The 121,896-nt window shown below is 38.3% G+C and overlaps 4 protein-coding genes across 7 annotated transcripts; 2 read left to right on the top strand and 2 right to left on the bottom strand.

The window, feature by feature from the left end:
* Positions 1 to 4,969: 4,969 nt before the first annotated feature.
* On the bottom strand, positions 4,970 to 7,566 carry GDF9 (growth differentiation factor 9; the record flags this gene model as incomplete). The annotated part of the gene is made up of 2 exons (XM_082836120.1): positions 4,970 to 6,032; positions 7,170 to 7,566. The coding sequence occupies 2 exons, from the start codon at positions 7,564 to 7,566 to the stop codon at positions 5,065 to 5,067; spliced, it is 1,365 nt and encodes a 454-aa protein (XP_082692246.1). The 3' UTR covers positions 4,970 to 5,064.
* Positions 7,567 to 10,125: 2,559 nt separating this feature from the next.
* UQCRQ (ubiquinol-cytochrome c reductase complex III subunit VII) lies at positions 10,126 to 11,377 on the top strand. 2 transcript variants are annotated; one of them, XM_082836123.1, is made up of 3 exons: positions 10,126 to 10,185; positions 10,353 to 10,520; positions 11,172 to 11,377. In XM_082836123.1, the coding sequence occupies exons 2-3, from the start codon at positions 10,367 to 10,369 to the stop codon at positions 11,264 to 11,266; spliced, it is 249 nt and encodes an 82-aa protein (XP_082692249.1). In that variant the 5' UTR covers positions 10,126 to 10,185; positions 10,353 to 10,366; the 3' UTR covers positions 11,267 to 11,377. The 2 variants fall into 2 exon arrangements, with proteins under 2 accessions (XP_082692249.1, XP_082692248.1); XM_082836122.1 differs by having other exon boundaries at positions 10,134 to 10,194.
* Positions 11,378 to 16,216: 4,839 nt separating this feature from the next.
* On the top strand, positions 16,217 to 17,157 carry LEAP2 (liver enriched antimicrobial peptide 2). Its single transcript, XM_082836125.1, has 3 exons — positions 16,217 to 16,324; positions 16,542 to 16,681; positions 16,989 to 17,157. Exons 1-3 carry the CDS (start codon positions 16,268 to 16,270, stop codon positions 17,023 to 17,025), a joined length of 234 nt encoding a protein of 77 aa, XP_082692251.1. The 5' UTR covers positions 16,217 to 16,267; the 3' UTR covers positions 17,026 to 17,157.
* A 108-nt stretch (positions 17,158 to 17,265) lies between these two features.
* On the bottom strand, positions 17,266 to 110,916 carry AFF4 (ALF transcription elongation factor 4). Of its 3 annotated transcripts, XM_082836110.1 has the most exons (21): positions 110,574 to 110,916; positions 81,021 to 81,147; positions 78,070 to 78,864; positions 76,003 to 76,047; positions 71,816 to 71,902; positions 53,201 to 53,237; positions 51,480 to 51,528; positions 49,172 to 49,226; positions 48,683 to 48,720; positions 48,075 to 48,237; positions 46,550 to 47,467; positions 44,409 to 44,497; positions 43,564 to 43,804; positions 39,611 to 39,705; positions 38,934 to 38,997; positions 38,684 to 38,820; positions 37,202 to 37,273; positions 29,021 to 29,114; positions 28,112 to 28,155; positions 26,664 to 26,884; positions 17,266 to 23,714 (listed from the first exon to the last, which is right to left on the bottom strand). In XM_082836110.1, the coding sequence occupies exons 2-21, from the start codon at positions 81,141 to 81,143 to the stop codon at positions 23,587 to 23,589; spliced, it is 3,495 nt and encodes a 1,164-aa protein (XP_082692236.1). In that variant the 5' UTR covers positions 81,144 to 81,147; positions 110,574 to 110,916; the 3' UTR covers positions 17,266 to 23,586. The 3 variants fall into 3 exon arrangements, with proteins under 3 accessions (XP_082692236.1, XP_082692237.1, XP_082692238.1); XM_082836111.1 differs by lacking the exon at positions 26,664 to 26,884; XM_082836112.1 differs by lacking the exon at positions 110,574 to 110,916 and having other exon boundaries at positions 81,021 to 81,155.
* Positions 110,917 to 121,896: the final 10,980 nt, after the last annotated feature.

Raw genomic sequence — 121,896 nt, 5'->3', positions numbered from 1 at the left:
GAAATCACTGAGAAAATAAAAAGACAACCTATAGAATGGGAAAAAAATAATTGCAAATGATATGGCCAATAAGGGGTTAATATCCAAAACATATCAACAGCTCATACAACTCAAAGAAACAAACTCAATTAAAAAATGGGCAGAAGACTTGACTAGACATTTTTCAAAAGAGGACACGCAGATGGCAAACTGATACATGAAAAGATGCTCAACATTGCTAATCATCAGGGAAATGTAAATTAAAACCACAATGAGGTATCACCTCACACCTGTCAGAATGGCTATCATCAAATAGAACACAAATAACAAATGTTGAGGATGTGGAGAAAAGAGAACCCTCATACACTCTTGGTGAGAATGTAAACTGGTGCATACACTATGGAAAACAGTATGGAGGTTTTAAAAACATCTAAACATAGAATTACCATATGACCCAATGATTCTGCTCCTGGGTATATATCCACAAGAAACAAAAACAGTAATTTGAAAAGATAAATGCACCCCAGTGTTCATAGCAGCATTATTTACAATTGCCAAGAAAGTAAAGTAAGCGCCCATCAACAGATGAATGGATAAAGAAAATGTGGCATATATATATATATATATATATATGTATATACTCACACATATATATACACATACAATGGAATACTGCTCAATCATAAAAAAGAATGAAATTTTGCCATTTGCCATAACATGGATGAACTTGGAGGGTATTATGCTAAGTGAAATAAGTCAGACAAAGACAAATACTGTATATCATTCACATGTGGAACCAAAAAATGCAACAAACTAGTGAATAAAAAAAAAGAAACAGACTCACAGTTATAGAGAATAAACTAGTGGTTACCAGTGGGGAGAGGGATGTGGGGAGGGGCAAGATAGGGGTAGGGGATTAAGAGGTAAAAACAATTATGTATAAAATAAGCTACAAGGATGTACTGTACAACACAGAATATAGCCAATATTTTATAGTAACTGGAAATGGAGTATAACTAAAAAACTGTAACCTACTATATTGTACACCTGCAACATAATATTGTACATCAACTATACTTCAATTAAAAAACCCTCCAAATTTCAAAGGTAGAGATGAAATGGTGTTAGACAAAAAAATATTGAACCATTATTTCCACCCAGAGATATCAAAACTTTATTGATGTTAGGGTCAACATTTCCCTTGACCCAAGTTGGTTTCAACGTGTGAAAAATTCTAACCTAGTGTATCAATGTCAATATCCTAGTTGTGACAGTATGCTATAGTTTTGCAAGATGTTATTGAGGGAACTGGATAAAGGATACATGTGATCTCTCTATTATTTCTTACAATAACATGTGAATCTATAATTATCTTTAAAAAGTTTAATTAAAAAATTCTAAAGGTAAGATAATTTAGTATTCATTCAGCCTGCTTATGTAGTACCACCCCAAAATGTATTCCTCCACAGAATGTTCTGTGGTGCTGAACGCTCACTGATGGAACTTAGGATAATAAAGGAAGTCTCCATTTCTGGTAGGTGATATATTTTTCCCGGAGCTGAGGACATCAGACTCTGTTCTTAAGCACACACAGCACCTGCCCAAAGTCAGTGTTCAATAAATATTTATTCAATGAGCTAATTATTTCTGAGAATGCCAAAATGACATCCAGGCACAGGCTATGAACTCCTAACACTGCCTGTCACAGCACTTCAATGTGCAAAGACACCAGCACCACAGACAGGTCTGTAAATGACTCTGAACTGTTCACAAAGCACTTATTCTTAATAAGATGTCCAAAATATACAGCTGACTCTTATCCACATTTATCTAGTTACTCAATTCTTCCATACAAGTTGTATTACGTAGTAAGGTAGAACGAAGAAATTACTGTCAGGCCATCTATAAAATCCTGTTCTTTAAATGGATATTGAAATAGTCCTAGTCTTACTGACCAATCAAGCCCCTTTCCAAAAATTGACTAGTATAAATGGGGTTTGGGAAGGACATCTCCATCAGGAAGTAATCAACCACATGAAGAGAACCTACTTGGCTTGTCAATTCTGGTAAAGGATGAAGTGTCTAAATCTCCAGGTTGTGTTTATTTTTCCGTCTATTTATAGAACAGTTAATGTATAAAACAGCATACTTTTCTGCTCTATCATAATCCACTCAGCCAATCTCTATATTTAAGGAATGTTTTGGGGACTTAACATCCTCTAAATATTCTAAAGAGTATTTTAAGTGTTTTGATTTCATTTCAATTATTTTATAAGTTACAATCTCTCCAAAGTTGCAAATTGAAATCAATTACTTAAAATTTTGATATAAACCAAGTTCTTCTGTCTGAGCATTTTTCTTTTATCACTTATATAGTCAGGAATACTTCCTCCTTTACCTCGTGAAAGAGCAACTTAATTTTTCCCACAGGCTGTCTAAATTGAGTTCTGAACCAACTCGAGCAGCTGCTGCTCCTGAAGCTGATTAGTAAAACAAAGTATTCAGCGTAACACAGGAGTTGATTTAAACCGATAAAGAGCAGGAAACTCAGAGCTGAAGGAGAACCCAGCTCCTGACATGGCCCATTGTTCCTTGGTACACTAAGGCACTCATCAAGTTAGGTGACCTCGTATCTCATCTGGACTAAATACCAAAGCTGAATGCACCTATTTAAGGCAGATGAAGCCTCATCCTTGAATTTCCAGATCTAAATCACTATGGTCCTTTCTCATTTATTTTCTAAATTGGCAGCTTTTATAAGAGTAACTGAAGAAACACAGGTTTCATACGGAGAAGGCAGTTAGGAGACTAGTGTATCCTCCTCGATTGTGTAGAAGAGAATCTTTGAAGTTTAAATTCAGCAGATATAGAAGCCCTGCATATTAACGCTGTCCTCTGAATGAAAGAGACTAGATTTACAAATAAAGCCTAAAGGGATGGGGGAAGTAAAGCTTACGGTTTTCAAGCTATCATTACTCAGCTATAGCATCAAAACACTGTGCAAAAGTGTTTTAAGTCAGTCAATTTTAGAACTTACCTATACGGATGAACTATAATATTTATCTACTCCTAATTTTGGCATTGACCCTAATACTTAACTTCCACCAAAACTACCCCACCATTTTCTTCTTTTCAAAACCTCTGATTGCCGACCATATTCCATACTCAGCCGCAGAACTAGGCCATGAAAAAAAAAACCACCCCAAAACAACAATAAAGCAAAACAAACTCCCCTGTTTAAGGGGAAAAAAAAAGTCAGTTTTGGGCATTTGGGGAACTATGAGGAATCCTTAAAGTTGATGTAGATTTCATGTGGTCCATTTGAAAACAGCCATATTTAAGGGAGATTTACCTTTAAATAAGCTCAGTTGTACCTTGCCACCATCACTCGTGCCCTGGCCATTCCAAATATTTTTTTACTCCTAAGAATGACAGAGAATGATACAAAACCCTGAAACACCATTTTATCTCTTATACTTGCAGCTTCATTTACCCAAGAGTAATGACTCCTTCAAGTTATACAATAGATGGCAAAGTTATTTGGAAACTAGGCCACCTAAAACTTTTCAGTCCCATTTTTTGGAAAAAATGTTTTTTGGAGGGAAAAAAATCATGAGCAGATAGAGCATTTTGGACAGTGTGTGCAGGTTTGTAAGGTGTATACAAGATAACACCAGGAAACAATTCAAAAATAAAGCTAAGAAAACAATTTCATTCCCAACAGCATCAAAAGAGAATACTTAGAAATAAATTTAATAATGTAAAGTGCAAAACATACTCGAAAACTACAAAATATTTTCTAAAGAAATGAAAGATCTAAATAAGTGGAAAAACTTCTCACACCTGTGGATTGGAAGACTTAACATTGTTAAGATGGCCGTACACCCCAAACTAATCTATAGATTCAACACAATCCCTATCAAAATCCCAGCTGACTTCTTTAGACACTAAGCACCAAGCAAAAATCATTTACAAGAATGAGAAGTACTTGCATCTTGGAGTTACTTTTGGTTTGTAGATGAGGGTTTTACAAACTCTGAAAAAAATCACTGCATTGGCCCCGGACTCTGCGCCTCCAGGGCTTTCTCAAGGTAGGTTTACTGAAAACCCACATAAAAGCCCTCATATCCAAACAAGGCCCGCTCTGTAATATAACCTAGTCACTGCCAGCTTAATTTAGTGCTAACAGTGCTATATCCACCTGGAAAAAAAACCTGTCGGGGTGGAGTGATATAAGCTGAGGGAAAGCAGCAAAAACAAACCAACCAGCCAAGAAGAAACGCTTCTTGACCTCCTTGCAATGGGTCAGAGTTTTAAAATATATAAAGGAGAAAATACGTTTTAAAAACCTTGAACTCTGCATTTTCTTGGGAAAATTTGCAAGGCTATTTCCTTTAAATAAATGGGACAAATGTTATTGTTTGACATGAGTCAACCAATTTATACAAGCCATCTAAGGAGCAGAGTTAGTACCAATCACTAATACAACAGAAATGGGTTATATTGCATACTCTCTAGTCTAATGACTCTCACTTCGTCAGGATATAGAGAAGTTAGTCTCTCTCACTCTGAAAAAGGGATAGTAAGTGGAGCTGAGACTATCTTTTAGACACATTTCCTCTCCCTCTCAAATGACCATTTAAAAGCAAATCTTTAATTAAAACCACACACAGAGAAAATTTATGCCACTCACAGGAATTTATGGTTCCATTAAATAAGACTATAGCAATCTGAATTGTCTATTTAGAGCTGCAGTTCCATCCAAGATTTATGCTAATTAAGCTTTTTTTTCTTACATCAAAAACAAGACTCCTACAAAAGAAAAAAATAATCACTCAGGGGAAAAAAATTCAAAGCTTTCCAAAGAAGTACATTTTATTTACATTTGGAAATGAGAAAGGCAGCTGTTATCCCTTTACAGTGATAGATGCCACAGAATGTGCTAATCTACACAGGCTCCTCCTTACACAACACACTGCATTACATTTAGAGATTTGATACATGAAACTTTCTCCCAAAGGCAGACAGCCGCACGATATTTACTTTGGCCAGGAGACTCACGGTTTTACTTGAGAGGAGCCTATGTTAACGACAGGTGCACTTAGTGGCTATCATATCTTCATATTCTTTATAAGCGATTGAGCCATCAGGCTCAATTGCCAAAACACTCAAAGGGCTGTACTTGGCAGGTACACAGGATGGTCTCGGCACTGAGGAATCGAGCTTCTCATGGATGATGTTCTGCACCATGGTGTGAACCGGAGAGCCATACCGATGTCCGACCGCCCTGGGACAGTCCCCTTTACAGTATCGAGGGTTGTATTTGTGTGGGGCCACAATCCAGTTGTCCCACTTCAGCTGACTAAAGCTGAGTCTAAAGTCATGGAGCTCACACTCATTTTGGGGAAAAAGAAACTGTTTGAAGTATTCACTCAGATTGAATGAAGCTGGAACCAGAGGCTTCTTCAATTCAGAGCTGACAGTTTCCTGATCTCTCCGGTGACGGGACGATCTTACACCCTCAGCAGCCTCTTCTCCCATGGGATAGGCAGACAGCTCTCTCTTCTGGTCAGGACCCTGTGAAGGCCTCTTTTTATAGTGGAGGGAATACCACCTGTGATAAGCCTGAGCACTTGTGTCATTCAGATATAAAAGCAGTGAGGGGGCTACCAGAAGAGTCATGTTAAGTGGACCGTCCTGCGCTGAAGGATGCTGCAGCTGGTCTTTCACACACGTAACGTTTACAGACATGTGAATACTCCTCTTGTTGGAGGCCACTAGAGGCTGAAGGAGAGCCGTCACATCAATCTCAATCCATCTGTATTTCTTTCTAAGTTCAAACTGTGAGTGAAAGGTAAATGAGTATGGAACTCTTGGGAGAGTCTTGCTAGAAAACTCTGGCTCTTTTATCACCAGGTTGCACACACATTTAACAGGAGAGGGAAAAGAAACGGAGTTGTTGAAAGTGTATAGCAAGACTGACTTGAGTAAATGTTCAACAGCAGTAACACGATCCAGGTTAAACAGCAGGTCCACTGATGACGGGAGGGTACCTGAGGAGAAAAACACGCCACCAGTAATGCTCAATACAAATCGAAAGCAACGCAAAGTCAGATCAAGGAATTAGCACCTCAGAATGTGCTTCCACCCTTTTCCCACTTTCTCAAGTCTCAAAACAAAAGTTGGGGTGGGATGGGGGTTATAAAAAAAAAAAAAAGCAGGTAACCAGTACCATAACTAAGTCCCAGCACTTACAGCTGGATACTTAATCACCAGCAATTCAGAACAGCTCTGGTGGTGAATTAAAACGGGGACTCACTACATTCTGAAGTTTCAGAATCTTAATAATTTGCTTCAAACATAGAGGAAGCTAAGGAGGAGAGCAGTATTTTTCTCTTGAAGAGTCTCTAAGGGGAAAAATGTAATAAAGACACTTGCCAGGCTTGTTAAGAAAACATTCAAGTCCTTATGGACAGAATCAATAAAGAAAACATAATTGTCTAAGTTAATTTGGAACACTTGAGACCGACAACAAATGGAGGCTCTAAACCCACTATAACAAAACAGGACATCAAGGAAGGAGGAAAGGTTTTAAATAGCCACAAATGACCTGCTGAGTTAGAAGGGTTTTCTGTAAGTTGTGAGCTAGTGAATATAGATTCTGTTTTTTAATAGTGCTGTTCCGTTCTCTCTCACACACAAAATTGTTGACTAATGCTTTGTTCTTATAAGGATCTACTGTTCCACGTAGGTACTTAAGCTTTCCTCTCACAGAAAGCAACAAACATGGGGAAATATCCTGTTTCATAAAACACACCAACAACTGAAAGAGATTCTTTAGGCACATATCCAGGCCAGAATTGGTAGAATGAAAAGAATATGCAACTAGAAGTTAAAATACCTCTTTTCCAGTCTTGATTTTGTGACCTTGGACAAGATGCTAACCTCCAGCAGCGCTTTCCCAGCCTTTAGGGCCATTAAGTCTCTTCTATCATATTAGCGCAGCTTAACCCATGAGAGCATTAGGAAGAAACAATAAGATCAAGTACCAGATTTGTCTGGAATTTGATACTGAGTATCATGCAAAGTAAAATGTAAGTCAAGGAGCAAGGGCCAGATCCTTTCTGTAACTGAAATGCAGAAGGTCTATCTTCTTCCCTCCACACATTAACCAGTCTGCTCCTACACACCTGTCACCTGGTCCCCAGGAGCCTGCTTGTGCTGGGCACAGGGGGTGAAGAGCCGAACAGTGTTGTAGAGGTGACTTCTGTTGGATTTCGGGATCCCCTCCTTGGTAGCACATGCCTTATAGAGCCTCTTCATATAGTGCAAAGCTCTGTCATCTGGCTGCAGCCTGGGGGCCTCCGTTTGCCCATCGTACAGAACCTTAAAGAGAGGGGAAAGGAGGCCAGGTCTGTGTCTCCCATCTAGAGGCTGCAGAGAGGACCGAGGCTCAGCCTCAGTTTCCAATGGAGCACTAGCTGCAATCTGAGCTTCTCCCCTAGAAGCCTGAGAACCAAGGCTAATAGGAAAACAGAGCCAGGCAAAGCAGCAAAAACAAAGGAAGAACTTGCTGGGAAGTGCCATGGCTTGGAAGAATTAGCAAGAAACACGTTTCCCCATACCAGTCTTCTTCCTAAAAGCCAGGAAGAGCCTCTGTTGGTCTCTTAAATAAATGTTAGGTGTGTGCGTGGGCTAGGTTCACTTCTGTAATCAGACATAAAGGATGCCTAGCTGAAGGTAATTTTATCAACTGTATGTCAAACAGCTGATAACACCCTATTTATCCAATTTCTCCTAATAAGATACAGATTTACTTGGTTATGTAGCTTTCCTTTTCCTTTTCCCTGGCATTTATTTAAAATCGCTTAAGTTAATGGACTAGTTATGTAGCTGAAAGGCTAAGAGGAATTGAGGAAGGATCTTAAAATAAAACCACCCATTTTCTGAGAGAGATTAGCATCCTTAAAGTGTTCCTTAGGTGCTTGCTGAAACTTCCAAGGGACATGGAAAGGCTAACTAATTATTCATGATGATACACAGATCTGTTGGTATGCAACTTATGGTATTCGGTTTACTCTCCCTCTCTATTCTCATCACCTCTCCCACTTCCAGGTGCTTAGAATAATTTACTGCATGTTGATTTGGAAGGTGAGAGAAAGTCACAATTGGCAATGAAATTCCAGAGAGCACAGAACTATTAAGTTGCCTAGTTCTCTCAGGTAGCTTAGTAAGGATATGTACTTGGAATACTGCAATATGCTTTTTTTTTTTTTTTTTTTTTGCGGTACGCGGACCTCTCACTGTTATGGCCTCTCCCGTTGCGGAGCACAGGCTCCGGACGTGCAGGCCCAGCGGCCACAGCTCACGGGCCCAGCCGCTCCACGGCATGTGGGATCTTCCCAGACCGGGGCACGAACCTGTGTCCCCTACATTGGCAGGCAGACTCTCAACCACTGCGCCACCAGGGAAGCCCGCAATATGCTTTTAAAAAGGAGGACATCGCCTTTAATACTGACTCATTTTTAAATATAATTATCTTGATGCCTTTACTTTGGTCTGCACATTCATCTATACATACTTTAGTTGAAAGGTTTAGAGGTGTTTTCAGGTGCTAGAAAATAATTGAAAGTTTTATTTTTTATTAATCACTCTAATGGTAGTAGAATTTGCTAGGATATTTTTGTTCTTAACTGTTATGAGTATTTATGTTCTTGCCTCTGAGCTAAAATCAGGTTAGAGATTATGTTTTAGAAAAAATGAGATGCGTGCACAATGAAGAGCTGAATATACTCATGGTATAAGATACAGACCAGTCTATGCAGTACCCAGGCTGATAAAACCGAGGTATATTTGTAAATATTTTTAAAATAAATTTATTTATTTATTGTTTATTTTTGGCTGCATTGGGTCTTCATCGCTGCACGCGAGCTTTCTCTAGTTGCCGCGAGCGGGGGCTGCTTTTCCTTGTGGTGCACTGGCTTCTCATTGCGGTGGCTTCTCTTGTTGCGGAGCACGGGCTCTAGGCGTGCCGGCTAGTAGTGGCACGTGGGGTCAGTAGTTGTGGCTCGCTGGCTCTAGAGCTCAGGCTCAGTAGTTGTGGCACATGGGCTTAGTTACTCCACGGCATGCGGGATCTTCCTGGACCAGGGCTCGAACCCGTGTCCCCTGCATTGGCAGGTGGATTCTTAGCCACTGCGCCACCAGGGAAGTCCCTATTTGTAAATTTTAAGTTCATTGCCTGCCAAGCCTCCCTGGCCCGTGGCTGGTAAGCAGGATTATAAAACACAGCCAAACTGCTGAATGAGAACTTAGTCCTAGATTACACATGGCCAGCAATGCCATGAACGAAACATTCACAGACATGCTGCATCAAGTAGAAAAGTCAGTCAGCTGTACAGGACAGCGGCATCCTTAAGCAGACAGCACTTTTCCGAAAATGGAATCGCTTCCCTCCTGGGAAGTGGAGTGAACTGTGGGCAACGTGACATCCCGCCCGCGGCAGAACCCTGTCCGAGAGAAGCCGGCTGCTGTGGAGGTCGCTTCTTTCTTCCCTCCTACCACCACTAACAGCTGTTCAGCAGTGGCTGGACTATTACTTGAGGGCTCCTGTGGCTAAATTTGAGGAAACATTTTTATTCTCTCTTGGGAAAGTCTACACCCTGCCAGTGGATTCTAATCCGGTGGGTGCCAAGAGAAGTCCCAGATCCGTGTCCCTGATTCGGGGCCTGAGGTCGCTGAGAGCTTGAACATAACCGATTCCTGTTCCAGCTACTGGACAAAACCCTACAAAACGTCGCGTCGGCTGCCAGGCGACGGCTTCAGGGGCGCTCTCCACCACGGGAGAACACCCGACCCTAAGCGCGCGGCCAGCGAGGCCCTCGAGGCCGGCGGGGCCCTGGCTCTTCAACTCTTAGTCCGTGCGGCTCCCGGGAAAGGCGGGAACCGAGGAGAAGCTTGAGAGACTCGAGAGGGTGCCCCCAGAGCCCACTCAGTCGCGCTTGGCCCCACCCCCAAGCAGGCACCACCCACCTCACGTCACTCGGCCGGGGCGCTCCTCTCCCGCCCGGTGAGGATGGCGCCTTCCTCCGGAGACAGCCGAGAAGGGGTCCTCCCGGAAGTGACCTCACTGTCTCCTAGCGCGGCGTCCGATCCTACCGGAAGTGGTGGACGGAAGCCGGTGGATCCCGCGCTGCGGAGGGCGAGGTGACCTCGGTGCGGGAGTGGGGTCCGGTAGTGCGGTCTTGGTGGCCCTGGGGGGGGTGGGGGCGCCGTCTAGGCTGGGAGGGATGAGGAGCGCCGGGGAGAGCCTCGGGTTGGGGGCGGCATGTCCGGGGCCTGAGCCCAGCGCCTTTCCACCCTCCGTCCTGCAGGCGCCACCGCGACCATGGGCCGCGAGTTTGGGCATCTGATGCGGATGCGGCATGTAATCACCTACAGCTTGTCGCCCTTTGAGCAGCGCGCCTTCCCGCACTACTTCAGCAAGGGCATCCCCAACGTGCTGCGCCGCACTCGGGCGTGCATCCTTCGCGTCGCGCCGCGTGAGTGTTCTGGCCGGGCGGGGGGCTGGACTCCCATCCACAGTGGGCACTGCGGGTCCCTCACTGAGCACTCTACAGCTCGCCATACACACGTTTTCTCATTGAATAGTCCTGAATGACGTTGAACTGGTCATATCCTCCCCATCTTATAGACGAGGGAGGTGAGTCATAGAGAACTTAAATGACAGGCCCAAGGTCACTTGTGTGACTCCAGCGTCTCCCTCTGAGGTCATCTTTACCCACTTCTTAGCGATGAACTGTTTTGTGTTAAAGGTGCAGCAGATAGTGATGATAGTTGCACAACATTGTGACTTTGCTAAAAACTACAGAAGTGTACGTTTCAAAATGGTTAAATGATGAAGTTTATGTTATGTGAATTTGATCTCAGTTATCTCATTAAAATATTTTAAAATGTGCAACAGGGGAGCCATAAGGGAAGAGTTGGTCACCAATTTTCCTGGGTAAACCCCTTTCTTTTACACACCTGTAAAAATGGGTTTGTAATGTAACTTTTCTTGATCGTCTCGTTTAAGAGTGGTTTCTTAAAAACTAGAGACAGGAAGGCAGAATATGTTGTGAATCAGAAAAGAGTACTGAGATCCATGTGTCTTGTAAGTGCTCACTGCTTATTTTCATTTATTATTTTTATAGCATTCGTAGTGTTTTATCTTGTCTACACATGGGGAACCCAGGAGTTTGAGAAATCCAAGAGGAAGAATCCAGCTGCCTATGAAAATGACAAATGAGCAACTCATCTGGATAATAGTTCCTTGTCTCTGAAAGACCCTTCTCTGGGAGAGGAGTCTACATTGCAGTGTCTTGAAGACACAATAAACTTATTGTAGGCTGCACTGGTATGATTTTGCGTTTTGTGTGAGCAGAGTCCTTGGATGTGACTGTTACTTTTCAAGTTCATGAATTCCCCTCCGCAGCATGAGTCCTGAACGGTTTTGGCTAGTCTGAGTTTGGTGAAGGATTGTAGCTCGCTCCTTGTTCCATAACCTACAAGAATGTAGCTGCAGCTACTCCTGTAGCTGAACAGTCGTGGATGGCATCGACTGTGGGTAATGTTGGCTCCCTGCCCACTATTTCCATACTGACAATAAAATCTAGTAGTTACAGTGTGTCAGGTACTCTTCTTAGCCCTTTACACAAAAAAGTTCTTTTAAACCTCACAACTACCTTTGGTTTTTTGGGTTTTTTTCCTTCAAAACTACCTTTGAAGTATCATTATTACACTCATTTTGCAGATGAGGACACAGGCACAGAGACGTTAAGTAATTTGCCTCAAATTATACAGCTAGTGAATGGTAGAGCGCTAAAGTTTGTGCTCTTAGAGCTGTGCTGTACCACATGATAGAAAGTCAGCTATGAAAGGAAAGGGTGAGGTGACCCCTTTGCCTCTAGAGCTGGGGTCAGCAAGCTGGCTGTGTTTGTACCAGGTTGCTAACAGTGGTTTTTAGCTGTGTATGGAAGGAGATTTCCTGCTGGTCCAGAGCAGCAACTTTGACAGGGCAGCCAGCATCTGGCCCAGGCTGTGTCTTTCCTTCTTATTCTAATGACTGTTTCTGCCTTTCAGGAACCAAAACTACCTCAAAACAAAACAAAAATCAGTAAGATGGCACTGATCGTGAGGCAGGAGAAGGAGGTACAGCTGAGACTGACAGACTTGGGCCCATAGCCTTTAACTGTTGCTTCCTCAATGTGTTATCACACCCTCATTCCTTAGCTGTGAGCTTCGCATTCATCAAATAGATGTATTAAGACAAAGCCATAGGTCTGAGGTTAACAGTGAAATGAGTGGCGTGTAAGAGTCTGGCAGGGTGGTACAGGCTTAACAAAGGACAGCGGTGTGATGAAAACTCTTGTCTCACCAAACATAGTCTAATTTTCCTGTTTGGCTTTTTGTCCAAGTTTATTCCCAGGGCTTGCTGCCTGATCTGCAACGTATATGGGTTATAGACTCCTTTGAGAATCTGGTGAAAGCTGTGGGCCTGAAGAAGGTATAAATGCATCCTTAACCTGGCATAGTTGGAACAGGTTCACCGGCCAGGGGAGGATCGATCACTGCCTTGACAGGCCATTGATCTCTGGTTTTTTTTTCCCCTCCAGTTTTAGCCCCAAGCTTCCTAGGGACTATGGCCACCCTTCCTTGTCCCATATCTTGGCTTCATTTTACCCTTAGACTTTTATTCTGGTTCTTTTGAGTCCTTTGGAGATATCAGCCCAAAATCAAACTTACCCTTTCTTAGCCCAGACCAGGCACTGAGCCTCTTGGTCTGAAACCTTTTATCCCAGGAGTGCTCTACGGAGAAGACTGTCCCTATAAGCCCTTGCTAAGCTTCTGCTTCTGGATAAAATTGTTAAAGGCTGCTTTAAGCCTGTCCCTCACCAAGGGGCTTCCCTCTCTACCCTTGGAGACCCAGAGCTCTGTGTAGCAGGGTCCTGCGGGGGTGGTGTGGGGCTGGTGGATGGTGTGGAATATGAGTTATATCTCAGTGCTCCTGTACATGATATGTATGGGATCTGGGATCATTTTATGGTTTATTCTATCTGTAGAAATCCATAAAGAAAAGGAAAATGGGTGAAGTCTCTTAACGAGGGTTCACTGTTGTGGGCCTCTGTGCCTATAACCCACCCACCTGGAGCCTCCAGCCAGGGTGTGGCTCCTTCATCTGCTGCTGGGGCACAATCCCGTGTTCATTTAGCCCTTCTTTTCCCCAGCAGTGCACTTGCTCCCACAAGGGCTTTTATCTCTGCAGAATGCGGCAAAGGGGATTTTTCCGTCGGCCAACAGAGTCCCAGAGATACAGGCCCAGAAGTCCGTGCCAGTTCTAGCCAGCAATTGAGCAAATACACTTTGACCCTTTGTTGAAGTTTTACCTGGAAAAGTCTTTCCATTTCAGAGGCTTTCATTTTTCATTAGGCATCTCCTGCTCAGGGGCAGCAAAAGTTTCCAATTACTGTCAAGCCCTTCATGATTTCCCCTCTACCTGGAATGTGTTTCAGATAGCTGCTCATGTAGCTACACACTCTGTCTCCCATTTCACCCTAGGCACTTAACCTCAGAAACACTTGTATTGTTGTATTCAGAGTTTCCAAGCTGTAAGCTATCAAACATGCTTCAGTCTCACTTTCTTCTTCTAAATTAATCATTTGAACCCCCAAATGTCAGTGCCTGAGAGGCCTCAGAGATATGCTCCCATCTCATTGACAGAACAAGAAACTAAAGCCCAAAGAGGGGCAAGGCTGGCATCTGGTCAGCTCCCCTACCTGGGCCCCCGGCTCCTGCCTCCCAGCCAAGCATTTCTCCTTATGGACGCCTAGACCTTTCTGCTGGAGGAAGGAACATGTACTTTGGGTTGATTCATTCAGCAAAATACTTGATTGTAGAGAGCCCCTAGACTTTTACAATTTTTATTGTTTAATGTCAGGAATAGGCCACAGCTACTCAAGGGATGTGGGATGGCTGTGGACAACTTCTGTCACTTCAGTTTAATGCTGTTTGGATGCTGCTTTGCTTTTAAAAGTTTGATTTTGCTCCATATTTAAATAAAACAACTACAGAGTTTGTAGACACATGAAATACTCTCCCTCACAGTGATTCCTTCCACAGGCAGTAACTAATGCATCTTTTCTTTTGGGAGGAGGGATGGCATACAAGATAGAGGCTTAAGGGACTTCCCGGATGGTCCAGTCGTTGAGACTCTGCGCTTCCACCGCAGGGGGCGCGAGTTCCATCCCTGGTCGAGGAACTAAGATCCTGCATGCCTTGCGGTGAGGCCAAAAAAAAAAAATAATAAGAGGCTTGAGCTACAAAGGCTTCTGCAGTGTTGTCACACCCATGATGATGAATAGTCCTTCTCCCCGCGCACAGAGGGGGCCCAGAGCCTCAGGCCCTTATCCTTGGCTGTCGTATTGGCTTTATAAGTTAATACAAAAGGCTACTTTGATTTTCCTTGAAATACAGGAAGGCAGAAATGGAGGATTAGGAGAAAGTATCCGTCTTTGGAATCAGCACTTTCCAAATCCCATTTGGCACATCCGTCTACGCTCAACAGGAGGCTGGCACTCAGTCCACAGACCCAACTGGCTCTAGGATATCACGCTGTTCAGTCTTTCACTTAATCAGATTTGTGTTCTCACCCAGTGTTCACTAGGTCACCACACAGCCTCTTCCCCACCCCACAAAAGTTCTAGCTAAGCCCCTACTTGGGGTCATTCTGTATCAAAGCTCAGGAGTAAAGGGAAGGAACAGCTGACTAGTCTCAAAATTGCAGGATTGCTTAGGTGAGTTTGGCATAGTTCTGCTTCTCAATGTTCCTTAAGTGCAAGCAGTGGTATCTCCCTCCCTCCAGGCCTTGCCTGGTCCTGAGAGGACTGGAACCAAGCAGACAGATCTGTGGAGTCACAACCCGCCCAATCCCAGCTCTGAGGCCCACCATACCACCCTCTTCTCCCTTGGCAAGAGGATTCGTGACTGTCCTATTCCACCTTCAGCTGTGCCACATCTCCTCCACTTTTCCTTGGGAACAGGCAGGCCCTCACCACATATCCAACCTGTGAAGATGAGAAGGGCTTTGGGAAGAGGTAACAGCCAGGTGTTCAGGGAGACACAAGGCTGAAGAAAAATCTTGTTGCATTTGTCTTCTTGGCTTTTCCTTCCAGGTTATAGGAAAATCTGAAGTCCTATTTATCTTACTCAGAATTCACACCTTTCCACACAAATTTATTAAAATGTCTATGTCATTTAATGGGTACCCATAACTACTCATGGTTTAGGTACATGCTCTTTCTTGGTCTAGAAACTTGTGTTGGTTCCTACTTAAGGTGACAATGTTTTGGGCTTTGGAGAGATCTCAGCCCTATGCCTGCTTCCCTGAGGCTGCTGGAAGGATGTGCTCTGTAAAAGGCCCAGTCAGCTACTGGCAAGAAAGCTAGTAATTCAAGGTTGACAATGTTTATCACCACCATCAAGCTCTCTCACTGATTTAGGGGCCCCTGCTATCTCCTCATTCACATTTTAAAAAAGGAAACAAAGTCAACCTATACTTACTCATTCAATTCACCCATGATTGAAACAACCAGTCAGTCCTGATTGCCCTTCCCCTGGGAGATGGCAGGTAGGCCAGACTTTGAACTTTCTGCAGCTGGGTTTCCATTCTTTACAGAGATGATGTGGAACAAATAATTAGGGTGATAGTCCATCTATACAAATGGGGATCTGGGGCACTTGTAGACCATGCTTGCTGAAGTATCCTCCCACAGATGGGAGATAAGGGCCTTATCCAATTGCCTGTAACAAAATAGGTCAGTGCTTTCCTAGACAAGGCTGAAAGGGGTCAACACTATTTCTGAAGACCTCATTATTAGAATTCTGTTTTGACTAAAGTGATCTCACTATTTTGGAATCAAAACGTGGCTAGGTGTCTGATCTCCCTCAATGGCTTCACGTGGCTTTTCAAAGGGGAGGCGGTAGTGCTGACTTTTGGCAAAATGGATGAAAAGGTCCACGCCAGCAACAGATCACTCAAAGTCCAGATGAGGGATCAGTAAATACTACATGCCTGAAAGGCAGGCCTTGAGCACATTCCTCTCTGGTAGACATTAACTTATTAAATTGACCCTGACTGCAAATATAAACTTTGCCCCCATCTCACTTGGCAACCATAGAAGAGGCAGATCTACCTATAAAAGGGAGTGGGAACTGTCCCCAGCCTTCATGATCCAATATCCCATCTACTGAGATGTGGCACCTCAAACTCTTTGCAGTACTCCTGGTCTGCCTGTTGCTGTTAGGCCAGGTAAGAAGAGAAGGATACATACGTGGGTAGGTGGGGATGGTAGTGGTGGTGGAAGAACTGTAAGCAGACCTTGAGCACCAGACTCAGTCCTGAGGAATGGACCCTCTGCTCTGAGTCTACAGTATCTGGCGGGGGGGGGGGGGGGATCATTATTCCAAGTTGTACAGCAAGGCTTCAACTCTTCCATACCTGAGGTGAATCTGTCTTTGTCCTACAGGTATATGGCTCCCCAATACCAGAATTGAGTTCAGCAAAGAGAAGGCTGAGGAGAATGACCCCATTTTGGAGAGGGGTTTCCCTCAGGCCCATTGGAGCCTCCTGTTGGGATGATTCTGAATGTATCACAAGGCTATGCAGGTACTCCACAAACCTGGGCCCAAGAGGCCTGGGAAGCTGTGCAAAGGAGAGATCAGCACATACACAGACCTAAAAATAAAATTGGGGTGGAAAAGTGCCTGGGTTGAGGTGGGAGCTCCACGGGGGAGAATCCCTCAAGAGTTAAAAGCCAAGAACGGCTCCACACAGGTACCATGGAAGAGTAGTTCCTTTCCTTTCTTCGCTCTACCCTGAGATTGGCTATCAAGCAGAGGAAGGAAATGCAGTAGACGTGGCTCTGGGCACTGCTAGACCTCTGTCTTAAAAATCACCTTTTCTTTTCCCTTAGAAAAAGACGCTGTTCCCTAAATGTGGCCCAGGAATGATGTATATACACCAGGGGAAAAGAGGACAGCACTTACCTACAACAATGCTCCGTTCTATGGAATATTGATTAACTGCATTTGGTTGGAGGCACTTAAGTAAAGCAATGTTGTGTTTTTAGATGTTTAAAGACAGGTGTATGCTTTAAATTGGTCTCCGTTTCTTCTTACAATGTTGATATGCAGATAAGCGTAACTAGTCAACTTAAGAGTTTATTTTTCTATGTATACTATAAAATGTCTCAAACTGAAATTCTGGCAGCCTGGAATTCATGCTTTTGAGGGGAAGAAGGATTTATTTTGTATACTATAGAAAACCCAGCAAGGCCTAATAATGTGTTAACTTCTCAATCCGGAAAGCGCAGTGAGAGTTAACATTTCTTGAAGAAATAAAGAACACAATGGCAGGCTAAAGGCAAAAGTTTACTAATAGCTAGTGATTAACCTCGGCAAGTTCATAAACTATGGCCCTGGATCCTAACCCTTCACTCCACGTAAAGAACATTTCAGTGAGGTGTCAAAAGACAGGCGATACTGGCACTCAGTACCTGAAGATGTGCCCTAGTTTGTCTATGAACAGAGAACTGGAAGAAAATGAAACAATAAAAGCCCAAGCCATGAAGAATAACAAAAAGGATGTGTATGAGATTTCTGTTGGAGCAGGGTGAATTCTGATCTATGCAGAAGGACCCATGGCCAGCCAGTTCAGAATTTCTATAATCAGAAATTAAGACCTGGACTGATGGGACCAGACTTTTAAAGAAGAGTAGCACTGGACCCTAAAATACAAAACAGAAATTACACGAAAAGGGCAAAGTAGGAGTTGAAGAAGTGTAGAGAGCAGTGTTTATAAACTTTAATACAGAAAATCTATTTGATATTTATTAAACTTCGTTTCTCCAGCTATGGTTTGGCATTATACAAAGCATCTTAATGACACAGTAGAGTTAAAAAGATCTTTACAAATTGAAATGTGATACCCTTGTCTCCAAATATTTTAATTGCCATAAATTTGTTTAAAAATACACATTAAACGCATGTTTGACACTCTAAACTTTCTATAATCTCAATACCACAAAATACATATAATATACTATACAGATGTGGAAAAATCTAGTTAGTATATAATACTTTGCTCACCATTAACAGCTTTGTTATGTGAAATGCACATACTGACTTAGAAATCCTAGCTTTTGAGCCCCAAAGTACCTCTGAAATTTTAATGTATTACAACAAATAAAAATCACAGTATATAATTGAAATTTTGGTTGAAAATGTCAGATGCCTAAATATTTTGGATAAAAGAAATGTAAAACAAAGATTTGGATCATGTACAAAACAAAGGCATTCTATCAGACACTAACAGTACCTTTCTGCAGAATCAACAAGGCTTTTATCAGCGGCATTACCTCCCCTCCAAAACCCTCCCCAAATATCAAACCATTATTCACCAAATAATTTTAATTTCAAATAAAAGGATTTTCAATAAATATATAAGTATTTCCATCCTCCATATACAAAATTTCTTAAAACCATTCAAAACGGAGGCTAGATAGAAATTTTCATAACTGTGCTTACCAACCCTACATCCGGTCCTCAAGGGTGATGCCTTTTCAGGCACTACCACCTGGGCCAGCTCTGTTGGTGAGCCCCGTCCCATCCCGCCCCGACCCCAGTACTGCTGAATGCTCATGTCAATGATTTGCCAGGTTGTGTGCATAAAGTTGTAAAATGGGGACACTTCTTGAACAGCAACAACAAACTCAACAGTATGGATAATCATGGCATTGATTTGAAAGGCAGCATTTCCAAATAGATATTTTCCAGAGAGGAACACAGCAGGTAGAAAATTCCAATGGATAAAACCTGAAAAGAAACCCTATGTGGAAGCAGTAAGAGGTCAAAACTGAATATTACTAGAATTTCTGGGTGAGAGCTTTTTTCCCCATGCTCATTTAGAGAGCTTTTTAGCTGTTTCTTTTTTAAAAATGGGAATTTATGCTTAGCCGAGCAATGGTGGCAAGGAGAGGTCCAAGCTGACATTCCTGAAAGTCAACTTCATTATATGACGATTACTTAGGTTGCTATTTTAGGTTGCTTAAAGATTGTAAGACTTGGTTTAGACTTAACTCTAATGCCTTATTCTGTGACCAAATTCTATCAAACAGAAGAGACTGAGATAGTCTTTCCATTCGCTTTTCTGGAGACTGTAAGTTCTTTTTAATTAACCATATGGTTCGAGTAAATAGAATCTGTATCTGCTTTACCAACTGTTAATAACTTACTTCCTATCACTTGCCAGCTTAGTTACAGGGTCTAGGGGTCTAAAATGAATTTCTCTATTAGTGAATATGTGAAAGATATGCTCACAAACATGAACAATTTGGCCTCTTGTCACTACATATTCTAAGTCATTCAATACTTATCTCTTCTATTTATTTTACTGAATAGCAACCTTAGATGTGCAATATTATTTATTATTGGAAAAAAGTTTGCCTCTCCAAGACATAGATAGATACATGAAATTGAAATGAAATCTGTGTTCCACATAATTAGGGAATATGAGTTATAGGAATCTATATGGATTTGAAATGTTTTGCTTCCCAATTTATTTAGGAAAAATAAAAAATCATCACAATCTGCCTAAAGCATCATTCCCAGTAGATGTTCGTGGGACCCAGAGGCAAACTTCTATAATTCAAAATACATTATGAGGCCCTTTTGTTCAATTAGCAACTGGAAAATTAAAATCCTTCCCACCCTGTAAGAGCCCTATTATACTACGGAAGGGCTCAAATATATTTTAAAAGTTAATTTACTACAAATCATAGTAATTAAGCTTTAACAATCTAAAAGGAATATACATTGCACCCTTGAACATTAATATTCAAGGTGTCAACAAGAAAGTGTCTTAGATCAATTTAATAAATAATGTGGAAATAGTTGCACTAAGCTAAAATACTAAACACACACATTTTGACAAACTAACTTCATGTTTTCATACATACATACATACATATATATAAAGTGTGTATGTGTACATAATTTTAAAATCCAAAGTCGCATACCCTCACACTTATAAGAGTGCACAGCATACCTCTCCCCTACACAACTAGGCATCACTGACTGGAGCGATCACGGGCTGTGCTGAAACTCCGCAGAGTGCTGCTGGCCTCCAGAGCCAGAGATTTCACTTAGAACAGGTGTGTTTTGTAGGCTCTTGCTTCACAATGCAAGCTTATTCAATAAGGTAATTTCTCGAAGTTACTGTCATTAAATATAAAAATGATGCTGTCTGATCTAGCTGATTAAACCTTTCTTTAATGAAAAGAAACAAACAACAATTAAAAAACAACAACAACAGCGAACCTAATAAAGCCATAAGTGTGTCGCTCAAAGTGCAACCCAGATGCCTGTGGATCCACCAGCATGAGAGCCCCACAGAGCACAGGCATGTGTGGGCACGTGCACACATTTCTCTAGACAGCTTTTACATTGGAGAGTTAAACTAGTGATGCTCAACCTTCTCTACTCTTCAGCAACTACAGCTGTAAATTTATCTGAAGTACTCATTGCTTATAAAGTCAGTTCTTAACTACTTGCCCAGAAAAAGGTGGCACTGAGGCAAGAAATGGGCTGACTCCTCCCCAGCCAGACCGGACCTGTGCTGGATTGAGGAAGCCTGAATCACCTGGAAGGGAGTGCTCCCCACAGCCCAGCCTAGGCCAGGCAAGACTATACCATGTGACAACTTCATCCACCATAGTATGTTCGTTGGTTGCCTGTAAAGAGTCCAGTGGGGTAGGTTACTGCCTCCTGGCATACAAGTGTGGTCTTAGAGCAGTCAACAGAGTAATTTTTTAAATAGCTGCTATTTTTTATAATTAACTATATTAAATACAAGTCTCAGACTAAGTAAGTTTTTAGCTATTTGTCAAAATCAGTTGTAAATAGTTAGAGAACACTGAAGACACCTACTGAGGAAGAAGGAATGGTCGCCTGTGAAGGAGTACAAAGTATGTGCTGGAACAGATGAAGACAGACAGAACTTCTGAGGAGATGGACACAGAGGAGAGGGAGTGGTGTTTCCAGAGACTATTACACTGAAAATTCAATTATTTAGAAAAGGATTTTGATCCATTGCCCATTACCACCTGGTGGGAAAAACCCTCAACAATGAAAAGCTTGTAAAAATTCATTTTCCAAGAATTAACACAGTTTTAGAGAGAGAGTACTTTACCACAGCACCAAAAAACATGCAGGAAATTCTGCTTTAACAAATTATCACTGTGATCTGGGAAATGCTCCTGCTACCTCTCAGGACCCACAAGAGACTAGAACACACTGGAACTCAGAAGTGCCCCACTGGCTGCTGTTGCTGGAAGTCTAAAAGCTCAGAGGATACTTTTTCCATTTCTAAGATATCATGGAAAATTAAGGAATCAGAGTCAGAGAAATCAGAGAAGAACAGGACAAACATCTACTTGATTAACTGTGGCAAGTTTCTTACTGAATAACGATCACTGAGAAGCTGTCCTCTTAAGGAAAACTGTTCCTAAAACACACTAAGATTAAGTTAGCAAGGTATCAGAGGCAATTTCTCCAAGGGAAAATTGTTAAATTCAGCATAATTTGGAGATCTGAATCTTCAGTGATATGCAAAAACAACTTGAGGTACAAAACCATTAAGAAGCTCTACAGAGGCCACAGGACAATGAAAGTTCACTAGCTTCATAAGTAACTGTAGACTCAGATGCAGAGGAGTCATTACACCACTGGGCTTGGAGATTTTCTATCCCTTCTTTCCCATTTCAAGCCTTAGCAATCATCTATAAATAGCAGGGCAATCCTTTTTTCTGATTGGATGGATTCATTTTTGAAATTGGGAGAAGGACAAACTATTTTTTGAAGCAGCATTACCCAACAGGTTAGACTAAGTCATGTACCAAAGCATTAGCTTTTCTGAAAGAATTAATCTTTATGTGACCCTAAAGGACGATTGAAAAGGAAAGAGAATTTAACATTATTACTACAGAATACCAACCATATGGGTGATCTGCAACTAGTGTAAAACTTCATCTGTAAACAATCCATAGACCCTTCATTTAAAGGTAAGATTTAAGGCACACCAGACATGATAGGGGCACTAAAAACAAAAGATAGAAGGTATATTTCTCACTTTTGATTCCTATATGCACCTTATAGGGAAAGGTACTTTGATATACAACTCTTACAGAGCTGGCTTCTCAAGCTCTACCCCTGCTTCCCTCCCCTTCCCAAGAGAATTCATACTGAACCAAGTTAGGTACATTTCTAGTGTGAATTTTCTGATCCCATCAGAAACATACATCATTGATGAGGGCCTTCATAATACAAAGGTAGTAAACACAAGACAGGTTTAAAAGGAGAAACTGATCATCTCTACATCAGGCATTAGAGCTCTAAGTTGTATAGCAAAAGCACACACACCAAAGCTCCAGCCCATTCCTACATCAGTCACTGAATGCTCCTATCAGAGCATCACAATCTAGTGTGGGAAAAAAATTTTAAATTAGAATTCTGAAGAGAGATTTTACCCTACAAACATCATCAATGCAAGAGATATAGGCAGCAACGCTCAGGAGTTAGATCATCCTTTGTTCAACAGTAACTTATTCTGTTTCAGTTAAGTGTCAAATTATTAGCAACAAAAAACCCCAAAAAACAAAAAACATGGTTTTAATAAAATCCATAAGGTTCAAGATTGTCCTTTTATGAAACCCTTCACATGATATACTTCTCCTAGAAAGTTTGCCTGCCCTCTTTTGTAATGCATTAAATGCAAGTTATAGTCACCTTGTGATTGCTATAGTGTTATTAACACATGTTCACAGTTCTTGAAATAATGCATACCAAATCAGACACATTTCCTTTTACATCCATGTAGAACGCCATCTTCTCATATTTACGTGATTTTTCATGTGTAGAAGAATATCCTTAATACTAAGTATAAATTCTGCAATAATAAAATTGTACTTAAGATCTGAAGTAATATCAGGTAGTAGGTGTAGAAAGAACATGTCCACATTCTAGATGAACCAACTCTTACTCTTAGAAGAGTTACCACAAAAAGACATTATTTTTAGGTAACAAAGCTCCCAAAGTATATAAATAAAAATGCCTACATTAAATTTACACAAAATATTCAACAGAGTAAATTCATAGGCAGAAATAACTAAGTTTTAAACTAGCCCCAATCTGGGCACTTAAAAAAATTAAAATAAATAGAATTTCAACTGATTAGTTATGAATTGCAACTGAAATTTCAATCTTATTACAGATCATTGAAACCAGCTTATCAACGTGCTGCAGATTTAAAAGCATTTAAATAATTTTTCATATTGGGAATATTGAAGGGGTCAAACTACATGATGGCTTTGGGTTATAAAAAACAACACATGAACCAGGGAGGAGAAAACCATTCCTCATTCTTAGTGTCGACTAGGTGGTATGTTATGGCAGTTTTCCTTCGTGATGTGACACAGTGTTGTGGAGAAAATCAGAGGCAACAAGAATGTGTTCAGTTCAGGATATCAACTTGGCATCCTGGCGAAGCCAGTGCAGTCCCTGCCGGGTATAACGAACTAGGTCTGTCATGATGCTTGCATTAAAGATGAGAGGACCCATTACTTTATCCAGTTCAGCAAAGAATTCTAGAAAACCAAAAACACTTATTAAATGATGCACACTCTTTTAAATAAGTGCTTTATAAAGTTTTTAGTCTAGACTGTAAAATGCTATTCATATAAAGTAAAAAGCACTCCCTCCTGCACTAAAATAACTCTTCGTGTTTTAAAACAAATCATCCCATAGTTGGTCAAGTTATATTTTTTCCCTAAGTCACGAAACATTTTTAAAAGACTATATGGTCAGGAATTAAGAGTTACACATATAAACAAAATGTCACTGATGGAAATTGCTAGTATGCAGCAAACATTATTAAAATGGAGACCTAATTCTACAATGTACTATGACTCAAAACATTCTCTGCGTACTGTTTTTGTATAAGAAGCAAGTGGTACAAAAAAGGAGGATGTTATCTGCATTTTTCCCGATAAGAGCCACTGTGAGGTTAGACAACCTTTCTGCTATAATCATATGTCATACAACTTTGATACATTAAATCTCATGTTTTAGACAGTAGTTTAAAAATGTAAGAGACAGGGCTTCCCTGGTGGCGCAGTGGTTGGGAGTCCGCCTGCCGATGCAGGGGACACGGGTTCGTGCCCCGGTCCGGGAGGGTCCCGCATGCCGCGGAGCGGCTGGGCCCGTGAGCCATGGCCGCTGGGCCTGTGCGTCCGGAGCCTGTGCTCCGCAACGGGAGAGGCCGCGTCAGTGAGAGGCCCACGTATCGCAAAAAAAATATAAAAAAAAATTAAAAAAAAAAAAATGTAAGAGACAGAAATGAAAGGATTCTTCCTATGCAAACAAATACAGACTGATGTGCATGTAAGGCAGGGTGCAGAGAGGAGGAAGGAATGATAATATCCTGACATTTGATCCCAATGCAATTTTGGAAGAAGACGGATGTAGGACTCAGTAAGGAGAGTTTTTACATGTGCAGTGATGACAAAGACCTCAGTATACTTAAACAAGATAAGAAGTAATCAAACAGTTGAGGAGAAAAGAATCTTCTTTATAGAATTCCAGCTAATAAATTCCTGATGAATTTTCTGTTTCCTAATGGAATAGCACATGTAGGTGATGACCATCAATGGATGCTAAAAGCCTAAGTTAAAGTTTAATAGGGAATCTTAACATCAAACTGAGTCAGGCCGACACCATCTGAATGAACCAATGGTCAAATCTTACTGACACTAAAAAAGGGATAACCATTACATGCCTCGTAATATGATGTAATAGGAAATATGGAGTAACACCTATGAAAAGTTCTTATCTAAAATAATGAACTTGAATCTAATCAAGTCTCAAGACATAACTATCAGCATGAACGAAATGAGGTGGACAGAAGAGCAAGCTAAATGTATCATGAAGAAGTAATCAGCCAAATCTACACTATGACACATGCTATGCTGCAGTTTCTCCTTGACATCAATGGCATGCCTGCCCCCCACCCCCCCAAAAAAAAAGTGGAGAAGAGGGAGATACTTAAGAGACTGATTAATGAATGTTTGGATCCTGTTGGAAACAAACCCAACTGTTTAAAAAAAAAAAAAAGGCATATTTGAGAAAACAGGGAAATCTGATGGGAGACTATGTCTTAGATGACATAAAGGAGTTATTGTTAATTTTGGTGGCTGTGATAAAGGCATGGCGGTCATGTTTTTGAAAACTCCTTATCACCTAAGGATGCGTACCAAAGTATGTTCAGGTGAAATGTATCTGATACATGCTTTAAAATACACAGGGTAAAGAAAAGTAGGACGAGGGGCGGTGGGGAGCGGTCAAGGGTGGGAGATAAAACAAGATTAGCAAAATATGTTGCTGAAGCTGAACTTGAGTAAAAGGTACATGGGGTTCATTATACCATTCTCTTTCCTTTAGTCAATGTTTGCAAACTGCCACACAATAGGTAGGTAGGCAGACAGGCAGGCAGGCAAGTAAGTGTGTAAGCAAGGAGCCCGGGAGAGAAGAAAGAAAGTGAGGGGGGAAGGGATGGAGGGAGGGAGGGAAAGGAAAGGAAGAATGATGCCAGAAAACTGGCATCAGGGAGAAGAATGTAAAGTAGGGATGACTTAAGAAGAATTTCAGCTTTGTAACCTTTCCTGAGTAGCACTGACAATATTTAAAATTTTAGAAACAAATCAGGTTTTCAAAAACACAACTTTTTATTGCATGTTGGGGTTCCCCTTCTACCTTTCTCCCACTATTATCCCTCTTTAGGGATAAGAATTTTTCATTTTCATCTGATTACCTGTTCATGCTATAAGTATTTAAATATACTCTGTGACAAAAGGACACTTGATTGATTTGCTACTTCAAGTGTTTCTCTACAAAGGAACTGCCTGAATAGATGCTACACACACATATTTACTAAAAACATCTACTAAAATAAGATGGTGTTTATCTTGTTCTTTTCCAAAGATCCTTAATACTTTCTAATTCTCAGTGTTCTTAGTTTGGAGATAACAAACAGGGTGCAAGACCTCAAACGACCTAATATTAAAGAATGTTATACGTCTATTCATTTTGTAGTCTCTTTTATCATGTAAGTTCCTTCCAATATACCTAAAAATTCAATATGAACATGCTTTCTTATATATTAAACATCTCATATGTACAAGATGTCTGGATGTAATCCTATGCCCATAGCCAAATTTACTGTTAACTATCCCAGAGTAGAATATACATTTTATTGCTTTTACAGTATAAGCTGTAATTAAATTTGCCTGAATAAAGGCATATTTGTCTTAGACCAAAAACAATTTTTTGTTTAGTTTGTGTCACCACTATAGTACAAGGTATTTTTTGACTGAATTCAGTATATTCACGATTGATAAGCAATGGCAATCAGCAAACTGATTGTCATTAACTCTAGACTAGATAATAAACTAAATGCATACCAGAGACTTACTTAATTATATCATAAAAGCTCTTTTTAACAATTCCATCATTCAGATTCTCTCCAGAGACCTCCCTACCTTTCTGCTCTTTGGAAAGCTGTTCAGCTTGGTCCCAAATTTCGGTGGCATAGAGGAAGTTGGATGTAACCTGAACATAGCTGGCTGCCATGTGGTGGATCCTCTGTGGAATGGTCACTGAAGAACCACTTGCTGAAGCACTACTGGCCCCAGAAGAATAATTTCCCGAATTGCCTGGTGACAGCTTTGGAGAAACAGGGGAAGGCATCCCAGCAGCTTTGCTACACACAGAGAAATAGGAAGTTTATTCATATGAATATGGTGAATGTGAAGAAATCAATGTACTACTGGCTCTTCCTACATGAAGACTTTTAAAATTTAAAGATTCTTTTAAACCAGAAGAGTTTCGAGAGAAGTACAATTTCTTTTAAATAAATACTTAGCTCACTGAAGACCACTGCGAATTATCATTTTATCTAGACTCTTTCCTTTAACAAACGGCAACAGAACAAAAGATGGGAAAGAAGTGAGGAAGTCATATACCTTAGTAGTAGCGGTTCTAAGACCTAGAAGCTACATCATCTCACTCCCAGCTCAACACACTTTCCACCTATTTGGGCAAATAATTGGGTACTTTCCAACTGTTTCATAGAAAGCTGGTTGGATTAACAACTAACGCACAAAAAAATGTGGTAGTAGATGGAAACATCTTACTTTGAACTCCATAATTTCTGGTACTTTCCTAGTTTAACCAACTTATTCAGAGCTGATAAAGAAGAACAGCTTTCTCAATCAACTGCAATCATCTCAAGCTTCCTGTCAATTAAGCATTTCCTAGAAAACACATGTTGAAATCTGGCAGGTTCATTTCAGCAGTACTAAAATTTCTGAAAAGGCCCAAGACCATAAAAAAAGGAAAATAAAACAGTAGTTGAGGGGAGAAAAGCTATTTGTTAAGAATATTTTTATCTGCACATTTCGCACTTTAAATGTGGTTAAGAAAATACATAAAGGCAAAAGACAGACTGTCGATTAGCATAAACAAAATAATTGAACAAATAAACTTAGGAAAAAAATATTTCATGGTGTTTTTCCTCCTTTTTGTGGGTGGGTGGGCTGGGAGTGATGTGGGAATGGAGAAGAAACCGTAATCATGCCACTGTTATTAAATTCGTGTCAAAACATGAGTAAAGATAAGCTCAAGGTGATAAAAACCAGGCTAGCCACAGAAATCAAACTGTGAGAAGGGTTGAGGTGCTGTAAAAAACTTAAGACTTCTGCAGGTGAAATGTCCCCTCTTTAATCTTTCTAAGATCATGTTCATGATATTTTCAACTTAAAAAAAAAAACAGAAAAAAATACTTTAAAAAATACATTATTAGACATGGCCTTAATTTTTTTTAAAGTTGTCATCTTTCCATTTTTGGAAAGTGGCCAAACCCATTCCACTTTTACATAAAAATAAATAAACTTGTCATATAATATTTTATAGAATAAAATTTACCCACCTTCCCAAACCTGGTGATGGTGCTTGAGAATTATTATAAGAATTCTGTAGAGAAAAGAGAATGTACTTAATAAAAAACAACAACAACAAAAAACACTACTTATGAGGTACTAAATATATTCAAAAGCATTGGGCCAGTACTGACCTTACGAAAGTTTACAAACCAAAATGTGTGTGTGTGTGTGTGTGTGTGTGTGTGTGTAAATGTGCAACAGAAGGAAGTTATTTAGATGGGAGCTGGGGTGTTGTGGAAAACTGAAAGGGAGAGACAAAGAATGAGTAACATTCAGATGGATAAAGAACAGGGGAGAAGGCAAAGAGAGGTAAGTCATACTATGTACAAAGGCTGCAGAAAAGAGAATGTATATGACCCATATAGTTTATCTACAGCAAAGGTTTAGAAAAGGAACAAGAGAACGACAGAGAGAGAGAGAGAGAGAGAGAAATCTTGAGGGCCTTGCAGGTCAGGGTAAGAATCTTTGACTTGACTTGACTCTGCAGGGAATGATAAGCTATGAAAGGGTTCCAAGTCATAATCAGGGCAGAATTTTAGGAAGACTTATGTAGTGCTATCATGAAAAAACATATGAAGATATTTTAGGAAACTAAGAGAATAATTTAAGGAAGGATGGTAGTGAAAACAAAAGACCATTTAAAAAGTATAAATTAGGTTTTGTGATAAAAATAGGCTACATCTACTGAAATATTATTAAGAGCTACTGAATATGGCTACATAGGTTCTACAATCAGATACGTGTGCAGTTTAAACATCAAATTATTTGAAAGTTCCCAAATAGTAGCTTCTCCCCTGCTCTGGTAGGGAAAACATGAGGGCACTTCTGGGGTGGAGATAGGAGACTTTATAAATTTTTTCCCCTGGGAAACAGATACTCCTCTTTTGCACACTTACCTTCAGGTGCTCTGTTAGTGTCTTTGAATACTTCAGAGCAGTTTCTTTCTTCAGTTTGAATAGCCTCAGGTACAGCAAAGACTGGCATCGCAGGCTAGCCAATGGAAAAGGGCAGCTTATTTACCAGGACAACAGACTCTGGCCACATCTGTATAGACAACCTTTGCGTCGTGCCAGACTACATGACTGGCTCATGTGAGCAGACCATGGCATAAGGACAACAACACTAACTCTTAGGCAAAACCAAAAGATGTGATCTTCTTATGGTACATACCCTAGGGAGAGGAAGGAAGGGGAAGAGACCTAGGACTAGCCTCCTATTTGTTGACATTCAAAAATCAAAACCTCATCTACAGGACATCAACATGTTATTATAACATATGGACTAAAAAAATCCCTGCGGGGAAATTCCCTGGCTGCCCAGTGGTTAGGAGTCAGTGCTTTCACAGCCATGGTCTGGGTTCAATCCCTGGTCAGGAAACTAAGATCACGCAGGCCACGTGGCATGGCAAAAAAAAAAAAAATCACTTTGGGGCAGAATCTCTACATCAAATTACAATATAAATAATGTAAAATAGTAAAACTAGGAACTCAACTATGAATATCACCATTCTTTCCTTTTTATACATCTTTATTGGAGTATAATTACTTCATAATGCTGTGTTAGCTTCTGGTGTACAACAAAGTGAATCAGCCATATGCATACATATATTCCCCATATCCCCTCCCTCTTGAGCCTCCCTCCTACCCTCCCTATCCCACCCCTCTAGGTCATCGCAAAGCATGGAGCTGATCTCCCTGTGCTATGCTGCTACTTCCCACTAGCTAAATATTTTATTCGGTAGTGTATATATGCCAATGCTACTCTCACTTCGCCTCAGCTTCCCCTCTCCCCGGCCCCATGTCCTCAAGTCCATTCTCTATGTCTGCCTCTTTATTCCTGCCCTGCCACTAGGCTCATCAGTACCATATTTTTTAGATTCCATATATATGCATTAGCATACAGTATTTGTTTTTCTCTTTCTTACTTCACTCTGTATGACAGACTCTAGGTCCATCCACCTCACTACAAATAACTCAATTTCATTTATTTTTATGGCGGAGTAATATTCCATTGTATATATGTGCCATATCTTTTTTATCCATTCACTGTTGATGGACATTTAGGTTCCTTCCATGTCCTGGCTATTGTAAATAGTGCTGCAATGAACACTGGGATACATGTCTCTTCTTGAATTATGCTTTCCTCAGGGTACATGCCTAGTGGTCAGATTGCTGGGTCATATGGTAGTACTATTTTTAGTTTTTAAAGGAACCTCCATACTGTTCTCCATAGTGGCTGTATCAATTTACATTCCCACCACCAGTGCAGGAGGGTTCCCTCTTCACCACACCCTCTCCAGCATTTACTGCTTCTAGATTTTTTGACAATGGCCATTCTGACCGGTGAGAGGCGATACATCATTGTAGTTTTGATTTGCATTTCTCTAATAATTAGTGATGTTGAGCATCTTCTTATGTGCCTCTTGGCCATCCATCTTCTTTGGTAAAATGTCTGTTTAGGTCTTCCTCCCATTTGTTAATTGGGTTGTTTGTTCTTTTGATATTGGACTACATGAGCTGTTTGTACATTTTGGAGATTAATCCTTTGTCCATTGTTCCATTTGCAAATATTTTCTCCCATTCTGAGGGCTGTCTTTTCGTCTTGTTTACTGTTTCCTTTGCTGTGCAAAAGCTTTTAAGTTTAATTAGGTCCCATTTGTTTATTTTTGTTTTTATTTTCATTACTATAGGAGGTGGGTCAAAAAAGATCTTGCTGTGGTTTATGTCAAAGAGTGTTTTTCCTATGTTTTCCTATAAGAGTTTTATAGTGTCCAGTCTTACATTTAGGTCTTTAATCCATCTGGAGTTTATTTTTGTGTATGGTGTTAGGAAGTGTTCTAGTTTCATCCTTTTACATGTAGCTGTCCAGTTTTCCCAGCACCACTTATTGAAGAGGCTGTCTTTTCTCCGTTATATGTTCTTGCCTCCTTTGTCGTAAATTAGGTGACCATATGCGCGTGGGTTTATCTCTGGGCTTTCTATCCTGTACCATCTATATTTCTGTTTTTGTGCCAGTACCATACTGTCTTGATTACTGTAGCTTTATGGTACAGTTTGAAGTCAGGGAGCCTGATTCCTCCAACTCCGTGATTCTTTCTCAAGATTGCTTTGGCTATTTGGGGTCTTTTGTGTTTCCATACAAATTGTAAGATTTTTTGTTCTAATTCTGTGAAGAATGCCATTGGTAGTTTGATAGGGATTGCATTGAATCTGTAGATTGCTTTGGGTAGTATAGTCATTTTCACAATATTGATTCTTCCAATCCAAGAACATGGTATATTCCTGCATCTGTTTATGTCATCTTTGATTTCTTTCATCAGTGTTTTATAGTTTTCTGAGTACAAGTCTTTTGCCTCCTTATGTGGGTTTATTCCTAGGTATTTTATTCTTTTTGTTGGAATGATAAATGGGGGTGTTTCCTTAATTTCTCTTTTTGATTTTTCGCTGTTGGTGTATAGGAATGCCAGAGATTTCTGTGCATTGATTTTGTATCCTGCAACTTTTCCAAATTCATTGATTGGTTCTAGTAGTTTTCTGGTGGCATCTTTAGGATTTTCTATGTATAGTATCTGCAAACAGAGACAGTTCTACTTCTTTTCCAATTTGTATTCCTTTTATTTCTTTTTCTTCTCTGATTGCCGTGGCTAGGACTTCCAAAACTATGTTGAATAAGAGTGGTGAGAGTGGACATCCTTGTCTTCTTCCTGATCTTCGAGGAAATGCTTTCAGTTTTTCACCATTGAGTATGATGTTGGCTGTGGGTTTGTCATATATGGCCTTTATTATGTTGAGGTAGGTTCCCTCTATGCCCACTTTCAGGAAAGTTTTTATCATAAATTGATGTTGAATTTTGTCAAAAGCTTTTTCTGCATCTATTGAGATGATCATATGGTTTTTATTCAGTTTGTTAATATGGTGTATCACTTTGATTTATTTGCGTATACTGAAGAATCCTTGCATTCCTGGGATACATCCCACTTGATCATGGTGTATAATCCTTTTAATTTGTTGGATTCTGTTTGCTAGTATTTTGTTCAGGGTTTTTGTATCTATGTTCATCAGTGATATTGGTCTATAATTTTCTTTTCTTGTGATATCTTTTTCTGGTTTTGGTATCAGGGTGATGGTGGCTTCATAGAATGAATTTGGGAGTGTTTCTCCCTCTGCAGTTTTTTGGAAGAGTTTGAGAAGGATTGATGTTAGCTCTTCTCTAAATGTTTGATAGAATTCACCTGTGAAGCCATCTGGTCCTGGACTTTGTTGGAAGATTTTTAATTATAGTTTCAATTTCATTACTTGTGATAGGTCTGTTTATATTTTCTAATTCTTCCTAGTTCAGTCTTGGAAAATTGTACCTTTCCAAGAATCTGTCCATTTCTTCGTGGTTGTCCATTTTATTGGCATATAGTTGTTTTTAGTAGTCTCTTATAATCCTTTGTATTTCTGCAGTGTCAGTTGTGACTTCTTTCTCATTTCTAATTTTATTGATTTGCATCCTCTCCTTTTCTTGATGAGTCTGGCTAAGGGTTTATCAATTTTGTTTATCTTCTCAAAGAACCAACTTTTAGTTTTTGTTTATTTATTTATTTATGGGCTGCATTGGGTCTTTGTTGCTGTGTGCAGGCTTTCTTTAGTTGTGGCGAGCGGGGGCTACTCTTCGTTGTGGTGTGAGGGCTTCTCATCGTGGTGGCTTCTCATGTTGCGGAGCATGGGCTCTAGGTGCGCAGGCTCTGTAGTTGTAGCTCGCAGGCTCTAGAGCATAGGCTCAGTAGTTGTGGCTCACAGGGCTTAGTTGCTCCGCGGCACGTGGGATCTTCCTGGACCAGGGATTGAACCCATGTCTCCTGCATTGGCAGGTGGATACTTAACCACTGCGCCACCAGGGAAGTCCCCAACTTTTAGTTTTATTGATCTTTGCTACTGTTTTCTTTGTTTCTATTTATTTCTGCTCTGATCTTTATAATTTCTTTCCTTCTACTGACTTGGGGTTTTCTTTGTTCTTCTTTCTCCAGTTGCTTTAGGTATAGAGTTAGATTGTTTATTTGACATTCTTCTTGTTACTTGAGGTGAGACTGAATTGCTATAAACTTCCCTCTTAAAACTGCTTTTGCTGTGTCCCATAGGTTTTAGGTTGTCACGTTTTCATTGTTATTTGTTCCCATGTATTGTTTTATTTCTTATTTGATTTCTTCAGTGATCTCTTGGTTACTGAGTACCACACTGTTTACCCTCCAGCTATTAGTGCTGTTTTACAGTTTTTTTCCTGTAACTGATTTCCAATCTCATAGAGTTTGTGGTCAGAAAAATGCTTGATATGATTTCAATTTTCTTAAATTTTCCAAGGCTTGATTTGTGACCCAGGATGTGATCTATCCTGACGAATGTAACATATCCACTTGAGAAGAAAGTGTATTCTGCCACTTTAGGGTGGAATGTTCTATAAATATCAACTAAACCTATCTGGTCTATTGTGTCATTTAAAGCTTGTGTTTCCTTATTTATTTTGTTTGGATGAGAGGTCCATTGGTGTAAGTGAGGTGTTAAAGTCCCCTACAATTATTTTGTTCCTGTTGATTTCCCCTTTCATGGTTGTTAGCATTTACCTTATGTATTGAGGTGCTCCTATGTTGGGTACATAAACATTTATAATTGTTATATCTTCTTCTTGGATTGATCCCTTGATCATGATGTAGTGTCCTTCCTTATCTCTTATAAAAATCTTTATTTTAAAGTCTATTTTATCTGATATGAGTATTGCTACTCCAGCTTTCTTTTGATTTCCATTTGCATGGAAATATGGAATATCTCTTTCCATCCCTTCACTTTGTCTGTATGTGTCCCTAGGTCTGAAGTGGGTCTCTTGTAGACAGCATACATATGGGTCTTGTTTTTGTATCCATTCAGCCAGTCTGTGTCTTTTGGCTGGGGCATTTAATCTATTTACATTCAAGGTTATTATTGATATGTATGTTCCTATGACCATTTTCTTAATTGTTTTGGGTTTGTTTTTGTGGGTCTTTTTCTTCTCTGTGTTTTCCACTTAGAGAAGTTCCTGTAGCATTTGTTGTAGAGCTGGTTTGGTGGTGCTGAATTCTCTTAGCTTTTGCTTGTCTGAAAAGCTTTTGATTTCTCTGTTGAATCTGAATGAGACCCTTGGTGCGCAGAGTAATCTTGGTTGTAAGTTATTCCCTTTCATCACTTACGTATATCCTGCCACTCCCTTCTCCCCTGCAGAGTTTCTGCTGAAAGATCAGCTGATAACCTTATGGGGGTTCCTTTGTATGTTATTTTTTGTTTTTCCCTTGCTGCTTTTAATATTTTTTCTTTGAATTTAATTTTTGTTAGTTTGATTAATATGTGTCTTGGTGTGTTTCTCCTAGGGTTTATCCTATATGGGACTCTATGCGCTCCCTGGACTTGGGTGACTATTTCCTTTCCCATATTAGGGAAGTTTTCCACTATAATCTCTTCAAATATTTTCTCAGATCCTTTCTTTTTCTCTTCTGCTTCTGGGATCCCTATAATTCAAATGTTGGTGCGTTTAGTATTGCCCCAGAGGTCTCTGAGATTGTCTTCAATTCTTTTCATTCTTTTTTCTTTATTCTGCTCCTTGGCAGTTACTTTCACCATTCTGTCTTCCAGCTCACTTATTTGTTCTTCTGCCTCAATTATTCTGTTATTGAATCAGTATTTTTCATTTCAGTTACTGTGTTGTTCATCTCTATTTGTTTGTTCTTTAGTTCTTCTAGATCTTTGTTAAACATTTCTTGTATTTTCTCAATCTGTGCCTCCATTCTATTTCTGAGATTCTGGATCATCTTCACTATCATTACTCTGAATTCTTTTTCAGGTAGATTGCCTATTTCCTCTTCATTTATTTGGTCTTGTAGGTTTTTACCTTGCTCCTTCATCTGTGACATATTTTTTTGCTGTCTCTCTCTCTTTTTTTTTTCTTTTGATGGTTGGGATTGTTTTCCTGTCTACTGGTTGTTTGGCCTGAGGCTTCCAGCACTGGAGTTTGTAGGCTGTTGGGTAGAGCTGGGTCTTGGTGCCGAGATGAGGACCTTTGGGAGACCTCACTCTGATGAATATTCCCTGGGGTCTGAGGTTCTCTGTTAGTCCAGTGGTTTGGACTCAGAGCTCCCACAGTAGGAGCTTTGGCCCAATCCCCAGCTCGTGAACCAAGATCCTGCAAGCCATGCAGGGTGGCAAAATAAGAAAAAGAAAAAAAGAGCAGAGCAATAACAAAGAGTGAAAAATAAAATGAGACCAGGAAACTAACAGATATGTTAGAAAGAATATAAAAATACAGATGAAACAACAATCAGAAGGTAAAACAGAACCACAATAGTAAAGAAGGGGGAAAAAAAAAGGAGAAAAGGCCTTGGCTGTGTGGGTGGGGCTTAGGCAGGGGTGGGGTTTTTAGGCTGTGGGCAGGGCCAATGTTTAGGACCCACAGGGCTGGAAAAGACCCTGGCGGGGGGCGGGGTTGGGCCTAGGCTCAACAAAACAGAAGAGGTCCAGGCGTGCCCCTGGTTTGCCCTGAGTGGGCAGGGCAAATGCCATCCTCACCTCTCCTGCTCCTCAGGTCCTGGAGGGTCCCTCCCACTTGCCTCTCCTGTTCTCCCCCGCCTCCCTCCTATGCTCCCAGGACCCACAGGGCCTGGGAGGGGGCTGTGGAGGGTTGGGGACCCAGCCTGGGAGCCCAGCAGGCTTCCTAGGCTGAGTGGGCAGGGCAAAGCCCTCTGCACCTCTCCTGCTCCTCTGGTCCTGGAGGGTCCCCCCACCTGCCTCTCCTGTTCTCCCCCACCCTCCCTCCTATGCCCCCAGGACCAACACAGCCCGCAGCGGGCCTCTGAGGGCATAGGATCTGGCCTGAGAGTTGGGCAGGCTTTCCGGGCCAACTGGGCAGGGGAAACGCTAGGTGAACTCCCCACTGATCCGAGCCCCTGAGGGTCCCTCCAGGTGTGGAAACCCCTCCCCCATCCCAGCCACCCCTCAGCGGCGTGGTCCTGTCCCGCCTCCACTTGTCCTCTCCCCTCAGTCCCCCCACATCCTACCCGGTCGCTTGGGGGTTCCTCCCGTCTCCTTGGGCGTCAAGGTCTCCCGCCAGCGTCCGGCAGGCGCCCTAGTTGTGGGGAGACGCTAACTCCGCGTCTTCCCATGCCGCCATCTTGACTCCTGGCTCTGAATATTACAATTCTGATGTAACATATATAAACCCAACACGGCTTACTAAGGCCCTGCATGATCATCACTGCCTACCTCTCCAGTTACTTTCACTTACTTCTCCCTGTCTTTTAGTTCCTTGACAGAAAGTTTCCAGTTTCTTTCCACTATCCAGCTGTGTACATGTTTCCTCTACCTAAGGATTAAGTATCCCTACATTTTACCGTTACAGTTACATAAACTTTTGCTTCAAAGTACTTAATTCATATACTTGTGTGGTTATTTGATTAATTTCTGTTTTGTCACACTAGACACTAGACTCCATGACAAATAGGACCATGACAGTTTTTCCCAAGGCTGCACTCCCAGTTGTTAAACATGTGCCAGGTAAAGTATATACCCACAACAAATAAACTATCCCTCTGGGAACAAGCAAACAAACCATATTCTTTATCCTGAGCAAGCTAGATGTTTGCTCCCTAACGTAAGGCATATGTATATGTAAATAGAGAGAGAGGCTACCAAAAGAAAAAAAGCCTGGATTTTTTATGGTGTCCACCTTTACTTCAATACACAACAGAAGTCTGAGAGTAATAAAAATAAACTATAGTTAAATATAAAAAACAAAAAAAACCCCAGAGCCTGAATAAGTGACCACTTAAGACAACAGAAAGTTCTCATATCAGTCCCCCTCTACCAAGGCTTTTGCCAAGAGGGCAATGGATCAGACTCACAGCAACTAAAGTATTTCTGAAGGAATTCTGAGTTATTTTCTACTTTACCCATAAAGAACAGATTTATGACTGAGTTATGGAAGGAAGATTCAAGGATAACTTTCAGACAAATATAGCACAATTCATTATGAAACTGCTTTGTCATCTAGCAGAGGCTAAAACACATAACACTTACCAAAGTACTGTGAGTCTTTTATCTGCAGCTGTAGCATCTGGTGCCAAGTAATTCTTTAGCTTCATGGTGTATCTGTGAGATAATATAAGAAACAAATAACACAAAATAAAATACTTCATCTGTCTTATGACCTCCTTAGTCCTCTAAACATTAGAATCAAACCTAAATAAAGGCAAAAATACCCACTAAAGCAGAGGTCCCCAACCCCTGGGCCAAGGACCGGTACTGATCTGTGGCCTGTTAGGAACTGGGCAGCACAGCAGGAGGTGAGCAGTGGGCGAGCAAGCGAAGTTTCATCTGTATTTACAGCTGCTCCCCATAATTCGCATTACCGCCTGAGCTCCATCTCCTGTCAGATCAGCAGCGGCATTAGATACTCATAGGAGCATGAACCCTACTGTGAACTATGCATGTGCGGGATCTAGGCTGTGTGCTCCTTATGAGAATCTAATGCCTGACGATCTGAGGTGGAGCTGAGGCGGTGATGCTGGCTCTGGGGAGTGGCTGCAAATACAGATTATCATTAGCAGAGAGGTTTGACTGCACCGAGACCATAATAAATCAATTGCTCGCAGACTCATATCAAAACCCTATCAGTAGGGCTTCCCTGGTGGCACAGTGGTTGAAAATCTGCTTGTCAATGCAGGGGACACGGGTTCGAGCCCTGGTCTGGGAAGATCCCACGTGCTGCAGAGCAACTAGGCCCGTGAGCCACAATTACTGAGCCTGCGCGTCTGGAGCCTGTGCTCCGCAACAAGAGAGGCCGTCGCGATAGTGAGAGGCCCGCGCACTGCAATGAAGAGTGGCCCCCACTTGCCGCAACTGGAGAAAGCCCTTGCACAGAAATGAAGACCCAACACAGCCATAAATAAATAAATAAATAAATAAGAGTAGCCCCCGCTCACCACAACTAGAGAAAGCCCACGTGCAGCAACGAAGACCCAATCAACCAAAAATAAATAGATAAATCATTTAAAAAATAAAAAAATAAAAATAAACAAAATAAAACCCTATCAATGAGTGGCAAGTGACAATTAAGCTGCAGCTTACAGAGTAGACGGGACATAAGCAACACACTTTGGGTGTGACTGTCTCCCATGACCCCCAGATGGGACCATCTAGTTGCAGGAAAACAAGCTCAGGGCTCCCACTGATTCTGCATTATGATGAGTTCCATAATTATTTCATTATATATTACAATGTAATAATAATAGAAATAAAGTGCACTATAATGTAATGCGCTTGTATCATCCCAAAACCATCTCCCACCCCCAGTCCGTGGAAAAATTGTCTTCCACGAAACCAGTCCTTGGTGCCAAAAAGGTTGGAGACTGCTGCACTGAAGGGTCTAGTTCTCCTTATCCAAGGACAATAAAGGACTAAGGATCCTCTTTAGCTTTACTGTATATAACTATATTAGTCTTTTCCTAGAAGGACCAGAGAAATGTTATTGCCAGTGATGTGGCAAGTCTTCCCACTTACTTGATGAGCTCCACTGTCTCTGAATACATAAGGAATGGGGATTTGGATTCCTGAGCATTTTTCTCTAATGCATTCCCACATTCAATGAAAGATACCACAGCATCAAGATAGTATACAGCTTTCTCAAACCTATCAGACTGAAGAAAGGAGAATAAAGGTAAATGAGAGCCGCACTGATGTACTATGAGAACAAATGAAGATTTAAGTTAATTTGATTAAATATATAAATGTGAGGAGAATATTTACATACCAATGCATCTGCATTGTGCTTTAGCTTTTTTGCTTCTTGTAAATAATGGTCTGCTGAATAATTTCTGCAATGTAAATTTTTATTATAAGTAAAATGGTAAATATTTTCATGATACTAGTTCACTTTAGTCTCTAATATTCCTCAGTTTTCATGTCCTCAAGTAAAGAAAATGAACTATTACTAAACATTCAATTCAGTTTTTTCTGATGAATGTTTAAATTGGGTTAAGAGCATAAATCATTTTGGCCAACTTGGCAAATTTTCTACTAGGAAAACAGAAATCAAACTCCCTAGTATTAACTGCTAACTTACCCAAGTTGTTTGAAAGATTGAGAGTAAACAAAATGTGGGTAGGAAACATAACCTTTTATCAAAATGGAGGGAAAAAAAGCAACATTGCTCTTACTTATTTAAGAAAGCCCTTATTTTAAACAGTAAAGTCAGCAGCAGTAAGATTCTACTGGAAGGTACATTATTCACATTCCCCATGAGAATCATGGAGTTAATAAGGTAAAGGAGCAATACTTGGACTAGTAGGTGCCTTTCAAATTAAAATCTGAATATTCTTTGATCACAACTCAATCAATTCTTCTCATCACTGACAGAAATTAAAATGAGTTTTTTATATGCTGACTGGAATGATTTCTTAAATGCATAAAAAATCATATTTATCTCACCTGTCATCAAAGGCAAGCTTCGTTCTCCGAGGCTTAGAAGCATCAGGAGTTGGTGTAGATGGAGGACAGTTAGAAGAGCTATTTGGAGCCTTTTCCTGACCAAAAAAATATATATAACTATGTTGAAAATTGTGAGATTAAAATTAAAACTATTTGAGCCAGTGGTTAAAAAGCAAACAAAATTCCATTGCCTTTGGTAATTAATTTCCTTGTTATAAAATATTAAAATTTCAGAATGTAAATGTCCTTTTTATGGAATAAGCCCATTTTATATAACCAAAAATATTCTTTATAATATCAGGGGTCTACTATGTGCCAGGCACTGACCCTGGCACTTGTAAAAACATAAGGAAGACACAAAACTATTATCAATATAGCAGTACTACTTAAAACAAAATTTACTGGTAATAACTGGTCAATGAAAACAACAATAATATCTAACATCTACTATGTGCCTCCTACTTACTAGGCACTCGGTTAACCAAGTACTTAGCACAATCATTAATCCTTCAACAACCCTATGAAATATGTACTGCTATTAGGATAGAATAAAAAGTAGTCTCAAGGAGGCTGAGTAACTTGTCCAAGTTCAAACAGCTTTAAGCAGTATTCCTGGAAACTCGGCTTTAAGTCCAGATCTGTCAGATTTCAAAAGCCTGGACAGGGACTCCCCCTGGGTCCAGTGGCTAAGACTTCATGCTCCCAATGCAGGGGGCCCGGGTTTGATCCCTGGTCAGGGAACTAAGATCCCACATACCGCAACTACTGACCCCGAGTGCTGCAACAAAGACCCACCGCAGCCAAAAAAGGAGCCTGGACACTTTCTTAAATTTTATTCTGCCTTCTATCAACATGTCCATCCTGTCTCCTATCAACACAGACCTCTATGCAATGGCTATGACCCTGTCCTCCCAACTGCTTCCCCATCCAGCCCTATGACACAATAATATATATTTTATTACTTCTGCTTAAAATCTATTTTTAAAAAACCATGTAACCATTTTTTTTTCTTTTCTTGTAAAAGAGTCCTTCAGTTCCACCCATTACAGTTTCCTTCAAGAATGAAAATAAAAGCCCTGAGATTTGAGAAAATGCTAAGCTCTTTACACAGTCTGCATGTTTATGAAATTGCTTCCTAAATACTGTTGCAATCTAACATTACTTGGACAGCTTTCCCTCTGTGTTTTATAAACAGATCTACAAATGCCTAAGTTTAAGTTTATTGATGGTAAACTGAAGTTTCTGAAAATAAAAAAAGAAATTACTATGTGTGGTAAGAGATGCTAACTAGACTTACTGCAGTGATTGTTTTGCAATATATACATATATGTAATCATTATGTTGTACACCTGAAACTAATATAATGTTATATATCAACTATATCTCAATTAAAAAACGAGAAGAACTTCTCTCAGTGGACAACAGGACAAACTGACAAAATATCAGTCAGCATATAGGTGTGAAAACATGATTAATCTAATTGAATTATATAGCTCCCTGTCCCCAATTCATGTGGAAGACACAGTCTTTTCAAACAAATATAGAACATTACAAAAATCTACCGTATACTATGCTTTTATAAAGCAACTCTTAACAAATATCAAAAGACTGCTACACGCAGATCACTTTCCAGCCCCATTGCAACTAAGGTAGAAGTACTAACCAAAAGACAACTAGAAAAATCTCTATGTTTGGAAAGTGAGTAACACACGTTTAAATAAGTCTTGGATCAAAGATGAAATCAGAAAGGAAATTAAAAAACATTTTAAACTGAGTTATAAAAATATTATATACCATATCTTGAAGATTAAGCTAAAGCAGTATTTAGAGGAAAATATATAGTCTAACTGCTTATATTAGAATATTAGAGAAAAAGGACTGAAAATTAATTTTAAAAAACTTGAGCTAGGTATCCATCTTCAAAAGTTAATAAACAGAGCAGCAAAACAAAAAGAAATTAAAAGGAAATTATAAAGCATGTAAGTTAATGAAACAGAAAACAAAAATAAACTACAGAGAATAAAGACAAAGAAAGGTTGTTTTTTGAAAAGACAAGTAAAAGTGATAAGCCTCTGATGAGACTGATCAAGGAAAAGAGAAACATGGCACAGAAAACTAATACTAAAAATAAAAGAGAATCATGGGCTTCCCTGGTGGCGCAGTGGTTGAGAGTCTGCCTGCCGATGCAGGGGACACAGGTTCGTGCCCCGGTCCGGGAAGATCCCACATGCCGCGGAGCGGCTGGGCCCGTGAGCCATGGCCGCTGAGCCTGCATGTCCGGAGCCTGTGCTCCGCAATGGGAGAGGCCACAACAGTGAGAGGCCCGCGTACCGCAAAAAAAAAAAAGATCATAAGTGGCAATATTATAGATATTAAAAACATAAGAGACTATAATGAACAAAATTTATGCCAGCATATTTCAAAAATTTGATATGAGCAAATATCTAGAAAAACAAAATAAAAATTATATGTAATTTTGGTTTTTCATGTTATCTAATTTTTCTTTAGTTGACATGAGAAAGAGCATATTTTCTAAGTTAATTATAGAATTTTCTTTAATAAACCCATATATAATTGCCTAAACTGGAAACTGCCAAGACTAACATTAACAATTTTAACAACTGTTAAGTGCCATAAGATCTTGAAATCAAAGGGGTCAGGGCCAATACATTTTATATTTTGTTGATAACAACAAAGAACCAAATAACTACATTTGATCCAAATGTTTCCTCATTATCCAGTAAGTTAAACACTGGATAAAACACAAAACAAGTGAGATACAAATCCCTGCTTTCAAGAACCTGACAAACCAATAAGGAAGAGACACAGAGAGTGTTACCTATGAGCTAACAGAAGCCAAATGAGCAGGTGAGCTCACTTAATGAGTGCATTGAAAGCGAGAGACAGAGAGAGAGAGAGACAGAGACAGAGAGAGACAGAGACAGAGAAAGGGAGAAGAGATTTAAAGAAAGAAGCACACAGGCCTGAAATCCTCCAGTTCCAGGATGGGAAATGGAGAAAGAGCCAGTCAGGAGGTAGACAGAGAACTGGGACAGTGAAAGAGGCCAAGAGGACAGGTTCCTCGAGGGCACTAGGACTAACTCTCTAAACTACTACGGAAGAGGGTCCAGCAGGAGAAAACATCTTCTGTATATCTCAATTGAGATGTTCACCATTTAAATTACCTCAAAATTTGAAATATTTAATTACCACATTTAATAAGCACAACTAACTGCCTTTAACAGTCAATTTTTTTCAACTCTTAAGTCTCTGTTTATTTAAGTCACAAATAATTCAGTAAATTATATACTTAAAAATCTAGGTATTTTCTTAATTTTGTCAGGTAGTTTGCTCCTGATCAGAACACTTTAGAAAGCAATACAAATAACCTGGTAAACAAATTCAGGGTGAGAGCCTAAAGTATAGCCTTGAAAAAGCTTCTTTGATCTAATTACATACCCACAAACATTAACAGTATTCCCCCACATTATGATCATACTCTAGAAATAATTCCAGTGGTAGCTCAGCTAAAGAAATTTTTTCTTCTTCATGAAACCAAATGGTTGCTTTATCACTTTATAAGTAGTATAACTTGCTTGTAAAATCTAATTCTAAAAAATCCAAAGTCCATTTAAAACCATAGATAAGAACCCAATCAGAACAACTGGAGCTATTTACAAATTTGATCATAATCAACTGTTTTTCCATAACCAACTTTTCCAATTATGGGTTTCTACCCTAACCAATATGCATATGGCCAGATGACTTCATTCCTTTCATGGTCTCAGACCACTCCACAAGTTTATTAACAAGATTATGACATTTTGAGAGTAAAAATGCACAGGTCTACAAAATTAAGATGTTTACGAAATTTTCAAAGCACAGTGTCACCTTGGAGAAGTCACATGGCAAGGAGATTTTTTTTCAAAAGGCTCAAGCCCCCAATGCCTTACCTTGACCTCCTTAGAGCTACTGGAAGTCTTCCCTTCAGTCCTCTTCTGCTTTGATGTGGAGGAACTGTTTTTGCTGCTGCTGCTATTTTCCTTGTTGCTGTTATTACTTGACTTTAAGGAAGAAGACTGACTAATAGTCCTCTTCCGAGAACCATGCTCTGTTTTTGGATCTTTTGAAGGAACAGGCCCAGCAGGAGAAGGCAACAAATCTTTTTCTTTAGCAGCACTCTGTTTAGATGACCTGCCAAACCAAACAAATGCCCTCATTTCTCCACACGGTCATACAGGAGTGATGGATTTTTTCCACTTGACTTTGCCTGCTTTCAAGACAAATTTGTTTTTCCCTATTTGATTACTAGAACACATGATTTCTGCAAAACAAAATAAAACTGTAAATTTCATGAGGGCAGACATTTTGTCTGGTGTTTCCCCCCATCATGGTTGTATACCCAGTGCCTAAACCTTGGCCTGCCACACAAGTATTCAATAAATAGTGGTTGAATAAATTAACGAAAAGATGAATGGTGAATGATGATATTAATGCTCGTAAGTCTCCTGCAAGTTATACCTAAGTTTGTCACCGAGCCTGAAAGTGGTAAAGCTTTAATTCTTATCCTATAAATACCTCCTATTCCACTAAAAAAAGGAGAGAGGAAGATGTGACTGAATCTTAATTGCTTTTCATCCCAATTAGCTAAAAGCAAAACCTCCCACTATTTGGTATATGACTGTGTATAGATGTATATGACATACACTTACTAAAAGGAACAGTCTAAGAGCATGTTAGAAAGTACCCAATAGCAAATAACAGATTGACACACATGTAACATGTTTTGCAAACGTACTCTTTGTTGCTGGATGGCTTGTGGCCTGCCGAATTCTTGTCTTCCGTTTTGGGTTTCTTGCTCTCATTGGCTCTGTTATCATCTTCATTCTGCATGAAAAATAGAAAAAAAGCAGCTAGATTTGATTTCTATTCATCAAATTTCAGTTTCCAATACTAGTTACCCTCAAACAGTTTATCTCTGATAAACTTCAGAAAGAAGATAAATGTGAAGTGAAAGAATTCATTTGAACGATGTTCAATAAATTCGGTTTTAAGTCTGAGAAGGAGCCTCCTATTTTAGATAAGAAGAGCTGAAATGCTGCAATAGTCTTTTAGTGGCATCTTTTCAGCCTAATGATTTGGGGAGGGCTGGGGATGAGATTATAATTCAGATATAATTCACATACCATAAAATTCCCTTTAAAAGTACACAATTCAATGGCTTTTAGCATATTCACAAAGTTGTACAACTATCACCACAATCAATTTTAGAATATTTTCATTATCTCAAAAAGCACCCTGTTCTCCATTGGCACTCACTCCCCATTCCCTCCACCCCCACATCTGGCAATCACTAATTTACACATTTTGTCTTTATGGATTTGCCTATTCTACACATTTCAAAAAGTGTAATCATACAATATGTGTGGCCTTTGTGTCTGGCTCCCTTCACTTAGCATAATATTTTTAAGGATCATCTACGTTGTAAGATTTGTCAGTACTTTATTTCTTTTTATGGCTGAATATATGGTGGTATGGATATACCACATTTTATTTATCCATTCATCAACTGAGTTGTTTCTACTTTTCAAGTACAGGTTTTTGTATGGACATGTTTTCACTGTTCTTGGGTATACACCTGTGAGTGCAATTGCTGGGTCATAAGGTAATACTACATATTTACTTTGTGAGGAATTGCTAAACTATGTTCCAAAGTGGCTACATCATTTTACATTCCCACCAGCACTGCAGTTCTCCATATCTTCACCAATACTTGTTACTGTCCATCTTTTTGCTTATAGCCAAGCCTAAAGATTTTTGAAAAACTTTTTTGCTGAAACAAAACCTATGGGCCTGTCTATAATCCCCAAGATATTTGCGTGATGCATTTAAGATTTCCTATTGACTTAAATATCAGGGCATGAATATTGCAAACTTTCTGCCATAACAAAAGAATTTGTTCCCATACACAAATGATTAAAGTTGGACATGTGAAAACATGCGAAAAAGGAATCCACATTCTTCATTATCCTTGGCTGGGTCTCTTCTCAGTACTACCTGCTGTATCTTCAGGAACTGCCCCTGACACTTAATTTTACCAAAGCAGCAAATCTCAAAAATCATCACTGGGAATTCCCTGGCGGTCTAGTGGTTAGGACTCGGTGCTTTTACTGCCGGGGCCCGGGTTTGATCCCTGGTCAGGGAACTAAGATCCCGCAAGATGCGGGATCATCACCCAGTTTCCTGGTGATATACATACATTTTATAAAATCAAAATCTGACTTATAGGTATTGATACAAAAAACCTGTGAGGGGGCTTCCCTGGTGGCGCAGTGGTTGAGAGTCCGCCTGCCGATGCAGGGGACACGGGTTCGTGCCCCGGTCCGGGAAGATCCCACATGCCGCGGAGCGGCTGGGTCCGTGAGCCATGGCCGCTGGGCCTGCGCGTCCGGAGCCTGTGCTCCGCAACGGGAGAGGCCACAACAGTGCGAGGCCCGCGTACCGCAAAAAAAAAAAAAAAAAAAGTGTGACTTGGTCTGGGTGTAAGAGAGAAAAAAGTGTTAGGGACTGTGACAACCTGAAGAGTAAATAATCCCAACTAAAGACATTGAAAACCAAAATTTAAAGAATGTTGTGAAGGCCAGTTTGCAATCTCTGCTTCACTCTCGCCTCTGTACTGGCCAGCACACATCATGAACAGAAGCACTGGCTCATTTCTTATTTGATTAGAAACTATAATTCTTTACTAAAGGAGACAGGCAGAGGCAGAATGGTCTTCAAGAGACTCTTATGTCTGTAGCTTCATTGGGGCTTTAGGCTCATCTCTATTTTCCCTCATGGCTGACTCAACTAGCTATTTTTTGGCTCACTGAGATTTCCATTGCATTTTAGATGCTGATGTTCAAAAAACAACAACAACAACAAAAACCCTTTACAAACCTTATGTTTCCTTTTGCCTTTGTTGGAAACTTTTTCTGAGGCTTGTTTCTGAGCCTCTCTTGTGTGCTTTTCTGGAACATTTTTCTTTTCCCCCTTGGGTGTCTCTGTTTCTTTGTAAGGCTTTCCTGGTATTCTAGTCAAGAGATTCAGGTCAATCTTCACAATAAGTGGATACCTGTCATCAGGCTCACTGAGGGGTGAAAGAAGTTCCTTCTCTTCCATAGGAGAGAACATTCGTTGCCGAAAAAAGCTATCTTCTTCCTCCACTGAGGAGGGCTTAACGGGAGTCCTATTACTCTCAGGGTACTTAGGAGTTTGTGAGGAAGGAGGAAGGCTCTCGCTTTCATCCGAATCTGAGGATGAGGTATCTGTTTCTATGATTTCCCTTGATTTCTGGGAAGATTTACTTGTTGACTTGTATTTCTTTTTCTCTGCTGAAGGTCGAGGGGAAGATTTGGACTCCTTTTTTATATTGGGTTTCCTTGAGCCTTTGGTAGCTGCTTTGTGTCTGCTGGAGGGCATGCTGGTAGCCATGTCTACAGGGGTTTCACTCTCTATCTTCAGGCCTCCGCGGGGCTCTTCAGCAGCTGCCTTCTCAGTCTTTTTGGGTTGTTTTTTGCCTACAGTTCTCCTCTGTGCTGTGCTGTCACTCTGTGCAGGAGACTTCTGCCTCCCACGCCCACTCTCTGATCCCTTTTGGACAGTTTTGGAGTCTCGTCCAGGAGTAGCAGAACTTGTTTCTTTAGGACCACCTGGATCAGTATAGCTATTCCCTGTGCCCTGTTCTCGGCCTTCCTTTTTATAGCCTTGAGATGATGGGATATTACTGTCCACAGAAGAAGCTGGTGACACTTTATGTGGGTTCACTTTATTCAGCCAATTATCAAGTTGCCATTTGTTTGTGGGTGGTGGTTCAGGCTGAAAAACAGAGAAAGAAGTATGCTTTTTCAGTACTGCAACTTTCTCCTTCCTTTAAAATCTTGAGGAAGAGGGAAAAACATAATGCCTAATGCCACAAAGGCATTTGTTTTTCATTGTTCTGACTGAACCAAAGCAAAAGGCTTAATGTTATATATAGCATTTAATTACTGAATATCCCTATCAGGAATCCAAATGACCATACAGTACATTTAATTCCAGAAAGTAAACAAATGATGTAGGTACCACAGAGATTTTTAACAACATTTTATCAACCTATAGTGAAATTATACTATTTAAGACTTTTTTTTCACCATAACTAAATAACATTACCAGGTTGAAACAAAAATAAAACCCAAAGTAAATAAATCCAATATTTTAGTGACCTGAAATATGACTGCAAATAGTCCCTATTCTAGACCAAATATGTTCACATAACAAGGACACTGAAGTACCTAAATTTCCTCCAAGATACACAGTTCAGTTTCTTTTTGTCAGACTATGTAATCTTCTTTCCTTCATTTTTATATTTGAAACTAGTGTTTACTGGCCATCACCAGGGGCCTTCCGAGGGCCTATGGAAGGCACCCCCTTGCCCCCCTCTCACCTCAGGAGATGCACTCTGGGATGGCTCATTTGCCTCACTGTCACTGGAACTACTTTCACTCTCTGAGTCAGATCCAGAGCTGCTTTCAGATCCACTGTGGCTGCTAGAATCATCCCTGGAGTTATCTGCCCCTTCACTATTATGGTGTGAAGGTTCAGAGTTACTAAAAGAGATAAAACATATAAATGACCAAAAGTTTTTTTTTTAGAGGGACAACAGGTAAGCATTCAAATCTGACAATGAACTTTATTTAAAATGTTTACTATTTGTTAAGCTCTTATAATTCTATGAATCTAAAACTTCATTATAAATGAAATAAATACTTCCTTAAAAATATCTGAAATGCGGCTCAGCCATTAGTACTTACCTTTAAAAAACAGTTTTACTGTGGTATAAATTACACACCATAAAATTCACCCATTTTAAGTATACAATCCAATGATTTTTAGTTAATTTACAGAGTTGTAAAACCGTCATCACAATAGATAATATTTACTTTATAATCGATAATATTTACTTTTATAAGTATATTCAATTACTCTATCACTACACTGTTATCAGACTGACCCTTCCAGTCTAAATAAAACAAGAAATAAAAGGATGCCTACCTTCCAGGTGTACTCCTTGGCATTGTCTTATCACAATCCTAAAATTAAAACATGAGAGGAAATCTGTGAATGAATAAATAGTACTCTATCTGCTTGATGTGAACAATATCTGAAATCTTAATAGAAAAACTGGCTTCTCTAATGTATGCATCAATGGTCACTTAACACTTACAAAAATACTGTTTTTACCTAAAGAATAATTGCCAGGATAAGATTAAAAGCTGTGTTAATAGTTCTTGTCAACAATCTCATGCTTCATGAGTATATTCTGATATATGATAAGTATTAAGAAAAAGCCAGTTTTTTTTAAATAAGAAAAAAATGGAGGTTTAAAGACAAAGTGGAAAACTATAACATTCTAGTGTCAGACAGCAGGAAGGAACTTATTTTAAATAACTGAATCATAAATGTATTATTCAATTATAATTCTTATAAACTACAATGAAAACACTGTATGAAACTGGCAAAATTATATAGTAGTAGACACACCTGTTCCCCATCACTGTCTTCACTGCTGCTTAGTTTTAAGTCATCTTTTAACATACTAAAAGGAAAACGCAGAAAGAATTATTATTTTTGGAACTTCATCATGGCATACCAGAGTATTAAATATCTACCAATAATTCTAGGAATAATCACTGTGGTAGCCAAAGATTTACTTGAAAAATAAAGAAAACAACAAGTAAGTCTTACTCTATCTGGTCTGGTGCACATCTAGAGTAAAAAATTAAGAAAGGTGGAATTTAACAGTTTTGGAAGCTCACTTTTCCATAAGTACAATATTCATCTTTCTTTTCTAATTAAACAAAAGCTACCTTCCACAAACTCTTATACTCACTTCTGTTATCTCTAGCTTTTCTCCAATTGCATACACACAAACTCTTCCATTATTAAAACAAATGACCATATGCATACCCAACAGTCCACTAGAGAAATATAACTCCTAAAAGGAAGGAAGATAAAATGAAAGCATCAGCAATTCTCTTTCACTGTCCCCAATGTTTCATGAAGAGATATGTACACTTGGGTGATTGTGAAAACCAGAACACACAGTCAAAGTTCTAGTTCATAAATGCCTTGCTATGAAAGACGACTGATCCTTGCAGATGTAACAATTTTGGGTAAGAACCTTGGTTATACAAGAGAAATAACCATGTATAAATTAAAAATAAACTCCAGTCTCCAAATCTTCCTTGATCAAAAAAACCACAAATAAATACTATAAGTTGATAGTTTCTGGAATTAGTTTTTGAAAGTAAAATTACAGATTTAAATTTTCCTTAAGGCCATAAAACCAAAATTAAAAACTGAGTAATGAACCACAAAACACTCCTTGCCTTTTTACAAGAAAGGAAAAATTAATACAAAGCTTAGGGAGAACTACAACTAGAAAATGTTTAATTTCTCATTACCACTAGCTCCATTTACCTTTCTTCTTAAAATTTCACGACAGTCTCCAATCAGCGGAAAGGAAATCTTCTTTCACTCTAACAATTACTTATACTCCCCGCTCAAAGCTTAACCTGAGTTTCTAAATCTGATCCCAAATTCAGAGTACCACATAAAAGATCACCTTGAAACAAAGTAACCACATGCTTACAGAATTAGGAAAAGTGTTCTAAGGATGACCAATTAAGTGGGACAGAGAAAAAGAATTTTTTCTTTTGGACAAGGGCTTAGTGCATCTTTATGACTGATTTCCTGTAAAGAAATGTACTTACTCTGAATTCTCTCAGCCCTTATGCTTTAATAATGGCAGCTCAGTGAACCTGTTTACACATGTGAATATGTCAAAGCTTTTACCAGACCGCTCAAGGTCCTTCATGCTTTTGTTCTGTCAGCAACCAAAGTGATATGCACATAGATGGTAAGCTCCCATCAGTTTTCTGCCCATGAATAAATATGATAAATAGGAATTTACATAATTTGAATTCTTCAGCAGTGAGGCTAATCTCCTTGCATTCATATATTTTCATTCTCAGCTCCCACTATGTTTAGCTGAAGAGGCTGAGATTATCAGTATAGACTGTGGTTATGGTATAAAGCTAGCACTGTGGCCAGTTTCTTTAGAATTTTGTTTTAATCATTGGGTTAAATTGTGGTCTCAGGAATTCAGTAGTTAGTTCATTCTTTAAGCTTGGAATTTATTATCATCCAATATACAACCCTATCGTATTCTGATTTATTGGGATGGCCAAAAAGTTAATTCGGGTTTTTGGTAAGATGTTATAGAAAAACCCGAATGAACTTTTTGGCCAAGCCAATATATTCCTGGGTCTACCTACAAAATAAAAGCAGGAAAACTTATACAGTATGAACTATGTTGCTTTAATATTCTACACTTAGTGGTCAAATGGAGGGCATACTAAGAAGAATCCTATACTTTTTCATGTTTTTTTTAAAATTAAAAACAAGCTATCAACACACACAAACACACACACACTTCTGAAAGATGAGAAAAAAGTGTAATCGCAATCGCAGAGCAGGGGTAGGCAATCTATGGTCCACAAGCGAAATCTAGACCTATTTTGTAAAGAAAGTTTTATTGGAACATAGCCACAGCCATAGTCTATGGCTGCTTTCATGCTACAACTGCAGAATTGAGTAGTTGAGACAGAAACCATTTGGCCCCTAAAGCCTAAACTATTTCACTATCTGGCCCTTTACATAAAAGTTTGCCTACCACTGCCTTAAAAGATTAAGTACATATTTCTAAGTGTTGTTCTAAATATCGAGACTACAGTTAGACTTTTAGCAAAAAAAGACAAACATTAAACTTACTAAGCCATAAACTTACGATTTAGACTGGTGCCCATTGGAAGTTTTAGAAGAAGGATTATATCTTTCTGGAACAAAAAGGAATGCAGAAATCAGCAACTATAGTATGGCTATTTATATTTTTAAATATCTATCAATATAACCTCAAAGAAATATAAATCATAAAATTGGGATAAAATTCTTCATCCATCAATTTGGTTAACACCTTAAAATGCGATAATATGAAATACTGGTGGAAATAGGCACGTTCCTATGTCATTGGTAGGGCTCTGGAGAGCAATCTGATAATATTATCTTACCAATACTGTAAATGCACATATCCACTGACCTAGCAATTATAAGGAAAGGAATTTACCTTACAGGTATATCTAGAGGAATACATAAACACACAGACACATGGACACACACAGACACACACACAGAGTTTATTATAGTATGGTTTGCAACAGCAAAAACTGGAAACCAATGTCCATCTACAGGGGACTAGATAAACAAATTACAATACTTTCAACAATATAACACAATTTTGCTTTTTAAAAATAATGAACTAGAGCTTTATACTGATATAAAAACAGTTCTAAAATAAATTAAGTGAAATATACAGGTAATAAAGAGTAGGTGAAGCTTATGAGCCCGGGTGCCAATAGGGAGCTTTGGGGAGAGAGAATGGGGGAAGGGGAGAAGTAAGGATGAGACATTCTTAGAAGATTTTAAGAGAAAATGTAAACTTTCTGGCCTACAGCTAGCTATTTGCTGTATATCAACAATGTTGGGTCCTTTTTTTCCTGTAACTGCAGCTTTAAGGCAGAACGAAGAAACAGATACATAAAAAGTTTGTTAACCTTAAAATGGATATTCTTCTAGTTTTGTCTCTGCTTTAAGATCACTAAAGACAACTAAGGATTAAAATGCTCCACATATTAATCTCCCAAAATAGATTATTACCAGAGTAAATCTACCTGAAAAGTTATTGCTCTTGGCAAAAGAACATTTGTTTTGTTAAAGAGCTATATGGTGAAGCCCAAACATTTGCAAGGTTCCTGACCTTACCATTACCAATTCACACAGCCATCAACTCTTTGAATCACACTTGAATTCCCCAAGGCTATCTTCCCCTCAAGTTCTTTTGAGAGGCCAAGAGAGTGGAGGTGGAGGGGAGTTGTGTAGCAGACAGGAGACTTTCTTCCCAGCCAAAAACACCCAGGAAGAATAGATAAATATAGATACGGGAAGAGAAGAGCCATGGTAAGCTACAATGACTCCTTCTTGCCTGGAGTTTTACCATAATAGAACCCAGTATCTTCATGAAGGAGATGGAAAGACAGAAGTATGGCTCTTGGGGTTATGAGGTGCCCATCAAATTGAATTCATGAACTCTGAACTATTAGTTCAAATACTTAGTAAAAACAGTTAATTTTGATCTCCAATGATCTTTAATTCTTCATCTTTCAAGCCAAGATTCAGTTCAATCCATTACTGATCATCAGATAAACACTGGGATAAGGGACTTCCCTGGTGGTCCAGTGATTAAGACTCCTCGCTCCCACTTCAGGGGATGCAGGTTCAATCCCTGGTCGGGGAACTAAGATTCTACATGCCATAGCGGTGTGGCCAAAAAAATTTTAAAAACTGGGATAAGACATACAAAAGAATTATTAAAGAAATACATGATGTGACCATGAGAAATGAATGTGCAACAAACAGCTTAATTTGAAAACCAAGAGGAAAAGAAATACTCACTTTGTTCTCCAGGACCAAAATTGGACTGCTGAGACTCCTAAGAAAAAGGGACATAAAATTATATAGTGACATTAAGAGAAAAAGGTTCATTAGAGAAAAATGCTTCAAATTAAACTATTCAATTCCAGCTAATTCAATGAAAGATCCTGTTGAGTTCCTAAGAATGCATAAAAGAAAAAAACACCAAAAGAATTTAATGATTCCATCTGATCAGCCTCAGCAATTTTGTGGTCAATAACAGAGCTTCCCAGAGCTTAATACAAAAAGCATCAAGCTATGTAAGTCTTTACCATTCATTTCTATTCAGCAGCATCCATGGTATTCATATCCTAATTTAATTCTTGGTCTTAAGAAAATGTTATTTTTAAAAAAGTAATACTAATAACCGTATACTACAGTGAAAATAGCTGTACAAACTATATAGACTCAAAATATACCACTTTTATGAACTAGCAACTCCTACTATGTTATTCCCATGTCATTTTACTTCCTCTCCCTGCTCCCAATATCTTACAATTAGCAAACTGAGGAAGAGATTTTCCATACTCGTTTTATATACTTCTTTGTAAGCCCTACTAGCACAGTGCCTGGCATTCAGGAAGCATCCGTAAAAAGAAAGCCAAAAAGAAAAGAAAACCAAAATGTCACTGTCCATGAAAGAAACATGACTTTCCAAACTCAACTTTCAAGATCAGAACAGCTGTTTCACAAGTGCAAATTGTGCATTTTTCTAGGTGAAGTCTGTGGTACACAATGTAGTACTAAGATTACACAAATATCCCTAACATCTGTAACAGCTTACTTAAAAATAAGCACAATCTTCCTTTAATGACAGAATTATCTGTGAAAGAGAAATCCAAACAGTATCTAAGCTAAAATATAGTTTTGGTGTTAAAAAAAACTGTAAACCTACATCAATTGTCAACTGATTTTCAACAAGGGTGTGAAGACCATCCAACAGGGAAAGAATTCTCTTTTCAACAAAAGGTTCTGGGACAAGTGAACAGCCATATGCAAAAGAATGAAGTCGGATGCTTACCACAGACAATATTAAAAAAATTAACTTGAAATGGATCAAAGACCTAAATGTAAGAGATAAGAGATAAAACTACAAAACTCTTAGAAGAAAATGTAGTGCCCAAATCTTAATGACCTTGGATTTGGCAAAGAATTCTTACATGACACCAAAAGCACAAGACACAAAAGAAACAAACAGGTAAATTGGATTTCATCAATATTAAGAACTTTTGGGCTTCTCTGGTGGCACAGTGGTTGAGAGTCCGCCTGCCGATGCAGGGGACGCGGGTTCGTGCCCCGGTCCAGATGGATCCCACGTGCCACGGAGTGGCTGGGCCCGTGAGCCATGGCCGCTGAGTCTGTGCGTCCAGAGCCTGTGCTCTGCAACGGGAGAGGCCACAGCTGTGAGAGGCCCGCATACCGCAAAAAAAACCCCAAAAACAATATTAAGCACTTTTGTACTTCAAAGGACACCATCAAGAAAGTGAAAAGACACTACCATAAAATAATAATAATGCCAATAAAAACAAAAATATTCTATGAAAAAAAGTGAAAAGACAACACACAAATTGGGAGAAAATATTTGCAAATCATATATCTGATAAGAGACTGGTATCTACAATATATAAAGAGCTCTTACAACTCAATGATAAAAGTCAAGTAAACCAATGATAAAGGGGGCAAAGGATCTGACTATATATTTCTCCAAAAAAGATATACAAATGGCCAGAAAGCACATGAAAAGATGTTCAACATCATTTGTCACTGGGGGGAAATACAAATCAAACCCACAATGAGATAACCACTTCACACTTACTAGGATGACTAGAATCAAAAAGACAGATAATCACAAGTGTTGACAAGAATGTGGAGGAACTGAAAGCCTAATGGGAAATACAAAATGGTGCGGCTAGCTGCTTTGGAAAACATTCTGGCAGTTCCTCATATGATTAAACATAGAGTTACCATATGACCCAGCAATTCTGCCCCCAGGTGTATAACCGAGTGAAACAAAAACATATGTCCACACAAAAACTTGCGTACAAAGGTTTACAGAAGTATTATTCATAGTAGCCAAAAGCTCAAAACAAAACAAAAAGCTCAAAATAACCCAAATGTCCATCAGCTGATGAATTCAGAAACAAAATGATATACATCTATACAATGGAATATTATTTGGCCATAAAAAAGAATGAAGGAACTGATACATGCTACAACTTGGAAGAACCTTGAACATTATGCCAAGTGAAAGAATCCGGTTGCAAAAGACCATATATGATATGATTCCATTTACATGAAATGTCCAGAAAAGGGAAATCTATAGAGAGAACAGATTAGTAGTTGGGTAGCACTGGGAGGGGAACAGAGGGGAAAAGGTTGATAGCTAAACAGTAGGGAGTTTCCTTTTGAGGTGATAAATGTTCTAAAAAATTATTTATTTATTTGTTTGTTTGTTTAGTTTTGGCTGTGCCATGTGGCTTGTGGGATCTTAGTTCCCTGACCAGGAACTGAACCCAGGCCCTTGGCAGTGAAAGCACAGAGTCCTAACCACTGGACCACCACGGATTTTCCAAAATGTTCTAAAATTGACTGTTGTAATGGTTGCATATGTCTATAAATATAATCAAAACCATTTAATTGTATACTCTGAATGGATAATTTGCATGGTATGTGAATTATATCTCAATAAAGCTATTCTAAAACACTCTTTAAGTACAGCAGTGGGCAAGAGGTCACTCCTGTGAATCTTATTAAAAATGAAAAGAATTCTCCACCCCCTTTGAAAGGCTAATTGTCTTATACTCATTTACCTAGTAAATGGCCTAAAAGTTTAATAGCCCAAGCTTTTAAGTAATCTCTGACTCCGTCCCCTCAGCTCTGACAATAATCAGTCAGCTAGTTACCAATGCGACTGGATTCTGTCTCCAGACCATCTACTACATGCAACACCTTCTCCTCTCCATCTACGCTGCAAAAACTTTAGGTCCTCACCTCTCTTCATCTACGATGGCCATCTGATGGATTTTCCTGGCTCTAGTCTCTCTCTCCTTCACTCAGCTATAGCCTCTAGTTGACCTTTCTAAAGCCCAAGTCTTAGTATTTGTCATAATTACTCCTATTTTTCACAGAGCCTCCAATGGCTCTTTGTTTTTCCTAGGGATGAAACCCTAACTCCTTGATAAAACATTCACTCACATATCTAAGTACTGGAAAAACAGAATTAAGCAAAAACTAACATGGGCCTTGTCCTCATGGAGCTTAATGTCAATGAATATCTTTGCAACCACTCATGCAAATCACGGTAAAATAGCAATTGTGTTAAGTACAATGAAGGGCAAATGCTTACACAGCATTATAAAAGAGCTTACAATTGTGTGTGTGTGTGCACGCGAAACAGACACATACAAATACATACATACACGCACAAACACACACACACACACCCCTGATTGGGAAAATGAACAAAGGCTTCCCTGAGTAGGTACTGTTCAATATGAAATTTGACAGTTATGTAGGAAGTAAACTGGGAAACGAAGGGAAAGGTAAGTGTTTAGGGTAGAGAGAAAAGCATGTGTAAAGGCAAGAAAGAACAGTAGCACAGCTAGTATAAAGAACTTAAAGGCAGCCCATGGGAGGAAAAAGTACAGAAGGAAGAGGGTTAAGAAACTAGACTCAGGACCAGAGAGGCTAGATCACATAGTTTATAGACTTTATAGACCATATTAAAGATTTGTGTGTGTGTGCAATTTACTAAGCAGAAGAATTATACAAGCACATCTGCATATTGTGGTGATTACCTTGGCTATTAAGTAGAGAACAGCTTTGAGAAATCTAGAATGGAAGTAAAGATATTTGTTAGGAGATAACTGCAGTGGTACAAATAGGAGATGACAACAGCTTAAACAAACTGGTCTCCACGCTTTTTTGATCATGTACCTCCCACCACTAAGAAATTTCTGCATTTGTATCTCCCAAATACGTATATTGTATGCATTGTTATTTAACTAGTATATATTATGTAAAACCAAAATATTGAAATTTTAAAGGGCTCAGATAATATTCTAGAGTAATTTAAAAATTATATTTATCAATGACAACAACACTTTTCTTACACACACACAAAATATATAGTGCTTCAAAGGTCTGACACCAAAACTGGCTTGATATTTGGTTTCATTGGACATCACAAAGACACAGCTATACAAATGGAAGTGCTATACTTACTAAATCATGATATCAAAATTTCAATTTATACCTTAATTATGCAAAGGTTTCTGTTGAAATTTAGCTAATAGATTTCCAATGTTCAATGATACAAAACAGGTTTTCAAGAAAATAAAAGGTTGTGGTTTAATATTTTTAGGAAATAGGTTCAAAACCCACTGAAGTTAGAAAATTCTGTTTCTAAGTCTTTAAAGTTTGCACATATGACAATCGTCATACTTTCTGTCAACAATAAAAAATACATAGTAATGACATTATTTTTTAAATCCTGTTTTCCTAGCTTGAGGCAGTTACTTTTTCACTCATTAACACATCACTTTTATTCTAAGAAGAGGGTTTAATTTATTATTATTTTAAATATGTTATGAAAAGATCTAATGTATTTGGGACTTGTGTGTGAAAGAGTGAGAGGGAAGAGGGGAGAGGGAGAAAGGAGTGAGGGAGGGAGGAAGGAGAGAAGAGGGAGGGAGAGAAAGGAAGGGAAGGAGATGTCTAATTCATGTTTTTTTTAGCTTGAATTATGCGTTTATATAATTCAAGATAGAGAGGTACAGAGACTACATTTATTTTTGATGTGATTATTTTAAAATACTAACATTGTAGTGGTTTGGGCGACTAGGTCAGAGCCAGATATTCTTCAGAATCATTATGGATTAAGCACTGCCTTTCGATGAATTATTTTCTTTTTTTTTTATAAGTGAGCTAACTTCTTACGTCATTAAACAAATAATCAGTGAACTTCTGCGTTAGTATAAAAGGTATCTGGGAGTGCCACACAGGTTCTCCATGAAGGAAGGAGGAAGAAAAATTATTTATACTTTAGGATTTAACTTCTGTTATATCTTTCTTTGAGTGGTACACACACAAAAAAATTGCTTTTCAAGTATTTTATAACTAAAAAAGAATCTAACAATATCTTAAACTACCAGAAGCACCTGCACTTTCATCAATCTATATATAGCTAACTTTGTACACTGCATGATTTATTCTAATATTTGTTTCTTGAATCTTTAGCTTTGCTTTCTAAGCCTGTTTCAATAGTGTTTCCTGACAAAAGAATGCATTTTAGTATGTTTTCTCTCTGTTCTCTCTGTAGTGGATTTCAGTCATTTTCATTGGAGTAAAAAGACTGAGTTTTTAAACAAAGATTATAGAACACTGGGAGAAACATCAAAAGAAGTTTTTAATAAAATTTTATTAGGCCTGATCTATGTATAACGACTGAACTGAATACCACATAATTCAAAATATCACTAAGTACAAATTATGATGCTTTCAGTTTCATCAGTTACTATCTCAAGGCACTTGCTATATACACTAAAGGCAACGTTAATGATAAACATGCATTTTTTTCTGCTTATGGCATCTTTGTTTCTACTTTGTAGTGGCAGATGAAGAGCTCATAACAGAAGGACAATCTCAACTCTGCCATTTTCTTGTTTGGTCAGAAATGCATTTTAGTGTTACTTTCATCCAGTAGTTTCACTGCAGGTATGTCTTTTAAGCCATTTGTGCATTAGTGAAGATTAGTTGAATTAAAACCAGTTAATACAATCTGTAAATCATCTTAACCAAGCACACTTAAAACTGCAATATGACACAGCTAGGAAGAACAAATGAATGAAAACAACTCTATCAATTTTCCATATTGAAAAGACCTAAACTTCTCTTGGGATACCTCACATACCAGACATAAAATGTGACCATCTGCCATTCGGATCAAGAGACAGCAAAATGTACGTATTTGATTTTTCTTTTAAAATTAAAAAGCAAATAAATTGGGATTTTTAGAACTAAAAAATAAGAATAAACTTTTCACCCCCATCCCCCATTCTCTAATGCACACAACACTGGGGTATATGTTTTCCACTCTGGAGACCACTGACTTACCACAGCGGTAACAATAAAGATGGAGAAAAATGAATGAAATTGAAATGCATTAAAGGAGTTAAAATCATTAGGACTTGGTGACAGTCTATGAGGTGTGATGAAGAGCAAAGTGCCAAACATAACTCCTATAAGGTTTTCTAGCTTCACTAAGATATGGAACAGCAGAAGAGAACCATGCTTGTTTTTCTCTTTGCTTTTTGGTTGGGAGAAAAATGACTTCTCCTCATGTTTAACTGTGCATCCAATTAAACACTAACATGTAATTCTTTTTTCTTTCTTTTGTATTACTTCATTTCCACAACCAAATGCTTGACACATTGGCAGAACACATTTCTTCTTTGGAATTCTCTTATAGTACTCAACACAATGCCCGGAAAACTTACTTTTAATGGTAGAGGGAGAGACAGAAGAGAAAAATGAGCAACTGAAGAAACAAAGTAAATCTAGATGAGCAGTGTATAGTGGGAGACAAGGAAGAAATAGGTTAAACAACAATCAATACTCATGAGAAGCTCCATGAAGATAAAAAATGAAAAACATTAATTGGAGTTGCCAAAATGGGCCCCTGGTGATTTAATGTTTTTGGTGAGACACTGAGAGTGAAAGCAAGATCAGCTTGCACTGAGGATTAAATGGAGGAAAGTATATAGACAGCAAACATGAACCACTCTTTAATAAGATTAACTCTAAAGTGGAGGAGTAGCTGGAGAACAACATGGAACAGACTGGATTTTGTTGTTGTTGTTGTGTTGCTTTTAAATGGCACAGATAAAGAATGGTTAAGCAAATGATAGTGATTCACTAATAAACTAGCTCTCCAAGTATGTTCTTAAACTCAAATTCTCACCCATGACTGTGAACTGCTCTTTCAGATCTGTTAATGGGTAGGAAATCTTCTCTGTTGTGGTCCTCTTCTTCCCATGTGCTTCTGGCACTCCTGCACTTCCCGCTCTAATCCCGGTTGTTGTCATCTTCTCTAGGATGCCGTCTCCAAATTCCCTGAGTATCAAAACTTTGTCCCTTCTCTGTCCGCTCATTAAACTTAGTCCATACGGTTAGTGCACAAGGAGAATAAATACCTATTAAAGCTTCATATAAAGCTTTAAGCTATATTATACGTGAAGCTGTATTCACTGAAAATTCAGAGCATGAGACAAGCTATAAAAGAGCAAAAACCCTGTAAAAGCAACCCAACCAAAGCAATAATCATTAAGCAGCTAACTGAGCTGTTTCATAAATATCAAAAATCTAAACATAGTTACCTGAGTATATATACCCAAATTCAGTCAATAAACATTTACTGAATAGCTATTATGTGCTAGGAACTATTCTACACATTGACGCCATCTAAATGGTTCAGTGCTGCGTGTACAGCACCTAGAACACTGCCAGGGATTGTTCAGAACATACAGTGAATATGAGTAAAGGCAGTCAAAAGCTTTAGTTTGCTTGAAACTATCACTGGAAAATCTACCAACCTATCTCTAACTACACCCATTCACTCTGCTTTCCCTCCTGTGAAAAAGAATGACCTAATTGTGCTCTATTCTAAGGCCAATCTTCTCTACTTGGGCATGAATGTCAATCCCTCTTGTGGAGATTTCCTAAGGTTACCTTCTCTCTTTCCCATATATCACTTGTTTTTCCTTGTTTACAAAATCATTTTCATCAGCATATAAATACGATAAAATGTCCTCATCTTATAAAAAATGCCCCCTTGATAATATCACCATACCCTTTTGGCACCACCACATTTCTCTGCTCCCTTTTACAGACAATGCCTCAAAAGAAAATCTCCATTTATATAATCATTGCCTCCAATACTTTTTGAGCTCACTGCAATCGTTCTTTTGCCCTCACCTTTCTAACTAAAAGTGTCACCAATAAAGAATACATTGTCAGGGATGTGCTGGTGGTCCAGTGGTTAAAAATCTGCCTTCCACTGCAGGGGACGCAGGTTCGATCCCAGGTTGGGGAACTAAGATCCCACATGCTGCGGAGCAACTAAGCCTGCGTGCCACAACTACTGAGCCCTTGCACTCTAGAGCCCGTATGCCACAACTAGCGAGAAGCCTGCATGACACAACAAAGAGCCCACACACCACAATGAAAGATTCCACATGCCGCTACGAAGATCCCACGTGCCACAGCTTAGACCCAATGTAGCCAAATAAATAAATAAATATTTTTTTAAAAAAGAATACACTGTCAAGTACCATATGATATCACTTGTATGTGGAACCTAAAATATGACAAAAATGAACTTACCTATGAAACAGAAACAGACTCACAGACATGAAGAACAGCCTTGTGGTTGCCAAGGAGGAGGGGGTGGGAGAGGGATGGATTGGGAGTTTGGGATTAGCAGATGCAAACTATTATATACAGAATGGATAAACAACAAGGTCCTACTGTACAGCACAGGAAACTATATTCAATATCCCATGATAAACCATAATGGAAAAGAATATGAAAAAGAATGTATATGTATGTGTAACTGAATCACTGCTATACAGCAGAAATTAACACAACATTGTAAATCAATTATACTTCAATAAAATTAAAAAAAAATTTTTTTAAAGCTGGAAAAAATGAAAAAGCATTGCAATAAAAAGTACATTCTCGGGAATTCCCTGGTCGTCCAAGTGGTTAGGACTCCACGCTCTCACTGCAGAGGGCTCAGGTTCAGTCCCTGGTATGGGAAATAAGATCCTACTAGCCCTATGGCATGACCAAAAAGACTGTAAATAAATAAAATTAAGAAAAAATACATTGTCAAATTTAGTATCTGAAACATAGTAAGAACTTAGTATCTGTTTGATAAAACACATAACCATACCCGGTTTACAGAGATGAAAACTAAATATCTGAGATTAAAAATATGTCAAATGGGATTAATAGCAAACTAGACAATGCAGAACAAAAGTTTACTGAACCTGAAGATACAGCCATAGAAAGAACTCAAATGAAACAAAAGATAAGAGATTGAGAAAAATGAAGAGCACATTACTACACTGTTGAACAACTTCAAGAGGCCCAATATACATGTAATTGGAGTCTCTAAAGAGGAAAAAAGGAAAGAAGTGAGTACAGAAACATATTTTGAGGTAGTAATAGAAAAATTTTTCCAAATATGATGAAAACTATGAACCCAAAGTTCCAAGAAGCTAAAATCAAACAAACCCAAGCACAAGAAAGATGAAGAGAATCACACCAAGACACATCATAAATGAACAACTTAAAATCAGTTGCAACCAGAATACTCTTAAAAGCAGCCAGAAAAAAAAAAAAAGACACATTATACACAGATGAAGAAAGAACAACAATAAATTACTTATCAGAAACAATGCAAGCCAGAAGACAATGGATCAACATCTTCAACCTAGAAATCTATATTTAGTGAAAGTATCTTAAAAACAAAAAAGAAAAGGTGAAATAAAAATTTATTTCAGACATACAAAAGCTAAAAGCATTTATCACCAGCAAATAAGCACTATAAAGAAAAGTTAAAGAAGTCCTCCAGGTAGGAGGAAAATGATACCAGAGACGAATCTGGATTAACACAAAGGAAGAAAGAGCAAATGAAATGGTAACTATATGGGGAAATACAAAAGCCTTTTTTTCCTATTATTTAAATCTCTTTAAAAAATAACAGACTTTAAAAATGATTAACAATTTTGTGGGGTTTAAAACTTACATGAAAGTAAATGTATGCAACAACAGATGCGGAGAAGTGAAAAACACAAGCATAATGTTGAGAAATTTTTATATGATAGAAAAGAATGGCTTAGTATTACTTGAGATAGATTTCAGTAAGTTAAAGATACATTCTACAAACCCTGAAGTAAACATTCAATAACACAAGAATTACAGCTAATAAGCCAAAACTGATATGTAATAATAAGAAATACTCAATCCAAAAAGAAGGCAAAAAAGACCAGATGGGGCAGGTAGATATCAAAAAGCAAGATGGCAGAGATAAACCCACCCATATCAATAATCACATTAAATATAAATGGACTAAATACCCCCCAAAAAAGGAGAGTGTCAGACTGAATACAAAAAAGCTTTAGACAAAATTATGTTACCTATAAGAAATGCATTTTAAATGTAAGAACACAGGTTAAAAGTAAAGGATAGAAAAAGGTATACAACCTAACATTAATCAAAAGAAAGCTAAGTGGTTATATTAATATCAGGCAAAGTAAATTTTATAGCAAAGAATAATATCAGGATTAATGTGAGGTCATTTCATAATGATAAGGGGCCAATTCATCTAGAGCTAATCACAATCCCGAATGTTTAAGCACCTAAAAGCAGAACTTGAAAAAGTAGGAATGAATAAGTAAGGACAAAGAGACAAATTCAAAGTAATAGCTGGAGATTAACTATAAATTAATAATTGGCAGGACGAGAATTAAAAAGAATGAAAACACAGAAAACTTGAATAACACCATAACTAACTTGATCTAATTGACATTTACAGGACACTCCACTTGACAACGGTACACTCTTTTCAAGGGTACACGAAACATTTACCAGAAGAGACAATATTCTGGGCCATAAAATAGTCTTAACAAATGTAAAAGGATTCAAGTCACACAAAGTATGTTCTCTGACCACAATGGAATTAAACCACAAATCAATAACAGAAGATATATGGGAAAAAATCTCCAAATATTTGGAAACTAAATGACACTTCAGAATAACCCACAGAATAAAGAAGAAATCAAAGAAATCAGACGTTTCTGTTGACGGAATTCCCTGGCGGTCCAGTGGTTAGGACTCCGTGCTTCCGCTGCAGGGGGCACAAGTTGGATCCCTGGCCAGGGAACTAAGATCCTGCATGCCATGCATGATGTGGACAAAACGAACACAACAACAACAACAAAAAGTTATGTTGAACTGAACAAAAATGAAAACATATCAAAATCTCTGGGATGTAAACAAAACATTACTTAGAAGGTAGTTTATAGCATTAAAATCCTATATTAGAAAGTGAGAAAGATCTCAAACTGGAAGCTAAGGTTGTTGATTAAAGAATTTTTTTAAAAGAAGAGCAAAATAAAGCAAAACAAAGCAGAACAAAAAAGTAATAAAGATCAGTGTAGAAATCAATGCAACAAAATTGAAAAACAATGGAGAGAGGGAAAAAAAGCAGTTTTTTAAAAATAAGATCAATAAAACTTACAAACCTCTAGACAGATGAAAAAGAGAAAGAAACACATTACCAATAACAGGAATAAGAGAAGTGGCATCACAACAGATTTTTTAAAGTATAATAAAAGAAAATTATTGAAAACTTTACATCAATAAATTTGACAACATTTGACAATGAGTTGATAAAATGGACAAATCCCTTGAAAGACACAACTGCCAAAGCAGATGCAAGGAGAAATAGATAACATGATTATAAATTCAATTTCTACAAAACTGTCCTACAAAGGAAACTCAATACTCATAGGGCTTCACTGGTTAATTCTAGCAAACATTTAGGAAGAAATAATATCAATTCTACACAAATTATTCCAGAAAATGGAGAAGAGAGAATAATGTGCCAACTCATTCCGTGAGGTCAGCATTACTCTGATACCAAAGCCAGACAAAGACAACAAGAAAAGAAAATTACAGACCAGTATCCCTCAGGAACATAGGTGCAAAAATTCTGAAAAAAAATTTTTTTGAAAATCAAATTCAACACTACATAAAGCAGATAATACATAATGACTAAGTGGAGTTTTTACCAGGAAATATAATGTTGATTTAAAATTAACCAATGTAGTCTCCATTTCACAGACCAAAAAAAAGGAAAATCCTCTGCCTATATCAATAAATTCAAAGAACACATTCAAAAAATCCAAAATTCATTCCTGATAAGAACCCTCAGGTAAATAAAAATAGAAGGGAACTTCCTCAACTTAATAAATGACAGCAGGCTTCCCTGGTGGCGCAGTGGTTAATGCAGGGGACACAGGTTCGATCCCTGGAATCTGCCTGCCAATGTAGGGGACACAGGTTCGATCCCTGGTCTGGGAAGACCCCACATGCTGCTGAGCAACTAAGCCCGTATGCCACAACTACTGACCCTGCGCTCTAGAGCCCGTATGCCACAACTACTGAGCCTGCATGCCACAACTACCTGAGCCCACGTGTGTAGAGCCCATGCTCCGCAACAAGAGAAGCCACTGCAATGAGAAGCCTGCACATCGCAATGAAGAGCAGCCCCCGCTCGCTGCAACCAGAGAAAGCCTGTGCGCAGGAACGAAGACCCAATGCAGCCAAAAAACAAAAAACAAGAAGATCCAGTCACAAAAGACCACATGTTGCATGACTATTTATATGAAATGTCCAGAATAGGCAAATCTACAGAGATATAATGTAAGATTAGTGGTTGCCTAGAGGCTGGGGGGTGGGGAGTGGGGTTGGAGGAAACAGGCGGGTGACTGCTAAAGGGTACAAGGTTTCGTTCTGGGGTGATGAAAATGTTCTAAAATAATTGTGGTGATGGTTACACAACTCTAAATATACTAAAACCCAGTGAATTGTACATTTTAAATGGATGAACTGTATGGTATGTATATTACATCTCAATGAAATACTTACCGAAAAAAAGGAAAAGTAGCTATTAGCCAGAATTACAAACTTATATTCAAAGTCTTCTGATAAACTCAAGCTTTAACTTACAATTAAAAAAGAGGTATAGCTATTAAATAATATAAGAGACAGAATATTAAAAAATAATTATTTAACCCAAAAGGATCTCAAGAAAGGGAACAAAGAAAGAAAAAGCTGATGGGACAAATAGAAAACAAGTAGCAAATGGAATATTTAAAGCCTACAACACTAATGATTACATTAAAGGGAATCTTTTTTTTTTTTTTTTTTTTGCTGTACGTGGGCCTCTCACTGCTGTGGCCTCTCCCGCTGCGGAGCACAGGCTCCGGACACACAGCCTCAGCGGCCGTGGCTCACGGGCCCAGCCACTCCACGGCATGTGGGATCCTCCCAGACCAGGGCACGAACCCGCGTCCCCTGCATCGGCAGGCGGACTCTCAACCACTGCGCCACCAGGGAAGCCCCAAGGGAAATCTTTTGAATGTGCCAAGATTACACACTACATGGGCAGAGTAAATAAAAAATCAAGACCCAATTATATGCCACCTATAAAAAATTCACTTTAAATATAAAGGCACAAAAAGATTAAAAATAAAAGAATAGAAAATGTTAAACCATGTTAACCATAAATTCTTAAAAAGCTGGAGTGGCTTTTATATGAATATCAGACAAAGGAGAGTTGATTGTCAAACTAAATAGCACAGCAAAAGGAACCATAAACAAAATGAAAAGACAACCTACAGAATGGGAGAAAATATTGCAAACAATGCGACCAACAAGGGCTTAATTTCCAAAATATACAAACAACTCATATAACTCAACAACAAAAAAACAAACAACCCAATCAAAACATGGACAGAAGATCTAAATAGGCATTTCTCCAAAGAAGACATACAGATGGCCAACAGGCACATGAAAAGATGCTCAACATTGCTAATTATTAGAGAAATGCAAATCAAAACTACAATGAGGTACCACCACACCCTGGTCAGAATGGCCGTCATTAAAAAGTCTACAAATAGGGACTTCCCTGGTGGCACAGTGGTTAAGAATCTGCCTGCCAATGCAGGGGACACGGGGAGAGCCCTGGTCTTGGGAAGATCCCACATGCCGTGGAGCAACTAAGCCCGTGCGCCACAACTACGGAGCCTGTGCTCTAGAGCCCGTGAGCCACATCTACTGAGCCCACATGCCACAACTACTGCAGCCCACGTGCCCAGAGCCTGTGCTCTGCAACAAAGAGAAGTCACTGCAATGAGAAGCCCGCACACCGCAACAGAGTAGCCCCCTCTCACCTCAACCAGAGAAAGACCGCACACAGCAACGAAGACGCAACACAGCCAAAAAATTAATTAATTAATTTTTAAAAAGTCTACAAATAACAAATGCTGGAGAGGGTGGGGAGAAAAGGGAACCCTCCTATACTGTTGGTGGGACTGTAAGTTGGTATAGCCACTATGAAAAACAGTGTGGAGGTTACTCAGAAAACTAAAAATAGAATTATCATATGATCAAACAAAATAAACTTCAGAACAAGCATTAATACCAGATACATAGAGGGAAATCTTATAATGAAAAAAAGAGATCAATTCATCAGAAAGACACAGAAATCCTAAATGTATATGTACCTAAGGACAAAGCTCCAAAATACATGAGCCCAAAATGGACAAAACTGAAAGGAAACATACAAAACCACGAATACAGATGCAGATGTCATCACTCTCCTTTCAGTAACTGAGAGGACAAGTTGATAGAAAGTCAGTAAAAATACAGATGACTTAACTACTCTCAACCAACCATATCTAACTGACACATATAGAACATACTGTGTCTGGTGCACATGGAAGAGTCACCAAGAGAGATCATTTACTAGGCCTTAAAACATTTGAATAAATTTAAAAGGACTGAAATTCTACAGCATATATTCTCTGACAAGAATATAAATAAATTAGAAATCAGTAACAGAATAATATCTGGAAAATCCTCAAATACTTGAAAATAAAACTACATATTTCTGGGCTTCCCTTGTGGCGCAGTGGTTGAGAGTCCGCCTGCCGATGCAGGGGACACGGGTTCGTGCCCCGGTCTGGGAAGATCCCACATGCCACGGAGCGGCTGGGCCCGTGAGCCATGGCCGCTGAGCCTGCGCGTCCGGAGCCTGTGCTCCGCAACGGGAGAGGCCACAACAGTGAGAGGCCCGCGTACCAAAAAAAAAAAAACAAAAAAAACCCCTACATATTTCTAAATAAAACAAAGATGAAGTCACATAGGGAATTAGGAAATATTCTGCACTGAATGATAATAAAAACACAATATATCACCATTTGTGAGGTACATTTAAAACAGGGCTTAGAGGGAAACTGATAGTTTTATATACTTAAAACAAGAAATGTTTACAATCTATGATCTAAGCTTCCAACTTAAGAAATCAAGAGAAAAGCAAATGAAACCCAAAGTAAGTAGAAAGGGACTTCCCTGGTGGCGCAGTGGTTAAGAATCTGCCTGCCAATGCAGGGGACACGGGTTTGATCCCTGATCCGGGAAGATCCCACATGCCGCGGAGTAACTAAGCTCGTGCACCACAACTACTGAGCCTGCGCTCCAGAGCCTGCGGGCCACAACTACTGGAGCCCATGCACATAGAGCCTGTGCTCCGCAACAAGAGAAGCCACTGCAATGAGAAGCCCCACGCACTGCAACGAAGAGTAGCCCCTGCTCACTACAACTAGAGAAAGCCCACGTGCAGCAACAAAGACCCAATGCAGCTATAAATAAATAAATAAATAATTTAAAAAAGAATCTTCAAAATAAGTAGAAAGAAGAAGATAATCACAGTAAAAGCAAAAATCAAAGAAACAGAAAACTGAAAAAAACTAAAAGATGGTTCTTGGAAATGACCAACAAAACTGAAAAAGGTCTAGCTAGACAAATCAAGGAAAACAAAAAGAAAGAGAAACTACAAATCACCAGTAGCAGGGAAAAGAGTACTTCACTATATATCTTACAGACATTAAATAGTAAGTATAGATTATAAATAACTGTGCCAATAAATTTGACTGAAACGAACAAAATTACCAAAACTGACATAAGAAGAAATCAAAAATCTGAATAGCTCTATATTTAATAAAGAAATTTAATTTGTAATTTAAAACCTTCCAATATAGAATACTAGGGGTACAGACAGCTTCACTGATTAATTATATTAAACATACAGGGAAGAATTAATACTAATATTTCACAAATTATTTCAGAAAATAGAGATGAAGGGAACATTTCTTTGCTCCTTTTAAGAAGCCAGCACTATCCTGATATCAAACCAAAAACATTATTAGAAAAAACAAAACAAAACTACAATCATCACCCACCCAACTCTGGCATCACCACAACCACCACACACACACACACACACACACACACACACACACACACACACACACACACACGGCAAAGGCCAAAGTTTGAACTGATATTTCAAAAAGAATGGCCAATAAGCTCATAAAGAGGTTCAACATCATTAGTCATAAGGGAAATACAAATTCAAATCAATATGAGATACCTCTACATGCCCACTAAAATGGCTAAAACTAAACAGAATGACAATAGAAAATGTAGGCAAGGATGTAGAACAAATGAAACTATCATACACTGCTGGGAAATGGGAGTGGGATAAGGTAGGAGTGTGATACAATCAATTTAACACACGACCCAGCAATTCTACTTTTTTCCATATGACTCAGTATTTACCCATAAGAAAAGAAAATATAAACACAGAAATGACTGTTAGTGAATGTTTATAAATACTTAATTTTTAATAGCCCAAATCTAGAAACAACCCAAATGTTCATCAACAGGTGAATGGATAAATAAATTTTGGTATTTTCATACAACAGAAATAAAAATGAACTATGAATAAAAAGGAAAAAATTACTGATATATTCAAGAAAATGGAAGAATTCCAAAAGTATATACTGAGCAAAAGAACGCAAATAAATATGCCAAAAAAGTATACACTGTATGGAGTACATTTATTATGAAATTCTAGAAAAAGCAAAACTTACCTATAGCGACATAAAACAGGTCAGCCATTGTGTGAAGCCAGTGGTGGGGGTGAGGGGGACTGGAAAGGAACTTGAGGGAACTTTGTGGGGTGACAGAAATGTTCTAATTCTTGATTAACGTGGTGGTTACACAGGTGCATATGTCTATCAAAACTGAGGCTGTACATTAAATACATGTGCATTTTTTATGTGTAAACAAAGTTGACTTAAGAAAGTAAAAGAGTGGTATGGCACACATATAGGCAGATGTGAGTGATATACCTCACATCACTTACAAAAATAAACTGGGCTAAATATAAACAAAGAAAACAAAACTGCAATTACATTAAAGGAAAAATAAGAAGATATGTTTATGATCCTGGAGAAGGAAAAGCTTTCTTTAACAAGACATTAAAAAGCAAAAGCTTTATAGAAGAAAAAGATAAATTTATTCATCAAAATTGAAATCTTCTAGACCATAAAACTTAAAAGGGCTCTAACTAGGAGAAACATTTGCAGTATATGGAACAAATTATTTGAATCCAGAATTCAAACAACACAAAACAAGAAATTCTGCCGAAACTTATTCAGTGAAAGATGTAGCCCAAAAGGCAGAGGAAATAGGCCAATTCATCCACATAGAAGTTAAATGGACTAAAGATGATGAAGCTCACTAGCAATCTAGGAAATGGAATGCCATTTCCCACTCAAAAGACTGGTACTTAAAATAACAAATAGTGCTGTGCATGTAAGGAATAATAGAGAATACAAGTGGGAGTACTGACTAGTACAATCACTATGGAGGGGATTTGAGAGAATATATTAACTATATACCCTCCATATCCAACAACTATACTTCTTGCTCTTTACACAGAAGAAACTCATATGCACACAAGAAGGCATGAACAAAGTTATCCACTATAGCAATGTTTACAATTTAACTTGGCAACAAGTTAAATACCAACAGGAAATGGCTAAATAAAGTAAGATATAAAATGGATGCAGTTAAAAGAACTGAAATACCTCTATATGTAATATATTATCTATATATAATCTCCCTCTCTCTCTCTCTCTCTCTCTCTCTCTCTATATATATATATATATATACACACACACACATAAAATAACATGAAAAAGTCTCTAAGACCTATTGCTGACTGATGAAAAATACAGTAGACTGTATCTGTACAGAAATTAAACACATGAGAAAATACAAGTATGTAACAATTACATTACATGTGTATGTAAATGTATATGAAAAGACTTGTAAACGTATGTATGAAGTAGCTCTGGTGAGATGTAGGAGACAGAATATGGGGAAGACTATTATTAGGGGTCCTGCCCAAACTTTCACAAGGAGAATATATTTTTGCATTATTTGTATAAGTATAAATTAATGTAAAAAAACCAAATCTGCTGATTTTAGATGAGCTTGGAACTGTTGTCTGAGGAACCTTTACCATATGACGTAAGTATGGTTGTTGTGTCTTCTGGAAAGGAGTTCCTCATACAAACAGTTTGGGAAGTCCTTATCATCTGTGGCCTAGAATATCATAATAGTTTGCAACAAACATTGATAGCTTCTAAGTCTCTTTCCCATGTTGCCTTCAAAGATTTTCCAAGTATCTCTCAATCCAAGTTAATCTCGATTCTATGTTCTAGTTTTATTTTCTTCATAGTAATATCACTATCCAAACTTACCTATTTATTCACTTATTTATTATCTATCTCCCACTAGAATGGGAATGGCAAGATAATTCTGAATTCACATGATTTTAGTCAAGCCATTTAGAGTTTTCTTACAGTATATAGACACACTTCATTTACTTACCTTAGTTGGAAAAGGAAATTTGGAAGGTTCGGTTTTGCATGGTGTATGAATAGCCGTTAGAGGGGGAGGCCATGAATGCGTCATCTCCTGAAATGTAATTATTACAGTTTGTTTTCAAGCAGGTCAAGGATAAAAGTTACACAGCTAAAAACCAGATTTGTATTATAAATGCTGGTTTCGTGATTGCTCCTCCAAAAGTATACATATTTAATCAATCAATATTAATTAAGCACAGTGTGTGCAAGGCACTATGTATGGGGTAGGTAATAGGAAGATAAACAGTTTACACTCTCTAGCTTCAAGGAGCTTAGAGTTAAGATGGTAAGACCTGTGAACAGTTATAGAAATCAGCCTGTAATCAAACACAAGGCTAGTAAAATGCTACTGAGGAAGAGCTTGCTGTGGGAGTGGGAGGAAGGGATTAACAGTAAGAAAAGCAGCCAGCATTTACTGCGTACCTTTAATGGGCCAGATACTGTTATTTTACATGTTTGTAACTCAACTGGTCATCATAATGACATTATGAAGTAGATACCGTTATTATCCTGACTCTATGTAGGACAAAACTGAAGCACAGAGATTAAGTTATTTACTCCAGGTCACACACTTAGTAAGTAATGGACGCAGAATTTGATCCTAGGTAGTCTGGCTACAGAGCCCATTCACTGAAAGGAAATTTTGGTCAGGTGGAGGAAATAAGAAGAGAGCTATCAAAAGCACACAAGGAGGAAGACAGACAAGAAAGGCCATAGGTCTGATTTTATTCAATGCCTTCTGTCTAATCATATGCCAAGTATGTCCAAGTAGAGGTTTGGATATAATCACAATGTATATGTTAGAGAAGCAGGAAAGAGAGAGGTATCAGAATAAGGAGGGAGTGTTTTATCTCTGGCATTTAGTTCAAAGTAAGCCATCAAGTAGTCTGAGAAAATACAATAAATTAAAGGTGATATAACTTCTAGGAATTTACCCTATAGCTATACCCACACAGTTATGTAAAGATACATATTCAAGGGGTTCACACTTTTAAAAAATGAAAACAACCTAAATATCCAACAACAAAGGATTAGATTACCAGACATTCATACAATGGAACACCAAGCAGACAGAAAAATGAGAAAGCTACCTACTGAAATAAAATGATATCCACAGTTACTATTAAGTGGCAAATACACATCATAGTGTATATCCTCGTAAATGCTTATCAATGAAAAAATCTCTGGAAGACAGTTAACAGTGGCTACCTCTGGACAACAGAATGACTGAAGGAGGAAGAGACAAGGGCACTTGATGCAGCTTCTACCACTTGAATCTTCTGAAACAGCCACCTGCACTAAACTTGCTCTTTATCCTCTTACAAGGCTTTATTTTTTAATAGCATTTCACTTTCTGAAGTAATTGTATATAATTGATTATTTCCTACATCCTGCTCGAGAATGTCAGCTCAAAGGATGCAACACTATCACTATTATCACCACTATGTCCCTAGTGCTTGACACACAGTAGGTACTCAATTAGTAAGCTTTGAATTAATATATCATTTTTTACAATAAACATATATTACTTTTAGATTAGAAAAACTTTTTTTCCTTTAAGTTCGTGATGGGGTTCCCAGAAACAATATGACTACAAATATCAAGAAAAAACGAAGGGGGACTACCCTGGTGGCACAGTGGTTAAGAATCCGCCTGCCAATGCAGGGGACACGGGTTTGATCCCTGGTCTGGGAAGATCCCACATGCCATGGAGCAACTAAGCTCGTGCGCCACAACTACTGAGCCTGCGTTCTAGAGCCCATGCACTCTAGGGCCTGTGTGCTGCAACTACTGAAGCCTGAGCATCTAGAGCCTGTGCTCCACAACAAGAGAAGCCACCACAATGAGAAGCCTGCGCACCACAATGAAGAGTAGCCCCTGCTCGCCACAACTAGAGAAAGCCTGCGTACAGCAACAAAGACCCAACACAGCAAAAAAAAAGAAGAAGAAAAAAAAAGAAAACGCGAAGGGAATGTAGACCTGAACTTCCTTGCACGCTGTACATAGGGAAGGGAAAAGAAACAGAAACTCATATGCCCCAGGTTTTCAATGTTGGCATTTTACACCTCAAATACCAAAATACTCTCAATAGAAAATCTATTTAACTCCCTACCGTCAAATGACTGAGCACCTATTACACCCAAGGCCACGTGCCAAGTCCTGCATATACATAAAATGTAGAATAAATGGTCAGTAACATCAAAGATATAATTAAATATAAGAAAATCTAAGATTTCTTCCAGGTATTAAAGTGCCATGCATTTTTGAGGATTTAGGAGTAAAGATATATGCTCCCTTAAACTTTTTATGTACATGGCAACTGAAAAATGAATGCAATACGAGTTATCACTGTAGTCTGATGGCCTGATACAGGGGGAATAAGGATTTCAGTGGGATTCTAAGAAAAAACAGAATCTATGTATAACTGAAGAGGAAGGAGAAACACATTCCATGAAAGTTTACTTTACAAAGATGAAAGAGCAAGAAAGTGTACGGCTTAGGGAAACCAGTTTGGCAAAGTGGTCAATCAATAGTGCGAGAGGGTGAAACTGGCCTGTGGACAGCCTAACATTTAAAATGTTAAATTTACACACTATTCTTTCTAGGGTCCTTAGAGAGCCACTGAAAACTTCTAAGAAGGATATCATTTTATGAAGACAAAGGATTAAAGCAAAGAATCTGGCAGCAATACAGAAGACAGATGAGCAGGGAGACTCTGGAGACAGAAAGGCAGGGTGAGGACTGTATATTACAATTACTAAAGCTCAAAGTGGCAGAAATGGAAATGAAGGAATGAATATTTTCAAGGAATTTTCAAAGTCTACATGAAGTTTTTGTGATTAAATAGAACATGAGAGAAAGAAGTGGAAAATAACTAGGATTCTACACTTATAAGCAAGGGAGAATGGAGACACTACTAACAGAAGTTAACTCTGATAAATATGGCTTTAGACATGTTGAGTCTGAAGAAGCAGGGAGAAATCCAAATGGAGACCCAGCTAAGAAGCAATTAAGAGACACAAACCAAAACCCAAAGGAGGCCAAAGCAGAAAAGACTGAATAGCTGTCTAACAGATAAATCCCAAAGGATGGAGGAAAATCACATCAAAGAGGAGAAAGAAAAGAGGAGAGGCTAGACAATGCACTCATATTTAAGAGATAAGAGAAGACACAAGTGTTCCCAAAGGGCAGAGAATGTGAGACAAGAAAGGTGTGCGGAAAATAAGAACAGTGAAGCACGACAACAGTCAAGGAAGAAAGAATGATGTTTTCTGAAGAAAAAAATAAAAATTCTTCAAAACAGCAGAAAGAACTCAAATGAAGCCTCTGATGACATGGAAGATAATGACCTTGGAGAAACAAGTTCAGCAGAATGGTAGAAGTAAAAGAGATTTTAGCAAGCTAAAGGAAGGAAGGAGAAAATGAAGTGGAAGCAGCCAGTGCAAGTAGTCTTTCAAAAGTATCCATAGTGAAATACAAGTACAGACACAAAAATTCAAGAGTGTACACAAAAAATACAATTAATATGTGACTGATGCTTTTTGTCTACTGAGCCAAAAGCAGTCACTGTCACTCAGTTCACTGGACTTTCTTCTTCCAAAGGACAACGTTTTCTTTTCCGAACAGAAGAATGTACTCTTTGGTCATGTGTCAAGTTTAAACATATTCCATTAAACACTCAAAATGTGTAGTATTCAGAGAAGATCTTTCATCGTAGGATTTGACCAGTATATACAGATGAACTACAAAGCAAGCTATTTTCAACACAATGGTTTGACTGATAACTACTGAGATTTTTAGTACTTCAAATTATTAACCGATAAACCTGAGAAGGTACAGTTTATATTTGGTTTCTTCCTCTTTTCAAAGCAAGCTGTTAAGACTAGAGTTTGTTTTTACTTACAAAACAAAAAGACAAACCAAAAAACCCCAGCTTTTTGAGGGCAAATAGTAAACAAACCAAGTGATTTAGAACTTAAGTATGAATATAAGTAGAACAGAGTCAATTATTTTTGATGGCCATAATCAGGTTATACGTGTAAGCAATCTGCTGCAGTTTCAAACACTTTGTGAAATACAAAGGGAAGGAGGGTAAGAGGGTAGCAAAGCATCACAATTAATGAGACTAAAACTATTTTTTAAAAAACTTACTTTAAGAATTTCATCCACACAGCTCACATCACCAGAAGCAGATGCCTAAAGAAAGAGGAAAAGAAACACACATTAGATATGGAGTCATTTCTTACTAGATTTTCATCATTTGTTGCACAGCTTTAACATTATTAGAAATGAGATTAAAATTAAAGGCATATTTAGTATCGCACTACTCTAAGTCAGAACACTAATTAGAATCTTTGGACTAATTTCCTTAAATACAAATTTTCAAGCACTAAAAAAATTTTAATCACCAAGCTGTACATGACTGGAAGAACTTTATATTTTTAAAAAATTTTTTAATTAATTAATTTATCTTTGGCTGCATTGGGTCTTCGTTGCTGCGCGCAGGCTTTCTCTAGTTGCGGCGAGTGGGGGCTGCTCTTCACTGAGGTGCGCAGGCTTCTCATTGTTGTGGCTTCTCTTGTTGCAGAGCATGGGCTTGAGGCATGCAGGCTTCAGTAGTTGGGGCAGGTGGGCTCAGTAGCTGTGGCACACGGGCTCTAGAGTGCAGGCTCAATAGTTGTGGTGCACGAGCTTAGTTGCTCCGCGTCATGTGGGATCTTCCCAAGACCAGGGCTCGACCCGTGTCCCCTGCATTGGCAGGCGGATTCTTAACCATTGCGCCACCAGGAAAGTCCCAAGATAAGATTCCTTAAAAAAAATTTAAGGACTTCCCTGGTGGTGCAGTGGTTAAGAGTCTGCCTGCCAATGCAGGGGACATGGGTTCGAGCCCTGGTCCGGGAAGATCCCACATACCGCAGCGCAACTAAGCCCCTGAGCCACAACTATTGGGCCTGTGCTCTAGAGCCCGTGTGCCACAACTACTGAGGCTATACGCCTAGAGCCCACGCTCCAAAACAAGAGAAGCCACCACGATGAGAAGCCCGTGCACCGCAACGAAGAGTAGCCCTCATAGCAACAAAGACCCAACGCAGCCAAAAAAGGAATCTTATCTTTCTTACACTTGGATTAGAAATAATTTTTAAAATGTACTTTTTTCAGGTGAACAATTTGTCAAAAATTTAAAAGCTGGTTTATATACAAAATATACCATGGTACTGAGATCATCATTTCACATAAATAACAAACAGAATAAAACCAATATTACTGAAAGATTAGTTGTCTGGAACATGCTGGACATTTTACATAGTATTTCTTAAATCTCGAAAGTTAATTTTATTCTGAAGTACAAACAGGAACTGGAGAGCTACAGTGAAGTCTAACTCTGAGGATCATGTTATATTGTTTGAAGAAAGAACAAGTTACCACTTTACTGTTCTCTTGAGAGGAGTAATTAGATGACAAATGCTACAAACAATGAGTTTCCCAAGGCCACAAGAAAGATTTTTAAATGTCCTTAAGACAGCATTTTACCTATTCCTGATCCCTTCCCCCACCGTTTTAAGCTATGATTTTCAGCTACTGATATTACTTAAAATATTTTTTATTGCAAAAACTAGATTAAAAGATAAAATTTCAGCTATTTCACAACGAATGCTCACTTCTTTGGTTATTCTGAATAGCATGTTTTGGTACATAGTTATAACTACTGTAAATTTCAAACCACCACTATGCCTGGAGCAGCTGCCTCAAACCTTTAAGTGTAACCAGAGAAAAGGATCATGGCCTCCAAACCATAAAACATTACCATCTTCATGTACCCAAAAAAGTTCCAACATTCACTGCAACGAACCATGCCCACATCTCATTGATGAGCATCACAATGAGAAGAGAAGTAATTTTTTTTAAAACGAAAGAACACAAGATGTATTATTCCATAAAATCAAAACGAGGAAATCTAAGGTATTGATAGACCATGTTTTAATTCTGTAACTGACTTGTCATTTCAATATTTGAGAACAATGAATGACATTTTCTCTACTGCTCAAGAGGGGTAGCTAAGAGCTCTACAGATTCACTTGGGAGTCAATCACAAGTCTTTCCTTAAACTTTTACATTCCTTACTATTAAGACAAAGAGACAGTTCAAGTTCAAACATAATTTCAGGGTGAATTGCTTCATATAGTTACAATGTTAAAAAGCTCTAAATGTGTGACTTACATCCAATGGTTGGGAAGGTATTTTCAGCTTGGTGAGATGAGCTTTGCTGCTGGGCTTTAGTTCAGTCATACTGTTGCCATGAGATTGGCTGCTGTAGTGTTCAGAGGACAGTTTTGGTTCCATGGATTCCTGTCCATCCATAGGCCGCACATAGGCAGTGGGTTTCTGTAACATTGAACTGGACTTTGACATCAATGAAGGCGGGAAAGACTGATTTGAGTGCTGCCCACTTGAAAAAGGTACTCGGGAAGGAGAATCCCAGTTTGCATCAGGGTCCCGAGGTGATTTGGAACGTTGATGTTCCTTGCTATGGTGATCATTCCCATGAGACCTGGAATGACTGGAGCTTAATGAAGAAACAGCCTGGGGTTTTCCAGGGCTGGAAGAGCGTGATTTGGAGTGTTCTGATCCATGCTGGCCTTTTTTCCGGCTACTGCTCCCACCACTGCTGTATGAGTCACGGTCATGCCTCTGGCCACTGCTATTAGCGCCACTGCTGGCACCTGCACTGGCCCGCTGGTTACTGTGTCCACTCTGTAAACCTGAGGACCGTTTCTGAGACTGAGAAGTGCTGGGTGCAGGTCCTACTGGAGTCCATTTGCTACTCTGATGAGAGCTCCCATGTCTCTGTTCAAAGAAATTTGGGTTAGATTTTTCATCTGCTGTCGGCGGTACTGTAGGCTTGGGAATTGCAACAAGCTTTGGTATAGATCTGTCTCCTATGAAATCCTTCATTTCATCGTAGTTTCCAAGCATACTCTGAATACGACTTGACAGCTTATCTTCTTTGCTAGTCTACAAAAAAAATTGTAAAATAAAATTATAAAATTAGCAAAACTAGAAATAAAAGATGCTTCTAAACTAACTCTACAAACTTCAAATGGAATGGAACTTTTCAAAAGGAAGTCTCATCTCATATCTTAAGGTTAAAATCTCAAAACAAACTCCAAATATATATATTTTTTTATGATAAAAAAATGAACTGAAAGTGAAAAACCTTCATGTTAAAACACAAATATCCTAGAGGACACTGAGAAATATACACAATAGACTACAGGAGATTTTTTAAAAATCCAAATTCACCAATAAATATATTGGAACAGTAGTAAAATCTTTTGAAAAGCAGGAAAATTATGCCTTTATGTAATTAAGTTCCAAGTCACAGATTAGCCAATGTGCACATTTTGGCAGTCTAGGAAAACATCATATTCCTTATAATTCAATGTTATAGTTAGAGGCAGAAATAAAAACTTAGTTAAACAAGTTATACGCAAATGACTTTTTAGAATTCCTTCTGTTACTGTGACTCAAGAAGTTAATAAAAATCAACAACAAATTAAGCATGGAAAATCCAGTAATAAAGTTTTAAATCTTGACTATTAATTCTGACCATCAAATGCTCCAACTTTTGAAGTCAATAATACATACTTTAAGTTTCAAGAATTATTCTTGAATAGTAAGGTCTAAGATGTCTACAAGCTTTAGGACTCTTTTGTATTCATATACATGAAAGAAAAAAAGTTGACTGATTACATTAAAAGGGAAATCAAGACTTTGAAACAAACAGAAAAGCCTGAACCACCACTATTTATTTTGAGGTTGGCAGAAATCAGTAATGACTTTAGATTATTTGAAAATCAGTCTGAGAGGTAAATCTACAGCAATTTATTGACAACATCAAGATCAGAAATCAAATCCAATTCATTACAATGTAATTACAAAATAAATTGTAGTATGAGTCAAAGAATCTGGACCAAACTCCTATTTTTTTTCAAAATGTCTTTTATCCCAAAGTTTTGTGTTACACTCATAAATGATGTCAGTATAACTGGCCTTCACTGGACAATCCTTATAAGCTCTGAATAAATGGTTTTTATAGAGCTCCCAAATGGTTTCTACAAACACCAAATGTTATAAGGGTAAACCCAGGATATGTCGTTACATTCATATTTCATCAGAAAAAAGTCTAACACACTCTCAATCTCATACTATAAAGCCAACAATGGTCACTAGTGCTGCAATACATAGTATTACAACTATTATACACAGTACAAGCCTTTAAATTATAATAATACTTCCAATGAAATCCAAAGCCAAATCAAACATTAGAGAGACATTTGTGGCCACTACAGCTACAACAGTCATCAGATTCAGTGTTTTATGTAATCCCAAATCAAGTACCATGATAGTTAAAAAAAAAAAAAAAAAAAAGCAATTAGCTCAATTTATTGAACACGTTTGATAACATGCTTTAATCTAAATTTGATATTGTTAATTAAGCATTAAACATATAGAAAATCAGAATTTAGTATATAATAACAGAAAAAGAATCAGATTGATGCTGAAGACACATTTATTCAAACTTACTAATAATCACTGAAACTTAGTAAACTAAGTAAGCAAATGGCAAGAAATAGGGAGAAACAAAAGAATCTATGAAATATTTGTCTTTGATGTTATACCCAAACAGCCAAGGAAACAGCAGACAATGCATAGTGATTCACAAACTTTTAATTTAATTCAAGGCTCAGAAAGGTGAAATGCCTGCTCAGGGTTAGTGGTAGAGCCAGTAATACAGATATGAATGTTTGAGCTACTCCAGACCATATTTCAAGAGTATAGGGTAGCAATGGGGGTAGGGATGGGGGGTTGTGAGGATGACGTTAGGGTACTAGTGATGCTGTAGTTCTTGATTTGTGTACTAATTATGTGAGGATGCTCATGTGGTGAAAATTCTTTCATTTGTAACACTTACTTTGTGTACTTTTCTATAGTATGTTATGCTGCAATGAAAAGTTTACATCAAAAAAGTATATTCTATTATGAGAAAAGGAAAAACTGTTAAAAGGTGTAACATAATAACTCTTTCTAATATAAAAACTCAAGTTTAAAAATTTTAAAAGCAAAAAATGTTATGTTACAGGGGAAAAAACATTCAACAGACAACTTACAACTTTGTATGGCTCAGCAAAGAGAGGAGAGCTAGGTGGGAAGGCGTCGTCCCCCTGCTGAATTTCTTGATTCCGCCTTTCCCGTTCTTTCATACGCAGCACATTCCGGTCTTCACGGTTCATGTTGCTATGAAGAGAAACACAACCTTTACATCACAAGAAGAAAAGGAAAAATTAAATGTTCTGTACTCATTTTGTCACTTTAACGCTTCAATCGGAGATTCCCTTTCAACTTTCAAGTAATAACAGGCATTAGCACTGAAGTTGGGTTTTGGCAACGGTTTATCAACTAAACCAACAGTGTCTTCCACAACTATCCAGACAGGAAACATTAGCCCAGAATATTAGGATCCACCCCACTGAAATACTTAACCTTATGAACTTTTAAATGTTCTGCTAGCTAAAAGTCAACTAAAACTTCTATATTCAGAGGGAAAGTAGTACTTAAACCCATAATTCTTAATATTTCCTATAAGCCTTCTGTGGTTTCCTCTTCAGAAATCTAGCTATTCTTTGCCATTAGAGGCATACAACCCACTCCCACCTACCACCCTCTCCCCCCAGGGTCCAGTGCTTTTCTCTACTTTGCATCTACCTTATCTTGATTTCTTTTTGTCCCAAACACAGCTTCCTTGGTGTCCATCCTTATGGCAGTTTGACCTCAGCTTTGCTGTTGCTCTAGATTCCCTAAAAAACGACATTTCTGCTCTAAATACATTAATATTTCAATTAGCACCTCAATAAATGGCAAAACTGAGGCTTTCAGCAATAGAATCTAAAATTAACTTGGGTTAGTAACAGTAGTCGAAATTGTATGGAAAAAGAAAAAGTCTTTTGGGAGAAAGGGTAAATAAGGGTGTCATTTCTATAATCATGACAGTATGTTGTCATACTGTTGTCACTAAGAACCAAGGAAAATAGTTTATTTATAGCAGCGGGAATTTTGGTTAAATAGATAATGAAAAATGTTGTCAACACACTCTTCCCAGGAGATAGATTTAATCATCTGTCCTGGTTATGTTTTGTTTTGTTTTGAAAGTCCTGTTGGAGGCCAAAGGGAAAAAACAGGTTATACTGTGGAGTATTTCCAGCCTTATGATTCATAAATCAAATCAAATCAGAAAATTAAAGTCAATCAAGACTGGGGGAAACTATAATCATAAAATGAGAATGGACAGCAAAACCAATATATTCTTGAGGACTTTTATAAGTACAAATAAACATTCAAAGATAAAACATCCTGATTTGCACAGTTTAATATCATGCAAATAAAGCAATTCAGTGTTTAAAAAAATGTTCTAAGTGTCCAAATGTGTATTCAAGTTCTTTCTTATAGGCACAATTTTCTAATAAATTTATAAAAGAATATAAACTATTTTGAGGTTATGGAAATAGTGTGTGCTTGCTTTGGTCTCCCATCAGAACCACAAAAAGTATTTGATTCTTTCTTTAATAAATACCATAAAACATCTACACTTTGGTACTCAAAAATAAAAACAAAGAACATTTATTATCCTCCAGCACACTTGAACCAACTAATAACTATATATCACCAACAGTCAGGTTTCAAATAGACCTCTAGGGCTATGGTGCTGCAACATACAAACTTATCTGTATCTGTTAGGGTCTATGTTAACGACCGATTTCCTTATGTTTCCCTAAATTTAATTCTTGAAAGATCAGAAAACAACAGAAATGCCTTATTTAAACTATGATTTAATTTTATGTATTCAACAGCACTAAAATAATCATGCAAGAAACACGTGAACATTTACTTCAAAAATGGATGATTCCCACAACAAAATTCCTCCTATAATTCAATAATAAAAAACCTTTTCTTAAACAATAAGTCATCACACTGAATACTTCCTCTTTTAAACAAGGCTGCCAAGAAGCTCATAATGAAATTAAATGATTATAAGAACTAATATTAAGTTCTATAAGCTTATAGAACTATAAGCTTATAGAACAATAACTTATATAGAACTATATAAGCTTATAAGAACTAATATTCTAGTTGTAGCTCTTATTCTCTAATTTTTTTCTGATTTGACTTATTTTCACATCTAATATGTCAGTTCTATTTTTTTCTCCTGTGTCTTTCAACATCAGTATCTCTGCCTAAAATAAAGTTTTCCCCAAAGCAGTAATTCCAGTAATTCTACTTGAGCTGCCCTAAAATTATTATGAAATATAAGTATGACTCAATTTGAAGTATATCTCTGTTTGTAGAGGCAAAACGATATTCCTCAGGACATCTGCAACTGTACTGAAACAGGATTCAGTAAAAAATAACAAATTGCTGTATCACAACAATATGTGACTACTAGATAAAAAAATTTTTAAAAGAAAATTAGCAAGTAGAAAGGAGGTTCTCCATCTAAGATTTTTAATTACTTAAGGTACATTGTTTAAGTACCCATCCGGTACTTATTTTAAGTTGATATATTAATGACAAATGTTTTCTTCCAGTTTTACTGAGGTATAATTAATATACAGCACTGTACAAGTTTAAGGTGTACAGTATAATGATTCAATATATATCATGAAGTGATCGTAACAGTAAGTTTAGTGAACATCCATCATCTCATATAGATACAGAATTAAAGAAATAGAAAAAATTATTTTTCTTGTGATAACTAATGATTTACTCTCAACTTTCATATAAAACATACAGCACTGTTAATTTTATTAATCATGTTGTACAGTAACTCCCTAGTACTTATTTATAACTGGAAGTGTGTACCTTTTGACTGCCTTCATCCGATTACCCAGACCCAGACCCTGACCCCAACCCCCCCATCTCTGGTAACCACAAGTCAGATCTCTTTTTCTGAGTTTGTTTTTGAAGTATAATTGACCTCCAACACTATGTTAGTTCCTGTTACACAACATAGTGATTTGATATTTCTATAACATTTGAAACTGATCACCACAATGAATCTAGCTAAGATATGTCACCATACAAAGATATTACATAGCTATGACCATATTCTCCACACTGTATATTTCAAACCCTTGACTCATTTACTTTGCAGCTGGAGTTTGTACCTCTTAATCTCCCTCACCTGTTTCTTTCCTTCCCCCCAATCCCTTCCCTCTGGCAACCACCTGTTTGTTCTCTGTATCTAAAACTCTGTTTCTGCTTTGTTTGTTTGTTTTGTAAGATTCCACATATAAGTGAAATCATACAGTATTTGTCTTTCTCTAATTTATTTCACTTAACATAATACCTTCTAGGTCCATCCATATTGTTGCAAATTGCACAATTTCATTCTTTGTTATGGCTGAGTAATTTTCCATTATAAATATTTATAGATCACATCTTCTTTATCCATTCATCTACTGATGGGAACTTCAGTTGCTTCCATATCTTGGCTATTGTAAATAATGCTGCAATGAACATAAGGGTGCACATATCTCAAGTGTTTTTGTTTTCTTCAGGTAAATACCCAGGAGTGGAATTGCTGGATCATATGGCAGTTCTATTTTTAATTTTCTGAGGAATCTCCATATTGTTTTCCTTAGTGGCTGCACCAATTTACATTGCCACCAACAGTGCACAAGGGTTCTCTTTCCTCTGCATCCTCCCCAACACTTTTTATTTGTTTTCTTTTGATAAAGGCTATTGTGTGTGAGGGGACATCTCATTGTGGTTTTGATGTGCATTTCCCTGATGATTAACCATGCTGAGTATCTCTCCTGTGCCTCTTGGCCATCTATAATGTTTTCCTTGGAAAAATGTCTACAGATCCTCTGGCCATTTTTCAATTGGGCTGTTTGTGTTTTTTATGTTGAGCTGTATGAGTTCTTTTACATTTTGGATATTTACCACTTATCTGACAGAGCATTTGGAAATATCTTCTCCCACTCAGTAGGCGGCCTTTTCATTTTGTTGATCATTTCCTTCACTGTGCAAAAGCTTTCTAGTTTGACACAGTCCCGTTTGTTTATTTTTGCTTTTGTTTCCCTTGCCTGAAGGAATATATCAAAAAATATCACTGAGACCAATGTCAAAGAGCATACTATGTTTTCTTCTAGGAGTTTTATGGTTTCAGGTCTTAAAGTCTTTAATTCATTTTGAATTTATTTTTGTACATGGTGTTAGAGAGTAGTCCAGTTTGACTCTTTTGCATATAGCTGTCCAGTTTTCCCAACACCATTTACTGAAGAGGCTATATTTCCCTCATTGTATATTCTTGTCTCCTTTGTCATAGTTTAATTGCTCATGTACGTATGAGTTCATTTCTGAGCTCTCTGTTCTGTTCCACTGATCTATGTGTCTGTTTTTGTGCCAGTACCATACTGTTTTGATAGCTGTAGATTTGTGGTATGGTTTGAAATCGGGGGACATGATGCGTATAGCTTTGTTCTTCTTTCTCAAGACTGTTTTGGCCATTCAAGGTCTTTTCTATTTCCATACAAATTTTAAAATTATTTGTTCTAGTTCTGTGAAAAGTGCCATGTGTATTTTGATAGAGATTGCATTGAATCTGTACATTGCCTTGGGTGGTATGGTCATTTTAATAACATTAATTCTTTTAATTCATGAACATGTTATCTCTTTCCATCTATTTGTATCATCTTCAATTTCTTTCATCAGTGCCTTATAGTTTTCCAAATACAGATCCTTTACCTCCTTAGTTAGGTTTACTCCTAGGTATTTTATTCTTTTTGATGCAATTGTAAATAGGATTATTTTCATAGTTCATTGTTAGTGTATAGAAATGCAACAGATTTCTGTATAATAATTTTTTATCCTGCACCTTTACCGAATTCACTGATGAGCTCTAGTAGTTTTTCGGTGATATCTTTAGAATTTTCTATTTATAGTATCATGTCACCTGCAAACAGTGACAGTTTTTACTTCTTCTTTTCCAATTTGGATTCATTTCTTTTTCTTACCTGTTTGCTGTGGCTAGAACTTCCAATACTATGGTGAATAAAAATGGCAAAAGTAGACATCCTTATCTTGTTCCTGATCTTAGAGGAAATGGTTTCAGCTTTTCACCATTATGTTGTTAGCTGCAGGCTTATCATATACAGCCTTTATTATGTTGAGGTATGTTCCCTCTAAACCCACTTTGCGGAGAGCTTTTTATCATAAATGGACAGTGAATTCTGTCTGAGGCTTTTTCTGCATCTACTGAAATGATCATATAATTTTTATTCTTCTATTTGTTAATGTGTATAACACTGATTTTCAGATGTGGAACCACCCCCTTGAACCTCTGACATAAATCCCACTTGATCATGGTGTATTATTCTTTTAATGTATTATTGAATTCAGTTTGCTAACATTTTGTTGAAGATTTTTGTATCTACATTCATCAGTGATACTGGTCTGTAATTTTCTTTTTTTGTGTTGTCCGTGTCTGTATCAAGGTAATGCTGGCCTCAAAGAATGAGTTTGGAAATACTCCTTCCTTTGCAATCTTTTTGAACAGTTTGAGAATGATAGGTGTTAACTCTTCTCTAAATGTTTGGTAGGATCCTCCTGTGAAGCCATCTGGTCCTATACTTTTGTTCGTTGGGACTTTTTAATTTTTTTTTTTTTTGCGGTACGCGGGCCTCTCACTGTTGTGGCCTCTCCCGTTGCAGAGCACAGGTTCCGGATGCACAGGCTCAGCAGCCATGGCTCACAGGCCCAGCCGCTCTGTGGCATGTGGGATCCTCCCGGACCGGGGCACGAACCCGTGTCCCCTGCATCGGCAGGCGGACTCTCAACCACTGCGCCACCAGGGAAGCCCGGGACTTTTTAAATTATTGATACAACTTCATTACTGGTAATTCGTCTGTTCATATTTTCTATTTCTTCCCAATTCGGTAAAATTCAAAAGAGTTTTAAATGAAATCCTAGGGACAAAAAGAAATGCAAAGAAATATCTGCAACTTTAGTTGGTTGGTTGCTGGTAAAGATAATGGTGTAGCAATTTTATTGCTACAAGACTGAACAAATAAGTAAATGTAAACATCCTGAAACTTTTAGGGAACCAGGGACCTTACTATGAGGAAACAGATACAAATATAGAGTGGAATAAGGAGAAAAAGAACCTTTGGGGATCAGGAAGTAGTACTATGAACTCATGCTTACATTAAAAATAAAATAAATTATACCTAAGTATATATACACACATATACATATATACACACACACATATAAGGTGTCTCTAGCTCCATCCACTGAAAGAGTCTAGAAGCAGTGACAATCTGGTAGAAAGAAGCACCCTCAGCAACCAAATTTTGTTTTCTAATATCATTCCCTGCTAAAATGGAATAGGACTTCTTGGGGAAATAGTGAATTCCAGAGTTATAGCAAGGAAGGTAAAAAGTGAGCCTGAAGTATCTTGTTGTAACAGTAAGAAAATGCTCAAAAACAGATGGAGACATATCAAAAGGACACAAGATCCAGCTTGAAGGGGGGCTCTCACTGGTCAAATTTTAAAACATGAGCATCACAATGAACAAGCAACAGAATATAACAAATTGAATGAAAAAAGAATCCCTGAGAACTATACCCAATATCTTGTAAAAATCTATAATGGAATATAATCCTCAAAAAAGCCAGAATCACTATGCTGTACACCTGAAACTAACACAATATTGTAAATCAACTATACTTAAAAACAAAAGAAAAATCCCTGAATCTGCAGAATAATAGCAAAGAATAAAATTAAAAGACAAATAAGTCAGGGAGCAAATGTACTTCTTCACAGAAGAATGCCAACTAATAAATGTAGAAGAAATGAAAGAATTAAAAAATCGCTTTTCTGCAGCCACTAAAGTAATAATTAAGGCAAAAAACATCAATGGATGCTAAAACCATTGGGTAAAAATTTGGGAGGCAATGGAATATTCAGTATCACCCCCACAGAATATCAAGTATAAAGAAAAAAATCTTTGAAGTAGAGAAGTAAACACTACCCATAATCAAGTGATCAGACATATCAATAATGGGGCAAACTGACATCATGTGCCTTCTAATGTGATGCACTAAAGACATATCACCACCTCAGTATTCTACCTGCTAAAAATATTTAACCTGAATCTAATCACAAGTAAGCAGACAAACCTAAACTGAGAAACATTCTTCAGAACTGGCCTGGACTCTTCAAACAATGTCAGAGAACAAAAGGAGAGACAAACAGACAGGGGCAGGCACTGGAGATTATGTCTATATTCTACATTCAAGATGACACAACAGGACTTCCCTGGTGGCACAGTGGTTAAGAATCCGCCTGCCAATGCAGGGACACGGGTTCAATTCCTGGTCCAGGAAGATCCCACATGCCGCAGAGCAACTAAGCCCATGAGCCACAACTACTGAGCCCACATGCCACAACTACTGAGCCCACATGCCACAACTACTGAAGCCTGTGCACCTAGAGCCCGTGCTCCACAACAAGAGAAGCCACCGCAATGAGAAGCCTACACACTGCAACGAAGAGTAGCCCCCGCTCGCCACAACTAGAGAAAGCCTGCGTGCAGCAATGAAGACCCAACGCAGCCATAAATAAATAAATAAATAAGAAAGAAAGAGGACAGAACTAAATGCAATGCATGATCCTTCATACCCCAGACCCTGGATCTGAGGAGGAAAAAATGATTGTGAAGGTCATTAATGGAAAACTTGAGAAAATTTTAATATGAATGGTATTTCAGATAATCATAGCAATGTGATAACTGTATTTGTTTATGCAGGAGAAAATCTTTGATTCTTACTTAGGACATACACAACACACAGGCTAAATGTCATCATGTTTGCCAACTCTCAAATGGTTCAATGACCACTGGAATATATATTTATTATGTATAGATAGCATGTATATAGATAGTATGTGTGTGGAGGGTGGGAGAGACAGAGAGAGAGAGATGGATAAAGGAAGGAGGGAAAGACAGAGGGTGAGGGAGGGAAAGAGTCAGGAAGAGGAGAGGGAAGAGTAGCAGCAGCAGCAATTAAATGTTCGCAGTAAAAATGTTAACAATCTAGGTGAAGGGTACACAGATGTATATTATACTTTTCTTATAGGTGTGAGATTTTTCAAAATAAAAGATGGAAGGATAAGAGTGATAAAATTTACATATTAGAGCACTATGGGTGCTTTCCAACATTTTTCAGCCTTGGGATTTACCATCAAACTGTCTCTTCTCTAGGGCTTAAAGTATTTCTCTCAGGACTAAGGTGCACTCCTGTCTCCAAATTCACACCGATATCCAATTCTCCTCAACTCCTCTGGGTCACAATTTATTACATTTCAGAAAGAAATTACATTTATTACACTGCTAGGAGGGGACAACATCCACATGCCAAGCTCAGCTCCCTAAAGTAAATGGGCATCCAAAATTTATCTAAAGCAAGATTTAATGTTTATTATTAAGTGTACTATTAACTTAATATGCAACAAGCATCTATTAAATACTCAGCATTGGGGAGAGAACAAGAAGAATTGGCCACACTAGATTAAAATTTACTATAAGCCATCACCATTATCAAAATAGCATGGTAGTGCACAGAAATGAACAAACTGATCAGTAAAACAGAGGGAAGAAATAAACCCAAAGATATATGGGATTTTAATAGTTAACAAAACCAATTCAATAATAAAATGTTTTGGAACTTCCCTGGTGGTCCAGTGGGTAAGACTCCTCGCTCCCAATGCAGGGGGTCAGGGTTCAATCCCTGGTCGGGGAACTAGATCCCACATAAATGCCGCAACTAAGAGTCAGCATGCTGCAACTAAACGATCCTGCATGCCACAACTAAGACCCGGCCCAGCCTAAATAAATAAATAAAATTTTAAATAAATAAATAAATTTTTTAAATAAATGTTTTATTTAATAACAACAGTTAAAAACCACGTACTTTTCTAAGATAACAGTTATAAACTGGTGAAGACATTTCAAACTCAGCCAGAAAAAAGACAAATCCTTCAGCCCAGTAACCTCACTCGTGGGACTATATTCCACAGAATTAAAAGCACAGCCATAAGCTATGAGGATGTTTACTGCAGCACTGTTTTTAGCGGTAAAACAATTTAAAATAACTGAATGCCCAAGAACAAAGAAATGCTTAAATAAACCATTGTTTTTTAAAACAAATGAGGTAGATCATTGCCAGTTACCTTGGAGGAATTTCCATAAATGCTGTTTTGTGAGGAAAACTAGATGCAACACAGTGTATGCCATATGACTGATGACCTCATTATTTCTTTAGGGTAAACTCAGAAGTAGAATTGTTAGGTGTTGAGTATATAGAAAGAATGAGATACAACTAACTCAACTAACAGCAAAATATGCCAACTACTATTCTCATAAGCTAAACACAAGAAAACTGAAATCTGAATATCCAGTTTTCACACATAATATGAAGGATGTCTCTCTATTTAGGTAAATCTTCTTTCTTGTCCCTAATAAATATTTTGGCTGTTCTTGTAAATGTTAATAAGGAACAGTCTTCCACTTTTGTATTTTCCAACAGAGATAAACCTTTCTAAAACAATTTTTATTGAAATATAGTTATTTACAACATTGTGTTAGTTTCAGGTATACAGCAAAGGGATTCAGTTATACACATATATATATGTATATATTCAGATTCCTTTCCATTATGGGTTACTACAAGATACTGAGTATAGTTCCCTGTGCTATACAGTGAGCCCTTGATGGTTACCTATTTTATATATAGTAGTGTGTGTATTTTAAACCCAAACTCCTAATTTATCCTTCCCCTCTGGTAACCATAAGTTTGCTTCTATGTCTGCAAGTCTATTTCTGTTTTGTAAATAAGTTCATTTGTATCATTTTTTTAGATTCCACATATAAAGAATATCATATTTGTCTTTCTCTGATGACTTACTTTACTTAGTATGATAATCTCTAGGTCCATCCATGTTGCTGCAAATGGCATTATTTCATTCTTTCTGATGGCTGAGTAATATTTCATTGTGTATATATACCACATCATCTTTATCCATTCATCTGTTGATGGACACTCAGGTTGCTTTCATGTCCTGGCTACTGTAAATAGTGCTGCTATGAACACTGGGGTGTATGTATCTTTTTGAATTATAATTTTCTCCAGATATATGCCTAGGAGTGGGATTGCTGGATCATATAGTAACTCTGTTTTTAGTTTTTTTAAGGAACCTCCATACTGTTCTTCATAGTGGCTACACCAATTTATATTCCCACCAACAGTGTAGAGGCTTCCTTTTTCAAAAGAGATAAACCTTGATGGGTCTGTTTTTCCAATTACACAAGTAATACTCGATCTTTGCTCAAAAACTCTAATATGATTAACGTAAAGTAGAAAGTAGAAGTCACCAATAGTTTCAGGGAAGTGAAACTTCCCTTTAATATTGCAAAGAGTCACACATTAGTCGTGTAGAAAACTGTTACACATACAGTTCTTATTTCATTTAATAAGTAATGAACATAGTTCCATATCAATACATATGAATTTTCATTCTTTGATTGACTGCATAGTATTCATTTAGCCAGAAAGCCCCTGATAGGTAGGTTGTATCCAGAATTTAGTATGATAAACATTATAATGATTGTGTGTGTGTGTGTGCACGTGTGCACCCGCACACTATTTCAGTTTCAGATAAATTTCTCCACGTGAAATTGCTGAGTCAAAGGATATATGCTATACCATTTTAACGTATATCACTAAAGTGCTTTTCGAAAAGATGTGTTAACTGACAGCGCCCCAATGGAGTATGAAACTGCCCTTTAACCATGCCATTTTCAATCCCAGGCATTATGAGTCTTTTTTAATTGTGCCACCAATCTGAGAAGTAAAAAAAAAAAATTATTCCAACGTTATTTGTTTATTTCATTCATTTAACAAATACATGAGCCTGTCTACTATGTCTAGGTACTGTCTTAGGAGCCAGAGATAAAACGGAGAATGACTCATGGTCTTTGACCTTATAAAGCTCATAGTCAACTGCTTTCTAGTCAATTTCTCCGATAGTTAAACCACACATCTTTTTCATGTCCTACTTAGCCATTCATATTTCTTCTCCTGTGAACTGCCTATTTACATCTTTTGCCCATTTTTCTATTAAAGTGATAGTCTTTTGATTATGTAATAACTATGCTTTCTCAACCTGCCCTATATCTTAGCTGAGGAATATAAGGTTAGGACTAAGTCTTATGCTAAACTGCATCCTAATTCTACTGACCACCTCCTTCAAGTCGTCTGCCTCCTCTTTCAGGACCACTCCCAAACTACGGGAAGGCCATGCCTAAACTCTCCTCAATCTAAGATGCAAACTTCACACTGTGGTTTTCAAAGTTTGTCAATGCTCTCTCCAAGTCTCTTGATTTGTTTCTGACTCTTTTTTTTTTTTTTAATTTATTTGTTTGGCTACGCCTGGGTCTTAGTTGCAGCACGTGGGATGTTCAGTTGCGGTATGTGGGATCTAGTTCCCTGACCACAGATCAAACTCGGGCCCCCTGCATTGAGAGCATGGAGTCTTAGCCACTGGACCACGAGGGAAGTCCCTCTGGCTGGCTTTTTGACTTTCACCTTGATCTGAATCTGTTTAGCCTCTCCGGAGTTTTCCATTCCTTATTTCTATGATCTAACTAAAATCAATCTAAATAAATAACTTTAAATGTCTATACTACAGATAATGTGCTAGCTGTATCTTTACTTCTCAGTTACCTAGTATCTGAAGAGACTAAAAGTGAATTATACTATGGACTACATGGGACTGAGGTACTAAAGGAAGGAAAGGGCTGGCTTTGATAGGCAGCCTCTGCTACCCATTGCAGTTATTCTAAGTCTTATCCACCTACTACTAGCAGCTCTGTCCAAGTGAAACTGCATTTATAGCGGAACTGGACAAATTTGAAAGCGGTTATTTCTCAGTCATTTATATTTCTCTGAAGATCCTTGGGACCTCCTGGGGAGAAAATGGAAGGAAATGAGAGAGAGGTTAAGAATACCAATCTCAGGGAATTTCCTGGCAGTCCAATGGTTAGCACTCGGCACTTTCACTGCCGGGGCCCAGGTTCAATCCCTGATCCAGAAAGACACTGCAAGCCGTGCGGCGAAGCCAAAAAAGCAAAGAAAAAAAGAGAATAGCAATCTCAGAAGAGCATCAAAAATAACTCAGAGCATATGGTACATGTGCAGTAACTATATACTGGAAGAATATTTGGGGGAAAAAGGGATGTCCTCCCTTATTTCTCCATAATCAATATCAAAGAAGCTAAGGTATTAATTCGCAAAATGACCCTCTATTTCCTAACACACAGTTCTTCAAATCGTAGTGATTCAGGTGGTTTAGTTATAAGCAAAGACTATTGGATAATCTTGATGTAGAGTGGTATCCTTGCTAATAAAAACTCTCAAACATAAAACATCTAGTAACCAAAAACCAATACAGGCAATTACCTCTTTATTAACTTCTTAAATACCTTAACAAAGTAACGTAACCTCCAAACTTCAATTGAGCTGTAAACAGCTGAGGCACCATAATTTTATAAATGGGACAATTAGGGATACCTGATGTTTAGTTGTGATTATATAACATACTAGACATATGATTTAGGCAAATAATCTCCCTAAACCTCAGTTTCATCTATTATAAAATGTTCATACTAATCTGATGGTAAGGATTAGATGAGAGAACTATTTGAATGTAGTTGAGTATTTAACACTATACAAGAGGGCTTCCCTGGTGGCGCAGTGGTTGAGAATCTGCCTGCCAATGCAGGGGACACGGGTTCGAGCCTGGTCTGGGAAGATCCCACATGCCGCGGAGCAACTGGGCCCATGAGCCACAGCTACTGAGCCTGCGCATCTGGAGCCTGTGCTCCGCAACAAGAGAGGCTGCAATAGTGAGAGGCCCGCGCACCGCGATGAAGAGTGGCCCCCGCTTGCCACAACTGGAGAAAGCCCTCACACAGAAACGAAGACCCAACACAGCCATAAATAAATAAATAAATATTAAAAAAAAAAAAGTAAACACCTCACTTGTAACCAAATACAGCAAACAGCTAACATAATAAATAAATAAATAAATAAACCCCACTATACAAGAATAAAGGGGGGACTTCCCTGGTGGCACAGTGGTTAAGAATCCGCCTGCCAATGCAGGGGACACAGGTTCGATCCCTGGTCCAGGAAGATCCCACACGCTGTGGAGCAACTAAGCCCGCGTGCCACAACTACCGAAGCCTGTGCGCCTAGAGCCTATGCTTCCCAACAAGAGAAGCCACCACAATGAGAAGCCCACGCACTGCAACGAAGAGCAGCCCCTGCTCACCGCAACTAGAGAGAGCCCACACGCAGCAACAAAGACCCAATCCAGCCATAAATAAATAAATAAATATATATATTTAGGGGGAAAAAAAAAAAGAAGTAACAGGAAGCCTGAATAGACCCATAACAAGTGAAGAGACTGAATTAGTAGTCCAAAAACTGCCTATAAATAGAAGCTCAGGACTGCATGGCTTCATTGCTGAATTCTAACGAACGTTTAAAGAACAATTAACACTAATCCTTCACAAACTCTTCCCAAACAATGGAAAAAGGAGGAAACTCCTTCCAATTCATTTTGTAAGGGCAATAGTACCCTGATATGAGAACCAGACAAAGACAAAGACATTACAAGAAAAAAACCTACAGATCAATAAAAAGCTTATTACATATACATAAAAATCCTCAACAAAATATTAACAAACCAAATCCAGCAATATTACAAAGGACTGTACACCATGACTAAGTGAGGAATGCAGGATTGGCTTAACATCCAAAAATCAATTAAAGTAATACACCATAACAACAGAATATAGGACAAAAACCAAATGACCATCTCAACGGATGGAGAAAATGCATCTGACAAGTTGCGACATCCCTTCTTGACAAAAACACTCAACAAACTATGAATAAAAGAGAAGGGGGCTTCCCTGGTGGTGCAGTGGTTGAGAGTCCGCCTGCCGATGCAGGGGACACAGGTTCCTGCCCCGGTCCGGGAAGATCCCACATGCCGCAGAGCGGCTGGGCCCGTGAGCCATGGCCGCTGAGCCTGCGCGTCCGGAGCCTGTGCTCCACAATGGGAGAGGCCGCAACAGTGAGAGGCCCGTGTACCGCAAAAAAAAAAAAAAAAAAAAAGGGAATTTCCTCAAGCTAATAAAGTGCATCTACAAGGAAAACACAGCTATCATATTTAATGGTGAGGGACTGAATACTTTTCCCCTAAGATCAAGAACAAGACAAGGATGTCCTTTCTATCCACTTCTATTCAATACTGTATGGAGGTTCTAGTCAGTCAATTAGGCAAGAAATAGAAATAAAAGATATCTGAGCTTGAAAGGAAAAGTAAAATGATGATGTTGTACATAGAAAACCATGAAGAATCCACTGAAAATCTGTTAGAGCTAATAAACGAGTTCAACAACATTGCATGATACAAGATCGATACACACACAAAAAAGGATTGTATTTCTGTACAGTAGCTATAAACAAACCAAAAATGAAATTAAGAAAACAATTCCATTTACAATATCATCAAAAGGAATAAAATACTTAGAAAAAAATTTAACAGAAGAACAGCAAAATTTACACTCTGAAAACTACAAAACATTACTGAAAGTAATTAAAGACCTAAATAAATGGAAACAATCCTATTCACAGAATGGAAAATTTATTAAGATGAAAATACTCCCTTAATTGATCTACAGTTTCTACAGAATCCCTATCAATATCCCAGCTGACTTCTTCACAGAAAGTGACAAGTTGATACTAAAATTCACATGGAAATTCAAAGGATCCAGAACAGTCAAAACAACCTTGCAAAAGAACAAAGCTGGAAGACACACACTTCCCAATTTCAAAACTTACTACAAACCTATAGATCAAGAAAAGAGAACTGGGAGTCCAGAAATATACCTCACTTTTTTTTTTTTCCTGGCCGCATCACGCCTCATGCGGCATTGTAGTTCACTAACCAGGGGTCGAACCCATGCCCCCTGCAGTGGAAGCAGAGTCTTAACCACTGGACCACCAGGGAAGTCCCTATACCTCACATTTGTAACAGATTTTCCACAAGAATGCCAAGACAAACAACTCAGTCAAAAAATGGGAAAAGGATTTGAATAAGTTTTTCTCCAAGGAAAATATACAAATGGCCAATAAACACATGAAAAGATGCTAAACATCATTAGTCATTAGAGAAATGTAAATCAAAACTAAGAGATACAACATCACACCCATCAGGATGGCTATTATCAACAAATTAAAATTTAAAAAAACAAACAAACAAAAGTGTTGGCAAAAATATGGAGAAATTAGAATACTTGTGCAGTGCTGGTAAAAATGTAAAATGGTGCAGCTGCTGTGGAAAACAGTTTGATGGTCACTCTAAGAGTATAACATAGAATTACCCTATGACCCAGCTATTATACTCTTACGTATATATGGCCAATGAAAGCAGGAACTCAAACAGGTAGTTGTACACACCATGTTCATAGCACCGTTATCCACAACAGTCAAGAGGTAGAAGCAACCCAAGTGTTCACCAACAGATGAATGGACAAACAAAATGTGGTATACACATAAAAGAAATATAATTCAGCCTTAAAAAGGAATGAAATTCTGACACATGCTACCATGGATGAAGCAGTCACTTACATGAGGTATGCAGAAAAGGCAAACTGACAGAGATAGAAAGTAGAATGGTGGTTGCAAGGGGCTGGGCATAAGAGGGAATAGGGAATTATCGTTTAATGGGTATGGAACTTCTGTTTAATGGGTATGGAACTTTTGTTTAGGATGATGAAAAAGTTCTGGAAATGGACAATGGTGATGGTTGCACAACACTGTGAATGTAAATAATGCCACTGAATTGTACATTTAAAATGATTGAAATGATAAATTTTGTTATGCATATATCACAATAAAAAAAATTACAGTACTCACAGTTCAAAAAAAAGTGTGCATTCCCAATGAACCAGAAATTCATCTCCTATAATCCTTTTAATAAAAACATGTATTAGTTTTATAACCTTTTAAAATTTAAAACTTCAAAAATAAAGAGTAAAATGTGACCTTTAACTTGCCCCTTTCAAGTGTTCAGAACCTGTTACAATGGTTTTTTTTCAATTAGTATCTTAGAACTATCCTACTGAAAAATGAAGCCATTCAGCTACCAGATTATTAAATGATTTACACTCCAAAAGTCAAAATGAGACTTAAGCTAAGATTTCAATTATTTTAGAATCCAGTTTATTACAACTGCTATTAAACTGTAACTTTAAAATACACTATCTTAAAGCAAAAACCCTTATAGGTAGAGAAATCCCTCTTGGCCTCATTTGGCAGGATTTCTCTACCCATGAGAGTCTGAAGAGGTCAGTTCCTACAAGGTAGGCAAACAGAGATTGTACACCTGGAGATCAAAGCCAACAATAACAGAACATCAGGTCCCAAAATGGTGTTTTGCATAAAAGGACCTTTCACCTAAAGTTAGTCATGAGATTTCTATAGCCTTCAGGTTTAAAATAACATAGAAAAGGGACTTCCCTGGCAGTCCAGTGGTTAGGGCTCTGTGCTTCCAGTGGGGAGGTGGGGGGGGTTGTTTGATTCCAGTTGGGGAACTAAGATCCCACGTGCTGTGCTGCGTGACCAAGAAAAAAAAAGGTAGTAAAAAACATGAAAGCAAAGATAATTCCATACCATTTTTGCTTTCTTCATCATATCTTTATACATTATCTAATTTCTCATAATCATGTTTCATGAATCACTTTCAACTAGGCCCTCAAAGTTTCCCGGAAATTTACTATCCTTCTCTGACGAATGCTCTTTCCTATTCCGCACAAGTATTTTCATGGAGTTCTAAGACTCTTCCTCCTAGCTTCCATTCCACAAATGACCTTATCTTACTGAACAAAGATTACAAAGATTAAAGACCAGAGAGAAATCAACTATCAACTTTCAAACTATTAACATTGCATCCATTCTCTTCTTTCCTCTGGCTAAAAAAGAAAAAGCATCTCTCTATCAAAGAACAATTATGCCCATTTTGCTATCTTCTCCTAGATTTTTATCAGTTACTGCCTTCTCTCCAGCAACTTCAACTTTTCTCTCTTTAATGAATCCCTTCCATCATCATTCAAATATATTCTTCTTTAAAAAAAAAAAAAAGTCTTCCCTGATCCCATAGATCTCTCCAGCTATCACTCTATCTCTCCTCTATTCTCCTTCACAGCCAAAAGGACTCTTGGTGATTCCCCACTCTCTCTGCAACCATTTGTTTGATAAAAAGTGACCCAAAAAGGTGTAAGGAGCAATATAGTGAACACTTGTGTTACCCATGAACCACCTTGGGAAATATAGCACTGCCAATATAGTGGAAGGCTACTGTGTAGCCCTCCTGGATCACATCTCCTGTGCTCCCTTCCCCTTCAAGAGATAGCCACTATTCTGATTTTGGTGTATACTTTTACTATATATGTATGTATCCCTAAGTATTGAATTGTTCTGCATATTTTTCAACCTTTAAAAAGGGTACACTTTAAAGACTCTGAGCCTTTTAAATTCTCAGCATTATGTTGAGGTTAATCCATCATGATACATGTTGCTGTAGTTCATTTATTTTCACTACTGTGTATCCACACAATTTACTTATCCACTCTCCAGATGATGGATATTTAGGTAGTTTCCCCTTTCTCTGCCATTACAAACAATGCTGTAATTATCTTTTTTTTTAATAAATTTACTTTATTTATTTATGGCTGCGTTGGGTCTTTGTTGCTGTGTGCGGGCTTTCTCTAGTTGCAGAGAGCAGGGGCTACTCTTCGTTGTGGTGCACGGGCTTCTCATTATGGTGGCTTCTCTTGTTGCAAAGCATGGGCTCTAGGCATGCGGGCTTCAGTAGTTGTGGCACATGGGCTCAGTAGTTGTGGCTTGTGGACTCTAGAGCGCAGACTCAGTAGTTGTGGTGCACGGGCTTAGTTGCTCCGCGGCATGTGGGATCTTCCCGGAACAGGGCTCAAACCCGTGTCCCCTGCAATGGCAGGCGGATTCTTAACCACTATGCCACCAGGGAAGTCCCTGTAATGATCATTTTTATACACTTCTCTTTGTACCAGTGAGTGAGAGTTTTCCTGGAAGAGACACCTACAAGTGGAATTGCCAGGTTGCAGGGAATGAGCATCTTCAATTTTAACTGATATACACAAACTGCTTTCCAAAATATATCCAATCACTATTCCACATTGTTTCCAACCTCCCAACATTGTTTCCAACTTCCCACACTCCACTCCTTTGCCAAGATCACACTGATTTGCAAGTTGCTAAATTCAACAGACACTATCATTTTAGTTGACCTACTGTTCAACATATTCAGCCACTAATGGCTCCTTAATATATTTTTGGCTTCTATAACCCCAGCCCTCCCAGTTTTCCTAGCACCTCTGGCTTCTCCCATTCTATCTACCAGACTTCTTAAAAATTGGTGCTCCTCTGCACTCAGCCACAGGTCTTATTCAGACTCTGATTAAGTCTACATTCTTTCCCTACATTCTCATGGCTTAAAATACCATCTATATGTCTATACTACAAATACCAAAATATACTCCACATCAAGCCTGTTTGATCATGTCCTTTGACTGAGGAATATCAATCTTAATACATCCAAAATTGATTTCTTGATCTCTTTTCCCTACCGCCAACAACTTCTGCTCCAGTGATCCTCATCCTACCAACCACCTGCTCTTGCTGAACCCTCCCTTCAACCTCTCTCCACATCCACTCCATAACCATGGCCTCCAAAATATGTTTTGAATTTATCAGTTCCTTCTCCACTGCCACTGTTCAAAACAAGCCATCATTTTACCTCAGACTTGGACAAATACTACAGCCTTCTAATTGGGACTCCTAGTTCCCCTCATCTCTCTCTAATCCATATTTCATACAGCAGCTAAAGTGATCTTTTTTAAAAAAAAAATAAATTTATTTTATTTGCTTATTTATTTTTGGCTGTGTTGGGTCTTCGTTGCTGCGCGTGGGCTTTCTCTAGTTGTGGCGAGTGGGGGTTACTCTTCGTTGTGGTGCGCGGGCTTCTCACTGCTGTGGCTTCTCTTGTTGCAGAGCACGGGCTCTAGGCGCACGGGCTTCAGTAGTTGTGGCTCACGGGCTCTAGAGAGCAGGTTCAGTAGTTGTAGCACACAGGCTTAGTTGCTCCGCAGCATGTGGGATCTTCCCGGATCAGGGCTCGAACCCGTGTCCCCTGCATTGGCAGGCGGATTCTTAACCACTACACCACCAGGAAAGCCCTAAAGTGATTTTTTTTAAGTGATCTTTTTAAAACACAAACCAGATCATTTCACTCAACCCCTGCTTTAAAAATTTTAGTAAGCTTTCCACTTGCCTTAGGATAAACTTTAAGGTACTTAACATGGCCTTCAAAGCCAGGATTTGACTTTCTACTGATGTGACTCCTGCCTATCTCATCAGATTTATTTTATATCTCACTGCCCTCCCCTCCCAGCTCCCACCAAGGGCCTTTTTTAGGCTTCTTGAACTGTGGCGCTCTTTCCAGCTTAAAAAAATTCATGTAGACAATTCCTGTTTCCTTCAGAGTACCTGATCACAATTAAGATAATCAGGGAACGTGCTTGTTTTTCAGCATTGCATACCTAGAACATAACCTAGTAGAAAATCACTTAAATGAGTAAACTAATGAACTTCACAACTTGGTTAGAAAGTAGAGGTTCTCTCATTTACTAGGGGTTATCTCATTTACTACCTCATTTCCTGTGTTCAATATATTATCAACCCAATAAAGCATTAATATTGATACTAAATGAATTCGGTTGTTTTTAAAGCAATTTCTCTAAAAGAGTTTATCTAAAAGAAAAAAAAACATATGTACAAGAAAAAAAACACTTGTACAGAAATGATCAATTTCTATTTTTACTTAAAACCTACACTCTCAAATGTTCACCAAATACAAGTGCTAGACTGTAAAATCTCATAATCATACTTGGCAAACTGAGACGGTATAAAAACTGAGTGTTTCAGTAACAACACCCAGAAAGAAATGATCTGTTCAAAAGAGTACTTCAAGACTGCTTTCATTTATAGTACCTGAGGAAGCCAAGAGAAAATAACACACGTCAAAAAGGCAAAATAAAGGCAATTTATTACTTAAAATGCATATAGCAAATTAAACAAAAGTTAAAAAGCATTACACAGCAAAGGTTCTTTAGAGTTTACACTAAAAAGGAATTATTTCTGATTAATTTCATCTTCATCTGCATATGTGGAAGACAAGTGATAATAAAGTATCTGGGTTTCCTAAAATATATTTAGTGTCTTAGAATATTACAAAAAAGGTTAGAGAGAAAACGCTAATGTACTGAATGAAGAAGGCGTATACTCAAAGCTTGTGAACTTAAATTAGCCCCTATCCTAATTACCCTAACTTCTTGTTAATAAGGTTCTATTAAAATGTAAATAAGCATATTGCTTTAAAAGGTAGTTAAGGTCATTTAAGGCTATTGCTCTTTAATCACGGAATACAAATTTATATATTAAATGAGTTATTACGGCAGAGAGAATATTTACTTTGAAAAATCAATTTATAAAGTGATAAGAGTAAACCTATTGTCAAACTATTTTCTAATTCAGACTTGTAACATATTTAAACAGAACTCAGAAGATTCTGAAGGCTTTATAACTCTGATTTTAAAATCTGTCTCTTCAGTATAGACCAATATTATATATACGGTACGACGTTAATACTGTAGTTAACCAGGGCATATGTTGTGTCACACACTGCACTAAGGCTAAGGATATAAAAATAAAAATTACCCATGATCTCCAAGATTTCGTTGCAGCTAGACCAACTACAGAAAGGTGGCAGGAGGCTAGGAGGAGGGAAGGGAAGGAAGAAGAGGAAGGGAGGGAAGTTAGTTCTGAGCAGAAAGAATACCATGTGGGACAGCCCTGAAGAGAGAACATAGCATACACCCAGGGAATAGAGATAGATCAAGAGTAGTTGGAAAACAGGATTGGGAGAGTACAAAATGAAAGGTAAGACTGTTGAAATACATGGGATCAGACTAGACCTGTGGGTTTGTTTCTGAAATCTGAAAAACATAGGATACCTTTCCAGAGAAAATTAATATCTCCCAGATCTTGAGTGATGACCTTTTAAAAATTATAATATTAAGAATCTGGTATGGATATAAAATTACGTATGAACTCATTATGTTATATAGCTCTTATGTAACCGTAACACTAAAACAACTTTAAAAAATTAAATACAAAACAAAAATTTAAATAACACTAGTGGGACTTCCCTGGTGGTCCAGTGGCTGGGACTCCATGCTTCCACTGCAGGAGGCACGGGTTCCATCCCTGGTCAGGGAACTAGGATCCTGCATGCCACGCAGTGCAGGCAAAATAAATAAATAAATAAAATGCTAATGTAACAGATTATGTTGTTTTACATAAACTAGACCAATGATGTATTCAATCCTGGAAATATGTAGTCTCAGGTCTAGTTTTATACACACACACACACACACACAATTTTTTTTTTCGGCTGTGCCGCGTGGCTTGTGGGATCTTAGTTCACCGACAAGGGATTGAACCCGGGCCCTTGTCAGTGAGAGCGCAGAGTCCTAACCACTGGACCACCAGGGAATTCTCATAGTCCTATATTTTTAAACCACTTCTGTAATTTGACTTCAATAACAGTAGTGCATAAAATGCTTATAAATATGTAAAACTAAACAGATTTAATAACTGCAAATGTTTATTTGCTAATTTAGGGAAATACAACCTTATATATACTACCATACCAGCTAGCGGTCCTTAAATGTCAGTTTTAAAGAGGCCAACTTGTTAACTCTGGCAATATTTCTTGTTCATTTGTGGTTCAGTACCTTAATGAAAACTACATTAAATGTGTATCTAGTATAATCACTGCTGAAGTTTGGAATAAAACACGCATACTGCAAACAAACTGTTCCACGTTGATTAATTACAAGATGGGATCTACCAGATACATCTCACAGTGAAAATATGATACTAAATACTAAGCCGGGGTTTGGCCTGCCTATACTAACATATACCATGACATGATCTAATTTAACTCACCATCTTTCCCTGTCTGAGCATCATCAGTACAATGCTTTATAAGTTGGCACAAACACAATAATAAACAAAATCTAAACACAGCAACAAACTCCCAAGGGATTACTTGGCTATAAAGCAGTCCTTTAGAAGTTACATAAAACTCATTAATGTACAAGAATGCCCAGTTAGAAAAATACTACAGAAAATACAACATTACTAAGGAGTTCTAAGAGAAGTGAATTTGCAGTTTAGAGGGGAAAAAAAATCACTTTGGTACAGGATGAAGTAGATTATAAGGAAACAAATGAGAAGAACCCAGGTAAGAAATGAAAGCCTAGATTAAGGCAGTAATAGTAGGAGTGTTGATAATGTAGATAAAGGGTTTGGATTCAAAGATGTTAAGGAGGTAGAATCTTGGGGCCAGACAGATGTGAGATGTAAAATGGAGGAATCAAGGACAACTTGCAGGTTTCTAGAAAAAACAATGATAGTGGTACATCCTCCAAGGCAAGGAAAATAGCAGAATTTAAGGGTGAGGGGATTGAGAAGTAGCAGAATCAACACTTACAGGGACTATTTGATCATCTTCTACTCTCACCTCACTCACCCCCAGCTTTCCTCAAAATTCTCTCCCCCATTCACATAGCTGTACTAAGAGCAACCATGTTACAATGTAACCTATAGTGTGATCCTATCTTCAGGGTACAGTTGACAGATAAAGTCTGAATCCTTAACTAAAGCTAGGCCAATATGCAGACTCCACCTGTTTTATTTATATCTCTATATGTATATGTAAATGGGTATGTACACACACATATGTATACATACATGTATACCCACATTTATACATACATACACAGAGACATGTATATATACATATACATATACACACACACACACACACACAATCAAACAAAAAATCCCCTAACAACCACCATAGTAAATAGGACCTTGTAACTAACTGCTCAACCCTAAGGCAATCCTCAGACTCAAATATCCACTAAGGGCCATTTGATCTGCTAAGACAAAAGTTGACAAACTGTTTTAAAGCCACACAGTAAATATTTTAGGCTTCACAGGCCATAAAGTTAGGACTACTTAACTCTGCCACTGTATCAGCAAAAGCACCTACATACAATACATAAACAGATGGGTGTGTTGTCTGTGCTCTAATAAAACTTTATTCATGGACACTGAATTTTGAGTTTCCTATAATTCTCACATACCACAAAATATTCTTCTTTTGACTTTTTCCCACCATTTTAAAAAAATGTAAAAACCATTCTTAGCTCTCAGGCCATACAAAAGCAGGCAGCATTGGGCCTACTAACCTTAGTGTGTCAACCCTTGTGCTAAGGTAACACAGAACTGCCCTCTCCTTTCTTTCAAACGTCCTCTAAGTGTCAGAAAAGGAAAATCTTTCTAGTGGACAGAATTGAAAATCTTCATTTGGCTGCCAAAGAACTCACTCCATTTGCAAGGAAGTAAGTCAACAAATGAAGCCCCATGCAATTTGCTGGTTCTATCATTTACCTTCTACTGTACCTGTCCAGCAAGATACGGTGTTAAGTTTCGGAACAATGATATCTTCCTCTTCCCTCCCCTCATAAGAGTTTTTAGCTATTTTTTTTTTCCTACCACTGTGTATCATTTATGCTGGGGATGGTTAAATTCAGTACTTAGTCCACAATTTTCAAACATGTGACAAAGCATAGCTAGGCCTGATTAACAAAGAGCATCACCTTTAGAATCTGGACTCAGAGAACAATGACCTCTGGATGTGGTAAGTAGATATGAATTTGGGCTGTTTCCATAGAAGAGATGAGAGTGTTTGCTGGTATATAGAGATAGTGAGATTATGTTAAAGAAAATATTTAATATATATAAGAAAAGTAGGACTCTGTGTGGGTGCGCTCAATAGCCATGGAATGAATGAACTGGACAACTATGTTTTAGAGTGTCCTTTACTCCTCTTCTTTCTGGGATGTAGCCCGCTAGCCAGAGCTGTGGTCCAGAGCTGGACCTATAACCTAACGAGTCCCTTTCCTGAGATTTGAGACTGAGAATGAGGTCAGTCTCTCTGATGGCAGAAACTATAAGATTTAAAACTCAAAAGATATTAGTAAGTGTTAAAAACTGACCTGCAGCAAGAAAGAACTAACTGAACACACAAAGAGTATCCTGTGTGAAAAAAAAAAAAAAAGAGTATCTTGTGAGACATAAAGAGATACTCTTGACCACATATGGAGTCCCTGGATCTAGCTGTTCCTGAGTTCCAGCTGTCCTCCTATGGCTTGATTGCCTTTCTGAGAATTCACAGGATACCCGTATGTTTCCAAAAAATTCTTCTTTTTGCTTCAGTTAGGTATGTGTCGCTATCCTAACTAAAACAGAGTACCTATTGGACAATCTAAACAGGGATATTCAGTTGGATCAAAGAGTTCTGGTGAGTTTAAAACACTTAAGGATGGTAGCTACAGCAACAAAAATGGAAGAAATCACCAGGAAGAGTGAAAAGAGGTGGTCAAGGTGGAAATTCATAAATATCAATATGATTAGCAGAGAATTAAGAGTCTGCAAAGAAGCAGCTAGTAGTAAGAAAGGCAGGAAAGGGACAGTCATAAAAGTCAAGGAAAAAAAAACAGTATCAAGGAGACAATGGTTAACAATGTCAAGTATAGAAAGAGGTAAAGGAGTAAGGAATGATTATACAATTTGTCAATGTACAAGTCACAGGTGGCCCTGATAAGAGTTATTTCACTGGCATGCTAGGATGAGAAGCCAGATTGAGGGTTTAAGAATACATAGGAAGTACACAACTCTACCTATGAAGTACTATTCCCATTGAAAAAAAAACATTCAAGCCTGAATCGGAGCAAGCTTCTAGAGGTAATTACCAATTTACAGGAAAAATTGTGGACAGAAGAACATATTACATGAAACCAAAGGGATACAATCAGCAAAATCCAGACTGTGAGAAATCTCATAGGGCAAAAGCTTGGTTTCTTTCACAAACCAATTGTATAGGAACAAGAACAAAAAGACAGAAAGAAAAGAGGGTTGAGACACACCTCAACACAATAAAATGTATGAACCTTATTTGTATCCTAATTCAGACAAACTGTTAAAACAAAACAAAAACTGTAATCGAGGAAATTTGAACACCGACTAGAATATGTGATGATATTAAGGAATTAGTGTTAATTTTTTTAGTAAAATCTTAAATTGGATTATTATTTTAATTCTTAGAGATATACAATAAAATAGTATAAAACAGTCTTTATTCTACTAGTGAGTCTTCACTGATTATGCTCAAAGTCATCCAGCCTGCTACAGTCCCATAGTTAGCTGCATAACAAATATTAAGAGACATACAAAGCGATACAGGGATTCAAAGGAGATAAGTCACTATTGGGGTAGGGAATCAAGCAAAACTTAAGGCAATGGTATTTGCACTGTGCCTTAAAAGATGATGAAATGTTAAGAGACAAGGAACAAGACAGGAAAAGTGATATTCCAGATGGAAGAAATGATAGCAATTGGAAAGAGGTGGGAAGGCCTATCTATGAAGAGTATTGACTCTACTCACCTTTCCATAAAACTGTCCCTACCCTAGTGATGACAAGAAAAGGAAAAGTCAAAGTGAAACATCATAACCCACTAGGCAGCTCCAAGTTGACAAAATCATGGGAGACCCATTCAGGCCCAAAGCAGACAGAGGAAGCCCAGTTCCAGAACAGATCACGACAGTATCTGGGTAGCCAAACCATACTGGCTTTCCAGAGTAATCTATTCATGTCAATCTCTGGGTGTGGGGAATTACTGCAAGTAGGGGTGCTCTCCTTAAACCAAAGGGAAAAGTAGCAAGGTAACAGGTCAGGTTAGCTTTAAGCAATTTTTAGTCACTGACTACACCTTATTTCACAATTAACTGAGACTAGCAAACACCCTCCCAGAAATCAATAAAATTGTTCCAACTTTTCAGAGAAAATAAAAAAGGAAATGGGAAAACCATAATGAAGACTGGGGGTTCAAAAGCTGGAAATCCTTTACATTATACAGGAAAGTTTTTATAGTAAGTTATCTGTAGAAGAGAGCTGAAATAAAAAATAAAATCTACCATATGATCCAGCAATCCCACTCTTGGGCATATATCTGGACAAAACTATAATTCAAAAAGATATATGCACCCCTATGTTCATAGCAGCACTATTCACAATAGCCAAGACATGGAAACAACCTAAATGTCCATTGACAGATGAATGGATAAAGAAGATGTGGTACATATATACAATGGAATACTACTCAGCCATAAAAAAGAACAAAATAATGCCATTTGCAGCAACAGGGATGCAACTAGAGATTATCATTCTAAGTAAGGTAAGTCAGAAGGAGAAAGACAAATACCGTATGATATCACTTATATATGGAATCTAAAATATGGCACAAATGAACCTATCTACAAAACAGAAACAGACTCAAAAGACATAGAGAACAGACAGGGGGGCAGGGGATGGACTGGGAGTTTGGGGTTAGTAGATGCAAACTATTACATACAGAATGGATAAACAAGGTCACACTGCATAGCACAGGGAACTATATTCAATATCCTGGGATAAACCATAATGGAAAAGAATATAAAAAAGAATGCATATATGTATATAACTGAGTCACTTTGTTATACAGCAGAAATTAACACAACACTGTAAATCAACTATCCTTCAATAAAAAATTTAAAAAAAGTAAAATAAAATCAAATCTAAGTTATCAATTTTTATAATACACACTGCACTTCTGGGTCACTGTCCAGGTGTGCCTTTGATATTTAAGACTACCTCTTTGGGGACTTCCCTGGTGGCGCAGTGGTTAAGAATCTGCCTGCCAATGCAGGGGACACGGGTTCAAGCCCTGGCCCAGGAAGATTCCACATGCCGTGGAGCAACTAAGCCCGTGCGCCACAACTACTGAGCCTGCACTCTAGAGCCCGCGAGCCACAGCTATTGAGCTCACGTGCCACAACTACTGAAACCTACGCACCTAGAGCTACAAGAGAAGCCACGGTAATGAGAAGCCTGGTACCGCAACAAAGGGTAGCCACCGCTAGCAGCAACTAGAAAAAGCCCGCGCACAGCAATGAAGACCCAACACAGACATAAATAAATAAATAAATAAATTTATATTAAAAAAAAGACTACCTCTTTGATTTTTATGAAAAATACTATGAAGAGAAGGCCTCATACATTTTGGACTTCATTCTAAACCGGTAGGTGGCCACAAAAGAAGAAATACCTGTTTTCTTTGTTCCTCTCAGGTACACATAAAACCATGACATTTACCTTAACTCTTAAAAAAAATGTAAGATACATAATTTTAGAAGGCTTCACCTTCTGTCATCTTCTGTAGCTGATAACTACTTTTTCCCCTACAAATAAATACTGATCACTTGCTCATACAGCTTTTTTTTTTTTAAGAGTACCCTTTTGTAAAATCTTGGGTTGGATATCACATTCAAATTCAACCTAGTAATTGTATAAAATACTGGGGAGGACACAAAGAGGTATAAATATAGTTCTTGCTCTAAAGACATGACAGATCTATAAAAAAATTACAATACAAAGCAGAATGCATCAACTGTCACAAAGGGGGTACAGTATCTCAAGAGCACAGAGAAGGGAATGTACATCATCTGACAAGAAGAAACTGAAGCTGAATGAAAATATGCTATCTTTAAGAATGCTTAATTACACAGCTTCAAAGCACTGTAGAATCACCTTTACACCTCAAAACTGTAGACCATTTTCGAATAATCACAGCTAAGCTCTTTTTTTTTTTAAATCAAACAGTAAAAGTTTGGTCACTCACAAACATCCTATCTTGCCTCCACTTGACACAGAATTTTATTTAAAGCAAAATCTGCCTACTGTTCCAGTAGAGCTAACAAAAATCAAAGCCGTCAGCCTGCAAGCCACCACAAACTGAATGAAAATGCTGGTGTTAAAAAAAAAAAAAATTTTTTAAAGCCTCAGGTAAGTTAATGCTAAAAGATAATTTAAAATAACTTCTTAAGATTTTTTTTTTAATGTTTGGAGACTGAAGGAGGCATTGATGAATGAGTAAAATAAACCTGAGCAATTTAAAGAAGCCAGCTTTGTTAAAAACCAGATGGCCACTTGCCAACACTTCTTCATGCACGTAAAACCAAAGATGATTCTAGGCAAGATTCACAGGCCACAGAGGCTCTTTATTAAATGTCAAATTAAGAAAGTTCTCATATTTCAATTTTGATAAGTTAAAGGACAGTTAAATAAAAGGAGCACTTTACAAAGCTTTGCAGAATCAATATGGAAACAAAGCTTTGCGCTTTTAACATCTGAACCCTCAAAAACAAGACATTTTAAACGTCACATTTACAAACATCCTATTCACAAGGAACTATCGCTTAGATTCTGTAAGGAAAAACAGTGGTAACTGGAAAAGGGACTGGCCTTAGTTTAAAATCTCCAACAGGCCAGCTGAAAAGAAATCGCACAATTCTTAATTGCAAGTGACCATGAGAACCCTAAATCGAACTCTTCGTCTTAGTTTGAACTCCATACAAAAGCATTTCAGATTTGTATCTTTGTACAAATTTGCACCTTTGTATCATTCCTACAAATGATACCGTTTGTGAAAGAAAAGGCAATAAGGATACAACTCAAACTCCTATATCCCATGATCCATCCTCAAAGAGTGGAAGGAACAGCAAAGTGGAAGGAACAAAGCACTGACGTCAATTACGAGATTAACCCCGGGCACAGGCAGCTGGAGGAAAGGCCTACACATCAATATCCAAATGCAAGGTATCGGGGTAACTAGCTAACCGATTCTGAAGTTATGGGGGGGTATTCAAGTATTACACCCCCACATTCCCATTTTTAGTCAACCCCCTTCGCCAGTCGAAGGCGGAAATTTTTTTCCTTTTTTTTTTTTTTTGCGGGGGGGCGGGGAGGAGGAGGAGGAGGAGGAGGAGGAGGTGGTGGAGGAGGAGGTGGAGGAGGACGTACGCAGGATCGCGAGAAGGAAAGCGAGAACTAGTTGGGTAATGATAGCCAGAACCTAGGCCTATTTTCTCTTTAACTAGAAATAACTTGAAATTGAGAAGGGTATTAAAAAGTAACAGATCAGTCGATGGAATTTCTGAGGGAAGGAATGGATTAATGGACGAAAGGGGAAAGGAGAAACAGTGAAAAGACTGATTTCTGGTAATTTTTGTTAGGACTGGGTTAGCCTTTTTAATTAATTTGTATTTTTGAGGGTCGGGGGTGGAACGCGAAGACGAGGGAAGCCGTCTCGAGCAGCCCTAGCCCGAAGGGTCTCTCCGGGCCCCCGAACGGACCCTGTCCTCCCCTCCCCCCAGCCCCTCCCCGCGGCCGGGCCCGGCCCTCAGTCCGTCTGTCTGCTCTTCTCACCTCCAGTCCCGGCTCCGCTAGGCCCGAACCATTTCCCGGCTGCGGCAGAGGCGGCGCCGGGCCTGCACCTTCACCGGACGCGCATTCGAACCCGCTCGGGGGGCGGCGACAAACTGCCAAGGGCGAGGAGCTCCGGGCGGCGGCGGGGGTTCGGCAGGTCTCGAAAAGCGCAGGCGGCGGCGGTGGCGACGCACCTCACACAGCACAGGCGGAGGTTCCGCCCCGCTCCATGACTGTCGAGCCCAGACCGGGACGGCTGGCTGAGGAGGCAGGGGCGGGCTGACGAGGACCTGGCACAGGGATCCCCCGCCCCGTCCCTGGCGGCGGCAGCGACGGCGCTCGACTCCCGCAACCAGGACAGTGACTGACGCAGCGGCCGCGCCACCCATGTGACCAGGGCCGGGCGGGGACGAGGCGTCACGTGGCGACGCCGCGCCCCTCCCCGTCAGAAAAGCGGAGGGTTGCGGATCCTACAGCGCCGGGAGGTGACGCTGGAGGTGGTGACGTGCTCCGACGACGCCGGGCTGGCCGAGTGCGGGCCCAGGTGGCCTAGGTCCGAGCCCCTGAGCCCGGCGGCCGCGTCTGACAGGGCGGGACCGGCAGGATCGGGCCTCCACACTTCGCGCGCGCACGCTTCACGCGCGCACACTTCGGCGCGCACACCCTCCAGCGCGTAGCCGCTAGCGAGGTTCAGAAGGGCGGGGCCGGGTGGAGCCGGATCTACTGGTTCTGGGGCTCAGGAGGTCAGGCAGTCCGCCCCTCCTGAGGGTGTGGTCGAAGCTCGCAGGCCCGCGGTGCGGTGCTGCCGTCGAAGACCGGAGTCAGTGCGACGGCCCTCGACAGATCCGGCCGGAAAAGGAAGTCCGCTGGGAATTTCTCTGCAGGAGGCCGCCTAGAACGTCGCTTGAACTTCTCAGACGAAGCCAAGCCAGCCCTTTTTTTTGATCATCTAAACATCGTCTACTGTTAATACTTCTTTTCAAGATATCATTCCGAACACTTTTCTTCAGTTCTTAACATCCTGCCAGTCAGGGCAAACTATAATTTAATTGAGAGTAAAGCCATAGTTATAGATTAGACAGGATTTTCAAAGGGTCTCATAGAACCCAGTACGGTAACTGTCCAGAGAAACTACTTTGGGTTCATTCTTTTGGAAAACACTTTATAATTTCCTGCTTCATATGTTTTCTTTCCATGAAGGAGCCTCATGAAGGTGTTTTTTTCACTCTCTACTAATTTTGAAGCAAGCATTTAAAAGATTTTTTTAAATAAAATTCAAGGATTTTGAGGAACTTTATGATAAACTATAGTGTGCATATGAAAATGTTTTTATTAGCCCTAAAAGCTGGTAATTCATCAGCAACAATAGTAGTATAATATTTTTCTTTTTAAAATTCTGAAGTGACCACATATTCTTTTAAGCTAAACTCTTTATATAGATTTTTATGTATCTATATAAATTAGGAAATGATTTCATGCAAAACTCAAAATGAACTGTGACAAAATATAGTGAAAAATAATTAGCAGTCCTATCCCTGCCCTTCAACTACTCCAGTTCCGGAGGCAATCACTTAACATTTTCTAATGTAGCCTTCCTAAGATATGTTGTAAATATATATTAAAATACACTTATATGTACCTCTTTTTATGCAAAAGATAACGTACTATATACACTGTTAAGTTCCTTCCTTTTTCACTTAAAATATCCTGGATACCTTTCCATATCACTGTGTGAAGAACTGTCTCATTCTTCCTAGGGGCAGTATAATATTCCATTGTATGCAAATATCTATTTTAACCAATCTCCTACAGGTGGACATTTAGGTTGTTGCCAAGCCATTACTAAATTACAAACTAAGCCGCAACTAATAGTCTCATAAAATGGATAAGTATACCAATAACTCATTAGACTGCAATCTTTAAATCAAAAGGTATTTTCAGTTTGGATAGAGATTGCCAAATTGTCCTCGGTAGATGTAGTGCCAATTTCACGTGTTTTCTTTTGTATTCTGCCTTGGAAGAATTACAACCCTGTATAGGAAGGGAGGGAAGATGGAGACTGACAACAAGAAAGATTATCATTTTACACAATTAAAGAAGTATTAAAACATTGAAGATATGTCGTAAACTTTACAAGAATATTCCTTTACTTATTCTGGTGTAGATGTTGCTTGGCTAACCAAAAGATAATATGCTTTTTGTTCCATAAATTATCATAATGATTTTTCAATATAAATGAGACCTTACTTAAAAACCAAAAGAGGGGACTTCCCTGGTGGCACAGTGGTTAAAAATCCGCCTGCCAGTGCAGGGGACACGGGTTCAATCCCTGGTCTGGGAAAATCCCACATGCGGAGCAAATAAGCCTGTGCGCTACAACTCCTGAGCCTGCGCTCTAGAGCCCACGAGCCACAGCTACTAAAGCCCATGTGCCTAGAGCTTGTGCTCCACAACTAGAGAAGCCCACGCACCGCAACTACTGAGTGCCTGTTCGCAACAATGAAGACCCAACGCAGCCAAAAAAAAAACGAAAAACAAAAGGGGGCCTGGGTTGGAAAAAATAGACTTTCCTTTGGAATTATTCTGCAAATAGGAATTTCTTTCCCTTTTAGCAATGAGAGAAACAATTCCTAATTATATATTTCTCAACTTGTAACATTTTTAATACTCTGTCATTTTATTTAATCAGATGCATCCATTTTAACAAAGTGACTTTTCTGTCTCTAACTTCATGTTCTAGAACAATGTAAGTCAACTGCACAGTTTGGTGTAATCAGAAAATACAAACCATAGAACTTTAAGAGAAAATAATCTCAAAGAAAAATATGACTTTTATTAACAGGCAATATTTGAACAAAGTATTCAGTATATATTGTTACAGCAGCAATTCTCAGTAGAGTTCTGGGGTGTTTTTAAGTCAGATTTTTGTGAAGGTATAATTTACATACAGAGAATATATATATATAACTGAGTCACTTTGCTGTACACCAGAAACTAAGACAACATCGTAAATCCACTATAGTTCAATAAAAAATTAAAAAGTAATAAAATTTACATACAGTAAAATTTATCCTTTTCAATGTATGGTTCTATGAGTTCTGACAAATGCATACAGCTATGTGACCACCACCCCAATCAAGATATAGAACATTTCCTTTACCCCCAAACATTCACTCTTGCTCCTCTGTAATGAATGCCTCACCTCAACCCCAGTTCCTGGCAACCGCTGATGTGCTTTCTGTCCCTATACTTTTACCTTTTCCAGGATATCACATGAATAGAATCATACAGTATGTAGCCTTTTAAGTCTGCCTTTGTTCACTTAGCATAATGCCTGTGAGATCCATCTATCGTTGTCGCGTGTCTCAGTAATTTATCCCTTCTTATTGCTGAGTAGTATTCTATTACTATAACATAGCCTGTTTAGGCATTCATCCGTTGAAGGACATTTGGGTTGCTTCCAGTTTTTAATGATTATGAATAAAACATATAAACATCCACGTACAAGGTTTCACTCAGTCTTTAAAATGATTTTCTGAAAGTCACTTCTAGACATAGGAATTACTGTCATAAATATATATACATAAATATTATTCTATGTTATTTTAGAAACTCAGATAATTTATTCATTATGTATCAAATGTTTATTAAACATCTACTATATAGCAGGTACTGTTCTAGGCATATGGATAAAATGATGATCAAACGCTGGCACCAAAAAAAATAGCACCAAAATGGTGGGTTGATAAGGCAAAGTTGAGTTTATTACTTACTGATAAAAGAGACCGGTGCCTTGATGTTTTCAGTAGCATTTCCAAGGGGAAATTGGAACACTTATAAGGTTTTGGGGTCTGGTCTAAGGGGGTTTTTCAGTTTAGGGGGCTTGATTAGGATTGGATAAGAATCATGGTATAATAGGTTAGGATTAGAACACACAGCAAGGTAAAGGTTTTAAAGAGTCTTGAGAGTATGTTAGTTTTTATTGCCACTTTAACAAATTACCACAAACTTAGAGGCCTAAAATAACACAAATTTATCATCTTACAATTTTATAAATCAGAAGTCTGACACAGGTCTCCCTGTGTTAAGATCAGAGTGTTGGCAAGACTGCTCCTTTCCAGAGGCTCTTTTCCATCTTCTAGAGGCTGCCCACATTCCTCGGCTTGTGACCCCCTTCATCCATCTTCACAGTCAGCAAGGGCTGGTTGACTCCTTCTTAAATTACATCCTCTGACCTTCTGTTCTGCCTCCCTCTTCCGCTTTTGAGAACCCTTGTGATTACTGCGGACCAACTCAAATAATTTAGGATAATCTCTCTATATTAAGGTCAGCTGAATTAGTAATCTTAATTCCATCTGCCACCTTAATTCCATTTTGCATGTAACATAGCATATTCAAAGGTTCCAGGGATTAGTACGTAAACACCTTTGAGGGGCCATTATTCTGCCCACCACACAGTGTAAACTGTCATTTAAAGTCATCTGTTGAATGGGGAAGGTATGGGTTGGGAGTTTGAGGTTAGCAGATGCAAACTGTTGTCTATAGAATGGATAAACAACAAGGTCCTACCATATAGCACAGGGAGCTATAGTCAATGTCGCACAATAAACCATAATGGAAAAGAATATGAAAAAGAATATATATAACCGAATCACTTTGCTGTGCAGGAGAAACTACACAACAATGTAAATCAACTACACCTCAATAAAAATAAATAGGGAATTCCCTGGCAGTCCAGTGGTTAGGACTCTGGTCTCCCACTGCGGGAGGCCCGGGGTACGATCCCTAGTTAGTTGGGGAACTAAGATCCTGCAAGCCGCGTGGCGCAGCCAAATAAATAAGTAAAATTAAGTCATCTATTGAAAAGTTGACTAGGTTTTTGTTCATTTAAATGAGACTTTGAGAAGTTTCTGAAATGAAAAGTTGCAATTTTTCTGTTCCTGGTCCAATGTTCCTGGAATAGTAGTAATGTTGAAGATGACAATGAAATAATAAAATTGTGTTAATGTTGACAGTAATCCATGTGGTTATTTAATGTTGATAGTAATCCATGTGGATACAGACAGTTTCAATTCTCAGTGTCTGACTTTGCAGCCATTTTTCAGCCTGAGTTGGAGAACATTAACATCTAGAGCCATGATCAGTCCAAATCTTCACTGTTACATGAGGTGTCATGATTACGAATCAAATTTCTGGGGGATGGTTGTCTCAAATTGCACAAGAACCAGGTTTTCCCATTCGTAATCCTTCTGCGGAACACTGGAGAACACATATCTCAGTTACCACATCTGAGGGGCAAGGAAGCTGGAGTACTTTTTTTATTATTATTTATTTATTTATTCATTTATTTGTCTGCGCTGGGTCTTAGCTGCAGCACGCGGGATCTTCCTTGCCGTGTGCGGGATCTTCCTTGCCGTGTGCAGCCTCTTCGTTGAGACACGCGGGATCTTTTAGTTGCTGCATGCGGGCTCTTGATTGCGGTATGCGGGGCCTAGTTCCCTGACCAGGGATTGAACCCGGGCCCCCTGCACTGGGACCCTGGAGTCTTAACCACTGTGCCACCAGGGAAGTCCCTGGAGTATTTATATAACTACTCCTGTTGATCACTGTTGAGGGCTTCCTAGCAACTTCGGCCTGTTACATGTAAGTAGAGCAAACTACAGCAGCCAGAGACGTTTTTCAGGCAAATAAAATCAGGAACATCTGCATAATTCAAAGTTACACTGATATTCCTGAAATGGTAGAGGTGAGGGACATGGGCGGGCAACATCCATGTCTGCTTCAATGATAATTACGGTACATACTATGTGCCGGGCACAAAGCTAAACATTTTCAGATGCATTATTTAATTTTTTTAACCTTTTCCTCTCTATCTTTTCCGCTTCCAGCATGCCACTGAAACTACTCACCAAGATCACCATCAGTTCCCACACTGTCAAATCCAAAAGTTGAATCTTTGTCTTTACCTTACTAGTGTTTAACACAGTTAACCATTTTTTCTTGTTTGAAACACTTTCTTCTCCTGGTTTTTGAGAGGCCACACTCTCCAAGTTTCCTTCCTGGCTGCTGCTTTTCAGTCTCATTTGCAGGAGATCCTTTCCCTTTCCCTGACTTCTGAATAGAGGTGTCTCAAGACTTGATCTTTAGCTCTTTTCTCTCTCTTTCTTTCTGGGATCATTCACTTAGCATAATGCCTTTGAGATCCATCTATCGTTGTTGCATGTCTCAGTAATTTATCCCTTCTTATTGCTGAATAGTATTCTTTTTCTGTAAAGGCCAGATAGTAAATATTTTAGGCTTTACAGGCCAAGTGGCAAAAATCAAGGATTTCGTGTAGGTACATAATAGGTTAAAATTTTTTTCTGTCAATTTTTCATGAAATTCAAAATGTAGTAATTAAGCTTTGTAATTCAAGTCTACTAATGAGAATAATAATTTTTCTTTTTTGGCAGGGAGCGGGGATAACATTTCACTTACTTGGGATTCAAAGTTAGTATTTCCTATCATCAAATGTGATTTCAGATATTCTTCTGTTAATGTTTATCTGTTGTAAAATTTTATGTATTTAATTTTGAAAACATCTTTTCACACAGATAGGTACTGCCAAATACTGATATCAATACACTGGCATGTGATATTAGTTAAGAATATTCATTCTGGGAATTCCCTGGTGGTCCAGTGGTTAGGACTCCATGCTTTCACTGCCACAAAGTCCAGAAACCTCCATGGGCACTGTAGTTCAAGCTTAGAAAAAATATATGCTGCAAATCTGTATGGTAATAGACATTTTACTTATAACTTTGAACAGCACAGGAAGTATAAAAAACAAGTTGATATTGTGATTCAAAAAAAGTTGTTGCTGAAATGACTTGTCTGCAGTAAAATTTCACATATAAACAGTTTGCCTTGTAACTTAGGTTGAACTTGTTAATAAGCATTATTGAGTCTTCAGTAAAAGTTAATTTCCAAGCCATTTAGTGTTCAACAGTCGTTGAGGGCACTTATTCACAAAAACTTCCATCTGACAACAGTATTCCCAATAGCCAAAAGGTGGAAGCAACCCAAGTGTCCATTGATGGATGAATGGATAAGCAAAATGTGGTATATTCATTAACAAAATATTATTCAACCTTAAAAAGGAAGAGAAATTTGCACATGCTACAACATGAATGAACCTTGAGGATATTATGCTAGGTGAAATAAGCCAGTCACAAAAAGACAAACACTGTATGATTCCACTTATAAGAGATACCAAGAGTAGTTAAATTCATAGAGACAGATAGGAGAATACAGTTGTCAGGGGCTGGGGTGGAGGAAATGCGGAATTATTGTTTAATGGGTATAGAGTTTCAGTTTTGCAAGATGAAACAAGTTTTGGAGATGGATAGTGGTGATGGTTGCACAATAATGTGCATGTACTTAATACCACTGAACTGTACATTAAAAATTGGTTAAGATGTTAAATTCTATTTTATATATATTCTACCACAATTAAAAAAATTTCTATCTCAGTCCAGAGCTCAAATAATCACAATAATACTTTACCATTACTAAGCCATCAAACTGCTGTGTGGTACAGCAAGTCAGAATATTCAGGTTTATTTCTAAAAAAATTCCTGGGACATGTGGTGGTTAAGTCCAGAAGAGCAAATGAAATTCACTGTTGATAATGTTGGTCTGATGACACATGATAAATTCAAGTATTTGCAACAGGCTTTAAACACCTTACATTTTCAAAAGCTTTGTAAATCTGTCCAACTAAGCTTTTTCTCCTCCACACATATTGGTACCACCATCAATTATAACACATCTTATTCAGCTCAACGGCAGGTTATACTGAATTAGGGTTTCCTCAACTTCTTTGAAAATATTCTCATGTGTAGTTGTCCCACCCACTCTTAGTGGTAATTCTTCAAACTCAACATTGATTCCTTGAATAAGCAACTGACTGGTATCAGTAACTTCTGTGTACTCATCAAGAGTCAAGTACATATATATGAATGGAATAGGATTGAAAGTCTAGACATAAGTCCTCATATTTATGGTCAGTTGATTTTCAACAAGGATTCTAAGACAATTCAATTGGCAAACAATAGTCTTTTCAACAACTCGTGCTGGGACAACTGGATACCCATATACAAAAGAATGACATTGGACTCCTACTTCACAACATACAAAAATCAGCTCAAAATGAATCCAAGCCCTAATTGTAAAAGCTAAAACTATAAAACTCTTAAAAGAAAACATAGGCATAAATCTTCAATGGTTTATTAGATTAGATATGACACCAAAAGTACAAGCAACAAAAGAAAAACATAAACTGGACTTCAACAAAATTAAAAAGTTTTGTGCTTCAAAGGACAACATCAACAAAGTGAAAAGACAAAAGAAAAATACCCAGTTTTTGAAAAATGCACAGAGGTTTTGTTTTGTTTTGTTTTGGCTTTCCTCAAAAGGTTAAGCATAAAATTACCATATAACCCAGAGTTTTAAGAATACACCCAAGAGAATTTTTAAAAGTCCTCAAAAAACTTGCACATGAATGTCCATGGCAATATTATTCATAATAGCCAAAAGATGGAAAACAACATCAATGTCCAACTAATGAATGGATAAACAATGTGGCATGTCCATACAATAGAATATTATTTGGCAATAAAAAGAAATGAAATACTGATATATGCTACACTATAGATGAACCTTGAAAACTTTATGCTGACTGAGAGAAGTCAGCACAAAGGACAATACACAGTATGCTTCCATTTATATGAAATGTTCATAATAGGCAAATCTACAGAGACCGAAACAGATTAGTGGTTACCTACGGCTGGGTGCCTGGGGGTGAAATGGGTAAGACTGCTAATGGGTACAAGGTCTCTTTTGAGGGTGATAAAAATGTTCAAAAATTGATTCTGGTGTTGGTTGTACAACTCTGAATTGTATAGTTTCAATGGGTGAATTGTATGGCATGTTCATTATATCTCAAGAAGCTATTACAAAAAAATTAAAGAGTCAAGGAAAACCAGTCGATATGACTTAGCTTGTGTCTTAATTGACTATTGATGTTGCTCTCAATGTCTTCAGCTCTGAGTAACTGTTCTCACAGAAAGGCTAATAATCTTAAGTTTATTTTCTGTGGATATATTTCTTTGGCTGCTACAATCAAACATGATGTAATGAACCTGCCATCAGTCAATGACTTTCCTTGCTTGCATAATGAGTCACTCAGAAACTTTGGTTAAAGCCTCTTTTTCATTTTTTAAATTGCTTGAAGAAATTCAGTTGGAATGAGATATTCCATTTAAAATTTCCAATGTCTTTTATGATCAGAAGTCCCATTCATTTCTGCAATATTCTATTGGTTGCACAAGTCAGCCCTATCCAGTGTGAGAGGCGACTGTACAAGGACATGAATACCAGGACTCAAAAGTCATTGGGAGCCATTTTAGAGGCTGCCTACCACAATGCCTTGTTAAGAAAAGGGGATCAACAAAAAATGTTGCTGTAAAAATGATCCTAATTCAAACATTAAGAAAAGTAGTTAGTACAAATTCACACATTGCTCATAGTCTCTATACATATCTGCATCCCCAAAATAAAATCCGAGTATACTATTAAGGCAAATGAGACTATTAATGATTTTGTTATTATTAATTTATTCATTCTTTCAACAATTATTGGTAGAGTGCCTATGATACACCAGGTAGCGTTCTAAGCACTCTCGGTCTTAGGGGCAGTAGTGAACAAATAGTCCTTGTTCTCATGGGGCTTCCATTTTAGTGGAGAAGAAAGACACACACACAAACACACACACACACACACAACTCTAAATTTCTGGGTATAAATGTAAAGAAGAAAAAGCAGAGCAAAGGGATAGAATGAGTTCAGGGGTTATTTCAGCTAGGTTGTCTAGGAAAAACTTCTCAAAGGAGATGAGCGGAAGCTTGAATGTGGTCTTTGAATAAATGTTTACTTTAAAATATATGAGCATTAGGTTTTTAAAATTATTGCATAACAAATTGCTCAAAACTTAGTGGCTTAACACAACAATAACCAATTATTATCTCTCACAATTTCTGTGGGTCAGGAATTCAGGTGTGGCTTTGCTAGACAGTTCTGGCTTGGGTCTCTTAAGAGGCTGCAGTCATATGAAGACTTAACTCTGGATGGAGGACCTCCTTCCCAGGTGGCTCCTGGATGTGACTGGCAGGTTGTTGCTGGTTGTTGCTTGGAGGACTCAGTTCCTCTCCATACGGGTCTTTCTACAAGGTTGCTTGAGTATCCTCATACCACAGAGGCTGGTTCATCCTAGAGTGAATGTTTCAAGAGACAAGGCAGAAACTGCAATGCCTTTTATGACCTAGCCTCTGAAGTCACACACTGTCACTTTTGTACTGTTCTACTGGTCACAGAGGTTAGCCCTTATTCTTTTTTTTTTTTTTTTTGGTTAGCCTTTATTCAGTGTGGGAAGGGACTATACAAGGCCATAAACAACAGGAAATAGGATCTTTGGGAACCATCTAGAAGGGTAGGTATACCAATCCAAACCATAGTTTTCCTTCATATGATTTCAAGCAATTTACACAGGAAAAAAAACTCACTAATGAACAGTAAAGTCTACATTTTTTTTATATTGGTTCAATTTCATTTCCAGTCCTTATCCACATGCATAACCTGTGTACATTAACACTTATAGAAGACTCCACCCAACAATAGCAGAATATACATTCTTTTCATAGGGCACTCAGAACATTTACTAAAGTGTATTTACTAATGTAGTCCATATTCCAGATTGTAAAACAAGTCTCAATAAAGGTAAAAGAATTCAAGTCATACAAGATATTTCCAGGTATTATATCTGACCACAGTGGAATTAAACTATAAATCAATAACAGAAACATCTCTGGAAAATCTCCTAATATATGGAAACTGAATAATACACTCTATATAACCCATGGGTCAAAGAAGAATTCCAAAGGAAAAATTAGACAATATTTTCTATTTCATGTATAAATTTAAATGTTTATAAAAGTACGAAATCACATTTTTGAAAATGTGAGTACTCTTTGTGGGAAATTTTTTAACTAAAAATTCAATTCCTTTATAAATATACAAGTATTTAGTTCATCTGTTTATTCTTGAGTGAAACTTGTTAGTTCGGGTTTCAAGGAATTTTTCCATTTTACCTAATTTATTTTATTATTTATTTATTTATTTTGGGGTATGTGGGCCTCTCACTCTGTTGTGGCCTCTCCCGTTGCGGAGCACAGGCTCAACGGCCATGGCTCACATGCTCCGTGGCATGTGGGATCTTCCCGGACTG

This window comes from Leucopleurus acutus (assembly GCF_964270905.1).
Source record: "Leucopleurus acutus genome assembly, chromosome: 3".
Lineage (NCBI taxonomy): Eukaryota > Metazoa > Chordata > Mammalia > Artiodactyla > Delphinidae > Leucopleurus > Leucopleurus acutus.
Note: the sequence above shows the minus strand (reverse complement) of the source record. Positions and strands in the feature narration are given on the sequence as shown.

Bases quoted from the DNA above. Each gene is read 5' to 3' on its own strand.
- UQCRQ (XM_082836123.1), top strand. From the start codon at position 10,367: ATGGGCCGCGAGTTTGGGCATCTGATGCGGATGCGGCATGTAATCACC. The intron at 10,521-11,171 runs GTGAGTGTTCTG...TTATTTTTATAG, and splicing joins CATCCTTCGCGTCGCGCCGC to CATTCGTAGTGTTTTATCTT.
- LEAP2 (XM_082836125.1), top strand. From the start codon at position 16,268: ATGTGGCACCTCAAACTCTTTGCAGTACTCCTGGTCTGCCTGTTGCTG. The intron at 16,325-16,541 runs GTAAGAAGAGAA...TTTGTCCTACAG, and splicing joins GCCTGTTGCTGTTAGGCCAG to GTATATGGCTCCCCAATACC. The intron at 16,682-16,988 runs GTACTCCACAAA...CTTTTCCCTTAG, and splicing joins TGTATCACAAGGCTATGCAG to AAAAAGACGCTGTTCCCTAA.
- AFF4 (XM_082836110.1), bottom strand. From the start codon at position 81,143: ATGAACCGTGAAGACCGGAATGTGCTGCGTATGAAAGAACGGGAAAGG. The intron at 76,048-78,069 runs GTAAGTCACACA...CTCTTTCTTTAG, and splicing joins TACCTTCCCAACCATTGGAT to GCATCTGCTTCTGGTGATGT. The intron at 28,156-29,020 runs GTAAGTGTGCAA...TTTTCTCTACAG, and splicing joins CACTAACAGAGCACCTGAAG to AATTCTTATAATAATTCTCA.